At 36.5% G+C, this 144,179-nt stretch overlaps 1 protein-coding gene and 1 long non-coding RNA gene across 2 annotated transcripts in view; both read right to left on the reverse strand.

Annotated features, from left to right (window-relative positions):
* LOC123643930 overlaps nucleotides 1–2,540 on the reverse strand; it is a 3,621-nt gene extending 1,081 nt beyond the window's left edge. The window contains exons 1-2 of the long non-coding RNA XR_006736958.1: nucleotides 2,495–2,540; nucleotides 1–1,086 (exon numbers count right to left, since the gene is read on the reverse strand). The exon at nucleotides 1–1,086 is cut by the window's left edge and continues 1,081 nt beyond it. This is a non-coding gene — a long non-coding RNA (uncharacterized LOC123643930). The remainder of the gene's footprint in view (nucleotides 1,087–2,494) is intronic.
* A 9,287-nt stretch (nucleotides 2,541–11,827) lies between these two features.
* TANK (TRAF family member associated NFKB activator) lies at nucleotides 11,828–71,446 on the reverse strand. Its single transcript, XM_045559840.1, is given in 9 exon segments — nucleotides 11,828–12,534; nucleotides 12,537–12,627; nucleotides 16,118–16,698; nucleotides 23,048–23,163; nucleotides 23,763–23,839; nucleotides 42,376–42,494; nucleotides 43,554–43,662; nucleotides 66,512–66,659; nucleotides 71,125–71,446. Coding segments are annotated over 9 exon segments (1,482 nt in total). The 5' UTR covers nucleotides 71,307–71,446; the 3' UTR covers nucleotides 11,828–12,475.
* Between the last annotated feature and the right edge of the window lie 72,733 nt (nucleotides 71,447–144,179).

Below are 144,179 nucleotides of genomic sequence, written 5' to 3' on the forward strand. Positions count from 1 at the left end.
TTCCTATAAAATGTTGATATTCAAGCTTCAAAGCCCATATTGGCAATGAAAGTATATGGTATCCTTTCAGTTGGAATATTAATAGTCCAAAATTTGTCTCAGATTATGAGAGAAGTGCCCCTATGCAGTGTATGAAAAAGAATGTTTTAAAATTACAGACATAGTTGATTGCAATAAAATTAAAAGTAATAACACTAGAAGTATAGATAATACAAGGAGAAAAAGGCAGAAATAACAGTTGCAACTCTGCATTTATGGTACAGGTTACAGCCAGGACTGGCTATAATCTCATCCCATAACATTCAGAAGAATAAAGCAAAATAAAATCGCCTTTGCCCTCACACATTAAAGGAAATCAGGATCTTGACTCAAATTTCAAACTCCTGGAACTTGGAAATATCTGTAAAACCTCTAACACCAAGGTTTCTGAAACCTGTCACATCACAGAAATAAGGAGATCTTCAACCATGGAAATATGACTATTAAGAATTCACAGATTATCTGAAACATTTGCTAATCACCCCCTCCATCTCCTCTCCCTACTCTGTGCTAGAGGGAGGGAGAAAAAGGGAGTGGGGGAGGAAGACTCAAAGCACTGGGGAAAGGCTGCTGTGAAAATGCCAGACTCTTCTTGGGGCTTAGGTTGTCAACCTAATCCCAGCCACAACTATTGTATGACTATATCAGGGAAACAGTGTACTTGTGTGTGAGAATTGGGGTGGGGTAGAGGGACCAGGATGTTAAGAAATGTAACAAATTCATATGATTTTTAAAAAAACATTTGAGAGTGTTATGTTTACACATGCTGGGCAACATAAACCATAAACCTTGCTGGATTTTTGCAAACTGCTGCGTGAAGCATACAAATGACATTCCTGTCAATGGGAGGAAGAGACAGACAGAAATCAAGACAGATAGATAGGCAGCACCCCCAGGACGTGAAGCTTGTTCCTATTGCAAGCTGTAGTGGAAGGAGATGATGACATCCAGAACAAAATGTCTTTCACGAATATGTTAAAGCTCTTACTTTGTAATCTCTGTATATAGAAAGAATAATCAATGAAAAGGACTTAATTCCCCCCTTTTCTGGAATCAAAATATAAGGGCTTTTTAGTTATTTTAAACTTCTTCCTGTAGAGCCCATTGTTGTGTTCCATGAAACAGACAAAACTCAGCAAGACAACAAAGACTTGATCTGCAGGAGAGAAGGTATTAAAGAGCAAGTCCTCTCCAGAGGGTAATTAATCCTTAGTCATTCATCTTAGAAGTCCCAGTTACAGTTAAGGTTAACGTTCAGGTAGCTTCTTTCTATTTTCTTTAAAAATTTTTTTAAACATTTTTTTTTTTTGCAGAATGTTATACTATTAATTGCCAATTTGCATATGTGTGCAGCTGCTGTTTTGGCTCTGAACTCAATCCGATAAGCTTGCTGGAGGTATCGCAGAGCACTTGGCAGCTTTCCTATTTGAAAAGAAAGCCTCTCCCCACTACAGAACAGCTGATCGTCTATCAGCGATAGACCCTGATGGCGTGAATTACAATTACGCTACTTTTCACACTAAATCTGGGTGATAGCTACTTGGAAAGAAGTTTCATCATTTTTTACCACAAACTGGAAAAAGAATTACATGGTCATGCTGTGCTTTTAAAGGCAGTTTGGTTCACTTTTGTCTATTTAACACCTAATTCCAAGAAGTCCATAGGCATCCAGAGATCTGAATGGCGCGTAATGAATTCACTGTTTAGATTGAAGATTTTTAAAATCTACCTCAAATTACATTTATTAACAAGGCGACCAGGAAGTGTTAAAGTTGTTAGACGCTTCATTTATTAAATAATTTGTGGGTATTTTCAGTTGTCATATCTAGAGTCATGGGGTTTGCTTATTTTTTTTAATTAGCAATCCAAAACAATGCTACTGCAATTTAACAATTCATCACATAATCTTGGGCTCTTCAGTTCAGCTGTTAACGTTAGATAATTCAGATTGTTATTTTGGTCTGTTTATAAATGATTTTGGTTGTATTGTGCTATGGGGAGAACTGGAGCAGCCCAGGCAGAAGATCTTTCTCATCTTTCTTGCATTGCTCAGGATAGCTGAGGGGCCTTCCAAACAATGCATTTGAGGAGTTGAGTGGCTAGTGGGAGCAGACAAGTGATGAGGACACTAATAATAATTTGATTTATCATCATCACTTAGTTAACTTCATTATTAATTTTCATTTCCTGTCTGGTGGGAAAACTGAGGAAGGACCTCTTTGTCAAAGTACATTTTATTAGAATCCTACATTTCTCTTCATTTTCTTTTTCTGGGACCTTAGAAAGTACCGTCTTTTCTTTTCTTGAAAGAATCCACCAACCATCAGAAGATTTATGAGCCTCCTAAACATCCTTCATCTTTCTTCTCTCTCCCCTCAGCCCTTCTCCCTCCCATCTTGACATTTAAATCCATTTGTTAAAAAAAAAAAAAAAAAAGAACAAGAGCTAAACCCACCTCATGCAGCAGAAGTGGAACACACTAATCCTGACGTAGTTAACCTAAGAGAAAAATAGATTTTGTTTTCCTTTTTTAGTCGCTAGCTTTATTAGATTTCTCACTCTCACAGATTATCCGAAGACTACCCATTGATTGATCGCCCGTAGAGCTGCATTTGGTGTAAAGAAAAAACTCACAGCTTTATTGGCTCCCAGGAGACAAAACAAACAGAACAAGATATTCATATTAATGCAAACAATGCAACAAATGAGGGGAAGAATCGCCGGGCTGAAGCGAGGCACCGAGCGGCCTCGGCCAGGGGCGAGCCAGGGGTTCCCAGCCCGCGCGACCCGGGGCGCCGGGAGCGGTCGGTCCCCGAAGCCACACCGGGCACGGGGGCCCCGGGTCCAGGCGCGGGGGCCGGGCCTCGCGGGCCCCTGCAGGGCGGCAGGGCGGACAGGCCGGCGCGGGCGCCTGGAGGAGGCCTCAGGCCAGGCCTCAGCCCTGCGCTGTGCGGAGCTGGGAGCCACCTACCCCCTCGCTCTCGCCTGCCGCCTTCCATGCGCCGCCCTGGGGCCCAAGGCCCTAATCTCAGTTTCCCTTTTCCTCTGGGTCAGAGGTGAGAGGGCAGAATCCGCGCAAGCCACCTGAGGCGGCCTGGCCGCGCAGGCAAGAAAGACGCCAGGGAACTCTGTGGAAAGGGGGAAGCGATGTGCTACGCAGTCTGTCCTTTAAAAGCTCACGTTATCATGGAAGAGACGGTAAGCACATATTTAAACACAACACAAATCATTGTATAATCAAAAGTGAGGGGAGTGGTATGTACAGCAAATGCTGAGAGAAATTTAAGAGGCACCGAGACTTCCCCTGAGGAAAGAGAAGGGAAGAAAGAATATTCTGGGCCAAAAAAAAAAAAATTAGCTCCACACCTAACCACTGCCCCACCCCCAAACTAGGGGAGAATCTGTTAAGACTTGATTTCATATCTTTTTAGTCAATGTGATGTTAAAAAATAGGGTTGCCAATTATTTCATGGGGCATACATCTAGTAAAAAATTATTTGTTGTTTATCTGAAATTCAAATTTAACCGGGCATCCTGAATTTTTATTGGCGAAATCTGGCAATCCTAACTAAAAAATATTTCATTGAGGAAACCATACAAGAAGCAAGGCTCATTGTCTGATGTAAATGATATTTGGGACATTTTTAATGAAACCTTGCCTTGAAAAAGAAAATGAGTTGCCCCTACGGCATATTTTTCCAAGCACATTGTAGGGTGGAGGAGGAGGAAATTACTGAAGCAATTTGGACATGTCCTTATATCTGAGAAGGAAGTGGCAGTGTCACCGTTACCTTTTTGTTAGGAAATGGACCAGGGCCCCTTCCTGAAGGTGGGCTCACTGGATCTCACCCATGGAAGTGCTCCCTTCCCAGCCAGTGGAGGCTAACAGCATGTCTGCAAGCAGAAAGTCAGTCACAATGGTACCCTTGTCAGGATTAGTATGTGTGTGTGTGTGTGTGTATATATATATACATATATATATATATATACACACATACATACACATATATATATTTGTGAATCTTTACTATAGAGCCACATTACTCATTGGTATTTAGTTTATTTTGAAAGAAAACAAAGTTGGGGCAAGGCCCAGTGGCTCACACCTGTAATCCCAGCACTTTGGGAGGCCAAGGCAGGAGGATCCCTTGAGCCCAGGAGTTCAAGACCAACCTGGGCAACTTAGTGAGACCCTGTCCCTACAAAAAATTAAAAAATTAGCTGGGCGTGATAACTGCACCTGTTGTCCCAGCTACTGGGGAGGCTGAGGTAGGAGGATTGCTTCAGCCCAGGAGTTTGAGGTTGCAGTGCCTAGGCAACAGAGTGAGACTCTGTCTCAAAACAAACAAACAAATTGGGACTTGAAAACTTTAAAAATGGAAGGATAGAGCAGAAGTCTGCTTTGAAATTTATCAAAGGCTCCAGCCTAGAAATCCATCTCATCTAGAGTCTTGAAGATGCTGAAAGAAAAGGCTTTCAAAATGCCAAAGGTAAAACCTCAGAAAAAACTAAACACAACAGTGGGTCTTTGCATATTGAAGTGTGTGTGAGTGTGAGGGAGTCACAAAGCTGCTTTATGGAGAGAGCCTGCTGCTTGTATTTCTTCCCCAGTCCCAGTTAGAGAGAGCTTTTTCAAGCAAGCTTTATCACCCTCACTGATACTTTGGATTCCTGTGAGCTAGCCTTCCTTTTAAGCCAATTGCTTGAAGTGGTATGAATACACCCACACTGGATGCCCGTTCATCACTGTGCTGCTTAACAACTACAAATGGGGAAACTATTTGTCTAACGAGTGCTGTTTTCAGAGTTGATTCACCAACACTCAAGGAAAGATAGTATAAGGCTGAGACCTCCTTCTGAGCTACAAGGGCCATCTCAAGCCAGACAAGTGAAGGCCAGCCCTGGAACCAAATGAAGTATTTGTTTGGTTTAGACAATGTTTTAGTTCCAGATCAATAGTTTTAGAAAATACATAAACTCACCTCCAGTTCATACTGGTTTGCTATTTCTTTTTTCTTTCCCAAACTTTAACCTTTAGAATTTAGACTATTAAAAAAGTTAGCATTGTGGTTTGGCGGTTATGGTGCAGTTTAACTTCATACTTTAGAGGTACAAAATCCTTTTTACTTTCCCTCTTATCTTAGTTTGTATCTCAAACTACAAGAATATGTTCCAATACTCTCTTCCCTCACTGGAGCAGGCCTGAGAAATGCTTAATACCTGGTGCTTTAAGGTGCTGCTTCTCCCAGCAGAAATGTACTGGGGCCCTTGTCAGGTGGTGATAAATTGACAATCTTTCAATAATAAATCCCACCCCATTGTCAGGTAATGTCAGTCTCCCTACCCTCTCTGTGGTTTAGAATAATGGTTAGTCTTTTTGTGTAAAAAGACTTTGGATATGTTTTAAGCTTTCTATGAGGACAAGTACAAAGTCAGTGAAAAAGTACACTTTCTTTGAGGTAAGGGATTATTATAGAAAAAATAGTGGATTGAAAGGCAGGAGAGCTTGAGTTGAGTTCTAGCTATTTGAGTAGATGTGAGGGACTTATTCATTCTCTTTAGATGCAGTTTTTTGTTGTTGTTTATTTTTTGTTTTGTTCACACAAAAAGAAAGTTGAAGTAGGCAATCTTTAAGATTTTGTTATTTTAAAAACTATTCCTTGAATTAATTAATAAGTGATAACTCATGTTTTGTACATGCCTTCGAAAGGATATCAGCAAGATAGTTTTTCAATGTATTCATAGTAAAGCCCTGAACAACAAAGGACATGTGGGCACGCTCCAAGCTGTCCAGGTATTATAGATTCGAAGGGGGACATTCAAATGTGGGAGACTGGTTAAACATCAAGGGATTCCATAATCAGGTGCAAATTCTCTGGAGAAGCATGAGTGACTTAAAGACAAATAACCCCTTACAGGAAGGACAAGAGAATAACAAGTTTGAGAATTTACTTCAGTCCTGTTTGGGGATTGAGGTCTCAGAAAGAAGAGGACTGCAATAAAATAAAAGCTAAAGCTATTTAGTAAATACATGTAGCATAATCATTCTGAATATTCTAGCGCTTGGTGCATGTTAAGTCTATGAATTCATCCACAAGGAGCTCTGAGGCTGGAGGAAGTTGGCAGTCCACTTGTAACTAGGTCTAAAAATGACCTAAGAAACTTGCTTCCTTATGTCCTATAAGTGATAGAGGTGATATTTCTTTTAATTTGAGGCCCTTCTTGAACTGTAAGCTCCAACAATCTTTCGCTAAACAGACTTCATTCACATTCTGAATCTGGTTTTTGTCTCACACATATTAAATTTTACAAAACAGAAAGAAACAATAGAGCTTATTAGGAAAAACTTGTTTTGAATAGTAAATTAAGCATAATGGAAATAGGCACATGTTTTAGCACGGTTTTCCCCCCTTTTTTACCAATTGAACATTTACATCTTTTTCAGAGTGCTGTGATTTTCCCCTTAAGTCTTAAGCTGGCATCACACATGAGACTTACATCACTTGTATCTGCAGAGAGAAATCATTGTAATACTGTGGCTTCCAAATGCATAGCCTTCTGAAAAAGAGTTTTAGGCAGTTATCCCTAAACTGTATTAATCAAATCATTGTGGCATTCTAAGAATCCATGGACCTACCTAATTTCCAAGACGGTGTAAAATCAAATGGCAGTTCTGACTGTTTTCAAATTATGCCCTGATCTCGGAGACTGGAAACCTGTACATTCAGAGGTACACCTCACTACATGGTTTGTTATTAAGAGATATGCCCCAGGTGGAGGCATCTTCAAAGCCAATATATTTTCTTTATAACTGGTGTCAAATTGATGTATATATTAAAAAATCTTGGAAAATGATCTCAAAAAGGAAGTAACAGCCCAATGAGCCATATGTTCAGGGAACCTAACAGGTTTCCATTGGGACCAAATTTCACTTCACCTTTTTGTCCTTATGTGCAAATAAAAACTTATCTGTAAATACACCATTAAAACAATCATGCAAATCTGTGAGGTCTGTAGGCTGAGAAGAAATTACACTAAATCCATAAAAACCAAGTTATTAGAAGGTGAATAATTTGATTAGATATTAGAAATAACACAACATGGAATTAAACTAAATTTATTTATGCTCTATAGGTTCACAGCTTCAGGGAGATACACATTGCTTTTGTGGAAATGGTTAATGAAGAAAAGGCTGATAAATAGTTAATAAATTGCTTAATTTTGATGGTGATGGAGCATCTGTATCTCCAAGTTTACATGAATAAATGTAAAGTTAAATTTTTTTGCTGTTAGATTGGTTGCTATTTTAACAGATTCAGACACCAGGGAATTTTCCAAATGCAACTAATACTCTAACATTGAAAAGTCTGTGATATGCTAAGGGCAGAGGCCTGCTTAGTGGTTTCCCAAAGAGCGGAAACCAAAAAACATTAACATTTATTTACACAAAATCCTTTATGTAACCCTTCTAAGAATTTTCAATTTAAAAACTTTTAAACGTTCTGTATTATTTTAGTAGACCCTAACAATTTTACATTCAGCTACTTTATTGGTATGCCTGGGCATATTCTAAAAGGAAAAAATGATTCAATCTGTGTAGTTTTCATATGACTAGGATCAATGATGATGTAAAAATACCAAAATTTACTTGTCTTTTTTATTTTTGTGTACTTTTATTGTGAAACATTACAGAGAAAAGTGGAGAAAACAGTATGAATGAAACCTTTGCATATATATGGCCGAGCTTTATCAAACCTTTACATTATTAAATTGATTTTAAAAAATGAACAATTGTGTTTGTAAAGTTATGCAAAGGTAAGTGTCAGCAGAAAAAATTTATATTGCATAGATTATCTTTCAGCTACTTTCGTTTTCCATCTATGTGGCTTGGGGGAAGGAAATTTTATTATGTTAATTTTGACACCTGGTTAGCTAAATAGCACGGGAGGAGTTAGAAAGAATTGCATTCTCATTAAGTCCAAATTTCTACCAGTTCTCGGTGGCTGTGTTCCATTTAATCCACTTAAGCCAAAAGAATGTCAATGGTTTTTAATCTGTAAGGATAGTTTATGTAAATTTGTAACAGTAAAATATTTTAATGGTAGGAATAAAAGTGTATTTTAAGCTCAATAATCAGCTTTTAAGCTCAAAAAGTAGGGGGAAGTTGTATCAGAACCTCAGGCTTGCCTCAACAGGTATGGAAGATCTTTTTCAGCAGAGACCCAGGTTCTGGTGGATTCTTCGTCGAGGGGCAGCCCGGGCGCTGCAGTTTTTGACCAGCTTCTCTCAGGCTAGAGCGTTGACAAGGGCAGCTGGGCAAGGGGCTGTGCTGCCAGACTTGCCCCGGCCCCCATCGCCGCCACAGTCTCCGCGGCGGGGGTCGGTGGCCCGCTTCTTTAAAGGCCTTTCTCTTCCCATTGATAGTCTTACGCTGCATCTCCGGAGGTCCAGACAGCCTCTTAGTCTAGTCTTGGGGTCAGGAGGTCAGGCCTTGGAAGCAGAACTAATGCTACAGCCCTTTTTGTGCCTTCTCTGTGGTTATTTAAATCGTGTAAGTGTAGTTGCGGTGGAAAGGGAGGGTACTAGGATATGAGGGCCGGAATGCTGGAGACTTTGCTGGGGGCTGACCTCGCCCACTTGCCCAGGCCGGCGGGGCCGGGCTGGGGTCGGCTGGAGGCCTCCGGGGTGGCGGCCCGCTAGGGCGTCTCTGCAGCCAGTCAAGGGGCCTTTCTTGGCCTTTCTGGCCTTGCGTCTCTTCCCACCTCTGGCCGTCCCTCGCCCTTCCTGAATTCGCTTGGCCAGCGCGGCCGATGCACCGGCAGAGACGAGGCTCTTCGGCCTCTTCTCCACGACCTGGAACCGAGAGCGCCGGCCCTGGCGTCACTCCGCAAGAGGCGCCCCGGGGAGTGGGCGCTCGGCGCAGGCCGGGCCTCGGGCGCACCAGTGCCGCGCTGCGCTGCGCGGGGCCCGCAGAGCGTGTCGCCCGGGGCTGCGCGGGGGCTCCCGGCCCGCTAGGGACGCGGTGGCGGTGGCTGGGTTCCACTCGCCAGAGGCGGGAAGGACGCGCGGGAAAGCGAGGGAGCAGGAAGCGGGTGGCGGCGGCGGCGGGCCCGCTGGAAAGGAGGGAGCGCCGCAGGCGGGAGGAGGGAGCGCGGAGGAGGGAGGCCGCGAGGAAGGAGGGAGCGCGGCAGGCAGGCGGAGGGAGGGCTGATTAGCATGCAGCAGCGCTCGCGCGCCCGGCTCCATTGTTTTAACACCTCCCCTCTCCTCCGCGCCAATCTGTCACCGTTCAGCAGGCGAACGCTGCTGCCTCAAATGCTGCTCTTCTCAAATGAGACGGATAATTAGTTGCCCCGCACGAATGCCGCACTCTTCTCACCCCTGATTGCTATCACCTTCTTGCTCCTGGCAGTTTTGACACCTCGTAATCAGCCTGCTGCTTTTTCTCTTTTCTTCCCGACTTCTGCTTCCCTCCCCCCCCTTGTCTTCCTAGTTTATTTATTTATTATTATTATTATTATTTTAAATGCAATCCCAGTGCCTATTTGGGCGAGTCCTCCGCCGAGTTAACCTTCCGCGTATACATGTGTGCATATATATGTATATGTAAAACAGGGGGTTTGTGCGTGAGCGAGGGGGGGGCGGGCTGGCAGGTTTGCGGGAAACACTGCTTCCACGCGGAGAGACTTCTCTTCTCCTAAAGATATTTTGGGGAAGGGAGGAGTTGGGGAGAGGGACGGGTGGGGAGAGTTGGGGAGACCTCAATTAATGCTTTAAAGATCTCTTAGAAATTAACAAACTGGGGAGTCTCGGAATCTGCTGTCAGAAGCGTGTTTTCCCCTCTCTCCTCTAACAAGCACTGACAGTCTAATTACTGTAGCTACAAGCAGCTGTCGAGGCAGCAGCCCGGGAGAGAAGGCGCCACGGGCTGGGCGCACCCGGCCGGCCCCTGCACCCAGCCGAACCGCCGCGGCCGGCCGACTGCGGGAGGACGGGGAGAGGGGCAAGGCCCCGCACCCGAGAGCCCCGGCCAGCCCAGGGCGGGCCTGGGAGCCAGCGGACACGTTTATTGTTTCATATTTATAAAGTCTTTACCTTGAAGGTTAAAAGATGTGAAGAAGAAAGGAGGGGACGTGGGGGGAGAGGGAAGAAAACCTTCTAAGCTTCCATCCACCCGTTCTCTACCTCCTCGAGCTCTCCCTCCCCCCGTGTTGGTAAAATAACCACGCAACCCAGGGCTGAGGGGGCGGGGTGAGCCAGGCTGGAGTGTAAGAAAGCAGATGTCCCCGCTGGCAGCAGCTTCAGCCTCCGGGGAAAGCTGCTCCGGGGGGGCCCTCCCGAGGACATTCACCTCCCACTTCTCAGGCATCCCGCTCACAACTGCCTCGCCTCGGCGGGGGTGGTTTCTTCAGACTCAGCGTTTCGCGTGTGCAGCTTTTTTACCTGGGAGCTGTTCTTACCCGGCCACGCTTAGCAGATGCCAAGAGCCAGCCCCTGCACGACTCAGCAATAGGAGACAGAAGGAGAGACCCGGTGGTGCCCTCTCCACCTTTCGAGCCCTGACTAGCACTGCCTCTGTGGAACGGGACAGGGGCCTGCTCTCCAGGCCGCCTCTCCTGTGGCCCAAGGTCTCTGTCCCTCAGAAGATGGAGCTCGGGGTACCGCTGGAACCCAAAAGAAAATGGAGCTCCTTACTCTTACTAAAAGTGGTGGAGGAGGTGGGGAAAGGGTGGACTGGAGGAGGTCAATGGCACACTTTAATTTGAGTCATGTTCTGGGCTATAGAGTTTCCTCTGGTTGTCAGCAAGCTAGTAGATATCAACTGTGTGAGAATGACTCTCCCCTTCTAGAAAAAGGAGAGGGGAAAAAAGAATCCCCTTTCATGAGATAGGTACAGTGGTATAATCTGGCTGGTACACGCTGGGAAGTTTTTATTTTTAATTTTGTATGTGTGTGTGGGAAGAGTGAGAGGGGAGGCTGGGTGGGTGGGAGGTGGGGGGAAGGGAAGAGACTTGGATAATTGTCTAGGCATTTCCATTCAGCCCCAGTGGCAATGAAAGAAAGATGTACATGCCTCAGAACCCTTCACAGTGAATACCTAATAATCGCTCTGTCACCTTGATGAGGAAGATGTCAATGTGATGTGCTTGGTATCCTGAGAAGTCAAGGCACCACTCTCATTCTTCCACAAGTACAGGCTCTTCACTGTGGCACAGGGGCCTGCTCAGATTCCCCTATCCCAAACCCTCTAGCTTACACTTGCTCCAGGAAGGCTTAAATTTGTTTTAGAGTTGCAAATCAACGTTTACTTCATAAAATGGAAGCCATGCCTCAAACATTTTTTAAAAATCAGGAGAAAAGAGACAACCCAAAAGGCAAGAATCACAGGGAAGAAAAACGAAAGGACTTAAAGAATTTTTGCAGCCTTCTGAATTTGCTATCCATTCTCTCAAATGTCTTACATTGGCCATGAATCAGGCTGCTACCAATGAATAAAAAATTTCTAACAAGAATGTGAACATTTCTAATCTAACTTAATAAATATGGATAGTCCTCACAGTGTTTTTCAGACTTGCTCCCATTAAAAACAAATGTTTCTTTAGTAAATTTAGTTTGAAAAATAATTTTAAAATTCAAAGTGATCCACTAATTGTAATAAATGCCATCAGATCTGGTCATCACCCTTCTGTCAAGTTACTAGAAGGAAAACATGAATTTTATAAACTTCTCCAAAATGTGAGTTATTTCATTTTTTTTTAAAACTCAGGAACAAAGAACACACTAATGATCACGACATAAGTCATTTTTTTAATATTCAATTCACTTCATCATGTAGCTATACACATAGTAAAAATTACAGCCATGTATATTATTAAAAATGATCTAACATATTTAAATAACTCTACCAGTGATTTTATCACTGAGCAACAAATATCTTTGGTTTGGCATTTACTTAGATGTTTACATTGTTTCCTATTCTCTATTATAGATTTATTCAAACAGAATATCACCTATAGCATAAATAATCTAAATTTTTCAATGAAAACAAATGAAAAAACCCTATAAACCTTTGACATCATCAAAGTCAATACATCTCACTAGAAATCCAAGTAATAAGCTTAGATATTTGAAACAAACATAAATTATGATTATATAACTTCCTTAACATACATAATTTTGAATTATGGTAATAACACTGTAAACATGAATACAATGAACTACAGTTTTGTACAGAATGATCTTTTAAAAGGTAATTAAAGTTATAAAAGAAGTTTAGAAAAAATTTCGAATAGCTGTGAAAAGAGATTTTTCCTATGAATGATCTTGAATTTAGTTCAGAATCAAGTAGTTATAGTATTACAAACCCAAAATCATCACATAGGACTTGATATGTCTGTTTTCAAATGTGTCTTAAGTCTCCCCATTAAAGTGTGAATTAAGATGCCTCAGGAAATCCCCCCTGGATGTAATAGATGGTGGGAAAACTGCTTGACAGAATTCACATACTCGAGGTATATGCAGTTCTGAGTCTGTGCCACTTAGTTCCAGTAAGTCACTGCCTTGATTAGGAAAGGGCTTCCAAATGGGCTGCAGGAAACAAATAAACAAAAACATATTCTGTTACTTGTGTTTAAATCAAATAGCATTGAATTTCAAATTCAAATTTTTTGAATGCGTTATGAGCATATATATTTAATTTCCTAATATGAAAGCAAATTATTTTTCCATAAAGTCAGCATGAAGATATGACTTCAATTCTTTTTCTCATAAAAGGCACAACTAAACTTTGATTAAAAATCCCTTGAGGCACACACTCATAAATTTTATCTTTACATATTTAAAAATATTACAGGTTTAGCACCAGCAATTTTTGATATTCAGTTATTACAATGGCAGTAATTTTGGAACAGTAATCGATACTTTAGATTTTTAAATTAAATTCTACCTTATCTATTTTACAATAGAAACCTTAAGTTATAGGGCCTATATTAATCACATGGTGGTACACTAGACATGATGTGTATGTGTGTGTATGTATGACATCTTAATCAAAAGCAAGTTAAATTTCAGTAATATTTATAAGCAAATACATAATAAATTATATGATCAGCATTATTTTGATTTTTAAAAAGAAAAAATTTTTTTAAACTACTAAACGAATTCCACTAATGAGTTATTTTTTTTGCTTCTTGAAAACTCAAATAGCAAATTCTAACATCAGATGCATTCTTTTGACTTTTTGCTTTGTTCTTATTATAAGTACTTTGGCCTTACTCCTTCTTGTGGCTGAGTAAAGTCTAACCTGTTAATAGTTGCCTGGTTAAAGAAATATGGAAAAATCATAATTTAACATAATCATCTCCATTATAACCAGCATATAAACACCCTTCCATGCTGCATTTATCCTTTTTCTTAAAAAAAAAAACAAAACTTCTAAAAGGACAAGAAATAGCATTTAGTTTAATAGTAGGTGCTCAATAAATGTATGTTCACTGGAAAATATATTATTTTCCTGAATTGTGTAAACCTAATTATTTTCAAAATTTTCTTTCTTTCCTTGACACAGGTAAATTACCCTGACATAGCTAAATTCTGGTTATTTTGAGGAGAATTACCTCATAAAGTCAAATTTAGAGACCTCTTATGCTCCTATTACTAATATGTTTTTAATTTTTAAAGCCTAGTCCAGCACTTGACAGTGTTAATTTTCATTCCTCTAAGTTCTTTCATTCTGGTTAACCAATCATTTACATAAACAGTATATCACTAATTGAAGCATTTGGGTTTCACAGCATCACTGTCGTCTTATAAACATTTTATTGGACAGCTGTGTACAATTGGTGTAAATATACAAAGTCTGTCTAGGCACTGAGATACATTCATTTATCAGTACAGAGGGCTTATAATAATATTGACTCAATTCCTTTCATGAGAAGTGGCAAATTTTATCACACACAAAAAGAAAAAAAGTAATATTTAGAATAAATGTTACGAAATTTGGGGTAAAATAGTTTTCTTTAGAAAAATCTTTCTTCCGTGATGAAAAAAAGTAGTAATAATTGTGAGTATATAAACAAAAATCTAGTTAAAGTAGATTCAAATTTTACTGTTTGCCATTTAAACAAAAGAGTACAAATCACTCTAATGGGAAATTGACATAGCTGTAAATAAAAGATTATTACTTTAAAGAGAATTCTTATTAAGATCTATAAAATAGTAAGAAATTAACTGAGAAGCAATTTAGCTTCTAAATTTGTTAAGCTAATCTTTCATTGCAAATTTATGTTCAAAGTCCGTATTTATCCTTCTCTATTAAGAGGTATTAGTTCAGATTTGATCTCTTCATAGAATTTAGTTGGGACCTCAATCACTGACTCAGCAAAAGTAAAAAAAAAATCACACAGAACAAAAATAAGTTGACATGTTTTAGTCTTTGTTATGATAGTTGAATGTATAAAGGAGGTGTTCAGTAGTAATGATTCATATAAAGTAAAAATTTGAAATATGTAACTAAAATTTCACTTCTTTGTTACTATGAGTAACTCAAGAATTCTGTACTTATCATACAAGCTTTATTAATCTATTAAAATAGCAAAATGTTTTTTAAAACCCATTTTAAGAAACATTCTTTCAATCCTAAACTGTAACATGGCCTTCAAAACAAACTAATTTCTTTGCTTTTTCTGCCAAAATATCAATTATCTAACCTTATGCCCCATGTCTTGTGACAGCTCAACACCAATTCTCCTGCATTTTTTTAAGCTGAATACTTTTCCATCAAGTTGTAATCACATACCAGCTGTTTCCCTTCCTGTAGTATAGAAAGCAAATGTACAATGCAGGGTGCCATCTACTGAAACATGAATGCACAGACTAGTAAAAGAACAAGCAAAAGATATTAATACAATGGAGAAAAGAGTAACAAGCATTAGAACTGAGGCACTTCACAGCTCCACAGGCATTCTACTTGCAATAAATGAAATTGTTTAATTTGTTTCATTTAGTAGCAATTATAACTGAGTCCATGATGTGAAATAAGGTACAGTGTGGAACATAAGTGAATTTATAATTAAAACTTATTGTCAGCTATGTCTAGTCTTTCCTACTACTAAAATATGCCACAGCTTGCCTATTGCTTTCTTTGCATCCTGATTTAAGAATCTATAACTTATAAAAGTACTTAATGCCAAAGGATATTAATGAATTTTTTTTAAAAAATTAAACATCTCAAGTCAAAGAGAAATCAAACAAATGTTTGCAAATTATGGAGATATTTACATCAGTCTGTATTTTCACGAGCTTTTGTAACAATTATATATTTTTCATTTGTCTTCAGTCATTAAACACATTCTTTAACTAAAAGAATCATTCTGTGATAGAACCTGAATCTAAAAGGAATGGTAGGAATGGCTTGTGGGGCTGTACGTAGTCTGTGAGCTTTAGAAACATTAAATAAAATATTTGATTGAAATCATACCCTTGCAGAGACTATTTGAAAAATATATTAGGCTGCATGTTTAGTCCCAGATTAGCAACCAAAACCAAAACTGAACCCTACAGATCTACGTACTAAATAACTGAGAATGTAATAGAAGTATTAGTTGAAAGACAGTTCACTTAGTTTGATAATAAGGAACATATGATGCAATTATTTACTTAGGGAAAATTGTGCATTCTTGTAGAAATGAGTATGATATAAACTTATCAATAAAGAAACCATTTATTTTACAGTGTGAAATTTAATAAAAGAATCCTGTTATAAACTGATGCTGCGTAAATGATCTTTGACTAAGGAACTAAGAAAGTGACACCCATAATAGATATCAATAAGGCTTACATATATTTTAAAGTCTGCCATAAATTTCAAGGTACTTTATAATAGAGCTTTACCATATTAGTCTTTTATAATTTCATGTCATTTATTACAGGACTTACATGTTTTAATGAAAGCTTTAACTTTGGCTAGTTATTAGTTTAAAAAGGATGTCCGATAACCTAAAAGAGATGCATGTCTGTGGATGTATGGCAAAATGTGTGTTCACACGTAATAATATATTTGTTAATGCAAAACAGTTACCTGCTGTGGTCCTCGGATAGCTTTTCCCGGGGAATCGAGTGAGGGAAAAGGTGCATCAGGCGGGTCCAGAAGTGGGAATGTATTTACATATAGTGCATTATGGTCTCCAGGTGATAAACACGCAGCTCTATCCGGAGTTGTCCTGTTACAAGTGTTTACAAAATTTGAGGGTTTTGTTTTGTCAGTTGTTTTAAGGTTTTGTATAGCTGAAGCTATCGGATCAATTCCCTGAATTTCAAATAAAGTTTCTTCTGTTTTAACAAAGTTTCCTGGATTATCTTTGAGGTCCATATTAAATCTGTCTTGGCACAGTGCCTCAGATGTGGCAGGACTGAGGATGTCGGGTCTCTCTGGAGTGCTATGTAGGAAAGTCGAGTCATTGTCCATAGGTGGAAACTTGACATTGAATTTAGAAAGTGATTCAAAGGAGGTGTCTTCCTCATCTCGACCCAGTCCTCTTGGTGTGACAGATGTGATGCATGGTGTACCTCTATTTATATCATCTTTAGCCTGAGGCTTAAACAGCACTTCTTGTTTATCTGTTTTATCCGTACACTGTATAGGCACAGAGCACTGTGTTTCTGCAGGGAAAAGAACACAAAAGGGAAACAGTCGCATTCAAATGATTTTTAAAAATCTGTTCAGTCAGCTTTAGACAGATGAGTATTATTTTTTATATTGGTTTTTATAGCAACTGAAGACAACTGGGATTTTTATATTTGTTACCATCTTACACAGAGTATTAGCAGTCTCCAGCGGGTTAACTGCAACATAGCTTATTAGTCGAAATTTAACTGCTTTGTCTTTTCCTAGGTCTTTTGCCGTACGCTTTGCATCTTGTTCACAGTTATACTGCTCCATACTTAAAAAACATTTGCTTGTAGTGTATACATTTAAACATTTTGTCAGTAATCGGAAACTGCAACTGTGAGCTTGCTTAGACAAATAAGTTGTTAAAAGGGAAAATCCGGGGTGTGTGTGTGTGTGTGTGTGTGTGTGTGTGTAAGTTAGGTCATTTATTACCCCCAACATCACCATGTAACTAAATATATTGCTAATCAGTTTAGCCATTGTCTACTCTTAAAAATCCATGTGAGGGAGTGCTGGTAGTAGGGGTTGGGGAGAAGGAAGACAGTGGAAGCAAAAGAAGAATGAAATTTTGGCATGCATGTTAAGAAAATTACATGTGAATATGGGATTTTCTCATATTTTAAAAAAAGCCCGTTTTTAGATACCAGGTAGATACCAGGGCCTCTGTAGCTCATTTATCTAGAAGCTACTTATCTATTATATCAAATTCAGCTCTCTTAGGACATAGAAAGTTAAGAAAGAAAGTAGAGCTTCTGAGGAGTCAGAATTAAAGCCACAAGGTCCATAGATGTATGAATTTTGCTACTATTCTCATTTTAGTTTTATTCCAACAAGCTTGATGAGGATGATTTCCTAGATCATAGCTAGGTTTGAAACAGCAAATCAAAAAGGGATATGAGTGTTAAAGGCAGAGATAGATATCAATAAGAGCTAAAAGCATGAGAGGAGACAAGAAAAACAAAAGAGCAGACATAAAAATTCAGAAAACCACTAGTCTAGTATAGGGCCAGCAAGGGCTACATTTCTTGATACAAAAAACCAAAGTACTCTTCATGTTGATCCTGAGACATCAGGAAAAGCTAAATGATACTCTACAATGTCCATTCAGAAGGCAGTGATGTTGGTAACATGTGTATTTTTATTTAATGAATAAATAGTAAAAGTTTTAAAAGTTAGCATTTTAAAAAGGTTTTCATCAGTAAAGTTATACATTCAAAATGGAGACTTTACTAATGATGCAAGTTTAAGTAGACAGGTTATATAGAGAACCCTGCAAAGTGTCTGTCCAGGTTAGTAGGCATTTATCGAATGTCAATTCCTTTACATTCCTTTGGCCTTTGCAGTCTTATGACACCTATCTTTTGCCAAACAGCACATTCCAACACAAGATATTTTCTGTTTGGATATGATGTGTATAATACAATGCAACCAACTTCTTTGGTTCATCCTGTTATATATCTACTGCCTCTTTAGTCCACATCATCCTTCCTTACTGGATTATTATAGCAGCCTTTGAACTGCTTGCTTGCCTCTAAATTTGTGTCATACCCAATCTGCTCTCTTCATTGCAACTTCTCCTCCATCCTTTCCTTCTCAGAGTAGTTTTTCCAAACTACAAATCTGGTCATGTTACCTTGCTGATAAAACCTTTTTATGGCTCTCCAAGGCTCTCAGCCCTCAGCCAAGGCATACAAAACTATTCTTAATTGGCCCCTGGTCACCTCTCCATGCTCATCTTTCAGCATACCTGCTTCATTCCATACTCTAGCTATAATGCACTTTGTACAGTTTTCCAAAGTGGCCATGCTGTCTTCTCTTTGCACCTCTGCACATGCTATGCAGACTGCCTGATGTGTCCCCTCCAGTTACTCTTTGGCTAACTCTTATTTGTCCTTCATATCTTGGTTTAGACATAAGTTTCTCTAGATGGCTCTCCCATGACTCTTCGTTGTCCTGAGGACTGAACACTCTGTTATACAGTTACGTGTTACTTAATGATTGGGATATATTCTGAGAAATGCATCATTAGGTGATTTTGTTGTAGTGCAAACAGCATAGAGTGTACTTACAGAAACGTAGGTGGAATAGCCTACTACACACCCAGGCTATAGGGTATAGCCTATTGCTCCCAGGCTATGTTATTTTATTTATTTATTTATTTATTTATTTTTTGAGACAGAGTCTCACTTTGTTGCCCAGGCTAGAGTGAGTGCCGTGGCGTCAGCCTAGCTCACAGCAACCTCAAACTCCTGGGCTTAAGCGATCCTACTGCCTCAGCCTCCTGAGTAGCTGGGACTACAGGCATGCGCCACCATACCCGGCTAATTTTTTCTATATATATTTTTAGTTGTCCAGATAATTTTTATTTCTATTTTTAGTAGAGAAGAGGTCTCGCTCAGGCTGGTCTCGAACTCCTGACCTGGAGCAATCCACCCGCCTCGGCCTCCCAGAGGGCTAGGATTACAGGCGTGAGCCACCGCGCCCGGCCCCAGGCTATGTTATTGTACAGCAGGCAGTTGTAACACAATGGGAAATGTTTGTGCATTTAAGCATAGAAAAGGTACAGTAAAAATACAGTATAAAGGATAAAAAAAGGTATACTTATATAGAGCACATGTCATGAATGGAGCCTGCAGGTCTGGAAGTTGCCCTGGGTGAGTGGTAAGTGAATGTGAAGGCCTAGAACATTACAATACACTACTGTAGATTTTATGAACACTGTACATTTAGGCTGCATTAAATTTGTAAAAAAATAAAGTAATTACAATGTTACAATAGTGGCAAGAATTTTTTAGGTCCATTATAATCTTATCAGACCACCATCATATATGTGGTCTGTCGTTGACCAAAAACATTGTTATCTGGCACATGACTGTATTTCTAAGTATACCTGTCTTTCTCCCATTAAGTTTTTTTAGGTTGTAAACTATTTTTCATTCCCCACTTACCCTAGAACTCTGCCCAGTACCTGGCACATAGTATGCCCTTAATAAATGGATTCTGATTGAATCTATAACCTATTCCCCACAAAGCCTAGGATAATAATCAACATTTACTAGATATTCTGTCTGTGACTAGGAGTGGCATAGTAATCAAGACCAAGCTCAATTGTTTAGCTGGATTTCTTTGACCTCTGAGGTTCTTAAAATGTATTAACTCTCAAGTAGTCATTTTTCCTGGCAATAGACTTAACGGTAGCAGGAAATTCTAGGAAACAGTACTGTCTTTGTAGATAACATTTGCTAATTGCAAATAACAAATCAGGAAAACCAACTGTTGCGGTAATCAAATTCTGTAACACCTGAGAAGGAGGAAAGACTTAATCAAATGCTCTTCTCAAGGAGAACAGGGTGAACACTGAAGAACTGTGGCTAATGACAACTATTAACATTAATAGCACTTCCATGTGCCATACACTGTAATAATCATTGCATGTGCATTAATTCATTTAATACTCAAAATAATCCTGAGGTAGGCACTATCCCCACTTTACACGTAAAGAAACTGGTACATTCCAAGGCTACACAGTTAATGAATGCTAGATGTGGTACCGAAACCCAGGCAGTCTAACTCTATAGAGTCTGTGCTCTGAACCATTATGGTAAATTGAACATGTTTGTTTCCATATATAGAGAGGAGTCCCCAAATTGACAGAAATGTGCTTTGCATTACTTTTTAGCAGCTGACCTATCCCTCTTGTGAACCAAACATGGAGAAATCAAACAGCTGTAATAAAGCAGATATTTTCCTTGAGCATAGCTAGCTGGCACACAACCTCAGCCATGTTAAAATGATCCAAGTTAGTCTACTCAAGCAATGAGAGTTAATATATTTAAAAAAAAGATTTAAAACTAAGATTCCTGATGCTACTAGAAATCCAAGCTTAGAAAACTTAAAACTCAATTGAGGTGCATGAAAGCACTTGACATCCTGACACCATATTGAGAAACAGGATCAGGTGAGCAAATAGCTTTTCTATTTTATCTATTTCAAGAATAGTTGTTTTTAAAAAATACATATTTTTGCAAGAAAAAAAGTAAAATGAGAAATATTTGTAGATTTCCAATTTTAAGTATAGGCTGCCCATTTAGACTATTTCTCAGTATAATTACCTTGTATGTTGATAAAAGAAAAAGACCTGATGGTTGTTTATAACCCAATCCTATATTTTTCCCTCCTAATCTCCACTGAAACAAGATGCTCCTTTAGGAAACAAATAGTACTTTTTTTTGAAGCCATATTTGCATAAATGTACAGTTTATCCTTTCTCAAGGCTATTGCCATACATGAGTAGGAAAAAATGGAGTAAAAAAAAGGAAAGGTACAATTCTAATAACTTAGCCTTTTTTCATGAATTATATCTGGTTATTTAAAAGTAAAAGTCAAGTTTTAATAAGATAACACAAGGACAATAATACATATACTTTTTCCAGATAGGTCATGCAAATCATATCTGAAATAGTTCTATATTTTAATTCAATGTATCATACATACTTGGAAACCCTGAACAGGCATATTTAAAAAAAATATTTCTTTTTTTCTTCTCCTTTTGATCTACTACTGTCAGAGCATGATACTTGATATTTTGGTTTCTATTTGGATGCAGCAAAACTTCACTGGAGTATGTAACAAAAAACATCTGAAATATTTCAAGAATAATGTATTATTTGTGAGAAAATTAATATAAAACATAAGAATAATATTAGGAAGCAGTTTTAGTAGGAAAGAAATTGAAGTTAAACACCCAGTGTTCTGGTTGACAGATACATACTTAGATTTAGACCTGTGCAATTTAAAAATGGTCAAAGTATTAAGCCATTGATAATGAGGTAAGTTCTCTGTGTAACAAAGAATATATCACCATTACGATGCTTTGATAAGATGTTGATGTTCAAAAAAAGGATGTTTATGAATTCTAGGTACTACATCTCTATAGCTAGCATGTTTTAAATAAAGATAATTCATTTAATTGAAAGGTACCTAGTATTCTTTAGTCTGTACAAAAGATCAATTTCTCTGAAAAAGACAAAAAATTAAGGTGGAGAAATGAGTTCTTTTTGGGAAGGTAGAGGGATAGGAGAGGAAGAAACGAATTATGTCTGTCTACAAAGATTGTTTTGTTTCCCTAACATCACATTGTGTACCTTTTCTGAAAATAAAATTGTAGTAGCAAAAAGTGAATTTATAGTATAAAATGATTTTTAAATAGCCTAAATGTAATAAGTGCTGTAGGAAACGGAAAGTGATTTTTAATTAGAGGGGTGCTAGTCAGCACTGCTGCATCATCTCTCAGAGTGAAAACTGTAAATCACATCTCTTGGGAACTGTCTGCAGAGTAGCTCACATCACAAGGGTAAAGGAGAATTTATCATTATAAATGATCAGTTTACCTTCTTTTTGTTTACAGATGTGCTTGGTTGGCAGACTCAATCTCTGATATTTTGCTATTCATATTGAACTACTGAAGCAAACATCAGAAAGCCAATCTGGGGTTTTAGGGAAGGGTGGAGCTTTTAAAAAACATACTGTGATACATGTGTAAAACAGATGTTCCTTTTAAGTTGTATTTTATACTAAATTTGTATTTTGTGCCTTCAGCAGAACTGGCACTCAGGAAGTGTGTCACATTTTTATTCTTCAACCAAATTATAGGAATCTATCCAGGGGCTGAGGTGGGAAGATTGCTTGAACTTATTAGGAGTTTGAGGCTGTGAACAGTCACTGTGCTCCAGTCTGGGCAACATAATATATATAGATATATCTCCATAGTGTTTAATAACCTTTCAGGCAGAAGTTAAAAACAAACCTGATATTATAATTTTATTTGGCTCATATATGCTAATGTGGCTTTAAAGTTGCTTAATAACATATGAGTTAATGTTCATTAAGACCCCCAAATAGCAACTGAAAACTCTGAGAGATATATCTTATATTATTTTTTATTTTTATTTTTTTTAAGACAGGGTCTCACTCTGTTGTCTGGGCTAGAGATACAGTGGCATCATCACAGCTCACTGCAACCTCAAACTCCTGGGCTCAAGTGATCCTCCTGCCTCAGCTTATTTTGTATTTTTTAAGGTGGGATTTCTCATTAAGATGATTAATAATTATGTCTTTCAATTCAATCTATATAATATTACATACAATGAAGACAGAGAAAAAGTCAATAATTACATAATGTAATACATTATAGAATTTAAACAGCACTTACTCATTCAAATGTATGTGGGTAAGAGGTATGTTGTAGATACTTGCACTTAATAAGCATTTAAGAATATTAAATTCAAAAAGAAATCAATTTCAACCAACAAAATTAATATTAATATTAATAAACCTTACCAGCTGCAGTGTCTGGTATATGAAGTTTGCTTAAGTGGTCTTTTTGTGCTTTTGCTAGCATGCATATTCTATGAAATTCTTCCTTCAGATCCCAGAAGGTCTTCTCTATATTACCCCTAAAAACAAATCAATATTTTAAAATATAAGGCTATAACTTCAAATATTTTTTTTCATAATTAAAGTTACATAGTACCAATTATGGACAATAAAATAATTATTGAAAAGTTGAATATTAAAAAATTTATTTTAAATTCTAAGAAAATATTCCAGAAAACAATTCTGGAGAGCCAGGCATGCAGTAAGTGATAAATCAAAAGTTTTAATATGTAAATGTAGTACAGACTACTTATTCATATATCACACTGATGCTGGCTGTCTTATTCTCACATTAGAAATTTCAAAGTATTGGGTTTTGTTCTCTCTAAACATCTTAAATAGAGTATTAAATATTCCTCACTTTGGTGAGGTTCACATTAGGATCCATCCAATATGGCCATAATACTTGGTCTATTGAAACAGTAGAGCTTTATAGAGTTCAGTTTTTAGACCCACTCTGCTATTAACTGTATGACTTATTTAGGTTGTTTAACATATAGGACCCTTGAATTGGTCTCTTCCGGTTCTAAAAGGCTTTTTTCTTAAAATTGTTAAAATGTTAAAATATATTTCAATATTTATAACTTTTAAGAGTTGACAAAAAAGGATGTAGACCTACCTTTCATGGAATAAAGGAACGCCAAGACTCCCTGATGAAGTTTCTTTTCTAGGAGAAGAAACCTCTTGTCTTCTTACCTTAAAGAAACAAAATGATTATCACTTTAAATTGCTTCCAAATTCAGATGAGACTGAGTTAACAGAAAACACAAAGGAAAATTTATTTCATTTATTTTCCTTATTGAAAAATAAGTTGAGGCAGCTTACATACATATATATACATACACACACACAAATACAATAGATTTTTTTTTCGTGAGAACAATAAAGGAAAAAGGAAAATGATAAAAAGTGTGAAGACATAAAGCATTTCTGGTAACTTCTTCAATTACTATTTCTAGTGCTGGCAATTCAAGGAATTTCTCAAATTTAACTATTAATCAAAATTTCTATACTCTGATCACCAAGTACTGCATATGACTTGAAGAAATTTAGCAAAAAAAAAATTTGTGTGTGTTTACTTCTTTTGATATTCAGTAAATAACGGCCTACATATTTAAATCAATGTCTTTGTCTTTTGTTATAGATTCTTTGCTGAGGAGTGTAGTAGAGGAAGAAAGAAAGTCAAACTATAACTTTTTATCCTTTAACAAGCATTTAAAAAATCTGTAAAGATAGTGCATTATGTATTTAAACTGTTTCAACACAAGTTCTTGCCTTTCACTCCCACCATGTGGCTTACACTGGTATTACGTTTATTCTTACATTTAAAAATCAACATTAAAGAACATTGTTGCAATAATCTATTCTATGGTTTAGACTTTTAAAAAAATCTTGAATCATATCTAGAAAGCTTTGTGTACTTTCTAAAGCTATAAACTGACAAATTCAGAGATTTGAAGAATCCAAATACTATATAGTCATAAAATATAATTCAGCTAAAACTATAATTCTAAAACTAGTAGACATTTACCTTAGTGACTTTTAGATTTTATTTGATTAAGGTCATTGTAACTATTATTAAAATGGAAGATTTTATTTCATTGTTTCTTATCGCCTGAGTACATCTGTCTTTATTCTTGCTTTTCAAAAGATTTCCTTCAATTTTTTAGGAGTCTTTTTTTTTTTTTTTGAGACAGAGTCTTGCTCTGTTGCCTGGGCTAGAGTGCCGTGGCATCAGCCTAGCTCACAGCAACCTCAAACTCCTAGGCTCAAGTGATCCTTCTGCCTCAGCCTCCAGAGTAGCTGGGACTACGGGCATGCACCACCAAGCCCGTCTAATTTTTTTGATATATTTTTAGTTGTCCAGATAATTTCTTTCTATTTTTTTAGTGGAGACAGGGTCTCACTCTTGCTCAGGCTGGTCTAGAACTCCTGAGCTCAAGCAATTCTCCCGCCTTGGTCTCCCAGAGTGCTAGGATTACAGGTGTGAGCCACCGCGCCTGGCCTTAGGAGTCTTATTTGTTAAGATAAAGACTTGATTTCACTTTGTTTTTCTTAAAACTATTATCTTCTCCAATTTATTACTCTAATTTCCCAGCTTTTTCTTAATAAATACTATAAATGTATAGAATATTATTTTACAATACCTTGGAATTAGTAAAATAAAACATTGACAATCCAATTTGTGATTTTAGATATTATATCATCAGATTGAGGTAAAATAAAGATGATTCTGTTGCTGCATATCTGTCTGACATTTAGGTCATGCTTTCTTCTGGATTAAAACTGCTTTATTGAGCTTTATAAAGCAGTCACATTAGGAGACATTTTCACCTTCACAGTTTGTTTTTAAAAGTGGTAGACAAGGTTTTTCTATGGTGTTATATGCAATTAGAACATTCAATGGATTTTAGTGTGGACTAGGAAGAAAGGCAACATTTCAAAGCTAGCCAACCAGTCAGGACACTATAAGAATGAAAACAAACTTTTAAAAGATTATATTATTAAATTTATATAAACAAAATCAGAGAAGAGGTATATTTAGAGAGTAAAACATCTGATGATACATTAAATCATAATAAAATAAGCAATTATATTAAATGAAATGATCTCACTATTTTATTAGAAGCTAGAAAGAACCAAAAAGAAGTACTGTGTAGTTTTAACCTAAAAATTAAGATAGTTATAGAATGGTAAACATGACTCTAAAGTCCTGATTTTGACATAAACTAGGAACGATTGCTTCTGAGGTTAAAGAAGCATCAAAAACTAATGAGGATGAAGGAAAAGGTAGGAAAAGAATGATAAGCTTTTGTTTGATTGTTAAATAATTGGTGCCAACTTACTTTTATGATGTTTGGATTCGATAACTAGAGTGGGTGAATTTATTGAGAAAAGATTCCTTGGGTGTAAAAAGGGAGGATTTGCTTATTAAGGAATTTCTACGAAGTATCTAAATAAAGGTCTTTAGTTTCTTTGGGGTTAGGAACACAGCTCTGGTTACTATTATTTTGTTTTTATTGTTATTGAAGAAAAGTATTAGTGATTGTACTAAGTAATACACTGTACCTTCTATCATTCACACCAAATACATTTGCTGATATATTTCAAATGAAAAATATGAGTCCCCAGCACCCAGAAAAAATTTCAAAAAGGGACCTCTTAACATGTTAGTTGAAAAATAAAGGCAAGCAGTATTCTAACAGATGTTTGAAGTAGGGTTTATTTAGATGGGTACAACATGTTAATGCTATTTCCCATTATAGCAGTCTGATGTCACTTTCTGAAAACAATCATTAATTTTTCAACAGATTTAGGATTAGTATAGTCAATGGCAATTTCAACACTGTTCCCAGAAACTCAGACTTTCTTTTCAATGATTTATCTTACTGAATGAAGATTAATCAGTTTGTTTTGCATCTCAGAGAGAAAGTAAACATTACAAAGAGATAACTTGTATTTTTCTTTCTTTTCTCAAATATTATGGAAGTGGGCTCTGAACTGCAGGAAACTGAAGTTATTGTAACTTCAAATAAGAAAGCAGGGGAATTTTGAACGTTATATTTTAGGAGGCTTTAAGCATTAAAATCATTCAAGAAATGAATTTATTTTGAGGTACTAAAACTTAAAATACTTAACATCATAAACCGTTCCCAGTGCTAGTTTAGAAATGCCAAATTTGTGTAATGAATGCTGCAACAAGAGTTTTACACATACTTTTCATATACACTTCCAGTATGTCACTGGATAAGTCATTCAACTAAATCTATTGAGATAAACCCATCTGAAACTGTTGAAAGATGTTGTAAAATGTTTCCTTAAATTTCCTTCTAAGTGCAATGGGAGAATTTTGATTTAGTGTAATAAGCTTCTCATAGATGGATATTATATAAAAAATACATGTTCATGGCCAGTTGAATATGCACTGATATTTGGAAAGGAAAAAAAAATAAGTGACTAATATTTCATTAATTATTAATTACTCTTAATGCAAAGATAAGAGAAAATGTTTTTGTGTTACATTGTAGGATATGTTAGACATTAACCTCTCAAAAACATGTGTATTTTCCCTAACACCTGCCTTTGTTATAGTTGGCACTAAAAGTGAAAGTATTTTATTCCTTTTGTAAAATAATTATTTTTGAGATAAGGTCTCATTTTGTCCAGTGGATCCTCCTGCCTCAGCCTCCCAAGTAGCTAAGACTACAGGTGTGTGCCACCACACCCACCTAATTTTCATTTTATTTTCTGTAGTGACAAGGTTTTGCTATGTTGTCCAGGCTGGTCTTGAACTCCTGGCCTCAAATTATCCTCCTGTCTTGGCCTCCCAAAACACTGAGATCACGGCATGAGCCACTTGCACCTGGCCTCAAAATAATTTGAAAAATACAGAAAAGCAATGAAAAATTTTCATTTGCAATCACTTTTTCTCAAAAATTTTAAGCAAAGTCAGTAAAATTAAATTGCATTATGGAATTTTTAAGTATAATACTGACTAAACTCATTAATACAATATATATTTCTCATATATAAGAAATCTCAATTTTAAAAGGCAGTAAAAAGGAGGTAAGTTTTCAATGATATATATCTGAACTATAGCAATGCCTATCATTTTACTACAGCGTTCATATCAAAGACTCCCTCTAAACTTTAGTTGGAATCCTTGCATGTAAAAGGAATATTTATTTTTAGGTGGTTTAGGCAACTGAGTGTAGTTGATATTTTATTTAACTTCTGGATGAGGCTTGATAGAATTATGCTTTTAAAACAGAAAAGAAAGCTATGCTCTTACCTGGAAAAATATAAACCAAGAAATAAGCCAAGGTGAGATGGGATGGATTGGTCGAGGGAATATAAACTGTGGAATAGTTATAAATATTAGCTTGATAAAATTCACTAAAGAAAAAGGAAAAATGAGCAGTGGAAAAAGAACGTGAAAAAGAGATTTCACTTAATCACTTAGATTTTTTGAAATCTAAGAATGAAATGTTAAAGGAGAAACTGAGGTTGAATATTTTATTGTCAGTTTTTTATATAGAGACAAAAGATATTGTGGAGAAGTTACGTATTGGATATGGTTGAATTAGGGAGAAAGTGAGAGAAGGGCTGAGAAAGGGAAAAGATTAAGGTAGAAAACAGGACCAAAAAATTATAAAAAGAGATTTGATAGGAATAAATAGAATAGCATAGTAACTTCAGAGTTTGAAGACAAAAGGTAAAAAAAAAGATACAAGGAAATTGTATTTAACCTATTAGAATTTATGGCCATGTGAAATCTATGGTTCTCTCACCCTTATTAATATTCCCGAAAATCTAACAAAGTAAGAGAAACACAAATCCTAGGAGCCTTGTCTGTTCTGCATGATACAGTGTGCTAGGCAAACCTACTGCCAGTGCGGGAACAACTCCAGGGCAAAATGGGATCCATCCCAGAGTTCTGAAGGAAGTGGCAAGAAAATAAACAATATAAAAATAAAATTAAACACCCCAATTACTTCCAAGTTCTTTATAGGGTTCTGGTTTAATGTAAATCTCCCCTAAATCTCCATCAATTCAATGCTAAAATAAAAAATATGTTTTTAAAAATTAAAATCCTTTATCAGTATGGCCACAATTACCGCAATTTCAATTCAATCTACTGAAGTTAATTTGAAGTAGAGTGAGATTAATATTTTCCTACCATCTATCTTTTAAGTCCTTCACTGTGTATTAGGTACCTTCTGCATATAAATTTATTTTCTCAAAAGTTGTGTGATGTCTTTTCATACAAAATGGAAAGTGTATAACTTAAATGACCAATTTAAATAAGTAAGATTTCTCATATGCCCTTTACCCCCTTCCCCAAACACTACATCTAGAATGAACTGACTTGGGAAAATCCTCTTCTTTAACCACAAATTTAGTGTTATACTATTACCGTGATGAACAGAAGATATCTTCAAACAGGTATTATTTAAGCAATTTGCATCTATTATTTAACTTAAGCCACAAAATCTTGTGAATTAAATACCTAATTACAATTTTAAAGTTTGCTTTGGCAAGATCAAATAACCTGTATTTGCCTATAAGCCAGTAGGTGGAGTAGCTGTGATTACCCAGCTTTTAACTACTCAGCCATAGTGCTTGGCTGTTAGAGAAGCTAAGTTGGTACAGTTATCCAGCATGGGAAGGGAGATAATGGATGGCAACATTTATATATTGCACAAAGGAAAATGAATTTTAAGATTCTAAAACCTGCCTGTCATACAATGAAAAACATATTTCTTACTGAGAAGTAGTTATAGACCAAGTTTTGATTTTAAAATATTGCCTGGGGCGGGGACTTTTGGTTTGGCATTTTCTGTGTGTGTGTTCAAGGATGTACAATACAAATAGAAATTTACATCCCAAAATAACTTAGTCAAGTTCTGTCAAACCAGCCACTTGTTGATATAGGCAATTTGGCAATAGTTTCTTAGACAAAATTTCATAGTTTAAGTATTACTTAATACTTAACTTGATATAGAAGTTAAACATTTGACAAAGTATGACAATGGATGGAGTATCTTAGTGTTAATTAATTCTATCCTCTCTCACAATCTTAACTTCCTTCCTGTCTCCTCAACTATCTTTTAATAGAAGATTGGGCATAGTTACAGTAGCTGATGAAGTCTTTGTCTGATAATTTTAGTATGTGGATCATCTCAGGGGTGGTGTCTGTTCCCTTGTAACTGGGTCACATTTTCTAGGTTCTTTATACTTTGAGTGATTTTTGACCATACCCTGAACATTGTGACTATTATGTTATGGAGATTTTATGTTACATGGTGGTGAATGGTGTTGGTGATTTTGTTTTTACAGGCAATTACCTTGCTTAGCCCAGACTCTAAACTCTCACCGCTACAGAGAGCAGCAGCTCAGATCTCAGTTCAGTCTTTTAAGCCTTAGCTGCAAACTGCTTTCAGTCAGTCCTGCTAACTTGGGGACAGCCAAAGACACAGCCAGGGGCTGTATTTAAACACAGAATTTAGGGTTCTTGTTCTCTGAGGCTCCTTCCTTCACTCTCTGGTGACCACGGTTACTCTGGGCTCATTCTCCTTCCTGGTTCTTCCAGTCAGAATCATAGTGGGCTTTCTACTGGAATTTCTACCACTGCTATGCCTCCACTACAACTGTGGCTACCACCAGGACAAAACGACAGAAAAATGGGAATGCATTCTGAGCCAATTACTTCCTCCATATTTTTTTACTCCCCTCCAAAATATGCAAAATTCAGTCTCTAGTGTCTTCAGATAGTTTTTTTTTTTTTGCATGTTGTCTAGAGTTTATAATTATTTATAGAAGATTGGTTTGTTAGGTGCTCACTCCTCCACAATGGAATCTGAACCCCTAAAGTTTGGTTTTTTATCCTTCCATTCCTCTGAGATTTCACCATGATTTTCCAGAGATATCTTATTGATCAATCCAATGGCTTTTTCTAGAGCTCTCATTCTGCTTAATTTGGCATCTCATTTGGCAGTATTTCACACTATTGACCAGTTTCTCCTTGAAACTTTTTTTGGCTACCAGTATAATATGACATTTCTTCTAAAGTTTTGTTATTTTCTTTTTCTTTTCTTTCTTTTTTTTTTTAAGACAAGGTCTTACTCTGTCTGTCACCCAGGGTAGAGTACAGTGGTGTTATCATAGGTCACTGCAACCTACAACTCCTAGGCTGAAGCAATCCTTCTGCTTTAGCCTCCTGATTAGCCTGGACTACAGGTGCATGCCACCACGCCTGGCAAATTAAACATTTTTTTTTTTTTTTTTTAGAGATGGGGTCTTGCTATGTTGCCCAGGCTGGTCTTGAACTCCTGGCCTTAAATGATTCTCCCACCCTGGCTCTCAAAGTGCTGGGATTATAGGTGTGAGCCACCATGCCTGGCCAGGTATTTTCATTGGTCCCTCTTCTCCCTAAGTCACAAACATGGATATCCTCTAAGGTCCAAAGCTGGGTGCATTGCTCTTTCCTCATTATATACCTTTCTTTAGATAAATCATTCACTGAGCATTCATCTCCTAAAGTCTGTTATCTTCAGACCTAGAATCTTTCTTAATGGCCATTGTCAAGTTTCAATCTGTCCTATTCATTTTCACTCGTTCTGGTGTCTACTCTAGACCACAAACTTTTAAAACACATGTAACCACTTTTTCCTCAAATCTGGTTCATAATTCCAATTTCAATTTTCTTTTTTTAATGTAAGGTAATTCTTCTTAGCATCAACAATCTTAGGGCAGGAGAAACCCTAAAGAAACTGAGATTAGGCTCTCTTGGAGTAGCAAAGTTCAAAACAAAACTGGGGGTCTCACCCAACTTTTGTTTTGCCAAAGAACTCAGTAAAAACAACTAACTATCCAGATCTAGTAGTATCTTCTTCATGTCAAACAGGAATGGACCTCTATCAAAAAAAGTAAGAAGGAGAGTTTTAGATTCAGCTTTATAAGAAAGTTACCACTTTATCCTCAGGATAAGATGAGAAAAAAGGGCTGGGGACAGGAATAAGGATTCTCAGGCTGTAGCATAGGTAAAAAGGAGGGAGGAGAGAATGTTCAATCTGCAGCAGCAAGAAGGAAAGCAAGGGGCTCTGCTGCAGCCATTTGGCGATCCAGCAGGAATATAATCCAGATGCTACTTCTAGGGAATATAGACAGGTCAGAGGCCCCCTGTGGTATTATTAAGATGAAATGTAGAGGGAAACATGTTACCTTTAATATTATTTGTGAAGAGCAATTAGGGGTAAAATTAACAGTGGGTAAACTCATCAGATATGGAATTACTTACAGGAAACTGACTTGGAAAGTAAAAATCACAGCACTACTGATAAACACAATAGGAAAGAGAAAACAAAAGATATCCTACCTTACAATTATTTTGCTTCCAAAAGGGACTCATCAAGGAAGGAAAAAAACCACAGGTTAATGACCGAATTGGAATTGTAGGAACTACTTTATAATAGTTTTATTAGGATTCTACAATATGTATCTTAGAGAAAAAAATATATGGAAAGATGACTAACCAGAAAAAAAAACACAAAATCTCTCAGGGAAGAAGTCAGCTTTCATAACATAGCAAGACTGCCTAAGCAAGCAACAGACAGGTTCAGAGAGTGTAACATATTAGGTGTAAATGAAATATTAGGTGAGAATTTCCCTCTTCTACCCCCAAATTCTAGGAATATCTTAGAGGGAACCACAAATTTAATAAAAGGGTGTTAAGATACAACATTGGGAAAAGTGTTAACTAAAGATCCTGTAGTTTAAAAAAGCTAAGTGATATTCTTACTGATTTCAGATCCTATATACTTTCTTGTGCCTTTAAAAATTACCACACAGAGTACATATTATAGCACTTTACAGGTGTAGGGTATTGTGGAACATACCTGGAAACATATCAGGTAGATCTCTGGAACCACACTGTCTTTTTAACAAATTAGAGTCAAGATTCAGAGTTTGCTCTAGACTTAATATAATAAGTATAGATAAATAACTAGGAGCAATTTACAAGTATCATGATTTAAAGTATGAAGATGTAAAATAACTAGTTATCCAATAAATGTGAAAAGGACTGATAAGCAAGCACTATTACCTCCATGTACAAATAAAGGTTCCTGAGGAGATGCTAGAGTATTCTTAGAGCATGACATTTTTTCAGTAGGAAGCAAAGCAAATAACTTACTGAGAAAAAAGCAACATGACTTTTTCTAACGGGAAAGGTAATGTTTTCCTCTCAAAGAGCAGGCATGTTTGCTATAAAATGGTGGATTCTCCAAGCTCAATATTCCTCTCCTTTAAGGCAACCCATTGCATATATGCATCATCTGGGTCTATTTGTGTCACCACCCAGGCAGGACCAATGCAAATATGATGTTCTTGTTCTACTGTGAATAATAAAGTCCCTTTTCTCTGATCCAGTCTTTAACTGGCCAATCTAGTAGCCTGTAGGTAGGTAAAATCAAATCCCAGAGCCTGACATCCTTGAAGTCAACTACTGTCACAATACTATTAGGATGTTATTTGTATTTTTTACTGTGTTGGCACTTACACTGGTGATGTAAAGGCAATGGCAAGTAAAACTGCTGGTGCCTGTGAATGACTAAGGCCATGGCACCAAACCATAGTCACTATATTCTTCAATGCCACACACTGAGTAAAACAAACAAACAAAAAAGCCAGTTTCATCTAAGAATGTCCTTAATAAGGCAGTAAAATTTATTAATTTTATTGAATTTTGATCCCAATTTAACATCTTTTTAATATTTTATGTGACAAAATGGAAGTATGAATACTTCTGCTGCATACTGAAGTACAGTGGCTGTCTTTGGGAAAAGCACGTGTACAATTGTTTGAGTTGCAAGCTGAACTAGTCATTTTTTTAATGGAATGCCACTTTCACTTGAAAGAATGACTGACATGCAAGCTATGGTTAGTCAAACAGTTTCCCAAGAGCAAATGAAGTTAGCCTGTCACTTTAAGGAAAATAACTGACAAGATTTGTTCCCAATGATAAAATTTGAGCTTTCAAGTGAAAATTAAAATTTTAGAAAACCTGCACCTGTCACAGTAAGCTTGACAGCTGCCCAATATTTAAAAGACTTTTCTGATGAGATCAGTAATGATGTTAAATGTGATTTTAAAATATTATATAATAAGTCAACATTTGGGAGATCTGCATAACTCAGTGAATCAGTATTTTCCAAATGACCAATTCACGATGGTACAAAATCACACACATGTAAGAGATACATTCAAAGTACAAGACAAACGAAGCAGAAAAGTTCACTGATGTGGTTTCAGATTCCATACTGTAGCTAACATTTTAGAAACTACTACTTATCAAGTTTTGGTATAGTATCAAAGAAGAAGATCCACAATTGCTAAAAAAGGTATTAAAATACTCTTCTGCTTTCCAACTATGTTATCTACATGGGGCTGGATTTTTATCATATAATTCAACCAAAAAAAAAAGTCACAACAGATTGATTATAGAAGCATTTCAAAACTCTGAATAAACCAAATACCTTCAAAGCAGATTTTGAGAACTTTTAGGATAACAGACTATAATACAATAATAAGGGAAACTAGATTGTTTGGGAAGTACTATAGTTTGGATGTTTGGCCCCTCTAAATCTCATGTTGAAATTTGATCCCCAATGTTGGAGGTGGGGCCTAATGGCAGGTGTTTGGGTCATGAGGCAGATCCCTCATGAATAGATTAATCATCTCCCTGGGGGAGTGGGGGAATGAATTCTCCTGCTCTATTAATTCCCAAGAGAGCTGGTTGTTAAAAAAGAGTCTAGCATCCTCCCCCACCACCCTTGCTTCCTCTCTTGCCATGTGATCTCTGTATACACTGGTTCTCCTTCATGTTCTGCCATGAGAGGAAGCAGCCTGTGACCCTCACCAAATGTACATGGCCAATCTTGAACTTTTCCAGATATTAGAATTGTGAGCCAAATAAACCTTTTTGCTTTATATATTATCCAGCCTCAGGTATTCCTTTATAGCAACAGAAATGCACTAAGACAGGGGGCTAATCCTTACCTATTGAGGTTGAGAAAACAGCCATTCATGCCTTACTCAAGAGAAATTAGGGCTGAATAGAATATGCTAACTCTATTTTGTGGGCTTTGAAGAGTTTCAAAAAAAGGGAGAAATGTGAGAAAGGGGACAATAGGGGGAAAAGTCACACTAGAGATACTCAAATTTGCCTGGAAGTTAAGGAAGAGAATTTAAAAAGTGATTTCATCTCTCATTTTTTTTCTTCTCCAAAAATATTTCCAGTATTATAACAAAGCAAAAACCCTAAAATGAAGTACTAAATTAAAAAACACAGACCCAGAGTAGGAAAGGGTTAGGATAAGTTAATAACTCAGATTTGGGAGCAAATAAAATTTCTGTACAGAAATTTCAATGTAAACATTAAAATGCTTTGGATATCAATATATTTTTTCCTTAGAGTTTGTGATTTTTTTTTTTTTGAGACAGAGTCTTGCTCTGTCACCTTGACTACAGTACAATGGCATCATCGTCGCTCACTACAACCTCTATCTCCTGGGCTTAAGCGGTCCTCTTGCCTCAGCCTCCTGAGTAGCTGGGACTAAAGATGCATGCCACCATGTCTGGCTAATTTTCTTCTATTTTTAGTAGAGACAGGGTCTTGCTCTTGCTCAGGCTGGTCTCAAACTTCTGACCTCATGTGATCCTCCTACCTCGGCCTCCCAGAGTGGTAGGATTACAGGCGTGAGCTACCACACCTGGCCGAGTTTGTGATATCTTTATTATGACACTTTGGAAAAGGCTCTAAATGAATTGATCAAAGACAATTTTTTTCCTTCTAATTACTATTCTACCAGAAAGTCTATAAATATACAAAGACTAGTTTCCAAAGAAGAGAATACAGAAGTGTTATATATAAAAAGAGGGTATATATGATCAGTCTCTAGAAACAAAACCAGGAGGAATGGGATATTTGCTGACTGAGAAGGTAAGGGTTCCCTGAGGTGCTATAGAAAAACACATGTTTTTCTGCAGTTCTCTGTAAGCCCCAGCCTAGGTTGGCATGTGTGATTATATAGTGTGCATAATCACCATCTCTGTGTAATCAAAGATGAAAAGAAAGAGTCTAGCATAAAAAGAATACAGCGACACATTTTTAAAAAGTTGAGTAGTAAATATAAGCAGTCAAATTTATTTCAAGTTCCTTGCTTAGAAAAGCTGCTATGTGTAAACCAGATTTGACTTTCCTACAGAAATCACTCGGTAGTTACATGTCTAGCTAGACTAAAGGTTAATTTTTAACTTTTGTTCAAAATGATGAAAAACATATTTATCATATACCTGTAAATTATACTCTATTTTAAAGCTTTTACAATGTATATAAAACTAGGTACCAGGACAATATATCACAGCTTAACAAATACAGTTTAAGAGATTTGCAATAGAAAAAGTGTCTGGAGTGTTGAAAGAAGCTGTGGGGGCCCAAAATTCAGAGGGAGCTGCCTTAGTGGGAGCTACATCTAAAGTCCCAAGTGTATGAGATGAACAGTGTAAGGATGGGGATGCCTTCTAAGACCTAGATCGTGAGACCAGGATTTTATAAGCTACGGAAGGCCAGAAAGCAGAACAGAGTTCAAGTTTACATACTTTTACAAAACTGCTGTACATAATAACTTAAGGAACACACCACAGGTAAATACTGCTCACTGAAGGACTGTCTATGATAAAGTAACAAAGAGGTAGGAAGCACTCTCTTCTGAAGCAATGATTATGTTATTTAAAAATGGTTATGGTAAATGAAATTGCTCATTCAAAATCCTCAGTTTTAGCTTTCAGTTTATATAATGTTCTCCAAAGTGACCTGGAATAATTTTTGGTTATTGTCTATAAATTATCCTTTTTCCATCAGAATCTTGTAGAAAATTTAAGTCTATATATCTATGCACACATAACCATGATAAAGGCAAATAACATGTCTTCTTTCCCTACTTGAACTAAATTTTGATCCCTGCTCAAGCCTACCTTCAGTTCGCCAGGCATTTTAACTTTTAAATTAAGATCCTATATGTACCATAAAATTATAATTAGGATTTCACTTTGTCATATAGTTAGGACTTCACATTATTTTATAAAGCTTGCTAATTGCTTTGGGTCTCCAAATCTTTGTTTTCCCAACCAGACTACAGTTCCTCAAAGGAGATGGATGTTGTCTTACTTTTTTTTTTTTTTTTGTATTTCTGTCAATGACTAGCAAGGCTGGGCTAATAGGAGTTCAATAAATACTTCTTGTCTAAGTGACTGACAAATGAATTTTTAGACATCAGCTTTCTTCAAACATGTCAGAACTTCTATATTTACTTGCAATTGCCAGGTACAGCACATCTTATTTCCTCAGTGTTAGCACTGATGGCAGCTCCACAGCTACATCACTGTTTCACTATTCTAAACCTACAAAGTCTTTCCTGTTCTTCAAAGCTACGATATCTGCTTATCTAATCACAATGATAGCTATATTTGAAATCTGCAAACTGTTTAACTGACACCTTATATTAACAACTGTACTGGTTGTATTTTTAAGTTTTTGATTAACTCAAATGAAAAAACAAAGATATATATAAAGCATAAATTAGAGAAATGAAGAATAAAATCAGCTATTTGGACACAAGAACACATGACCTCTATGTAAATAGTTAAAAGTTGAAAGAAACTCCTATGTTTACTTCATATTTTGTATTCTAGAATCTGAAATAACTGAAATAATATTAATTTTGATTATTTAATCAAGAATTTAAGCCAGAAGACAGGGATAATATCCCTTTGTTCTCCGGTGATTGGTAGTGCCAGGTACACAGCAGGAATTCAGAATTATTGAATGAATGAAGAAAAACTAATTTACCAATATCACAAAATTCTTTTTGGTGTTCTATATCATTGCTCTCTACATATTTTCTTGCATCTAAACACTCCAGAATTTTGTATAACTCTCCACCAAAACAAAAAGTGGGATAGAAAGATGGGGGCAAACAATGTCTTTCAAACCCCTAGACACTTAAGATAGTATTTAGTTTGGCAACTGAACTACATCCCAGAAGAAAATTCTATAAAAATCTAATTTCCAAGATTATAAAAATATACATTAAATACATTAAATATGTATACATTTAATACATTAAAATACATTATAATCCTGTTTTTTAAAAAAGTGAATTAAACAATGACAATTTATAGTTTTACATTTGTTACTTTATAAATAAAAAATTATTATTTGAATAATTACTGCTATCAGACATACGTTACTATGTTGGACAATGTTCTGAGAACAAGAGATGAATGGTCTTTGTCAAGAATAAGTGTATGGGCTGGGCGTGGTGGCTCATGCCTGTAATCTTAGCCCTCTGGGAGGCCGAGGCGGGTGGATCGCTCGAGGTCAGGAGTTCGAGACCAGCCTGAGCGAGACCTCGTCTCTACTAAAAATAGAAATAAAAATTATCTGGACAACTAAAAATATATATAGAAAAAATTAGCCGGGCATGGTGGCACATGCCTATAGTCCCAGCTACTCGGGAGGCTGAGGCAGTAGGATCGCTTAAGCCCAGGAGTTTGAGGTTGCTGTGAGCTAGGCTGACGCCACGGCACTCACTCTAGCCCGGGCAACAAAGTGAGACTCTGTCTCAAAAAAAAAAAAAAGAATAAGTGTATGCATTTTTGTGTTATTTGATTTCCTATCTACACATATTTTCAATTTTTAAAATTGGTTATAAAAAAGAATTAGTAACAACATGCAACAGTTTCTTGGTTCTCTAAGCATTGCTCAGCTATTCTCTTCTGGAAAGTCTATGTTCATATTAGAATTTTTGAAATTGTTCTTAAGATGATAGGCTATGATATTTCTTTTCTCTAAGATTAATAATGATAGGATTCAGGAAGTTAAAATTCCCTATTAATTTCTGCCAAGTTCCCTTACGTGTCATCAATATTTAACAAATGGTGAATTAAATATCAGCCTCCCACCCCACCTCTTGATCATTGATACTCTCTTCTGTATACCACAAACAATCTACAGTATCTGTGCTGGTTTTAAAATACATTTATAACAATTTGATACTCATATCTTCAAGAGGTGCAGCTTAATTCCTTGTTCCTGGAGCACTTAGTGGCTCACTTCTAATGAGCAAAATAAAGTAGAAGTGAAGGTGTGTGGCTTGAGATCAGGTCATAGAAAGCACCCTTCTCTCTCTCTTGGATCACTTACTTTGAGGGAAGTTAGCTGCCAGATTTTGAGGGGAGGCCCACCTGGAAAGGCGGCCCACCAACAGTCATGTAAGTGCACCATCTTGGAAGTGGATGCTCCAACCACAGTCAAACCTTCAGATGACTGCAGTCCTAGCCCACATCCTGACTTCAACAAAAAGAGAAATCCTGAGTCAGGACCACCCAGCTAAGTCACTCCTGCATGTCTGACTCACAGAAACTGAGATAAATATTTGTTGTTTTAAGCCATTAAGTTTTGGAGTAAGTTTAGAGTAATTTGTTATATAACAGATAATGCAAAAGACTGTGCTAACTCCCGTGGTATACAAGGAGTAAAACTCAGGTTTTCCATTAAACCAAGTACTTCCTTCCCTAATGTATCCAAACTATACACAGAGTACTAAGGCTTATCTAATGATACAGGCTGTTTTGTCTTGACCTCCTTCTGTCTCTTCTAGAAGTCAAAGAACTCTTGCATGCTTTTTGTGTAGGAATAACATGAACGAGACTGAACTATAAATTTCATGTTTCTTAAGTAAAATTTTCTACAAGGGGCTCTTGCTCTGTCACATATCCCACTTTCTTCTACTTTACATTTCATTTTCTGAGGCAGCCACAGTTGCCATTTGCCAAAATGTCCACAAGTCATTCCCCTCTCAGATATCCTAACAAAACAAAATCCTAAACAAAACAAATAGTCTAAAGAAAACAAATCCTCAAACCACCCACCAAACAGAAGGAGGAAAGGACTGTGGGCGGTTAGTAGTAGCTTCCTTCTGTTACTGGTTCAAAGCATTTCTATTAGCTTATTAATTCATTACAGAAGCTAGGCCAATTGACTGGGAATGTAGTTTCTAGAAATAGATTAGTTTTTCAGAAGACCAATAATATTAAAGTATATTGAAAAAAGAAAAAAAATCATACCATCACCTTAACCATTTCTGTATAATGCCTTCTAGTTCTCATCCATGTAAATACATACTTTTACAAAATTGCAATCAAGCAGTACAAATTATTTCTCATTTTGGAAAAAACTTAATATAACCAAATTATTCAAAGTTCTTTAGGAAAGGATTTTATCTGCAGTAGCTAAAAGTGAATTTAATTATAACTTACTAAGTATAGGTCAACACATATGCCAGTGGAAAAGATTTCAATTTCAATTGCTTGATTGACCACTTTTTTTTCTAAATTAGGCCTAATTTTTTACACTGAACATATAGCCAGCTCTCAAATATTCAATAAATCTAATTCATCTGTTCTTTTAGAATATATGTCCTTTTCTCTTTCATCCTTTATATATTTAGTGCTCATTAGTACATTGGCTAGAGATTAGTAAAGGAAGAAAAGAGAGCTGAAATACATGACAGTTAATTTTTACATTTATTAAATGGTTCTAATATAAGAAGGTTGAATTGATGAGCTATTCAAAGTATAAAAATGTGGCTATCACATAACCTTTTCCCTACCAGTAAAGATAATTAAGAGAACTCATTGAATTTAGATTTACTTCTTACTTGAAGCTTTATTCCTCACTTGGAGCTTTTCCTCTTATTGTCTGTCCACAAATACAGTTACAATTGATGCAACATTATTAATTCTTTGGAAATAAGCTATTTCTGACATGTTACTTAAACTTAATTTCAGCCCAGATACCCAGATATATATTTTATAGATAAAATGCTTATCTTATAAAATTAAAACAAATATAATTTTAAAAAGATTTCTGCTTAAGGTCTCCCTTTGAATACTCATTGACTAAAATATAAACTTGAAAACTTTCATAAGCAACAAATTACTCAAATTTAAAATAAGCTAAATTATTAATACATCTGAGAGCTTTTCAGATCACCCCTTTTGTTCCAACCAAGGTTTTATTTTCAAGATTACTTCTATATATTTTAAACTAGAGATAGTCTATTGCTACAAATGAAATATGAGAATTTTGGTTATTAAAAATGAATGGTAAGCAATGATATGTGAAAGTTGTTAAAATAGGAAAATGGACTGTAAATACTATTTACTTCACTAAATTTATGCCAGCATTTACAGTAGTTCAGTGATTTTATAATGTACTATACTAGGCCTAATAATGAAATTGTTTTCCAAAAGTCAGAATCATTGTTTCTCAGTTTCCTCTTTTGCAAAATAAACCTAACATATTCCAATGCCATGGTTTCTTATGTTTACTTACCACCATTTTTAGATAAATGGAAATTGGAATGGGGGGTGAAGAAAACTGAATGACTCAAATAAATAATGGTTTCAAATAAAAATACATGAACTGAGAGATACTATAGAGAACTTCTCATTCTAAATTTTTTTTTTATAGAAAAAGCTTTCAAAATTCGATTTCTCAGATTTGATGTAAAATAATAACAAGATAGTTTTAGTTATGGAATCATTCACCAAATAACCCTGACAAACAAAGCTAAAATCTCCTACCTTATTTAGTAAGAAAGAAATACAGCACTGTTGACTTAATTAGTATTGTTAATATCAAGAAATCTTATGGTACGAGTTCTTATTAATATTTTATTCAAAAGATGTATCATCCCACTAAAACCCAACTCATCTCATTAAAAAAATTCCTTTTAAAATTTATAATATTTCAGTGATTCAGGACAACATGGAGAACAATATAATACATATCTATTTATCTTCCACCCCAATTTAACATTTTGCCATATTTGCTTTAGATCTATTTAAAAAAAAATTTGCAGAGATAACTGAAACCCCCATTACTCCATTTCTGGACATCATATAGTCTCCTCTCTCCCCAATTCTAGAGGTGATAATTTTTCTAAAGATATATACACTTCCTGCCTATGGTTTTACATTTTTACTACATATTTGTATTTTCAAAAACATTAATGTTATTATATTTTCATAGTTACATAAATTATTCCCATTTATCATTTCATAATTTCCATTTTATACTCAACATTGCTTTTGAAATTTAGGCATATTAACATATATTTAGTTTAACTTTTCTATAGAGGTACTATTCTGCTGATGGATATTTAGGTTGTTTCTAACCAAAGTAGCGTGGATGTCCTTGCATATGTCTCCTAGCAGATATGTAATTATTTCTTCCTATATTGCTTCAATGAAGACTTTTTCTTAAGCTGGTTAGGTGGATTTTTTTTTTTAAACTAAGCACAGGCAATTGAGAAAACACTAGAAAGCTATTTTCTAATCTGTGTCTTACTTTCTACCTTAGTTTAACCTTTTCTTTCTTTGTTAAATGCTTGTGATACAGATAAAAGGTCACTAGAAAATATAAAACCTAAGCTTTAATTTTACTTGGAAATAGTTCTTCTATTTAGGAACATATAAGTCATATGTTTGTATATATGAAACTTCTGTTTGGAATTCCAGTGGTGGATCACTTCAGGAAAATAAAAGGAGGAGAATGTGTTCTGCATTAGTATTTGAATGTTGCTTTTTGCAGAAGCAATGTCTACCTTTGATTGTTTTTCTCTTGGTATTCCTGATTTCACTTTATCATGTGGCTGATCAAGAGTCAAATTATTCTTCCTTGCTTCACTGTCTTCAAGCAGGGGAACACAGTCATAACTATTATCTGCAAGACAAAAATCTCTTGGACATTAGGAGGGAGCCCTTAATTTTGGTATTACCTGAAAAAAAAAATACGCACAACTATCATTTTAAAAGACATGATTTTAAGCTATGAGTTTTAAAAAACTGTTAAGATAATAGTTATTTTAACAAGTTGCCCATTTAGAGATTTTCCTTCCCATTAAACACACAAAACCCCTACTCTCCCTAAGTCAGTAGTATGTAAAATACATAGAATCTAGAAAACTAGAAATACGCTCTTTGCATCTTACCATCAGCAACAATTAACTTTTACATAAGTCATATTTTCAGGTATGCATTTCTTATTTAAGATAATTTATGTACATAACTACTCCATGCTTACTGTAGAAAAATTAGAAAATGTAGACATGCCAAAAAGAATAAAAAATAAAAGCTACCCACAATTGTTATCACTTGTGAATTATTCCTGGTAACATTTTGGTTTCTATTCTGTCAGAGTTTTTCTGTTCTTATACATATAAATTCACCCATGAATTGTTTTTTTCCTGCATAAATGAAATGACATATTTATTTATATATACTGCTTTGTTCACTTTGCTATATATTGTCAACATATCTCTTGTTAGTAAGTTAACACCTGTTATCATCACTTTTCTTGGGTATATGGTTATTCATATGGATTACTGTAACTAATTATTGGACATTTCTTTGTTTCTAGTTTTTTATTATTAGAAATTATACTGTGATGGACATCCTTGCATATATATCTTTGAGTACTTGAATAACATTCTCTTATGATATTTTCTTAGGAGTTGAATTTTTGGTTCAAAAGACACATTTTAAAAAGCTTTTGCTATTTATTGGCAAATTGCCTTTTAGGAACTTTTATCAAATTAGAGTTCCATTATATAGGAGTATACATAGGAGTCCATTTTCCCATAGACTGCAAATGTTCATTTAAATAAACATAATATATAGCTGTACCAGTTACTATATCTGTACTATTGAGAAACAACAGAGAAATAAAATAGAAAAACTTTGAGAGGTTCAAGAAATACATAAAAAATTAACATGAACATACCTCGACTAGAATTCACAAGAAGTAACTGTGATTTTAGCTTGTCAATAATTGTTTGTTGAAGTGACAGCTGTTCCTGTTGCTCACGTATTCTCTGCTCATAGTTCTCAGTCTGCTGACATAAAAACCAGTTAGCCTGATATTTATTGACAGACATGAACATACATTTACTGTCCATTAATAATTATAAATAGAGATGAGTAGCCCACTTTGTCATTTCCCAGGTATTGAGAGTTTATGTATGAGATATGAACTGGCTCCAGGAATGTATTGTAATCATTACAAACATCAGTGATTTAAAACACTTAAAGTACTGTAAATTTTTTTAAAAAATCACATTATTTAAAGAAATTTCAGTCAAGGGTTCAATGTTTGGTTTCTTGGTCCTTCAGTTAGGATAAAAATTTTAATTTAGAATTTAATCTTAATGATAACAAAGAAAGGAACATGAATGATAAAACAGAAGCTATATTATTCTGTAAAAAGACACTAATTTAAAAAATTAAGATTTAATGTCTTTCAGAAAAACATACTTTCGAATTTATTTTTAGAGTACAAAAACACAAAATAAGTAGCTGTAACTAAGACACTATGAAAATCAAAGGGACAAATAAAAATAAAATTATACTGACCACAAAATTCTAACTTTTAAGAAGTCAAAAGAGCACCATTGTTAATATTTAGTGTCTATCTTAAATACCGTAATTTCCCTTATATTTTTAATCCATTCATTTTGCTATTTTATTACAATGGCTTTGAGAATTAAGCAATGAAAAAAGACCCAAGTTTGTATTGGGAAATATGGATGCTGCAAACCTTTAGGAAAATTTGAAAATGTTGTGTCACAATGACCAAATTAGTATTCTTAAAAACATATCATCAAAAAATAATAGAGAATTCTTTGTCAATTTCTATCCCTATAGGAATAAATAAATAAATGTCTAAATTGTAAATTCCTTGAAATATGAAATGTAGTCCTAATAATCACAGAATGTCCTTCAGTAGATACTAGATATTTTATTTTAAATTGACTCTTAATCAAAGTTCAAAATTAGTGAAGCTCTTATTTTCAGAGACCAATGAGCCTAAAGATTTTTTTATAAATCACACAGCTGTTCCTAGATTCTGAAATATAAATCAGCTTAAAAAAATTAAAGCAAAATACCACATTTTCCCAAATAAAAGGCGAACTTTTCAAAGTAATACACTTTAAACATGAATAACCAATAGACCTAATAACCCAAGTGGTATGTTGTCTTTGCATGTTGCCTGAGGGTAGTCTTAGAACTCTGCAAAGTAACTTATATTTAGGAGGTATTCTGTATATACTTATTGGAAAAAAAATAAAGGAAATAAAGATTCCAAGTGAATTTTACTATGATGAACAGAAGAATGAATACTGTGAGTCTGTCTGGACCATGTCTAATGAATATGAGTCTCAGAACTGATCGTTAGATACCCAAGTCTGGTCCAGGGCCAGGATTCTCAGGACAAGACATCTTGTTTCTACATAAATTCACACCCAACCCCTTAGAAAGAGTGGGCAAGTTGACTGAAAGAAGGATCCAAACATCTATGGCAAATTTTTACTTAATTACCTGGGCTACACAGAGTTCCCAGGGCTGAAGAATCACTATAGTCTTCTCTATATACTTCTGAGTAATTAGAACTTTCTCTAAAGAACTCAAAAGTTCTTCACAAACATCAATCAATAAGTACCTATTCTTTTACTATATTTTGATTGGCATATATATTTGATTGTCCAGGGATTAAGTGACCAGTACAAAAAACTCAGCAAGTTAGAGATAGGCCCAGAATAAATGTTTAAGTTATTCAAGCCATAACCCATTCTTCATCTACTATGGTATTTTTCCCATCTCAATGAAGAAACCAAATGGTCATATATTTTCTTTTGGAATCAACTCAGAAAGGTTCTCCAGTTAATCTTCATCTTCTAATCTCTGGCTTCAAAAAATACTTCAGCACATCTGCATATAACATATAAGGCTGAAAATGTATTCAATAGTTGGGAAAAATTAGTAGAACAATAGCTATTCCAAGTTGACGTTTTAAACCATTTCTTTAACAATTTAATAAATTATTATAAAGCTCAAGCAAATTCTGTAACAATTTTAAAAACCAGTATTTTGCAAGTATAGCTAGGGAAAGAGAATAGTAATGGTCCATGTTCTCCCCCTGCACTTTCCACATACTTACATTATAGCAGTTATAATATTCTAGACTAATTGTCTAATGTCTGATTTCCCCTAGACTGAGCTTCTCAAGGGTAGAGATTATTTCCTCCTGATATCTCCATAGTATCATAGAGTGCCTGGCACACAATGAGACACTCAGTAAATATTAAGTGTATAAACAAATTAATTAGGTGATTAAAGAAATATCAGAGAAACAGATATGTCTTCAGAAGTGACCTGAAGGAATAGAGAAATGGCTTTGTTTATATTTCTATCAGAAAAAATAGAAACAGGTCAGTAGGTGAATAAGACAAAAAGAAATTAAGTTTGAGAAAATGGATACAAAAGATAGGCAATGTTTGAAGATTTTTTTGAAAAGAAAAAGGAAGTTTATACTGTTAGAAAAAAACGCAGTAATTTGAGAACATACATATTCAGAAAAGAGTACAAAGAATTTGACCACAGGCTATGAGAGGGAAAGTCATATCAAACTAGGAAATAACCAGTAGAATTCAGTTTATTTGCTATGTTTGGAAACTAAATGAATCAAGTTTTTTTTTATTAAATGCTTTTTGTTCACTGAACATATCTGACTAAACTTATAATCTGAAAAGTCCTTTTAAATGGTCAGATAATTGTTGCATAGTCACAGCATTTTCTTCTAGAACAATACAATTACAAAGCAAGTACATTCCAGTGCTATCAAAGACCCCACAAAACAGAAAAATCACTAACAACCACATTGAAAATGTACAACAGCAATGTCTTGTCAACACTTCTGTACAGAGCACAGACATGACAGCTAAAACAGACAGAAGAGAAGATGCTTTTGACAGCCAGTGTGTGTGAATGATTCTTTGAGTCAGATGGCAGCAACAAGTTACCAACTAGGAGATCTGCATGACAACTAACCATCCATCTGTATCAAACACCATCTGGCCAAGATGACTCTGACTTCTGTGTATTTGACACTCCTTCCAATTCCAAAGACTAGCAAAACAAGTGGTCTACCAGTATCTAAAGAGGTAAACAGGTTCTTAGATACCTGTGCCATAAGGTACTTTGTATTCTTTCTTACTGTTCAAAAGCAAAACGTAAGACAGTGGTGATCAAATATAGTACACATCTTAAATTTATAAAAAGTGGTTCCCCATACATACACTGACCATCATAAATAAAGCAAAAGGTTTATTCTAGAATTGCCCTTTTATCCAGGCAAAAGTTCAATGCTTCCTCTTCAAAGATAAGGCAGCATATTTCCTAAAATTTTGGACATACAGCTGTTCAAATTTTCATGAGCTCTGTAAATATTAAAATAAAGTTCCATAAGTGGAATTTTTTTCCTTTTGCTGACACTGAACATTCTCATTTTTCCTATTTTCCAAGGTGTTTATTTCCTACATAGGTTAAAAAAAATTCCAAGTGTCCTTAAGTCATCTATAATATTCTTAATAGGTCAAACATATTTCTTCTCATCCTTAAGAACTAATCTCAATATTTTAAAAAAATCACTGCTTTCCTTCAGTTAACTTATTAAAGAACTTAATAAATGTTGAATGGATTGAAAAAAAAGAAATTGTTTCAATTTAAAAATCTTTCAAACTGTTCTAAGATTAACAAAGAGAATGAAAGCTTTATTGAAGGATTTGCTTGGCTATCACAAATGTTCTCAATAGGAAGCTCCACACTTCATGAAGGAAGATAATGAAATGTTAATTATCCCAATACATAGCACTTTAGACACAAAATAATTAATTTAGACACAATCTAATTAAAATCCATCTTGAAATTTTGATAAGTTAACATCAACTTCAAATTTTTTTAAAAAAATGCATGAGATCAAATAGGATTAGCAACTCAGAGATCTGGCTCCTGTCTACTAGGTTATAAGTCCTGCACACCTCTGCCTTCCAATACCAAAACTTATCTAGGAGCTTTGCAATTTGACAGATCAGATTACCGATCTAATTATCTAATATTAGGTGACTAGTGCTACTACCAATTTCTCAGCATGCCAAATGGTAAACTATGACATATTATTTTTATTTTACAATCTTGTGTTTGGTCCTGATTAATTTACTTGCCTCTTTGAGCCTTTGGTTTCTTTCTCTTTGAAATGAAAATAAAATCTACCTGAAGGATTGAAGGAGATGGCATATGTAAAATATCTGTCTCATAATACACTCTTTGCAAATGTTAATTCCTTTCTTTTAATAATGAGCAAGGTATCTACATAATATCTGGGGCCATGGAAGTGAGGCCACTGCAGAAGTTCCCACCAGGGCAATGCCTAGTGGAGTTGTGCGGGCATGGCCATCTTAGAGACCCCTGACCAGCAGAGCCTCTAGTGTGCAACTCCAGCCTGGGAGAGTCAAAGGCATGTGACTCTAATATATGAGAACTGCAGCCAGCAAAGCTGTGAGTGTGGGGTTGCTCCAAGGCTTGGAGGCCCAACTCCCACTCCAGTGTATCCAGAAGATGGGATGTGGAGTTAAAGATTATTCTCAAGCTTCAATATATAATGTTTTCCCTGTTGGGTTTTTTGGGGGGGAGTAAGAGAGGGGGTTGGATTTGGTTGAAACCTGTTATCCCTTTCTTCTTTCCTGTTGCTCCCTTTTGGAATGGGAATGTCTATCCTGTGCCTGTCCCACCGAAGTCTTTTGGAAGCATATAATTTAATTTCACAGGCTCACAGCTGGAGAGAAATTTGCCTCTGGATGAACTGTACCTTCAGTCTCATCTTCATATCTGATTTAGATAATATTTAAATGAGACTTTGGACTTAAGATTTTACAGTTGATGCTGGAATGAGTTAAGACTTTTGGAACTTCTGGGATGGATGTATGTCACATACATGTATCTCACATTCTTTGTATATGAGAAGGACATAAATTTGGGGGAGCCAAGGGTAGAATGCTATAGTTTAAATGTATGTCCCCTCCAAAATTCATGTTGAAATTTAATCTGTTATGGTGGTATTAAGAGGTGGGGCCTTTTAGGAGGTGAAGAGGTCATGAGGGCCATTCCTTCATGCATGGGATTAAGGCCTTTATAAAAGATTTTAAGTTGGCTGTGGTGGTTTATGCCTGCAGTCTCAGCTACTTGAGAGGCTGGGGCAAAAGGACTGCCTGAAGGCAGGAGTTCAAGACTAGCCTGGGCAACACTGGGAGACCTTGTCTCTATTAAAAAAAAAAAAAAAAAAAAAAGCTTCACACAGATTTTAGCCCTTTCTGCCCTCTGTCTCGTCTGCCATGTGAGATTACAGTGTTTGTCCCCTCCAGAAGATACAGCAACAAGGTGCCATCTTGGAAGTGAAGACTGCACCCTCACCAGACACCAAGCCTGTTGGCACCTTGATCTTGGACTTCTCAGCCTCTAGAGCTGTGAGAAATAAATTTCTAATATTTATTATTTACCTGATCTAAGGTATTTTGTTATAGAGTACAAATGGACTAAGACACATGGCATGTAGTACACACATCCATCAACAAAACTTCTGCTTACCACTGAATTGTCACCAGACTTACCACACAACTAACCCAAGCTCTAAGTCAGTTCTCTCAGTCTTTTTTCTAGTTCATTATAACCTAGGACTCAGAAGTTTCTTCTTAAGAAATCAGTGTGGTACCTCCATTGAATCAAAAAGATTATAAATGCAAAACAAAAACAAAAACAAAACCCAAAAAACCTTGGTTGTTCAGTTTACAAAGAGACAAAATGGACTAAAAAATGATTAAAGAACAATTTATGGCTATTAAAAATTACAAAAATTGCATGTTTGTTGAATAAATGCAAAGAAACAACAAAACAAGCACTGCCACCCACCATAACAAAAACAAAGTATGTACAAGTATGTACAGACATGTACAAAGTAAAAAGTGACCTTCTCCTCCCTTACTTTGCCTTCTATTTTTCCTCAAGGGTAACTACTATTGACATTTTGGTAAATACCCTTTCAGAACTTCTATATTCATGTGTGTACATATATCATACTTTTTAAAAAATGAGAACTGTTCTGCAACCAAATTTTTCAACTCAGCAACACATTATCGTAATATGATCATTTCACTTAATACTTACTGTGTACCAAAATCAGAGAGCTTTATTTTCTTTATCTCATTTAATTCTTAAACCAACCTTCTGAGGAGATTATTTCCTACGTTTTACAAATGAGAAAACTGAGGCTCAAAGAGAATATGCCCAAGGTTTCCCAGTAGGTAGTAGAGCCAGGATTTGAATCCATGTCTGTCTAAGCACAAAGCCCAAACCCCTAAATAATCACTATGCCATATAATGTGAATATATCTAGCTCTCCCAAGGCCCCCTCTTTGCTATGTACTCTTTTTCTAGGTAATTTCATCCATGCCAGTGGCTGACTATGTGCCAGTGGCTCAAATTTCTCTTCTAGTCTAGACCTTTCTTCTGAGCTCCATATCTATGTGGTCAACTGCTACTTCCACTTTTACATAATCAAAACTGAATGTTCTCCCTCCAACTACTACTTCCTCTCACCTTTCTAACCTCAAAATCTGGTCCTTTGCTAGTATTCATTCCTTTCTCAGTATGTGACACCACTATGTATCCAGAAAGCTGTAACCACCCTTAACATCTAATTGTTGTTGTATAGCCAACCCATTACCAAGTATCAATTTTAATCTTAAATATCTCTCAAATCTATTAAATTTTTTCATTTCTAATGCAACTATCACAGTTCAACTTACCACAGCATTAATGGTCTACTGTAACAGTCTAACTGCTCTCCCTAAATATATTAGCCAATCCATTCTCCACACTGTAGCCATTGTGTTCTTTGCAAAATCCAAACATAATTATATCACCCCATACTTTTTTTCCTACCTCACCAAAAAAAAACCCCACCCTTAAATGGCTTCTTATTGGTTTTAGAATAAAGAATTGAAGTCCTTAATCTAGCTTCTAAGTCCCTACATAGTCTTTCCTCTAACTCTTCCCATTGACTCCTCTCTCTTTCCTGTACTTTCAGTTTTTTTAAGCCAATGAGTCTTTACAATTCAGGTCTCTGTACTTGGAAAGCCCCCCAGTGCTGCCCTTTCAAAAATCACTAAATAAAGGTGATCTTCCCTGACCTCCTAGATTAGGTGAAGTCCCCAATAGACATTCTAAAAGCAGATTACCTTTCTTGATATTTCTCAGAGTTTGAAGCTGTATTTGTAAGATGGATTAGTCTCTGCTTTACTAGACTGTACCAACATGCTCCACAAAGCAAGGAGCATGTCTATTTGCTTATCATTACAGGTCTAGTACTTAGTGTAGTTCCTGATACATAGTAAGTGCTCAATATGTTTTTGAACAAATGTCATAATTTAAACATTGTTTATTAATAAATCCCCTTGGACGTACATCCTACATACCTACCTAAAAGTTTAGATATGACGTATTTCTGGAAATAAAAAATGGAAGAAAGGATACAAATACTTTAAATTCTGATAGGAAGATAATGAGTCTAGGCAAAGTACTGACAACACACAATAGAAGAAATAAGGCTTTGATCAGAAACTACCAGAAACATCTTTATTATAATACCAGTAGCTTCAATAGGAAAAAAAACCCAGAAATGACTGCTTTATTAGCATTGACAATTCACACAGAGCATATATGTTGTTGGGTAACAAAGAAAGGAAAAAAAAAGGGTGGTAAATAATAATGAAGCTATTTACATCTTAAGTGAAAGTGAAGGTACTTTTTTAAAAAAAGTAGTACTTATAATAAGGTATTTTATGACCTCATGGAATCCTTGCAAACATGTTTTACAAGCTTTTAGAGGTAACATAAGCTTTGAGGCTAAGGGTCAAGACTAGTTCTTGAATAAAGTAATCTGACAACAGAACAGTCCTTTTATTAAAGATCAGAATTGAATAAGTGGAAAGGAAAAGAAAGAGAAAAAATAATAATAAAAAAAGCACAGCCCTTATTGCTTTATATTTATTGTCAGAAAAACATTAAAGAGGAGCTGTAATTTATTATAAAAAGACAGAGCACAGTCAAATTTAGTTTTATTTTAGGCCTTCACCTCAGCCTCATTGGCGAGTCAATAAGGCTGTTGGCTTAGCAAATTGGATGGTTTTAAATAGTATGTATCCTTCCTCTTTCTTATCAGTACAAAGAAAAAGCAATTTATGGCATAGCACCTGAATTATTTTAGAATTAAGGAGATTGCTTCCTTTCTATAAGACTTTGCCAATTTTTTTTTTGTTTTAATCAATGCTGGGCAAGAAGAGACAAATAATTTTTAGTTTATATTTCTCAACAAAAAGATTCATATTTTCTGATTATATAATGCAAAGGATCTTCAGATAAGCAGAAGAAGTCAGCTGCAGGTTCTCTATAACCTAATTACTTATGATTACAATAATTTGGACTTGTAAATGGCAATCAGTTTTAAAATTTTTAGATGTTTTTATTATTTTATTGCTGATTCTTTCTTGGAAATATGGTCAAAAAAGCAATAGAAGTGTTAAGTCTTTGTTAACTATTAATATATTTGGTTTCTCCCATGAAACAGTGGCAGAAACTGACACCAAACAACTTGGTATGAGTAATAAAATTGATTAAATATTTAATTCCACATTATGGTATCTTGTGATGTTTCAAATTCTCTAGGCAGCTTTAGCCTCATCAGTCAAAAGATGTGGCAAAGACTGTTAATTATTCTGTGTCCACTCTCTGTCTTACTTTTAGTAATACAGAGTTTTAACTGGGCGCATGGTCACCCAGCTAGAGGATATATTTGCCAGCCTTCTTCACTACTAGGTATGATCATGTGACTAAGTTCTGGCTAATAGGGTGTGAACAGAAGTGATCGATACAAATTTTGGACATCATTAAATGAAAGCTGACTGCTCTTCACTTCTCTCCTCCTTCACACTGGCAGGGAAATGGTAACAAGTAGAGCAGCCACTGTTTCCAGAGAGGGAAACCGTATTTTAAAGATGGCTAATAGCTGCCCTGTTATCCCTGGTCTACTCACCTCTCGACTGTAACATAAGAGAGAACTTTTATATTATTTAAGCACTGTATTTCTTGGTCTCTTTAAATCAGCAGCTTATTCAAGACAATAACTAAACCAGGGACCAAGCCAACTCTACCACTGTATATAATAATCTTTTACTTATTAAAAGTTGTCTAGTCAGGGGCTACTGTGATTAAAAGATTGCTCTATTTTGGAATGAACAGAAGACCTGTTAATATGGATACATATGGATGGTTACATATGGCAAAAATCAGAGTAAGTAATATTAGACTGTGTGAGCCTTTTAAGTGCACGCTCTTTGTTTTATTTATCTTTTAATTGCTAGAATTAATGATGTCCCTGGTATATCATAAGTTGTTAAAGGATGAATAAAATAAATATTAATAGCAAGCTTTATACTCTGGCCTCTTGGTAAGAAGAGATGTATAAATAACAAAGTAAGGATTTATGCAACAAGAAAGGGGACTATATTAGGTTATTCATAGCAATGGAAAGAAAACAGTTTAAAAACCTGCAATGGGCTATGATTTAGCTAGGGTAGTGTAATTAATATGGACTTTGGAGTCTGATAAACCAAGTTTCAGTATAGATTTTGCCACGTAGGTTGGAAAATTAACATTTCAGAGTCTCAGTTTCTTCATTTGAAAATAGGACTAACAACAATGCTGACTTTATAGAGCTCTGCGGATTTACATGTAAAATATGTGGCACTTATAGAATATGCTCATTCATTAAATGCTAATTCTCCTTTCTGATTTATGAAGTAAAATGAATTTAAGGATTGAAGAAGGGAAGAAGACTGGTTCAGTGTATTTCAGATAGGTGCCACTGGTTCTGTGCATCTGAGATTATCTGATATTTTAGTATGGTCTAGAATAAGGACTATACCAGAAGGAGAAACTAAAAACAGTCATGTTTTCTTGAAGATTAGAGGTTCTAAAAAGAAACAATTTAATAGCAGGGGAGCCTGAGTATAACAATGGAAAATTTGGTCTAGAACTAAAAGAGAAAAATACTTCTTAGGGGTCAAGGAAAGTAAATACACTTGGTAATCAATAGTAGGACACTTGTAGTTGGAAAGATTATCCTTTGAAATTTGTGAGGTAAATTTAGGAAAAATAGAAGGCAGTATTATTCCACATAGCAGCTTATAAAACTCATTACTCTCTTTCAGTGGTACAGGTAAGAAAAAATAGTGAATATATACATTTAGGTTTGGATATTCAGTTTAATGTGCCTTCCAAGTGGAAGTGAGACTTATGGGTCTAGAGATCAGAGGGTAGGTCTGAACTAGGGAGATAAATTTAGGAGTCACTGTCATATATATCTGAAGCCACAGATGAAGACAAGAAGAGTCATATAAGAATATAAAGTAAGAAGAGAAGAAGGCATTAGAGAAGTCTAATATTTGGTAACCAGGTAGTAGAGTGAATCTGCAAAGGGGATTGAGAAAATGGGGCCCAAGAAGTAAGGAGAAAAATCAAACATGGAGTCTTGAATGTTAAAGAAAAATAGTGTTTTAAGAAGGAAGGGTAGTACAAGGGTTACTGTCAGCTATTAATGGAATGAGGCAGGTCTACATGTATGAACCTGAAAGACTATCAAGGACTTTTGGCAAAGAAGTTACAGACATAAAATTTGTGGTCAAACGGATTTTTTTGAAATTCTAGCTCTAGTAGTTCTACTATTTACTGGCTATGTGGTTGTGGGCAAGTTATTTCATCACTCTACATTTCATTTTTCGCATCCAAAAAATGAAAATAATGTTTTTCATAAGATTTGTATAAGGATTAGATAACTGTAAAGCTCTCTGGCAAACAAAGACTCAATAAATCTCAGTGATGATAATGGTGAAGATGATGATATTGAAAAATTTAAAAATATTTTCAGATTAGCATGATTCTAATTTTGAAAAAATATGATTCTGAAAGGATATATACCAAATTACTAACAATGGTTAGCCCCGGGAGTGAGGGAGGGGACTGTCACTTTATATTCTGTATATCTTGAATTATTTACTTAAAAAAAATTATTTTATAAGCATGTGCTGCTTTTGTAATTTAAGCCAATAATATTTTAAAAATCACTTACCTGCCTTTTTTGTCTTTACCTCCCTTATCAATTTGGAATACTTGGATTCCTTTGCTTGACAGAATGCTCCTTAATGGATATAGCATTCTTACTTCTCAAAGAGGAGCTTCTGAGTCTCAAATTGCAGTGAACTAGAAGAAACACTGAGAGAAGCACTGGCTTGGAGTATGGACAACTAAGTGTTAAAAGGCTGGTGAGTTTATACAAACTGTTCAATAACAGAAGAATAGCAATAAAACATGGCTAGTAAGAGAATCTAGGCTAGATCAATTCTTTTTTTTGTAATAGATTTTAAAAATTATGTAAAATGTATGTAACATAAAATTTATCCTTTTAACTATTTTTAAGTGTACAGTTTTATGGCATTAAGTACATTCACATTGTTGTGCAACCATCACCACTGTTTACCTCCAGAACTTTTTAATCTTCTCCAACTGAAACTTTGTACCCATTAAATACTAACTCCCCATTCCTCTCTCTCCCTCAGCCCCTTGCAATCAATCCCTCTTATACTTCTATTTTTATGAATCTAACTATTCTCAGTACCTCACATAAGTGAGGGTCCACATAAGGGGAATCACACAATGTTTGTCCTTTTGTAATTGGCTTATTTAACTTAGCATAATATATCCAAGATTCTATGTTGTACCAAGTGTAAGAATTTCTCTCCTTCTTAAGGTTATAATATTTGCTCTATGTATATGTTTCCCATTCATCCACTGATGAACACTTGGGGTGCTTCCACCTTTTGCCTAATGTGAATAATGCTGCTATGAACTTGGGTATATAAACATACGTTTGAATCCCTGCTTTTGCTTCTTTTCGGTATACACCCAAGGGTTGCATTGTTGCATCATATGGTTAATTCTATGTTTAATTTTTTGAAGAACTGCTATACCATGTTCCACAGTGGTTGTACCATATCACATGCTCACCAGCAATGCACAAGAGTTCTAACTTGCCCACATCCTTGTCAACACTTATTTTCAGTTTTTTGGATAATAGACACATCAATGGGTGTGAAGTGGTATCTCATTATGATTTTGATTTGTATTTCTCTGATAAGTAGTGATGCTAAGTATCTTTTCATGTGCTTAATGACTATCTGCATAATTTCTCTGGAGAAATGTCTATTCAAGTCCTTTGTCCATTTTAAAATCAGGTTGTTTGGTTTTTTTGTTGTTGAGCTTGTAGTTCTTTATATATTCTGCATATCAACTTCTTATCAGATTTGCAAATATTTCCTCCCATTCCGTGGGTTGTCTTTTCACTCTGTTTATAGTGTCCTTTGATGCACAAAAGTTTAAATTTTGATGGAGTCCAAATTATCTATTTTTTCTTTAGTTGCCTGTGCTTTTGGTGTCATATCCAAGAAATTACTGTCAAATCCCAATGTCATGAAGCTTTCCATCTATGATTTCCTCTAATTTCTTTTATGGTTTTAGCTCTTACATTTAGGTATTTGATCTGTTTTGAGTTAATTTCTGTTTATGAAGAAAGTCAAGGGTCTAAAATCTGTGAATATGGGATTTCTTTCTGTATAATTTTTTCTTAAAAAATTGTTTTAGCAGTTTTTATAGTTTTCAGTATACAAGTCTATCACCTATTTGGTTTTTATTTCTAAGATTTTATTCATTTTGATGTTATAAAAAATTTACTTTTCTTTTTGAATTGCTCATTGTTAATACAAAGAAACACAACTAATTTTTGTGTGTTGATTTTGTATCCTGTAATTACTAAATTTATTAATTAGTTCTAACAAGTCTTTTGGGGTGGGTGTGGCATCTTTAGGGTTTTCCACATATAAGGTAATGCTGGTTATGGACAGAGATAATTTTACTTCTTCCTATGCAATTTAGAGGTCTTTTATTTCTTTTTCTTGGCTAACTGCTCTGGCAAGGACTTCAGTACTATGTTGAATAGAATTGGTGAAAGTATATATCCTTGTCTTAATCTAATCTTAGACAAAAAGCTTTTGGTCTTTCATCCTAGAGTATGATGTTAGCTGTGGGTTTTTCGTATGTTGTATGGCCTTTGTTTTGTTGAGGTAGTTTTCTTCTATTCCAAGTTTGTTGACTGTTTTCTTTTTTTTCAAATCATAAAGGGGTGGTGAATTTTATCAAATGCTTTTCTAAATCTTGAATCCTATTAATGTGGTATATTGCACAGACTAATTTTGTATGTTGAACCATCCTTGCACTGCAGGAATAAATCTCATTTGGTCATGCTGTGTAATTCTTTTAATATGCTGTTGAATTTGATTTGGTAGTATTTCATTGAGGATTTGTGCATCAGTATTGCCTTAGGCTGTTTTGTGCTGCTGTAACAGAAGAATGGAGGCTGGGTAAATGAAGAAGAAAAGAAATTTACTGCTTCATAGTTCTTGAGGCTGGGAATTCTAAGACTAAGACTTCTTGCTGTGTCATCACATGGTGGCAGGCATCACATGGCAAAGGGCAAAGAGAGAGGGCAAGAGGGGGCTAAACTCACCCTTTTGTAACAACATTAATTCCACTCATGAGGGTCATCACCTCTTAAAGGTCCCACACCTCTTAATACTGTTATAATGGAAATTAAACTTAAGCATAAGTTTTGGAGGAGACAAATATTCAAACCATAGCAAATGTTCATAAAGGATATTAGTGTATAGTTTTCTTTTCTAGTAGTGTCATTGTCTGGCTGTGGTATCAGGGTATGCTGGCATCATAGATTGAGTCTAAAAGTATTATATACTGTTCAGTTTTTTGGGGAAGAGTGTGAGAGGTTTGGTACAAATTCTTCTTCTTTTTTTTTTTTTCAGATAGGTCTAGCTGTCGCCCAGGCTGGAGTGAAACGGCATGATTATAGCTTTATGCAGCCTCAAACTCCTAGGCTCAAGCAATCCTCCCATCTGAGCCTCCCAAGTAGCTGAGAATATAGGCACATGCCACAATGCTTTGCTGATTTTATTTTTTAGAGACAAGATCTCACTGGAGAGTAGTGGCATGATCACAGCTCCTCACTGCAATCTCCAGCTCCTGGGATCAAGCCATGCTCCAGCCTCAGCCTCCTGAGTAGCTAGGACTACAGGTGCATGCCACTATACCTGGCTAATTTTTAAACTTTGTGTAGAGACAGGTCTCGCTGTGTTGTCCAGCCTGGTATGAACTCCTGGCCTCAAGTGATCCTCCCACCTTGGCCTCCCAAAGTGTTGGGATTACAGGTGTGACCTGCTCCTCCAGAGCCTGGCCCTTGGCTAATTAAAAAAAAAAATTTTTTTTTTTAGAGATGGGGTCTTGCTATATTGCCCAGGCTGTCTTGAACTACTGGCCTCCAGCCATCCTCCTGCCTCAGCCTACGAGTGGCTGGCATTATTACAGTGTGAGCCACTGTGCTCGGCTCTTAATTCTTCTTTAAGTGTGAGCCACTACACTTAGCTCTTAATTTTTCTTTAAATGTTTGGCAAAATTTACCAGTGAAGCCATCTGGTACCGGGCTTTTCTTTGTTAGGAGGTTTTTGATTATGGATTCAATCTCTTTATTAGGTAAAGGTATATTCAGATTTTCTTTTTCTTCATGATTCAATCTTGGTGGGCTGTGTGTTCCTACGGATTTGTCCCTTTTACTAGCTTATCCAATTCGATGGCATACAATTGTTCATAGTATTATTTCATATTTAAAAATTTCTGTACAATTGGTAGCAGTGCCTCTACTTCCATTTCTGATTTTAGTTATCTCAATCATCCCTCTTTTTTTCTTAGTCAATGTAGCTAAAGGTCTGTCAATTTTTTTGATCTTTTCGAGGCATCACTACTTAGTTTTGTTTATCTTCTCTATTGTTTTTCTATTCTTTATTAATATTTTATTTATATTTGCTCCAATCTTTATTATTTTTTTCCTTCTGCTATTAATAGTTTTTGGTTTAATTTGTTCTTCTTTCACTACTTCCTTCAGGCATAAATTTAGATTGCTGATGTAAATCTTTCTTCTTTTTTAATGTATGTATTTACAGCTATACATTTCTCTGTTGGCTGCTTTCACTTACATTCCAGAAGTTTTGGTATGTTGTGTTTACATATGCATTTGTCTCAAGATATTTTCTAATTTCCCTTGTGATTTCTTTCTGACTCATTAGTTGTTCAAGAGGGTATTATTTAACCTGGACACTCTAATTTCCTTTTTGTAATGTCTAGTTTCATTCCATTGTGACTACAAGAGACACTTTGCATGATTTCAATCTTTTAAAATTTGTTACTTTTAATGGTCTAATATATGGTCTATCCCAGAGAATGTTACATGTGCCCTTGAGAAAAATGTGTATTCTGCTGTTGTTGACTGTAGTGTTTTACTTATGTCTATTAGGTCCAATTGGTCTATAATGTTTAAGTCCTCTATTTTCTTATTGATCTTTTGTCAGGCTGTTCTATCCATTATTGAAAGTGTTGAAAGTGTGATACTGAATTCTCTTATTATCATAGAGCTGTATATTTCTACCTTCAATACTGTCAGTGTTTGCTTCATAAACTTTGGAGCTCTGATGTATGATGAATACATCATTTTTCTATTTTGTTGATGACTTGGCCCTTTTATCATTCTATAACATCCCTTTCTTGTTTCTTCCAACAGTTTCTGACTGAAAGTTTGTTTTGTCTGATATTAGTTTATTTACCCTTGCTCTCTTTTGGTTACTATTTGCATGACATCTTTCCTCAAACTTTCACTTTCAATCTATGCATGTTCTTAGATCTAAAGTCTCTTGAGGAAGAATACAGTTGGATCCTGTATTTTTAAAATTGATTTTGCCAATCTCTATTTTTTGAAAGGGTAGTGTAATCCATTTACATTTAAAGTAATTACAAATAGGGAAGTACTTATTTTTGCCACTTAGCTATTTGTTTTCTGGAGTTTTAATGCTTTTTTCTCCCTTATTTCCTCCATTACTGCCTTGCTTTATATTTGGTTGTTTTTTTGTAGTGACACATTTTGATTCCCCTCTCATTTCTTTTTCTGCATATTTTCTAGATATATTTTGTGGTTCCTATAGGGATTAAATATATCATCCTAAAGTTAATGACCATCTTAAATTGATACCAACTTAACTTTAAACCTCATACAAACACTGCACTAATTTACAGTGTCACCTCATTTTGTTATAGGTGTCACAAATTGTTTTTAAACATTGTACATCCATTAATATAATTATTTTGTATGCATTTTGCCTTTTAAATCTTGTAAAAAATAAAAAGTAGAGTTACAAACCAAAATTACAACAATATTGGATTTTATATTTATCTATGTATTTACCTTTACCAGAGAACTTTATATTTTTGTATGACTTTGCATTACTGTCTAGCATCCTTTCATTTCAACTTGAAGGACTCCCTTCATTATTTCAGGAAAAGCAGGTCCAGTAATAGACTCCCTCCACGTTTATTTGTCTGGGAATATCTTAACTTCTCCGCCCCCCCCCCCCCCCCGTGTTTTTTGAGACAGCGTCTCCCTCTTTACCTGGGCTAGAGTACAGTGGTGTCATCATAGCTCACTGCAACCTCAAACTCCTGGCCTCAAGTGATGCTCCTGCCTCAACCTCCTGAGTAGCTGGGATTATAGGCATGCACCATCATGGCCAGCTATTTTTTTAAAAAATATTTTATAGAGACGGGGTCTTGCTGTGTTGCCGGGCTGGTCTTGAACTTCTGGCCTCATGTGATCCTCCTACCTTGGTCATCATGCCTGGCCTCTCCCTCATTTTTGAAGGATAGCTTTGCTGGAAACAGAGTTTTCTTCTAGCAGTTTCATAGTTTCAGGTCTTACATTTAAGTCTTTAATCCATTTTGATCTTATTTTTGTGTATGGTTAAAGATAGGGGTCTAATTTCATTCTTCTGCCTATGGTTATCCAGTTTTCCTAGCACTATTTAATAAAGAGACTGTCCTTTCCCCAATGAATGTTCTTGGAGCCTTTGTCAAAAATGAGTTGGCTATAAATGATGGATTTATTTCTAGGTTCTCTATTCCGTTCCATTGGTCTCTGTGCCTGTTTTTATACCAGTACCATGCTGTATTGGTTACTATTGCTTTGTTGATTTTGAAGTCAGGTAGTGTGATGCCTCCAGCTTTGTTCTTTTTGCTCAAGATTGCTTTGGCTATTTGGGTCTTTTGTGGTTCCATACATATTTTAGGATTGTTTTTTCTATTTCTATGAAGAATATCATTCGAATTTTTATAAAGATTGTACTGAATCTGTAAATAGCTTTGCCAACATTGATATTTTAACAATATTAATTCTTCCAAACCATGAATATGGAATATCTTTCCATTTGTGTGTGTCCTCTTCAATTTCTTTCATTGGTGTTTTGTAGTTTTCCTTGTAGAGATCTTTCACTTCTTTGGTTAAATTTATGCCCAGCTATTTTACATTTTTTGTAGCATGGTAAATGGGATTCTTTTCTTGATTTCTTTTTCAGATTGTTTGTTGTTGGCATATATAAATGCTACTGATTTTTATATGTTGATTTTGTATTCTGAAACTTTACTGAATTCATTTATAATTCTAACAGCTTTTTTTTTTTTTTTTTTTTGGTGGAGTCTTTAAGGATATAGAGTTCTTGGTTGCCAAGTTTTTTTTTTCTTTCAACAATTTAAATGTATCATCTCACTGCCTTCTAGCCTGTAAGATTTTTGCTGATAAATCTATTGATATCTTATTGGGGATCCCTTGTGCATGACGAGTTGCTTTTTTCTTTCTGCTTTTGAGAGTCTCTCTGTCTTTTGACAGTTTTATTACAATGTGTCTTGGTGTGGGTCTCTTTGGGTTTCTCATATTTGAAGTTCATTTAGCTTCTTGGATTTGTATATCCATGTTGTTCCCAAATTTGGGAAGTTTCCCGTCACTATTTTTTCAAATAATCCCTCTGATCCTTTCTCTTTCTTTTCTCCTTCTGAGACTGCCATAATGTGTATATTGATCCACTTGATGGTGTCCCATAAGTCTCTTAGGCTGTTCTCTTTTCTCCATTCTTTTTTCTTTTAGTTCATCAGACTCCATAATTTCAAATGACTTGCTTCAAATTCACTGATTGTTTCTTCTGTCTATTTGAGCCTGCTGAACTCTTCTTTCTGCTACCACCACTTGTAAGCTTATTTTCATTTACAGTTATTTTTTTCTCTTACTTCCTTTAGTCCTGAGAGGAATAGGTGGTTCTTCTGTTATTCACAGTCAATTCCTTAACCTATGTCTTTATCTCCAGAGGTCAACTGACTGGCCTTGTTTTCTTCCTCTTATTCACCCTCCCTTTTGTCCTTCACATATTTGAGCACCTAACTATATGCTAGGTACTGGGATCATAATAGTTACCAAGACAAGGCCCTAGCCCTCATAGGAGCTTGCTTTCTTATTCAAGAGACAAATGAATTATTTAGGAAGGTCAAGATGGGCCTCTTTGAGCAGGTGACGTCTGAGTAGAAACCTGAAAGCAGTAAGGGAGGAAACCATGGAAATAGCCAATGAAAACCACTCCAGGCAAATGGGGTAGTAAGTGCAAAGGTCCTGACAGAGGGATGTATTTGAAGAACAGTAGGAAGCCCATGTGGTAAGAAGGCTACAAGAGAATGGAGTGGTAGGGGAAAAAGATGGAGTGTCTGGCAAGGACCAGATTAGACCCTGCTCTAGTAGAGCACAGTAGGGGCTTTGGCTTTTATTTTCTAGAAATGACTGGAGTCAAGCCTTTTAACTATGTGGTTTATATTGCCTTTAATGTTTCTTAATAATGTTTCTTTATTCCCTAGTTCTCTACAGCCTACTGCAGTCTGCCCTTCCCACTCCACTTAACTGCCCTTATAAATGTCAATCACCTCCATATAGCCAAATGCAATGTATGCTTCTCAAATGTCATCTTACTATAGTTCTTGGATATTCTCTTTTTCTCTAATTTGTTTCCTACCTTTTAGAGTGGTTTTTTATTAGACTTCTTAATGGTTCCCTTCTCTATTTCTATTCTTTAAAATACCGGTATTCTCCAAGTTTCTCTTCCTATGCCTCTCAACTTATTAACCCATTAACTGTCATGTGAATTGTACTTAACTCATACTAGTTTTTATCCCAGGGCCCCATGAAGCAAAACCCTGCAGTTGGTTCATGAAAATCTTATTTGTTGATGCTCTTATTGTTACAATTAATATTGACAATGTAATTCTAAAAACTTGGATTGCTGTTGCATATAACTTACACACAGAAAATAAAAAATAACAAATTAGAAAGGATTGTTTTAATAAATCACCATGGGCCCAGGGAAAAATTTTTTCTTTCTAATGTGGCAGTCAATGTGTTTGTTAATGTTCTGAATCTCCAGGGGCCAACTGCTTGGCTTTCTTCCCTTTCTCTACTCTCCCCTACTTCTGTCTTCCAAATATTCCTTCAACATGTACACTCTAACTGGGAAATGTTATCCACATATAAGGCTATCATAAAATTCATTATTCCCATATCTATAATCTCTGATTCAGAACTCTTTCTAGGATGCCAGATCCATATTTACAACCATCCATTGGACATTTCCACCTGTATGTCCCACAGATAACTAAAAATATTAACTAAAACCTAATTATACATCCTATTTCCCCATCCCCAAAGCTGTACTTTCTTCTCCATCCTTGGTTTCAGTCATCAGCACCATTATCACTCCAGTCATCTATTCTAGATACTGGGTTTCATCTTAGAGTCTATTCTATCACCCTCAGATGTGGGCTGCACTCAGGTATTATCTGCTTTCCATTTCATACCTCCTAAATAAACCTTAGTTCTCTCCTCCAATTCATCCCTGCTTAATTTAGGTCCTCATTTTGATTGCTCAAAATGATTGCCATTCACTTTTAGTTTTTTTTTAAATTGAGGTACAATAATATGTGCATATATTTAATATGAATATATTTTGTACATCAATTATATAACATAATTTTATATTAATACTTAAAGTGCATAAAATACAACTGGATTGTTGCCAGTTATTTTACATTCTTTGGTCTTAGAACATTGCTTAACATGAAATAGTTTCTTAATATATGTTTTTTGAGCTGAATTTTACATTGTTCTGTATCCTATTTATCTCTAGGTCCATTGTCAAGCAGACTTTTCTAAAGCACATATCCTTCAGTAACTTTTGATTGAATAAAGATGTAGTTCACACTACTAAGTCATATTCACCATGATCAAGCTATAATCTACTTTTACAGCTTCTTTTCCTGCAATGCCCTGTCATTCTTTCTGGAGCCACAGGATCACTTTGTGGTACATGGAACATACTCTATGTTCTCTCGCTTCTGAGTTTCGCATATAGCGCTCCCCTGCTTGTAGGACCCTTCTTCCCCAGTTTACTAAACTCTTCCTAATCTTAGCTCAAGTGTTGGCTCATATTGAGCTTATGACTTTATCCTCATAGACTGAGTTAGGTGCCTCTTATCTATGTTTGTATATTATCCTGCACCAACCTATATTGTACCACCTACTCCACTATTATGATAACCACTGATCTTTTCTATATTATATTATATGATAAAATATCTATTTCTTATTTATTTGACCTTTTTAAAGTTCTTTAAAGGTATAAATGATGTTTTACTTATTTCAGTATTCTCAAAATTTCAGCAAGGGCTCAGTACATAGTAGATAGCGAATTAATGTTTCTTAAATAAATCTATCAGGATATTTTGAATTTAATATATAAGAATATATAGCATACATTTTTTATTCATCCATTCTTGTGTACTTGACAAACATCAACTTTGAAAAATAAATATTAAAAAAATTTTTTCCTTTTTCTTCTTTGGAGTATATGCTAATGTGAACAAAGGCTTCTTCCATGGCAGATAGAGTTAAATTACCAGTGTCTTCAGTTGCTTACCAATGGCCAGTGCAATAAGAGTTGAAATTAAGAGGAATACCTGTTTCTGCCCTATCCTAAGAGTACCTCAATATTCCTCTCTTCCCTAATTCTATGTTCCTAACTTTCTTAGAACAAATACAGGGTTCTCAAAGTTTCTTAATGAACCTAATCACAGAGTAAGAATAAAAGCTGGGAGTTTAGTATTTTACTAAAGTGATTATATCATAAACCTGAACTGGGAAAAAAAAAGAAATCAAATTCTAAACTTCATTTCAATAATTTTAGAAAGTCCTCTGTCATATTCTATCCTCCTCTTCCTTCTATCCACCCCTAATGAAGACTTACAGTTCATAAGTCTGCTTATATAATGGAGTATTCTTTTGCTAAACTAAGAGGAGACTCACACAGAATAGTAATAGTCTCTGAGGATTATGATACATTCTGATGTAGGGAGATAGGTATGAGCTAGTTTTATAGATTTTTTTATAGATTTATCAACTAGAAAGAAGGAAGGAAATTGCACAGTTTCTATATTTATGGAAGAAATTTCATGGCTAGCATTTTTCTTAGACTTCAGAATTCTACAGGTTAGTAAAAAAATTTTTTTTAAAACTGGGGAACCAGCATAATATCCCCTACTTTCAATTGTCTGCACAGGAATAATTTAACATAGTAGACCTTAGGCTGTTATCTTCAGACAGGTCTACTTGCAAGGTTGGCCCTTGGCTGGCATCAGGAACTTAGCTTTTGAAAATCAAGTTATGCCATAAACCTGAAGTGGAAAAAAAAAAGTGATAAAGTTGTGACTGCCGTGCCAACCTACTTAGATTGTACAATGAGATTTATGATAAACACCTTTCCTTCTGAGAGTCTGGCTTTATGAGGGTACCTATGTGACCATCCCTCAATTTAAGAAACACCCTGAACTCCAAATTTCAGATGGAGTTCCCTAGGCACTGCACACATGTGACTGAATTTTTGAAGCTGGAGAAAAGCTATTAATACATAGAAAGACTGATTATGGATTCTTTTAGACTCTTCCTGATGTCTTTTTACACTAATAATCTGGCTATGTATCTTTATCATGTAGCTGTAATAAATCTCAGCTATAAGTAGACTGTATGCTGAGCCCTGTGAGTCCTTCTGGAGAATTCCAGAACGTGTGGGTGGAACTGGGGAACTCTGAAACAGCACTAGGTAACAATATTAAACAAAGATGCAAATAACCCTATAATCATCATTTCTCAAAAGTGTACGTTAATAAAATTCTGTTCTTTGATTGAATGGAAACATGGAACATAGTATCAGAATAGAATGTAGAATTTTAAATGGAATAAATTTGGCATTATGAGAATTTCATTGCATTATCCTTATTTTTCTCATTTTGCTGCAGATCAGCGAAAACCTTTTTATGGACCAATAACAGAAACATGCTTAGGAACTACTAAGTTAAGTAATTTTTGCCTGGATATACCTTTCCTATAATTTAGTTTCTTCAGAAATTAAAAGTACTAAAAGAAATGCTGTGTGTACAGGTATAATTTTAAAAGCTGGAACTTTTAGTAAGTCATTAAAGATTTCACTGAAATAGTCTATTTTTAACCATCATAAAAAATGGAAGCCTATTATAAATTAATTAAAAAGATGACAAATAAAAATCTCAAATTTCATCCATTAACATACCCGTGTTTTAGTAATTACAGTTCTTCAAGGCAGTTTCTAACAATGTAACATTTTTCAGTTGTAAAAAGCCCTCAAATTCTATTCACCAGGATAAAGAATTCCTTTCAAAACCAGAACCACACACCTTTTGCTGTAGTTCTTTTACTGCAGAATCTCTGTCCATGCATGCCTGTCGGAAGGCTTCATATGCTTTATTGAGTTGCTCACCAATGTTTTTATCCATTCCTCTTCGTCCTGTAGCATTACTATAAAGGATGGAGTAAAAGACAGGTCTGGAAAATAATCAGAATAATTTTGATAGTTATTAAGTTATATAAATCTCATTTTAAAAATGCATCTTAAAGACATTTCTGTAAGGTTTATTATAGACATTATAGCACCTAGTACTATAAAGGTTTATCATAGGGCTAGGCACGATGGCTCACACCTATAATGCTAACACTCTGGGAGGCCAAGGTGGGAGGATCGCTTGAGTTCAGGAGTCTGAGACCAGACTGAACAAGAGTGAGATTCCCCTCTCTACAAAAAATAGAAAAATTAGCTGGCTGTGGTGGCATGCACCTGTCTCACCTACTTTTAGGAGGCTGAGGCAGGAGGAACAGGAGCCCAGGGGTCTGAGGTTGCAGTAAGCTATGATGATGCCACTGCACTCTAGCCAGGGTGACAGAGTGAGAGAAGACTCTGTCACCAAAAAACAAAAAAAAAGTTTATTATAAAGGCATAAAAGTCTCAGCTAAAATCCTGACTGGAAATATTATGAACTTTGACTTCTACAATTTTTAAATATTCTTTACTAATGTGCAAAGAGCAAGTGGGTTCCAGTTCAAAAGATTCTACTTCATAGAAATCTATAACTGTAACTTAAAAATGGAGAAATATAAAAGACCACTTTATTATTAATGTCTTATTATGAAATGTACAAACAGCATTGGTGATGCGGGAGGGATTTCTTTTTTCTAAATGGACGCTTACTCCCATTTACAAGGTGAATTCTTGCTACAGTGAAATTAGAGCAAAATTAAATAAATAGATAATAAGTGTTTGTGGATGGAGTTCACACTGTTGTTATCACAGAGCAATTAAAATGTGTGAAAATGCTCTTATTTTAGCACAAAATCTAAGGAGAGCTGCTGGTGGATTGTACATTAAAAAAGAAAAATCACATCCTTTCAGTCCTACCCCACTACCTATTAGTTTTCCAACTTCCCTGCTGTTTCCTCTGAGTACAGGTCATTTGCTCAGTGGAGGTAATCTGGTTTTCTCATCTCAGTTTGCACAACATCTCTAACCACATTCCTTGGCCTGAGCAGATGGTTAGCTAATGACGCTGATTCTTCACATCCAGCTGGAAAAACCATAACCCAGGACCTTTCTCTTAATCCTCTAAAAGCTAAGAAACACAGTTCTCTACTGGTTCTAGGAGTACCAAGTTATTTCACTTTTTTGGAAATCATTCATAATTTCAGTCTCTAATCTGTCATAACATCTTTCATTTCATCTTTAGGCACACAATTTTAATTTTTAGCATTTCCAATTGAGATATAATTCATATCAAATCTACCATTTTAAAGTTAACACTTCAGTACTTTTTAGAATATTTATTATGTCATGCAACCATCAATATTACCTAATTCCAGAACATCCCCCAAAAAACTCCATACCTATTAAAAGTTAGTCCCAAATTCTCCTCTCCCTCCATCTCCTGGTAACCAACTAATCTGTTTTCTGTCTCTAAGGATTTGCCTATTTTTGACCTTTCATATAAATGGAATCATACAATATATGGTTTTTATGTCTGGCTTCTTTCATACAGCATAACAGTTCTGAGGTTCATCCCTGTTGTTCATCCCTTCATTTTTATGGCTGAATAATATTCTATTATACGGATATACAATATTTTGTTTATCCATTCCTCAGCTAATAGACATTGGAGTTGTTTCCAATTTTTGGCTATTATGAATAAGGCTACTGTGAACATTTATGTACACATTTTTGTGTGACCATGTTTTCAATTCTCTCATATATATGCCTAGAAGTGGAACTGCTGGGTCAGATGGTAATTCTATATATGTTTAACTTTTTTGAGGAACTGCCAAACTGTCTCCATAGAACTTGTGCCATTTTACATTTCCACCACCAATGTACAGGGGTTCCAATTTCTCTGCATCCTTGCCAACACTTCTCATAGTCCATTTAAAAATTAAGCCATGCTAGTGGCTGTGAAGTAGCATTCTATCATGGTTTTGATTTGCATTTCCCTAATGACTACTGATGTCAAGCATCCTTCTCTATGTGTTTTTTGGGCATTTGTGTATCTTTGGAGAAATGTCTATTCAAATAATTTGCCCACTTTTTAAATTGGGTTGTCTTTTTATTGTTAAGTTGTAAGAGTTTTTATATTTTCTAGAAACTAGGGTCTTATCAGTCACATGATTTACAAGTATTTTCTCATTCTGTAGATGTCTTTTCACTTTCTTGATAGTATCCTTTGACACACATTTTAAAATTTGATGAAGTCCAATTTACCTATTTTTTCTTTTGTTGCTTGCGCTTTTGGTGCTGTATCTAAGAAACTATTGCCTAATCAAAGGCCATGCAGATTTTCACCTGTTTCCTTTTAAGAATTTTATAATTTTAGGCCGGGCGTGGTGGCTCACGCCTGTAATCCTAGCACTCTGGGAGGCCGAGGCGGGTGGATCGCTCGAGGTCAGGAGTTCGAGACCAGCCTGAGCAAGAGTGAGACCCTGTCTCTACTAAAAAATAGAAAGAAATTATCTGGCCAACTAAAAAATATATATATAGAAAAAAAAAATTAGCTGGGCATGGTGGCGCATGCCTGTAGTCCCAGCTACTCGGGAGGCTGAGGCAGGAGGATCGCTTAAGCCCAGGAGTTTGAGGTTGCTGTGAGCTAGGCTGATGCCACGGCACTCACTCTAGCCTGGGCAACAGAGTGAGACTCTGTCTCAAAAAAAAAAAAAAAAAGAATTTTATAATTTTAGCATTTACATTTAGGTCTTTGATCCATATTGAGTTAATTTTGTGGTATAAGATAGGGTTCCGGATTCATTGTTTTGCATGAGTCTATCCAGTTGTCCTGGCACCAGTTGTTGAAAGGGATATTCTTTTCCCACTGAATGGCCTTGGTACCCTTGCCAAAAATCAACTGACCATAAATCACAATGCTCTTAAAAATACCCAGATGCAAGTAATATTTCGATTCTAACACGCAGGTCTTTCATTTTAAGAAACTAAATACTCTCCCAAGTCATTTAACAGGCTTAACAAAAACAATTCCAAGTTTTACTACAAGGATTATAATGTCATTACTTTCTGAAGTAAAGGAATAGTAATTCTTTATGTATTCTACTTAGGAAGTTTGTTTCTGCTGCTACCAATGACAGATGAAAAAGATGAAATCCTGTAGGAATAATTAATGTATAATAGCTAGAATCCCTGCCTAACTATAGACACTATGGAAACACAAGCAATTAGCATTAATACAAAGTACCACTTTGAGTACTTTATTTAGATACTATCTCATTCAGAGAAGTATTTAAAGCCATTTACACAATATACATAAGAGATTAAAAATAAGTACGCTAGGAGGGAAGGAAAACTATGTGTAGGTAGTCATGGAGACTAAAATATACTGTAATACGTTAATGCAGAAAGTAGAGGTTTTGGTAGATAAGTGGCTAAGTTATCTGTCACTGCCTTAAAAAGCTGCATGTCTTGACAAATTGTCAATGTAAACCATACCTGTATTTTTTTAATCTGGGAAAAATCAGAGCCTTGAACATCTAGTTTCTTGCTTTGTTCTATTACTGACCTTTAGTTAAGGGCTACTAAATCTTCTGGAAGCCAAGTTTCTTTTTCTTTAGTATAAAAAATATGTTTGGACTTAATTTCTAATAAACTTCCTTATTCTATAGTTCTTGAGTCTGTGAGTTAAAGATGCATATCTGTTCCATCAAGAAGGTGCACTGTTGTTTTTAAAAATGTAAATGCAGCACTAAAAATAGCTGCATCACATGCAATTGAATCATGTGGAGCCGTCACTTCAGGTCCTTGAATTAGATCCCACAAATGTCACTAAGGAGCTACTAAGGAAATTCCACATGGATACATCCTATTTCCTGAAATAAGAATGTATGCTGAGGAAATAAGTTCCAGGTTAATACAAATAAGTAAATGATACATTTAATTCCTATCTCACAACAGAGAATTGGTTGTTCAATCAGCAATATTGACCAGAAAAAAAGGAAAGTCTCTGGGACTCAGCTAATTAAATCGGACAGATTTTAAATATTAACACCCTGAACTTTAAATCCACTTGTTCCTCGTTTTTATTTTCTTTAGCATTTGTTAACTGTAAAATTAATTTAAGAGGCAGCCACATTTCAATTACATTTTGGTACACCTTCTGCAAAATTTGCCAAGCTCCAGAGGAATGCTTTATATTTATAGTACATGTGCTCAAACCCAAATCTCATGGCCAGTCTCGTTCCCCAAACCCAAGAGTGTGAAGCTATAGCAATCTTGGCCTTGGAAAAACTCTTCCAGTTAGGGTTTTCACTTCATTTTTGGATTTTGTTTCTTGGTTTCTTTCAACCACATGAGGAAAAGACTCTGAAGCCCCAGAAGGTAGCAGGACTAGTTGAATGCAAATCACCATGCCCCACCCCCACATTTCCCCTATAATCCTTCAGAAGCCTGGATACTCTGTCACCTACCCACCTTGGTCCCTCTGGAAGTAATTCCTTTTTTCCTGTCCAGACTAGGTGGTTCAGACAAGGTGGCAAAATGGAGGGCAGCAGGATTCTTGTCCCACCTCTCCAGTCCAGCAAGTGCCTGCTACATTCCTTTCCAGGAAGAAGCACCAAGAAAATCCCTGGGCAGCAGACTACTTCCTCTTTCATTGCTCCTTTGTTCAATAATGAAACTGTCTTGGGATAGGAGAGGCAGCATGAGCAAGGGAGATGGTTTTTACTTTCCTTTGGTAAAGTTTCCCAGCCTCAACAAAGGTTTGTCAACTGCTAGGGCCAAAGTGTGATTTTAATAAAATATATCCTATTACTATTCAATTCAGTTAGAAAAAAAATTTCCTTGCTTACTACATATAAGATGCAGCAAGGGATTCAGAAATAGTACTACCTTAAAGTTATGCTTCCTTCACAAGTATTTTCACCAATTATTTATTTCCTGTTATGTATTAATATTCCCATTTAATCCACAACGCTCAGAAGCCTTAAACAATTTACCTACAGCTACACAGCTGTTGTGAACTAGATTAAATCTTTAAAATTCTTAGTTCAAGGACTGTTCATTAAAGCCATTTGCAAAGTATTCCCCCAGGGTGCCAAGGATGATATGTTCATTTGATAAAATATTTACTGAGTATCAACTATGAGCAAAGGTGTGCTCTAAAGGAGCAGTGTCCCGATTGATAATATTCAAGACTGGTTCGGTGTTGAACACATAGTAGGCACTCCTTTTCTCCCCGAGAAAGAGACAATCTTTGCCTTTTTCTCCAATTAGAGCTTATAATTCAGTGAGGCAGATACACAGGGAGATAATTAACCAATCTAAAAGGTCAATTACAAATGTGTAAAAAAAGGGATGAGCATATCTAAATAGGGGTCTGGATAGCATAACAGGGGTCTGGGTAAGTAAGCATTTGTAGGACCTCACCCCATGGTTCACTAGAGATTTGTGCATTTCACTGTAAGTTTCACCTCAAAAGAAGAAGAAGAAAAAAAGAACTGTTAAATAAAAGGTATAAATAAGATAAACTTTCTTTTCTTTTCTTTTTTTTTTTTTTTTGAGACAGAGTCTCACTCTGTTGCCCAGGCTAGAGTGCCATGGCATCAGCCTAGCTCACAGCAACCTCAAACTCCTGGGCGCAAGCAATCCTCCTGCCTCAGCCTACTGAGTAGCTGGGACTACAGGCATGCGCCACCATGCCCGGCTAATTTTTTCTATGTATTTTTAGTTGTCCAGCAATTTCTTTCTATTTTTTTTTAGTAGAGATGGGGTCTCCCTCTTGCTCAGGCTGGTCTCAAACCCCTCCACTCAAATGATCCGCCCACCTCAGCCTCCCAGAGTGCTAGGATTACAGGCGTGAGCCACTGCCCTAGCCAAGATAAAGTTTCAATAGGAGGAACAATTAAAATGAGAGGAGTTTTGGAAGGCTTCACAGAGGATCACACTAAAACTGGCTCCTGAGAGATGAGAAGGTTTTCAACAAGTAGAGAATGAGAGGGGAAAGAATATTCATTCTGAATGAGCAGAGGCACTGAGAAGTCACTAGTAGGGTGCATTTAGTGACTGGAATGAGTATTCTGTTTAAACAAGTCTAGTAGGTGTGCAGAGAGGATAGAGAGATGAGGGTGCTAAGATAGGCTACAGTCAAATCACCATGTATGATTGTGCTGCACTACAAAAACCCTAGGGGACACTATCTATAATTGGAATGGCACCCCTTAGCATTGCAGACTACATTAACTGTGTAAACCAAACGCAGCAGACTCAGTTATGGCCTGATTGTAGCAGACCTTGAATGTCACTCTAAGAAATTTCGGCTTTAACCTGTTGACATTAAGTGGTAATGGAAGGTTTTCAAGCAGAAGATGGACATGTTTTAAAAAGGTAGAATAGATGCCAGCATGGAATACAATCTAGTGAGGGAGACAAAGTGAGGATATCCCATAGGAAACCCTTGCTGTATTCTGGGTGAAAGATGAGGGCTTGAACTACAGCAGAGGAAATGAAAGATGAGTAGATTCAAGAGGCATTTCAAAAGCAGAAATAGTCATAACAGGACTTGGTGGTCAACTGGATCTGCACAATAGACAAGAAGGCAGCATTAAGGTACCTGTAATTCTGAATCAGTTGGCCTGAAATGGGACCTTGGAATCTACATTTTCATTAGCAAAGTGCTCCAGGTGATTTTGTTGTAAATGGTTCACCAGGCATATTTTTCAAAACACTAGGCGCACTGTGATAAAAACCACACAAAAAGAAAAAAATTTTTTGGTGGGGGACAGGGGAGGAGGTGAAGATATTGAATTCAATTTTGGACAAAAGTACTAGAAGAGATAACATTAATAATGAGGAGGAAGAAAGAACCAATTGAGTGATAATCTCTAGGAAAAAAAAATTAAGGCCAAATGCGTTCCCTCTTGTTTGTATTCTTGAAGACCTGTTTTCAGTGTGCTCTGATACTAGTACAGCCTTGGACAGTCAACCAGACCAAAATCATTTTACCAAAAAAAAAGAAAAAAAAAAAGAGGCAGAAGCAATTACATTTTTGAAAAGGTAAAGAGAGAGAAACAATACTCTCTTATACCACCTTGTATCACAAGATAAACTTTTTTCCTCCCAAATACAAACCAAAAAAGAAGATACATACACTTGTTTTCTGGAAGATGTCAGAAGGAAAACTAGAAAATGCCTAAAATAGTATGACATTTTAGTAAAAGTCTGTTATCTTATGTAAAAAGACTACTAACCAAATAGATAGGAATGGCATCTAATGCTCTGTTCTGTGAAACTTTACACACTGTTAAATAACAGGAAAAATAACTCTCTGGCAGAGTGTTTGGATGTGTGATTTTTCTTAGGTCTCTCTCCTCTACTCTACCAAACTTATATTTTGAGTAATCTTAAAAAGGTCTCCCAAAACACAAGATAACAATGTAAGAGAAGTCACAGTCTGCACAAGATTTTTGAAATAGAAGTAGTTAAGATCTTGTAAGTTAACAGGTAGCTAGCTACCCCTCCATCATCTGTGAGTCATTTACTATACCAGAACAAAACCACTATGAAAGAAGAGAGCACTTCTATGAAAAGAGAGTAAAATTTCAAGAGAGAGATAGAAGAGCTTTCCACAAAAAGGCCTAATTCTCTTTAAATCAGTTTAAAATTGCTCAGCAGCCATTTAGCCTTGAGAATGTTATTGATGCTAAATAGGAACAGGCAAGAACCTACATAATTATAAAGCTCCACTCTGTGCTCTTATCCACTGGGCACAGGACTCTACAGCGTTTCATACCTCTGCTTTTAATTTCCCTCAGGACATCTAGAGGCTGTTGGGCAAATGTTTGCAAGTCACAACTTGTTTTATTAGAAGTAATTGTGAGAACTCCAATGAGAAAATAAATAAGGTTTCAGAGATTTCCAGATCTCAATTTTTAGCCATTCCCAAGATGTTTAGAATTTGACTTTAAATGTATAAGTTTAAAAGCAGGCCCAATATTTTTACACCATGCAAAACACCCTCTCCCTTAAAACTACTGAATATTTCTGAAGACAGGACCCCAAAATCCCTGAGTAGCCTGACAAACCAAACTTACAAACCTGCATATGTGCCAAAATTACCCAACTCTCTATCCTTTTCAGGGCCACACTAGTTTTTCTCAAATGTGAATATTCAGACCTAGTAAATCTTTACACATGCTGTGCCATCATATTGCGGAGAAGCAAGAGTTGATTAAAAACTTTGATTTGCTGTTTCACTTCCTTTTGTCTCTAGGAAAAAAAATAAAAAGATGTTATAAAAAAAATAAAGATTCCAAACTAAACTTTTAACTACACCACATCTTGTGTAAAATGTATTAATTTCTCTATTAAGACAACTTCTATATTAGAGAATCTAAATTAAAAAGCCTAGCCAACCAAAGATAAAATCAGAGTTGAAGTACAGAATACACATGTCCAGTCTAGACATACTTGGTGATGGGTGAGAGTAAACAAGTCATTTAACTATCTCATCTGCCCCAGTTTAAAATGTTTAAGGTAGAGTCAGGCTATAGGACACTGGTTTCCAACCTGTCAATACATTAGAATCATGCAGGCTGGTTTTAAAAGACAGATTAGCAAACCCTGTCCAAGACTTGCTGGATCATAACTTTGTGTTGGGGGGAGATGAGAGAAAGATTTAAAATCATTGCGATAGGGGATGGAGCCATGCTTGGAAAGCACTGTAAAGCACATACGAATAGGCACCAAGGCAAGGAAAGAGGCTTTCATAAAGTGGCCTTTATTCCCACAGTGATCTGCTTTATGAATTGTTCCAGAAGAAGTGTATAGAATGTAGAAGCAAAAATAGCAGTTGCTAAGGTAGAAGACTTTTTCCAAAACAAAACCAAAAAAAGGTATTTTGATACTTTGGCAGATGGCCCAGAACAGCAGCACTTTATTGATCTTGGTTTCATAAAATTTCTACAACTCAGCAGTCTATATGACAAATATTTTCTCTATTAATGGCATTTGTCCTAAAGTTCTTCTTGAGAAATTTGACTGTGACCACAGCCCTTTTTCCACCAAGCAGCAATGACCCCTGATGTTCCCCCACCAAAACTCTCATCATCCCAATTCTATTTAAATTCTCAAACTACCTACAGATAGTTCAGAAAAGAAATAGATCCCAATGACATGCCTTCAATACAAAGAGGCACACAGCCAAGGACCAGGACAATCGCAGTCTTCTGTTTGAATCGCAAGCATCCCAACAATAACAGAGGTGGTTCCCTATTTTGTCATGGGAAGCACTGGGGACATGAGGAGGAACTGACATCTATCTATTTGCCAGGTGCTTTACATAAACTACCTCATTTTTATTAATCTTCCCTCTGCTTCCCCCTTTACATCCCTTTTACAGATGAAGAAACTGAACTTTAGAGGGTAAATAAGTTGTACAAGGTCACAGAATTAGAAAGTGGAAGAGCCAGATAAATCTGGGTCCCTCTGATGCGAAAGCACAATCTCTAGCTCTTTCCCCCCAATTTGGTTTTAAATTTTTATCAAAACTACACATAACTACATCTTAATGAGTCGAACAGCTCTATAAGGCATAAGAAAAACAGTAGTCCTCTGCTCTCCCCTCCCCATTTCCTGCTTCACCTTGGCAACAACTCCTTTAGCTGATTCTTTTTTGTATTTATCTCTGTATCTCTATGCAAAATAAGGCTACAGCTCTTTAAACACCCCCTCGTTCCTATTCTCCCCATCTTCCCAATACAGTTATATACTATTTTTGGTTAGATTTCCATTTTCCCAATACAGTTATATACTGTTTTGGGTTAGATTAGCCTTTACATTTTTCTGTCTTATTACTATGTAATGCTATTCACTGCTGAGCCATATAATGTACTACAGCTGCTTTTACTTTCCTAAAAAACTTTTTCCCTGAAAAAAATTTTTTGTTTGATTTCCTATTATCACTAATATAACTCTGCAACACATTCAGACACTTCAGGTATTCTATCAATTTTATCTTCTTAGAGGAATCTCTCAGTGAGCTTTCTAACTTGCTCCAATATGGACTGGTTGCTCTCCATTCCTGATAAAAGGCCTTTATCTTGTGACCTTCTTTCACCTTGAATTTGGTAGTTGAATCCCTCATTTTCAGTATCCCAAATCTCTTTTCTTATTTTACACCCCTATTTGGTGAAGCAAATCCTACAGCAGCTTCCCAAGAAAGTGTTTGGGAAGTAAATATGTTTGAGACCTTGAATAACGGAAGTATCTTTATCCTCAGACTTAACTGATAGTTTGGCCAGGTTAAGAGTTCTAGATTGGAAGTAATTTTTCCTCAGAATTTTGAAAGCTTTTGACTGGGCACAGTGGCTCACGTCTGTAATCCTAGCACTCTGGGAGGCCGAGGCGCAAAGATTGCTTAAGGTCAGGAGTTCGAGATCAGCCTGAGCAAGAGTGAGACCTGTCTCTACTAAAAATAGAAAAACAAATTAGCTAGGCATCGTGGTGTTGTGCCTGTAGTCCCAGCTACTTGGGAGGCTGAGGCAGGAGGATCGTTTGAGCACAGGAGTTTGAGGTTGCTGTGACCTACACTGATGCCGTGGCACTCTAGCCCAGGTAACAGAAATAAGACTCTGTCTTAAAAAAAAAAAAAAAAAGAATTTTGAAAGCTTTGCTATACTATGCTATACTATCTTCTAGCTTCCACTTGTTTTTGGTGAAGCTCAGACTCATTCTGATTCCTTATCTTGTACTTAACCTATTTTTTTCTCTTTGGAAACTATCAGGATTTTTTTTTTCTTTGACCCTGGGACTCTGAAATTTCAGAACCATACTTTGTCATGAACTATTTACATCCATTGCAATAAGTGCTTGGTGGGCCCATTAAATCTGGAAATCCATCCTTCAGTTACTGGGAATTTTCTTAAAATATTTTTTGGGCAATTGCCTTTCTTTTATATACCTTTCTGGGACTCCTATTATCTGGATGTTGAATATTCTGAACTGGTACTCTAATTCTCCATACTCCTCCCCCCCTTTTAAAATGAACTTCCCTCCTTATTTCATAGTGAGAAAGAAAATAAACTTTGTATATGAGGAATGTAAGCCCCCTCTAATTATCAGGCCCAGAGGGGCACTGAAATGTAAGGGTTTGTGACAGTAGTCATGTTGCATTCTCCCCGGTGAGCTCAATAATTACCTCTTGAAGCTACTTGCTATGTGGGCTCTAGACTAACTGATACCAAGTAGCCATAAAATGCCATGCGCTGGACACCATAACTCACATCCTATAGTTGAACAAAGTATAGTCAATCACTAATCATGTTATTTCTGTAAACCAATGAGATTTCCTGTCAAACGACTTTGTATCAGCCCATTCCTTGTCCCCTTTTGCCTTTAAAAATCTGCTTGTAACAAATGCTGAATGGAAGACTCCCAAGGCAACTTGGAAGAATGCCTCCTCAAGCTGTCCTCAACCTTGGCCCAAATAAACTCTCTATATTAATTTTACAATTTCTTTCTTTAGGTTGATAATAGATATTAATACATTTCTTAAGTCTGTTGTCTCTGGCAGCCAATATTATGTTTTCAAATGACAGTCAACCAATCCTGGATAAAGTAATAATCAAGGGCAAAGAGTGATGCTTCTGGAACTCTACTGAGGCTGGGGCTGTATGAGCCAAACAATGTTCCACTCCCAATCACCTGTTTTACCGGAACAGCTGAACTTTGATCAGATACATATATATTGGAATTCCAAGTTTGAAAAGAATCACAGACTTCATAAAAAGTAGGATTTCCACCATCTCCACCCTGGGAGGATTTGTAATTTTTTAGAAGGTCTACTTTTCTGTGGGTGGTAGAGACAAGTGTGGGTGATGTGGGAGGTGGAAAAGGCTCCCCCTCTGCTGGGTTTCCCCCACTGCAGAGCCTATTCTGCTTCTGGGTGAAGGTTCTGCCAGGGTTCACATTTGTGGTGAGAGACCAATTCAAATGTAAAGCAGCTTCAGGATGGGGAAAGGAAATCACCTAGAGTAACTACGAACCCTTCCAGTCTGCCCTAGAAAAGAAAGCCACCAGCCTTTCTCAATCCCTTGGATTATGAATATCTCAACCCCTTGGATTTTGAATAATAAGAGTTCACAGTTTGTTTTAAAAAAGTTGTCACTTTAGCAGAGAAAGAGGTGAATAAGTGAATGAGAGAGACAATATCCTGTCTTTTATGTACCTTAGCTATATGCCTTCTCACCCACAAAAAGCATCAAGAGCAAAAAGAGAAAAAAAATCAGTCAATAACACAGTACATACATATAAATAAGACATCTTCTATCCTTGACGGTTAAGGCAGACTTTTTAAATACACTAAAAAATATAAGTGTGTTTTCTTTACTTGAAGAAAGGAAATGGAAGAGAACTGCCACTCCTAACATTTACTTAAAATCATTTTCCAATATAAGAGTTATTATATATAACACAAGCAGCCAATTCCTCAAATGATAGCTTGCATTTCTAGTCTCACTTTCCAGGTTATAAACTTTGGTCATGGATATACCCATAGTACATTGCACTATACTGTTTCTGTATTCCATTCAGGCAGCTGATATAATAGAAACTTAAATATCTTAGATCCAGCAGTGTTAAAATTTGGATTTTGTATTTTTTCTATAAGCTAGTTGGCTAAATGCATCAAGATAATCAAGGTAAGACAACCCCACTGATCAAACCCAAAGCCCCCCAGTCAATGTTCTCTATTTTGCTGGATGTTAGAACTTGGTGAACTATGCTATCTTCCAAGAGTTAAAAGATTTCACTGTCAAAGGCAAAGACCACACCCATGAGTCTCAGCTTTGCCCCACTTCCTTTTTTTCTCCAGTAGTACTTCTTTCTCTCAGACTGTTTATCAAGTGCTATGGATTCAAATGCACAACTGAACAGTATAATACCAGAAGGGAAACTGGGCATAGATGTTCTACCCCTCTGATGTAAATATATGCATGACATTGCTTTAGTTAGCAATGCTTAGGCATATGAGTGATCTTTAAGGGGTATCTTCTCTTCTGAGTAGGGGCCGTGTTAGAATCTGTAGATGGGGGAGGAGGGATATACAATTTAAAAATGGCTAATATTAAAAATCTGTTTTCATAAATCAATAAACCAGGGATCTGCAGAATATTCATCACTAAGGGAAGTGAAAAAGAAAGTTTGTTATCAGTGTGGAGGGGTGTAGACGGGGAGAAGGACTGTGTGGGAAGGAACACATATTATAATCTCCTAGGATTTGTGAGATTTTAATGTTTACCAGAAAGGAGATAAGGATTTAAAAAGGTTCAGAAACACTAATATCAAGGGATAGGTATTTCTAGTTGAGGGACTCCATATATATGAGGTCATGAAATTACATTATACTAAATGCCACATCATAAATGGTTATGAATAGTAAAACTATTTAAATATCCCACAATAACAACTGATTTGCTAACTGGTTCCAAAAAACTTTCTTCAATTTAAAATAATACATCCTTTATCTTGAAGAGACCTAAGTCTCTAACTTCTGTCCTTATAGCAAGCCACTGTCTACAGCAAAATTACCCTATTGTGTTTGTTCTGCTGCTCAATAGAATAATTCTCCATACTTCATTCTACTGCAAATATTTCAAGGACTCATAACTTCAGCTGGCTAGGAAGCCATCAAAATAGAACTCATATTAGTTTTCTTTGTCCACTCAATTTCCAGTAATCTCTTACTGCAAAGACTTAAAAGATAGACTTTGTCTTCAATGTTAACAACCTATTTTCAGTAGACCCTTCTTTTCTGCAAAGAAAAAGTACTGAAAATGAGTAAAAGCTATTGCAGATCACTGATACTCAAACTGCTTATTCTCAAAACTTATTACTGATAATTACCATTATAGAGAGTGTATCTCTGAAGGTAAAAGGTTACTGTCCAGGAAATTTTCCACGAGACAATTACCATTATTTACTTTCCAAAATCTTTTCCTTAAAAAAAAAAAAAAGCACCTTTAAAAATATTTTCCTTGGTTGCACAACAATGTGAATACATTTAACACTTCTGAACCATACACTTAAAAGTGGTTTAGATGGTAAATTTCATATGTATGTTACAACTTAAAAAAAAAAGTTTTTATAGATTAGGGATTGGAAAACATGACACATGTCCTACATAGGTTCCAAAGGCTTGTTTTCAGTGCACAGGGCCTGGTACCATTACTTGTAGTAATCCCACTCAATTTGTTTGAGCAGTTGTCAAATACTGTACCTGGTATTTGTCAAATACTGTACCTAGTATTTGACAAAAAACTTTGGATACTAATTAACCATTCACCTAAAAGGTAGTTCATTTCATATTGTTATCCCTTCCTGAAGATAATCATAATCTTGGTTCAGAACTATAAAGAGATTCTTATTACCTATTCTAAATAATAGCTTCCTCTTTCCCTTTATACATGATTCAAAACCATGGCAGCAAGTATAGGAGACAGCAGGTGGGAAATGGCAGCCACAGCATAAATCCTACCGGAAGTAGAAACTAAAACAGCATAACATAATTGAAACAAACGAGTTGAAATTAAATAGTAATATTTATGCTTATTAGAAAACAGGTGAGGTATAGTGGCTCACACCTGTAATCCTAGCATTCTGGGAGGCTGAGGTGGGAGGATTGCTTGAGCTCAGGAATTCAAGACCAACCTGGGCAAGACAAAGACCCGTCTCTACTAAAAATAGAAAAATTAGCTGGGTGTGGAGGCGGAGGCAGGAAGATGGCTTCAGCCCAGGAGTTTGACATTGCAGTGAGCTATGATGATGCCACTGCAGTCTACCCAAGGTGACAGAGTGAGACTCTGTCTCAAAAAAAAAAAAAAAAAAAGATATTAGGAAACAAAGAAGGATAAATAGTATTAATAGCCAATCAGCTAATGTATTGTATAAAAATAGTGAAGTTTTATTAGGTTGGTGCAAAAGTAATTGCGGTTTCGGGCTGTGATTTTTAAATCATTATAACTAGGCTCAAACACATCTTTATTATTCAAAATAAGAACCATTACAATCAACACATTTTTGCCAATGAGAAATGTTTGTTTATTTCTGTAGTGTAAAAATCCATGCTTCAGGATTTGACGAACTCTTGGAAAGCATTTTCTGCATCCTGCTGGTTGTGGAAGCGTTTTCCTTGCAAAAAGCTGTCACAATGCTTGAAGAAGTGATAGTCAGTTGGCGAGAGGTCAGGTGAATATGGCAGATTAGGCAAAACTTCGTAGCCCAATTCATTCACCTTTTGAAGCGTTGGTTGTGCAATGTGTGGTCCAGCGTTGTTGTGGAGAATTGGGCCCTTTCTGTTGGGCAATGCCAGCTGCAGGCATTGCAGTTTTCGGTGCATCCCATTGATTTGCTGAGCATACTTCTCAGATGTAATGGTTTCGCCAGGATTCAGAAAGCTGTAGTGGATCAGACCAGCAGCAGACCACCAAACAGTGACCAATGACTTTTTGTGGGTACAAGTTTGGCTTTGGGAAGTGCTTTGGAGCTTCTTCTCGGTCCAACCCTGAGCTGGTAGTCGCTGGTTATATAAAATCCACTTTTCATGGCATGTCACAATCCGGTTGAGAAATGGTTCATTGTCATTGCATACAATAAGAGAAAATGATACTTCAAAATGACGATTTTTTTGATTTTTGGTCAGCTCATGAGGCACCCACTTATGGAGCTGTTTCACCTTTCCAATTTGCTTCAAATGCCAAACGACTGTAGAATGGTCAACTATGTTGAGTTCTTCGCCTACTACTTGTGTAGCTATAAGAGGACCAGCTTTGATGATTGCTGTCAACTTCCAATGGCCGGCCACTGAACTCCTCATCTTCAAGGCTCTCATCTCCTTTATAAAACTTCTTGAACCACCACTGCACTGTACCTTCATTAGCAGTTTCTGGGCCAAATGCGTTGTGGATGTTGCAAGTTATCTCCACTGCTTTATGACCCATTTTTAACTCAAATAAGAAAACTGCTTGGATTTGTTTTTTTGTCTAAAATCATTTCCATAGTCTAAAATGAATATCAAATCAACAGCAAATAATAAATCATTAGCAAAAGAAATAAAGTGAGAAATGCACATTAAAATCATGTATAACGTAACATTTATTTAAGAATGTATTTTAGTATCAAAGGGCAAATTTTAACAATGCTAAAACTGCAGTTACTTTTGCACCAACTTAATGTATCAACAAGCTATTTTTATCTAGCATTTACTTTTGAATAACAGATACGGTATTAAAAGACATGTAGTGTTTCTTCATTATAGGGCAAGCTCCCAATCATGTCAATAATTATTTTTGCTATAATAGCCCATAAATGAAAATACTAAAGCCATCCAAGCATTTGCATAATGTCTGCATCCTACTATAAATAACACTTATGAGTGTCTTGAGGTATCCTCCATAGTTCACAGATGTATACTGCTAAATTACATTACCCGTCTAAGGTCATATTCTTGAAAACGATTAAAAAGTGTTTGAAATAATTGTTTATAAAAATTAATAATTCTACCAAAGATTACTTAACACTATTATCTAAGTATTAACAGTAAACTATTAGTCAAGGAAAAAGGTGGGTTTTTGTTAGATGGTTGGCTTATGTTCCTTGGAAGTCAGCCCTGCTCTATGTGTGTGCATATACCACACACATAACCTGATCTGTGTTAATGATTTTCACTTCATATTAAATAAGTATAAGCATGTTAAACTTGTGTATTTTCTCACCCACTCATTTTGAAACCCTCTGTGGGATCTGGCTACAGTAAAATGTCAGCTTGGTTACTACCTTTAAAGTAAGAAATTTCCCAGCAAAATTGGGAAGCTAGTGACAACAAAGTGAAACTAATGTTTTCCCAGTGGAGTTTCAATCTTGGTTTCTTTCATGGCATAAACCAACTTGCCCATGTAGAAGCTACACCCTTTCTTTTGTAACATAACTGCAGAAGAGGAGAGAAAATAGCAATGCATTTTCCTTACTAGCCTCCGTCTACCTACAGCATTTTTCCTTGCCCATGAAAAAAAAGTTGTGTGTGTGTGTGGAGGAGAAACGACCAAGATCAGTACAGTGGTACTTCTTTGTTTTCAACATAACTGATGTTCCAGAGTCTTTCATTTAATTGTATTTTCTCTATAGAGTTTTTGTTTGTTTGTTCTGGGATATTTTGCTGAATATTGTTGCTTTCTTAAGAACAATGTACTCTAAGACCCAGACAGTTTCATGAGTAAATTTTTTTAGACCTTCAAAGAACAGAGTTCTTATGCTATTTAAACTACTTCAGAGCAGAGGAAGAAGAACTCTTCCTAGTTCATTTTAGGAAACCCAGCAAAATCTTGACATCTATTAATAAACCTGGTAAAGATAACAGAAAAAGATGACCATAGATGAATATCAATTATTGATTTAAAAAAAAGTCACCAAAAAGGAATTAATATATGCTTAAATATTATGCCATGACCAAGTGTAAGATTGGTTCACAAACTGGAAATACAGTGAAATAATGCACAATCACTAACAGGTCAAAAAAAAAAGCACCTACAACAGGTTATGAGAGATGCCAAAAAGCCATTTGACAAAATTCAACCTCTGTTTCTGATAAAAATGTTAAGAAGTAATGGAAAGATGAGGCTGGGTGTGGTGGCTTATGCCTGTAATTCTAACTCTTTGGGAGGCTGAGGCAAGAGGTTGCTTGAGGCCAGGAATTTGAGACCAGCCTGGAATTCGCTTTGTGAACAAAGCAAGACTCCATCTCTACCAAAAAAAAAAAAAAAAAAATAGCGCACCTGTAGCCCCAACTACCCAGAAGGCTGAGGTGGGATGATCATTTGAGCCCAGGAGTTTGAGGTTGCAGTGAGCTATGACTGAGCCAATGCACTCTAGCCTAGGCAAAAAGAGCAAGACCCTGTCCCTAAAAACAAACAAACAAACAAAAAGAAATAATGAGAAGACATTATCTCAACACAAGAAATATATATACCAAATGAACATCAAACATCTATTATTTAAAATTGTTCTCGAAGTGCAAGCCCATGCAAACAGACATTCCCCCTCCCCAATCATAAAAATGATTTTGGACACAATGCAAACATTGGTTCTCTGTAAAAATCCTATTAAGCTAGAACTATTAAAGGAAACTTCCTTGATAAATAGAATTTATTAGAAATTAACAGTAACCTTCATATATAATGACATAGTAAAAACATCCCCAAATCAAGAAACAAGATAAAGATGACCAGAATCATTGTTATTATTTATTACCATTCTGAGGAAGCTAGCAATTGATTAAGCAAAGAAAGTATAAGAGATAAGATTACATTGAGATGATTTCCTAGAAAGTTCAAGAGAAAAAATGTATTAAAACTAATAAATTTAGAGAGTTGGCCAGATATATAAACACTCATCTACATACCAATGACAAAATATTAGAAAATATAATGATTAAAATCTCAAAAGGATTATTTTAATTGGACATGAACAATTTATCTTAAATTTTATCTGAAAGAAAATGCAATAATATTCAACACAATTTTGAAAAGGAAAAATGAAGAGGGACTTGCCCTATGAATTACTAAAAAATGCCACAATCAAAGCAGATTGGTATTTGTAAGGGAAGAGACAAATGGATCAAAGCAACAGATGAATAACAAAAAGACACATGTACACATGGGAATTTACTATATTAAGGAGGTATTCCCAGTCAGTTGGGAAAGAACCAATTTCAACAAAATGATTACTGGAAAAATGGCTACTCATTCATGAAAAAAAGAAAACAATTAAATCTCTATCTTATACAATGTACAAAAATAATTTTCAGATGTTGTAATGAATAAATCATAAGAATTAACAGATAATATGGGAGAAGATTTTAGTAATTTTTGAGTGGAGACTGCCTTCTTACATGAGATACAAAACCTGGGCATTTTAAACCAAAACACTGACAGTTCTTGAAAATATGTCATATTTTTCACAAAGGATTAATATATCCATATTCAAATGAGAAACATACTTTTGAAGAATGGACAATATGTATGGACAGGGAACATTAAGCAATGATTAACTACATTATGGTACATCACAAATGAATAATATGCTGACATTACAATAGAATACAGCTACATATAGCAAGACTTCCACCATATAGTTTTAATATGAAACAGATGATAGAACAGTATGTATAATCTCATTTTCATAAGAAAGGGAAATAACATGACTATGTACGTACAGGAGAGATGTGGAAAGCCTTCGATTACGTATTATTGGGGAGGGGACCGAGGGGTTTTTCTTTCTGTTTTATATGTGGTTATATCATTTGAGGGTCCCACCCAAATGAGGTGGACAGAATAATTTTCAACAGAATACACTGCTTGCTTCTCTGCCACCTCGTTTGAATGTGTATTCCAATCGTGATAGGGAAGCAGATCATTTTCTTTTCCTTCAATTTCAAGTTACCTAACTTCCTTTACTACCATTTCTCCCTTATGATAACTAGTTAAAAGCAGCTCTTGTGAGTTAAATGACACTTTACATAGCAAGGCTGCTTTACTTTTGCTTGTCACAGCATAACAGTAAGACAGCATAACGCCTCTTTGATTATCTTCCCCCTTCTTTCTACTTCTTGACAAGCACAGCTTTTTAGGCCTTTAACCTGTGGCTCGACATTTATACCTGGGTGGGGACTCTACCCAACGCCTGGGTTCCCACTATGGGCGGGGTTTGCCTCTGCTCTTTCCGCCTCGGCCACCCATTCTCTCCGTGACCCTCTGGGAAGTTACAAAACTTCTCATTGAGCAGGCTATGATGACACCACACAGGAAAGCAGAGAGCGGAGTTGTGCAACCACCTTGTGAAAAACAACAAAAAGGACCTCTTAAAAAGTTTTCGAAAGAGTAACCACGATAGTACTTGATTCTGGGAGGCAACTCCTCTCCCGAAGGGAAGTCGGGGACACTCCCGAAGGGGCCCACCGCTGACCCCACCACTGCAGGCCCTGTCGTCCGCATTTTTCAGGCAAAGGAGTCAAGTCACCCAGCGCAGCCGACGCGGAGACTGGCCGGGTTCCTCCCCTGCAGCCGTCGGGGCGGGAGCTGTCGTTGCTGTGCCCGACGTCGCGGGCCCGGAAAGCCCCGTCTACATCCGCTCCGCTACACCGACCCTTGGGGTTCCTCCCGCACAAAATCCCTCCCTAATGTGTGAACTAGTTGTCTCCGTCGTTACTCTGCTTATTTTCCCTGCCTCGCCCATATTGCCAGCGCGTCCCTCTCGCTCACACAAACAAGTTCTCCATCGCCGGAGATTCGGACACACCAACTCACTCACGAAGTTTCTTACTCACAGTTCAGGGATTCCGCTAGTCTTTCAAGCGTCAGGTCGCCGGCAACGGCCGACAGACTCCAGCCGGAAGTTATTTTCCGTTCCAGTTCAGAGGGCAGCGCCTGCGCGCGGAGCCATTAACTCCTCACCCTCCACCCGGCATGGCCAGGCCGGCGGCCCTCGGCCCTCTGGCCTCGCCCCTCGCCCCGCCCCGCCCACACTCGCTCCGCCCCACGTAAGCCCCACCCCTCCCTGCCCCGCCCCAGCAGCTCCCTCCTGCCACGCCCACCCCCGCTCCGCCCCGCCCCGCCCACACTCGCTCCGCCCCACCTGAGCCCCGCTCCTCCCCGCCCCGCCCACTCTCGCTCCGCCAGGTCCTGCCCATCTCAGGGAAAACGTCAGCCTTAGTAAGGAATCCAATGTCTAGTTTTAAAGGTTACTTGAGGGTCTTGGCTAGGTTTTTTTGCCAAACAATAAATAACCACTAAATAAATAACCGATAAATAAATAACATCAGCCTATATATGAGTTAGAGTACACAAGAATCACCTGAGAAGCTTGTTAACATGCAATTTCACCAACCAACCCTGAGAGATTCCACTTCAGAGCAACTGGGGTGAAGCCAAGGGACCTGCATTTTCCACAGATTCTCATACGAATGTGGTGAAAGTGGTTAAAGTCCGCACTCTGAGAAACACTACACTCCCACCCGTTTGGTTTTTCTCCCACTAGTAGTGCTTTTCACTAAATGTACTTGCTAAAGTGGAATGGTTGATAAATGGAAGTAGAACTTGATTAGAAAATTTCCCATGAATTAAGACTTCTCCATTTTTTCCATTTCCTACCCATGCTTGAATATTCTCCAAGGTAGAAATTTTAGTCAAATACTGCAAGAAAAGTATCTTTTCCCTTTAGAGCAAGAAGATCAGGTTCTGGCTGCCACAATTTCTCCCTGTACTTCTGAATCATGGGTGTTTACACATCTTTCTTTCTTTAGGCCAGTAAGTCCAAGGATTTAAAAACCTGCCAAATTACATTGCATTCTACCTGGTTATCTTGAATATTGGGCTTACTTTTAAAAGTCAAAGCCAAAATATAATTTAAAATTTTTTTAACAGAATCTTCTCATATATTAATATAACATTTTGACAAGTTGAATAATTTTCTTGTAATAAGTAATTGAGTTAAACACTGCTTAAAAATTTTTTTAAACAATTTTTTAAGAGCAGTTTTAGGTTTACAGCAAAATTGAAAGGAATGTCCAGAGATTTCCCATATACTCTCTACTCCCACACGTGCATAACCTTCCTCAGTATCAATATCCCTCACCCAAGTGGCATGAAAAAACCTGCTATAAACATCAATGTGCAGGTTTTTGTATGGTCAAAAGTCTTCAACTCCTTTGGGTAAGGGCATACCAAGGAGTGTGATTGCTGGATCGTACATAAGAGTATGTTTAGTTTTGTAAGAAACTGCCAAACTGTTTTCCAATGTGACTGCGTTCCCACCAGCAATGAATGAGAGCCCTTGTTGGTCCAAATCTTTGCCAGCATTTGATGATGTCAGTGTTCTGGATTTTGGTCATTCAAATAGGTATGTAGTGGTATAATCATTTGTTGTTTTAATTTCTATTTCCTTGATGACATATGATATGGAACATCTTTTCATATGCCTATTTGCCATCTGGTTATCTTTTGGGGAGGTATCTATAAAGGTCTTTGACCCATTTTTTAATTGGGTTGTTTTCTTACTGTTGAGTTTTAAGTGTTCTTTGTATATTTCGGATAACAATCCTTTACCAGATACATCTTTTGTAAATATTTCCTCCTGGCCTGTGGCTTGTCGTTTTATTCTATTGAATAAAATTCTATTAAATTCTCTTTTGCAAAGCAGAAATTTTTAATTTTGATGAAGTCCAGCTTATTCAGCACTGCTTGAACAAATTGAAGGAGCTGCTTTGAAGATTTCTGATTGAAATAGTAGAATTTAGTAATACATGCAGAATCTGAAGCTGAATGCATAGGCATTTTGAAATATGGAGATGCTAAAAACTTTGAATAAGAAAAGAAAAAACTAGATATACACATTTGTTAAATATATATTTTTTTCTCTCCACTCCCATGATGTTGTAGTCATGAAGAGAAGTGGCTGTATAGTTCTGCATATGTGAAACATGCATTAATGCTGGTAGAATTCTTTTAGATGGATGAATTTTGTGCTAAAATAGTGTTGAACATGTTACTTTTCCTATAACAATGATGAATTATTTATAATTCACATACAGATTATTTTATGAAGGTTAGGAATTGAGTTGAGACATTTACTTGAGGAAGTATCCTTTAAAAGAATGACATAATTTTATTCCTGTTTTTTTTCGCTCCTATTATTACATACTTGAGGTCAACAAGAAGTGATGTAGCATTGGGGGTGAGGTAGGGACTGCAGCCTTATTAAAAATATTTTGGAAACTATTTTTAAAACTGCTTAATATTTTATTGAGAGTACTGAATATGAATCTAAGGACAAGGAGACTTGTCGGTATAAACACTTACTATAACTTGGAATGTCAGGTATGATCTCAGTCAAATCTTTGATAAGAAGTATCACTGTTAATAGAATCTGGTTGACTTCTGATTTAAGATGACATCTAGACTAGATGTTTGTGTCTCAGACTTTCCAAGTAAAATGCCTATGAAAAATTGGAAAAATATGAGAAGTTACAATAGCATCAGAAGGCAGGACTGACAACTAGGGCCACAGTATGTGGCTGAGCTGGCTGTACTTACTTGCCAAGCCTTGCACCTTTCAGCCTGAGTCTTCCTGGACAGGTACTTTTTCTAATTCACTTAAAGGCACCATAAAAGTAGCTGCAACTCTGTTGACAAGCACCTTGGTGCCAAAACTTGATAGAATTTTGCATCTATTGCAAGAACTGTGGAGCTGAAATAGAGATGCATTTTTTTGTTTGAAGGCAAGCAAGCCTACTGGCCTGAAGGATAGTAAGGAAGCTAACTGCCTCATGGCAAGTACTAGTGAATTGAATAGTAACTCCACTACTACATGTGATTTTTAAGTAGCATTTTATACCTCTTTGCCCCAATGTCCTCCATTAGTACCTCTCTCTGTTACCCATTTTGAAGCTACAGCTTGGAGAATACCAACGATACCCCAATGAGATGGATAGATGTGATGCTCTGTATACAAGCATGTGAAGCCAGTAACAAAAGAAGGTGGGCAGAGAGGGCTGGGTATTTGACTCTCTCTGGGGGCCTAATTTTTCATACATGGTTCCTACCAAGAAAAACATGAAAAATTGTTTCTGATTAACCAGGAATTCTCCTCTTCCTAGTAAAATAACTAGCCAGTAAAGGTAAGGGATCTCACCTTATCCCAACACCCACAATGATGAAGTTGATAAATGTCAGCTGCAAGATAAGAAGTTAGCTGTCAACTGTATAGGCCTATTTGTCTCCCAGCCCAAGATCTATGCTGAGAGACTAATAGCAATCAGATGGATAAAGAGAAGAACCAAGTAAAATCCACACATTCAGTTAGTAAAGGTGACATAAGACTTGGAACGAGTGAACACAAGACAAAGCACCCCTTTGAAAAGATTATGCTGCATAAAGGAGAGTCCTCAAAATGCAAAGAAAGCCAGCACTTTGGAAAATAGTTTACCAGAAGCAGAAGTAAATGGAAAGAATCTGCTTTTTGTTTTCTATGCAAAAAGAGATGAAATATAAGACACACTGTTAGATTAAGTTAAGGCAGGACGTAGAGACAAGGAGAAATAAAAACAAAGCTGGATAAGTTAAGGGTGTAAGGACACAGAACATGCAATGGCAAAATTCAGATATTATTTGGACGTAATCAAGAATACAATCAATATTGCAAAATATTAAATCAATGACTAGAGTAAAACTTTGAAAAACTCTCAAAATGTGAGCAGAAAGAACAAATAGATGACAATTATTAAATGAAATAGTGAAAACTATTCAAGAGATTGGGATAAATGAGACAGAAATAGCAACCAAAGATATATCAGAAGATATCAAAAATAATCATTTAATCCAATGTAATACTTCCTTAGAGATGAGAAGTACTCAATGAGTTTTGAAATATATTAATGAAAACAGTCCAAACACCTTGACCTATCTTGATAAATATTTCAATATTAAGTGCTATATCAATTCATTCACTTATTCAGCAAATATTTTGTGAATGCTTGCTGTGTGCTAAGAGTTAGGGATAGAAATATGACCAAGGTACAGTCCTACCTTAAAAGAACTTAGTTTCTACAGTGGGTGACATAGGTACAAAAATCAGGCAATCACTACACCATGTGGTATTACAATATTACGATAGGGGTAAGTATAGTGTACCCTGAAAGCATATTGGAGAGGTCTTAGTCCAGGCTTGAGAGGGTGAGGGAAGTCTTCTGGTATATAAAGTGTAGAAAAAGTCCAACAAGAATCCAGGTGGAAAAAAATAAATTACTTGCGAAGGAAGAAAAATAGACTTGTCTTCAACACTAAATGTCAGAAGCTGGATAGAATAACATTTACAGTTGTCTGGGAACGGTTTGACCTAAAAAGTTTATACCTACCCAAGTTATCATTCATATGGGAAAGGAAAGCAAAGACATTCTCTGATACCTAAAGGTTCAGAAATCATATCACCCATTTCTTGAAACAGTTGAAGATACACTTCAGTTAGTTAAGAAGGAATCAAAATTAAAAACTCAGGAAAGGTGAAATTTTGATGTAAATATTAGAAAACATTTAAAATAATTTAAATATTGGATTAAGTAAAAACATGTAAATACAAACAACGGGAAAATTTAAAGTAATTTCTGAAACATAAGATATAAATGATTATTTAATAAATAATTTAATAATAATACTGTGGTCTGAACTTCCTGATTATAGCAACAAAAACTCAAACGGGTGGGAGACAGGTGGCAGGAAGTAAATATGTTCTGCTAATTTACTCAATTTCTCATCTTCTATATATGGAAATAAGAAAATGATAGAATCTCATTCTAACTCTGATAATTGAAGATATATTGTTTTAGGATTTTTTAACAGGTGAAGGTAAATAACTACAAGTAGAGTTAAAAAATTTTATGTTTATTTTTATGTTAATAGAGGAACAAAGAAAGAAAACATTGCCCATATAACAAAGATATAAAACTTTTAATTCCCAACATTTATAAGTTATTCAATCAGGTAAATCCTGTGAGTACTTCTCTGCAATATTTCTTGTATGTATATAATCTGTGTCCCCATTGTCACATTCTGTCTCCATTGCCATCATTTATTCAAGCCACCATCAATTTATAATTACCATGCTAACCTCCTAACTGTTCTCCTCATCTTCTCTCTTATCATACTGTCAATGCTATTATGTTTCTTTATCACCTAAAGTAACTCAATGTCTTCCCATCACCTTTAGGATAAAATCCAAACTTAAGCTTGAAATGAGGACTCTTCCACCTCTCCAGACTTATATCCTGCCTCTTTCTGGTGTGAGGGCTTCTTTAAATATCTCTTCTATCCTTTTCAGGGGTCTACTAATGTAGTTTCCTCAGCCTAGAACTTGTTTCCCTTATATTTTAACTGGTTTGTTGAGGCCTCTGCTGAAAGGTATAAGAAGCAGGTAAGCTTCTTGTAATTCTAAGCAAGGCCACACTTGATTTCCAGGTAAGGACTATGGGCTTCTATTTCACCCTGTCCTTTCCCCCTTTATGACATGTATCACACTTGAAATTACAAGATGCACACTTGGATGTTTTTAAGGTTAGGATGGCTATTACAATTGATGTTAAAGAAACTTGCACCCGCCAGGCAGAGGTCTAAGTGGTCATTGCCCCCACAAAGCTAAACTGAAGCTGAGAGAAGCTAAAGCATGCTAGTTATGAGTGAGAGCTCTGTATAAAAATCGCCTCATTCATATGTTGGTATTGCCATTTACTAACCATATGACTTTAGTAACTCTGTGCCTCAGTTTCTTCATCTGTCAAATGCAGGTAATAATAATACTTCCCTCAAAAGTTGTGTGTATTTGTGCAATGAAATAATATATGAACAGGGCCTGGTATACAGGAGGGACTCTGTAAATGTTGGCTAACATAGACAATTTCTGTAACTTAGTAGGTGATTCCACATGCAGTTGATTTGTAATTTAAATAAGTAGTTATAATTATTCCTTAAAATGTCTTTAAAAGTGCACACTGAGAAGGCCCAGATATTGTACTTACTAGAAAAGACATTCAATCAATTGTCCTAAAAATGCCAAAAGAGCTGAAGAAAACCATGGCCAAAGAACTAAAGAAAACCAGGGAAATGATGTATGAACAAAATGAGAATATCAGTAAAAAGATAAAAAATCATAAAAAAAGAACCAAATGGAAATTTTGGAGCTGGATGATATAATAACAAATGGAAAATTCATTATAGGGGCTTAACAGCAGATTTGAGCAAGCAGAAGAAAAAGTCAGGGAATGTGATGATGAGACAAATAAAATTATTCTGTTGGAATAGAAAGACAAATGATGAAGAAAAGTGAACAGAACTTATGGGATCTGTGGGGTACCATCAAGCTTACCAGCTATGCTTTGTGGGAGTCATAAAAGAGAATTGAGAAAAAAGGAACAGAGAAAAATATTTGAAGAAATAATGGCTGAAGACTTCCCAATTTGATTAAAGACTGAAACTGCACCTTCAGAGAGCTCAATCAACTCCAAGTTAGGAGAACTAAAAAAAAAAAAAAAAAAAAAATCTACATTGAGACACATTAGAATAAAAGTGTTGAGAGCATAAGACAAGGAGAAAACCCTGAAAGCAGCAAGAGAGAAGTGACACATTTTGTGCAAGGGTTCATCAATAAGATTAACAGCCCATTTGGCTTTGAAACCATGGAGGCCAGAAGACAGTGGAAATGACATATTCAAAATTCTAGAAAAAGAACTCTATGTCTTACAAAATCATCCTTCAAAAATAAAGGATAATTTAAGACATTATGAGATAAACAAAAGCTGAGGGAGTTTATTGTTAGTAGACTTACTCTAAGGAAATTATAAATGCAGTCCTTTAAGTTGAAATAAAAGGCCACTAGACAATAATTTGGGACCCATACAAAGAAATAAAGAACATCAGTAAAGGAAATTACGTAGGTAAATATAAAAGCCAGCATTATTGTATTTTTGGCTTGTAATTCCTCTTTCAATTTTCTACATGATTTAAAAGACAAAAATAATTATAAATCTATATTAATGGGCACAACATATAAAGACATAATTTGTGACAACACCACATAATGGGGGCATTAAGCTGTATAGGAATAGAGTACCAATTCAAATTAAATTGTTATAAATTTAAGCTGTTAATTATAATCCACATGGTAATAACTAAGAAAATATCTAAAAAAAAAGAAAATGAGAATGGAATAAAGTAGTATACTGCAAAGAATCGATTAAACAGAAAAAAGGAAGTAATGGAGGAAATGAGGAATAGAAAAATGGTACAAGACATATAGAAATGAAGTAGCAAAATGGCAGAACTAAGTCCTGCTTTATCAGTAATTATTTTAATAGTAGATGGATTACCTCTTCCATTAAAAGGCAGAGCTTGGCAGAATGGATAATACAACGTGATCAAATGACAAAACTATATGCTGCCTACTAGAAACTTATTTTAGATGCACAGATACAAATAGATAAAAGTGAAATTATGGGAAAAGATTTTCCATGCAAATTGTAACCAAAGCACAGATGGAATGGCTATACTAATATTAAACAAAATAGACTTTAACTAAGAAATTGTTACAAGATACAAAGAAGTATATTCTATATTGACAAAAGGGTCATTCAAGAAGATATAGCAATTATACACATATACCTATCAAGCTACAGGGACCCCAAATATATGAACCAAACATTGATAGAATTAAAGGGAGAAATAATACTACAATAATCATGAGAGACTTCATTATGTCATTTTTAATAATGGATAGAAAAACAGAAGATCAAAACAGAAAAAAGATAACTTGAACAATGCTATAAACCAACTGGACCTAACAGATATATATAAAGCACCCACCCAACAAAGGAAAAATATACATTCTTCTCAAGTGGACATGGAATCTTCCCCAGAATAGACCAACTGTTAGACCACAAGAAAGTCTCAATATATTTAAAAAGATTGAAATCATACAGGTATCTTCTTCAACCAAAATGGAATGAAAGTAGAAATCAATAACATAAGAAAAACTGTAAAATTCACAAACAGGCAAATTAAGCAACACATTCTTAAACAACCAATGGGTCAAAGAAGAAATAACAAGGGAAATTAGATCTACTTAGAGATGAATGAAAACAAAATTGCAATATACCAAAACTTATAGGATGCAGTGAAAGAAGTGCTCAGAGGGAAATAACAAAAAATATTCCCATTTAAAAAGATCTGAGACCTAGACCAATGGAGCAGAACAGAGAACCCAGATATAAAACTGTCATCATATTGCCATCTGATCTTTGACAAAGCAGAAAAAAAATATACACTGGGGAAAAGAATGCCTATTCAATAAATGGTGCTGGGAAAATTGGATAGCCACATGTAGAAGACTGAAACAAGATCTGCACCTCTCACCACTCACAAAAATTAATTCACGATGGATAACAGACTTAAACCTAAGGCATAAAACTATAAGAATTCTAGAAGAAGAGGTTTGAAAAACTCTTATAGATATCAGCCTAAGCAAAGAATTTATGAAGAAGACCCCAAAGGCAATCACAGCAACAACAAAAAATAAATGGGACCTGATTAAATTAAAAAGCTTCTGGACAGCCAAGGAAATAATCAATAGAGCAAATAGACAACCTACAGAATAGGAGAAAATATTTGCATGCTATACATCTGATAAAGGGCTAATAACCAGAATCTACAAAGAACTCAAGTGAATCAGCAAGAAAACATAAAAAAATTCCATTAAAAAGTAGGCAAAAGACATGAACAGAAGCTTTTCAAAACAAGATAGACCAATGCCCAATAAGCATATGAAAAAATGCTCAAAGTCTGTAATCATCAGGGAAATACAAATCAAAACCACAATGAGATATTACCTAACTCCAGTGAGAATGGCTTTTATCAAAAAGTCCCGAAACAACAGATGCTAGCATGGATGTGGAGACAAAGGAACACTTACACACTGTTGGTGGGACTGCAAATTAGTACAACTGCTATGGAAGTAGTATGGATATACCTCAAAGATTTAAAAGTAGATCTGCCATTTGATCCAGCAATCCCACTACTGGGTATTTACCCAAAGGAAAAAAAGACACTTGCACTGAATGTTTACAGCAATACAATTCACAATCGCAAAGATGTAGAAACAGCCCAATTGCCCATCAATACATGAGTGGATCAATAAAATGTGGTATATATATATATATATATATATATATATATACCATGGACTATTACTCAGCCATAAAAAATGGTTAACTCATACCTTTTGTAACAACCTGGATATAATTGGAGACCATCCTTTTAAGTGAAGTATCACAAGAATGGAAGAACAAAAACCATATGTACTCACTACTAAATTGAAACTTATAGATCAACATTCATGTGCATATATGGTAGTAAAATTCAATAGAAATCAAGCAGGTGGGAGGGGGGAAGGGGGTATGGGTAAATTCACACCTAATGAGCACAATGCACACTATATGGGTGATGACACACTTATAACTTTGATTCAAACTGTTCAAAAGCAATTCATGTAACCAAAACATTTGTACTCCTGCAATATTCTGAAATAAAAACAAAGATCTGAAATTCTGAACTTTACATCTCAAAGAACTAGAAAAATAAGAGCAAACAAAATCCAAAGCTAGCAGAGGAAGGAACTAATAAAGATTAGAGCAGAGATAAATGAAATAGCAAATAGAAAAACAATAGAGAAACTCAATGAAACCAAAAGTTGGTTCTTGGAAAAGATCAAGAAAATCAACAAAACTTTAGTGACACTTGTAAGAAAAAGAGAAGACACAAATAATTAAAATCAGAAATGAAAGTGAGAACATTACTACCAACAAAATAGAAATAAAAAGTATTATGAGACTACTACAGAACAGTTGTACATCAACAAATAGATATACTAGATGCAATCTACAAAATCCTAAAAATATACAAACCACTAAATCTGAATCAAGAAGAAATAGAAAATCTGCACAGACCTGTAACAAATAAAGAGATTGAATTAATAATCCAAATCTTCCAACAAAGAAGAGTCCAGGACCACATGCCTTCACTGGTGAGTTTCACCACTCACTTAAAGAAGAATTAATGCCAAATCCTTCTCCAACTTTTAGAAAAACACAGAGGAGGAGAGAATACTTCCTAACTCATTTTATGAGGCCAGAATTTCCTTGATACCAAAGCCAGACAGAGACACCATAAGAAAAGAAAACTAAAAACCAATAGTCCTAGAGACTATAAATGCAAAAATTCTCCACATAATACTAGCAAACTAAACCCAATAGCCTAGTAAGTGAATTATATTATTATATCATGACCAAGTATGATTTATCCCTGTAATACAAGAGTGGTTAAACATAAAAAAATCATTCCATACAATACACTAAATTATAGAAAAAAGGGGAAAAAACCCCACATGATTATCTACACTGATGCAAAAAGGCATTTAACAAAACCCAACACCCTTTCGGGATTTTTTTTTTTTAAAGACTCAGAGAACTAGAAATAGAAAGCAACCTTTTCAACACGATAAAATACATTTATGAAAAACCTACAGGTAACATCATGTTGAATAGTGAAAGACTGAAAGCTTTCTCCCTAAGAGCAGGAACAAGACAAGGATGCTTTTTTTTTTTTTTTAACCACTGCTATCCAACATTGTCTAGGAAATTGTAGCCAGCGCAATTAGACAAGAAAAAGAAATAAAGGCATCCAAATTAGAAAGGAAGAAGTAAAACTATTCCCAGGTGACATTATCCTATATATAGAAAATCTGAAAGAATCCACATGAAAGCTACTAGAGATAATAAATTAATTTAGCAAAGTTGCAGGGTATAAGATAAATACTAAAAAATCTGTTGTTTCTATATATTGGCAATGAACACTCCTAAAAGAAAATTAAGAAAACAATTCCATTTACAGTGGCATCCAAAAGATTAAGATACCTAGGAATAACCTTAACCTTAAAAATAAAGACTTGAACACTGAAAACTATAAAACATTATTGAAAGAAATTACAGAAGACTTAAGTAAGTAGAAACATCCTGTGTTCATGGATTGGAAGACTTAAAATTATTGAGATGACAATATTTCACAAACTGATCTACAGATTCAATGCAATCCCTATCAAAATTCCAACAGCTTTTTTTTTTTTCAGAAGTGAAAAAGCTGATCCTCAAATTCATATGGAATTGCAAGTGTAACCAAAAGAGTATTGAAAAGGAAAAACAAAGTCGAAAGACTCACACTTCCCAATTGCAAAACTTATTATAAAGCTACAGTAATTAAAACAATGTGGTACTGCTATAAAGATAGATATATTCACCAAAGGAATAGAATTGAGAATCCATAAATAAACCCTTACAAGGGTTCCAATACCATTCAATGGAGATAGAGCAGTGTCTTCAACAAATGATGCTGGGACAACTGATAACCACATGCAAAGAAATGAAGTTGAACCCCCATCTCACACCATATACAAAAGTTAATTCCAAAGAGATCAATTACCTAAATATAAAAGCTAAAACCATAATACTCTTAGACAAAAACCTGAGGGTAAATCATGATGACCTTGGATTTGGCAATGGATTTTTAGATATCACACCAAAATCATGAAAATAAAATAAAAAGAAAAGAAAAAATAAATTTGACTTCATAAAAATTTTAAAAAACTTTTGTGCATTGAAAGACATCAAGGGCCGGGCGTGGTGGCTCACGCCTGTAATCCTAGCACTCTGGGAGGCCGAGGTGGGCAGATCATTTGAGTTAAGGAGTTCGAGACCAGCCTGAGCAAGAGCGAGACCCCATCTCTACTAAAAATAGAAAGAAATGATCTAGACAGCTAAAATTATATATATAGAAAGAAATTAGCCAGGCATGGTGGCACATGCCTGTAGTCCCAGCTACTCAGGAGGCTGAGGCAGAAGGATTGCTTAAGCCCAGGAGTTTGAGGTTGCTGTGAGCTAGGCTGATGCCACGGCACTCTAGCCCGGGCAACAGAGTGAGACTCTGTCTCAAAAAAAAAAAAAAAAAAAAAAAGAAAGACATCAAGAAACTGAAAAGACAACCTACAGAATGGGAGAAAATATTTGCAAACCACAAATCTGATAAGGGTCTAATATTTAAAATATATTAAAAGAACTCTTACAAGTCAACAAGAAAAAGAAAAACAACCCAATTAAAACATGGATAATGTACTTGAATAGGTATTTATCTACAGAGGATATACACATGGTCAATAAGCACAAGAAAAAATGCTTATCATCATTGGTCTTTATGGAAATGCAATCAAGAACATAATGAGGCACCACTTCACCTTCACTAGCATAGATATAAAAAAATGGAAAATAACAAGTGTTGAGATGTGAAGAAATTCAAAGAGTCGTATGTTGCTGGTGGAAATGTAAAATGGTTCAGCCACTGTGGAAAACAATTTAGTGGTTCCTTAAAATGCTAAACATAGAATTACTACATAACCCCACAATTCCACTGCTAGGTATATACCTAAAAGAATTGAAAACAGGTACTCAAAACAAATACATGTAAATGCATGTTCATAGCAGCACTATAACAACAGCCAAAAAGTGAAAACAGACCAAATACCCTATCCATCAACAGATGAATGGATAAACAAATCCTGTTATATACATATAATAGAATATTATTTAGCCATAAAAAGGAATGAAATACTGATACATGCTTCAACATGAACGGACCTCAAAAATGTATGCTAAGTGAAAGAAGCCAGTTCAGAAGGTCACATATTATATAATTTCACTTATATGAAATATTCAGAATAGGTACATCAATACAGACAGAATGCAGATTGATGGGTTGCCAGGAACTGAGGACAGCAGGAAATGCAGAACTGCTTACTAGTACAGTGTTTCCTTTTGGGATGATAAAAATATTTTGGAACTAGATAGAGCTGGTGATTGCTTAACATCATCAGTGTACTAAATACCACTGAATCGTTCACTTAAAAATGATTAATTTAATGTTACGTGAATTTTACCTTACTTTTAAAAAAAGAAATAAAGAAAAATCTGAATAAACTATAGATTTGAGTTGATAATAATATACCAATATTGGTTCATTAATTGTAACAAATGAACCATACTAATGCAAAATAATAGGAGACATTGAGTGGTGAGAGGAGGCAGGATGGTATATGGGAACTCTCTGTAGCGTTTGCTCAATTTTTCTCTAAATCTAAAATGGTTCTAAAAAAATAAAGGCTATTAAAAAAACTTTACTGTCTTAAATAACTCTTTGATCAAAGAGGAAATAAAATTTAATTAAAAACTAAAATAATAATTTAAAAGTGGCATATCAAAAGTCGTAAGATGTAGTTAAAATGGAAATAAAAAATTCCGAGCCTTAAAAATTTTTATTACAAAATAAAAAAGAACAAAAATAAATCAACTAAACATTCAACTCACAAACTGAGAAAAGTAAAATAGTCTAAAAAAGGCATTAAGAAAATATTAATAAAGATAAAAGCAAAAACTTTTTAAAAGAGCTAGCTATAAAAGGGATGCATCTAAGAGATTAGTTTTGAGACATGTGAATCAGGAAAAAAAGAGGGAGAAAACATAAATGGAAAAGCTGTGTAATGAAAAGGAGTTATCTACCTAGTTATGGAGATAATTTTTAAAAGTACAAGAGAATACCATATATACCAATACATTTGAAACATTTGATAAAAAGAATCATTTTTAAGCAAAAACAAATAAACTGCATGAAAAAGTAGCATAAAACCCAAATAGATCAATAACAATAGAAGACATCGTAAAAGCTTTTAAGGAATTACTTCCAAAAGAGGGTGCCAAGGCCAAGAAGTGTTATGGATTTGTTCTTTAAACATTTCAAGGAAGAGATAACTCCCATTAAACGTTTTTAGAACATTGAACATTTTGGTATTTTTATTGTTTTACTTTAATACTGAAATGTATCCATGATAGTTTCCAGGAAATAAAAATACAGTCTAATTTCACTTATGAATATGAATTCATAAATTCTCAGTAAATTACAAATATTTCTTTTTGAGCATACATTTCCTTAATATAAATTGTATATAAGATTAACCAATTTGGTCAGGTAGAAAAGTCCAGGAAGGCAAATCAAAAAAAAATTAAAAAAAAGAAAAAAGATTAATCGATTTGGACATATATTTTGCATACCACTGTTAGTTGTAACTGAATTGTAGTCGGCAGCTAGCACTGTCAAAATAGGAAGAAAGCTTTTTGCACAAAGCATAGGAACAGCTGCTTTGTTTGAGTATCTGGTTGCCCTGCCTGGAGATAGTCCCTTGGCTTATGCCACGTTGTTTTTGTTCTTTTCTGTTTGAGTTGTGAACTGAATTGTGAAGCCAAAATAAGAAGAGAATAGGCATCTACGCATGTGGATTCAAGAAAAAAATTGAAAACATGTAGTTTGGTTGGTTTGTTTTGATCAACCAATTTATTATTTTAATTAGAGCAATAACAAAATCTTGTTTATAGCCATAAACTTACCTTTATTACCAAAAAAATCGTTTTAATAACATGATTTTTGATAACATGGAATTTAAAAAAAAATGCAATTCCTGTATTGTTTAACAGCAGAGCATTATGTAGTTTGAAGTAGAAAAACCATATAGGCGTCTCTGATGATACCAAAAAGTCATTGAATATAGTTTAACACTAAAGTCTTGATTTTTTTCTCAGATATACCCTTATTAAAAGTAGGATATTTGGTAGTTATTTGGTTTTTATAATAAATGTATTTATCTCAAACCAACAGCCAGCGTCATTCTTAATGTTAACCACGAGGGAAATTCCCACTGAGATCAGAAATAAGACAAGGTTGATTGTGCTCTTCTCTGTTATTAAATGCTGTTCCAGAAATTCTGGCCAATGTCGTGAGAAGAAAAAAGAGAGGAGATATAATTACATTTTTTCTATCTAGGCATCACATGTGGATTACCTAAAATAGTTTAGAACAAATGAGGAATCGATAAAATGGCTGGATGAAAGACAAAATTATGAAATCAAGATGCTAGCAGTATTCAGTTAGAAAATATAGTGGAAAAAATACCCCTGTCAAGGTAGCACCCCTACTATACCCACAAGAACAAGACAAAACAAAATATATTGAAATATATTTTACAATAAACAAAGAACCTTTATGTTTACCGAGTCCTTAATGCATGAAAGACATAGAATGTTCACAGACAGGAAGGTTCTATACTGTAAAGATGACCATTTCCCTCAAATTAGTGCATAAATTTCATGAAATTCTAATTTAAATTGATTACCTCTTCTCCAGGTTACAAGTCTTCCTTCACAGACTATTCCTCTTTAAAGGTGCACGCAGTTAACACAGGCTGGAAGCTTTTTCCAGTCTCTATCAATGCTGCCCAAACTGTCCTGAGCTCTCCCTCATGTTGAACTGGGAACTTCCACTGAGAAATCCCCTGACTTGAAGACTTCCTTATTTGTAGCTATCAACAGCCAATCGTGGCAAGATAATGAAATGAAGCAAAGACTACCAGAAAATATTCTGTAAACCACCCGTGACTGTAGCTCTGACTTCCTTTTGAAACAAAGATACTTTACTTGAATAGTTAAGGCATTTAGACAAAAAACCAAGAATTGTAAACACAAAAATATTTTTGGATTAATTTATTTTCATGTAAGAAAATTTAAAAGTCAATTTCTTTGAGAAATGGCTTTTTAGCCTTTAAGAAGTCACTTTTTGACCTAAGAGGCATATTTGTAAACATCAGGTGGAGACCAAATTTGAGTATAGTTGTCTTTGCTTCATGGCCCACAGTGGTCACTTGGATGAATGAAGCTTAATAACAGCAAGGTTTATGCTAGATTCCAGAGCCTGACCTCAGGTACTCAGAAGAGAGGGGTGAAGCAAAGAAAGTTCTTAAGACAGCTTTTCTGCTTTGAGAACTAAGGTACTGTTCATGGGATGAGTGTATGTTCCTGCACACTGGTGAAATCCTTTACAAATGCATGTATTTCTCTCAGGCCATGTGGAGCAAAACATCAAGTTTTACATGCAAATGGAGGCAGCATATGCACCGCAGACATTTTTCTTTGTTATAAAATTTTAGAGCTGGAAATGTCCTCAGACACCATCTGTTCCATTTCCTTTTTATTACAGATGAGAAAACAGGAGAGGGTAAATGCTCAATGTCACAAATAAAGTTAGAAACAGCACTCAGATTAAAATCTGAGTCTTTTGAATTCAAGTATATTTCTTTCTTTCTTTTTTTTTTTTACTGTACTTTACTGTACTATATCAAGTTATTAAACTGGAAAAAGATTGTAGCAATTAAGCAGTCTCCCTCTTCAGCTCTTGCATTTTATAGATGAGAAGTCTGAGGCCTTACCCAAAGTTCCCTAGTTAGTAAAAGGACTACAATTTAGAACTTCTGATTCCTAGTCTAGTTTCTTTAGCACTTTAAAACACTTCCCTCTCTTAAATTCTGTGTTAGATAAATCTGAGATATTGCTACTTGTGAAATTATTTTATAAAAGAAATAATTTTGAAAGTATCTAAAATGCTGAGTAGGCTTATGATTAAAAGCATTCTGTTTACTCATCTAACATATAATGAAGTGTTATATTTTTTCTAGGCTATGTGTTTTATAATTTCTTACTGATAAAATATCAAACATTAAGTGTTCTTGTGTGCAATGGAAAGATAAAACCTATCAAGTGTTGTAAATATAGCAAAACAAACCAACAAAAAAGTGAGATAGCCACTGGTGGGAGGAAAACTTACTTCTCAAGAATTTACATTTTTGAACAAGTAGAGTTTTAAAAACACTGCTTCTTAAAAAAAACAGTACTTCTGTCTAAACTGGGAAATGCCCCTTTCTTTGGTCTCTCCATCCTGTGCCCCCTCTCTCTTCTATTTACTTTGGCATTTGAGCTTGGCTGGCACCCAAGCTCCAGCAGAACTGGCTAGTGCTGGGTATGTTTGACTCCACCTGGTGGGACATTGCTTGAGAGGGGGTCCTGAGGACAGATAAGCTGTAGTTAGAAATGGTTTTTGAAGAAATTCTGTCTGAGTGCATGAAATTTAAAACCTTTGCCACCAACTAGTTCTGGCTCTAGGCAAAATATGTGAGGCAGATGGAAGTTTTTATCTTTGTTGTCTCCAGTGGTTCCTTTTCCTAGCCCCACCCCTCACCATCTTTTTTTTTTTTTTTTTTATGCTTTCAAAGTCATAAACCATGTGACCAGGGCAGATAGAAACACAGAAATTCCTGCAGGGGAGGAAGAAGCAAACTAGCACCAAGCTAGGACTGGCAAGGGTTAAAGTACAATGACCAGGGCAGGAGGAGGATGAGTGAGTTCCAAGCCTAAGTTAGAGGGTGGGAGGCAAAAGTCAGGTTCCCGTTTAGGCCCAGATGAATGGCCAAGGGGGTTGCTAATCAAAGAATGAGGACCTCACCACCATGGGGCAGCAGGATTCTCAGGACAAGTCTGAGTGAAAGGCCTCCCTAAGAAGAATCCTAGAAAGCTGAGGCTTCTTGGGGGATACGGATGGCAAGAAAGCCAGGTCCTTAAATTGCTAACCAGGTCTGAGGGATAGGCTCCCTCCTTCAGCAGGGAGACCCAGGTGCCTGTGACTCTGGCCAAGAAGCCAGTTGGACAGCCAGCCTGCAGGAGGTGGATGTTTGAATGAGGAACTTGGTTCAGATGATCCCACGGGCAGCTGCAGGATGAATCCATGCTCTAGGCATGTTATTTGTGGAAACAGTAGCATTTTCTAGGCTCCGCTTACTAGTAGGCTGATGCTTCAGGATTTTGTTAGCCCATGGCCACAGCTAGGCTAATCCTAAAATGTAAGATCTCATTATAAATGAAGGGTTGAGACTTGCAGGGATGATGGATACATTTTTTCCACTACCAACCCGACCTCTATTAACTGTGCACTGGTTCTCCAGTGGGGAAACTTGCATTTTATGTCTTAGTTGTAGAATTAAAGATGTCCCCATTTAATGGAACTTCTAGCCACAGTGAACGGATAAAGGGGATTTCGTGGAAGTGTGTGTGTGGGAGGGAGAAGGGTAGGGAAAATGTCCTTACTCTTTATAATTCTTATCTTTAAGCTGTGACCTAAGTTAATGATTGGCCTTATATCTGTAGGGGCACGTAGTTAGCATGCTTGCTCAATTACAGTTGACCCTTGAACAACTCAGGAGTTAGGGGAACCAACTCCCCATATAGTCGAAAATCCACGTACAACTTTTGACTCCCCCAAAACTTAACTACTAATAGGCTACTGTTGACCAGAAGTCTTACTGATAATATAGTCAATTAACACATATTTTGTATGCTATATGTATTATATACTGTACCCTTACAACAAAGTAAGGTAGAGAAAAAAATGTTATTAAGAAAATAAAATGAAGAGAAAATATATTTACTATTTATTAAATAGAAATATATCATCATAAAGGTCTTCATCTTCATTGTCTTCACATTGCGTAGGCTGAGGAGGAGGAGGAGGGCCTTGTCTTGTCTCAGCGGTGGCAGAGGTGGAAGAGGAGAAGGAGGTGAAAGGGGAGGCAGGAGAGGCAGGCACACCCAGTGTAACTTTCACTGAAAAAAATTCGTAAGTGGACCCACGCAGTTCAAACCTGTGCTGTTCAAGGGTCAAGTGTATTTATTTGATGAACATTTATTATCTACTCTGTGTTAGGCTCCATGCTGGGTGCAGGGGTTATTAAAATCCTTTTCTTGGCTGGGCAAGGTGGCTCATACCTGTAATCCCAGCACTCTGGGAGGCCAAGGTGGAGGGGATTGCTTGAGCTCAGGAGTTCGAGACCAGCCTGGGCTAGAGTGAGACCCTGTCTCTACTTAAAATAGAAAGAAATTAGCCAAACCACTAAAAATAGAAAAAATTAGCCGGGCATGGTGGTGTGTGCCTGTAGTCCCAGCTATCCGGGAAGCTGAGGCAGGAGGATTGCTTGAGCCCAGGAATTTGAGGTTGCTGTGAGCTAGGCTGACACCATGGCACTCTAGCCTGAGCAACAGAGTGAGACTCTGTCTCAAAAAAAAAAAAAAAATGCTTTTCTTGCCCTTGAGGAGCTCATGGTTTTAAGGAAGAGACAGACATGCAAACATTTTACTCCATTGACTAGGAGGAGAGCAGTGATATGTACTAGGTGCTGTGTGGGCAGAGAGGCAGTTCTGAGAGCTGGAGCTATGCATGAAGAGATGCCTAGACACGCAGGCACTAAATAAGAAGAAGGATCAGGGTTAAAAATTTATTTTGTACCCTTTTCCATATTCTCAGTAAATTTACTCTGATTTTTTAAAGACTAAACTTGTGGGTTTTTGCTTGTTTCCATAGCTTTATAAGTAAAATTTTTCTAAAAATCTTAATTTGATGTTTAACATTGTAGAGGATTATTTATAGTCTTGATGATAGTTAGATAGACACCATTTTAGTGTTCTTGGCATCTATTCTTAAAAAATAAATCTGTGAGGTTTACAGATAGATTCAGCAGTGAAGAAGTACCTTAGGCCTATTATTTTTAAGAACAGGAATAAAAGTAGGACCGTGGATTCCCCAGAACCAAGTACTCCTCATTATATGGTAGCTATGTATTTTTGGCTATCAAAAGAAAGAGGATGCCTAGTGAGGTATGGTAAAACAAAGGTTAATAGAATCAAAATCCAAATGTCTTGACAAACTCAATAGCCTGATGCCAAAATGAAATTTAACAGAAATAATTATAAAGTTGTCCAGTTAATACTCCTTTCTCTACCACCATCCCACAAACAAACAAAAACAGAAAAACATTGCCTAAGTCCAGAAGGGTTAGTGAGGTGCAATTTAGGAGCAGTCATATAAAATTAACTTGAGTTTTACTTGAGGTGATAATATGGGGATGCTAACAAAAGTCCCCAAATTAATAGGACCTTAGGATTCCTTCTAGACTGAGGGAAGCACTAGTCCTGCTTTCTGGTTCATCTTTCTAGGTATCACTCTTTAAGATCATAGACAAGCTAGTTATTAAATACTCATCCATGTTACATGTGTATGATTGCAGGAATGGAGGATGTTTGGCTTAGATAAAATGGGAAGCAAATAACTGTATTCAAATATCAATTAAATTATTCTATATAGCTATAAGGTAGGCCTCAGATCAGTGACCAGGAACTATAAGGAAAACAAACTTTGGTTAATTATAGAAAGACCAACATTCTAACGGTCAGAAGATGAGATAGGTTACTTTGGAAGGTAATGGGTTCTGTCTTCCTTGGAAAAATCAAACATATGATGAATGATCATTCCTTAGAAATGTTGAAAGGGGATTAAAATCTCAGATGAGGTAATAATGACTAATACCTACATAGCATTTACTATGGTCCTGGAATTATCCTAAGTACTTCACATGTATCACTTTATATAATCCTGGTAGGTACCCTGTAAGGGAGGTGATCTTTTATAGATCCAAAACTGAGGAATAAAAAAGTTAACTAACTTGACCAAGTACTCATAGCTAATAAGTGAAAACCTAGGCATCTGTTTCCAAAGCTCATAGTCTTAACAAACTTATTATAGTGCAGCTGGAATGTCCACTATAAGTGTACTTTAATGCAGATTCTCTCTTTCATTGATAGCACGAAATTTTAGGGGAAGTGAAAAGAAATTCAGATGCTTTCTCAACCACTCTTTCTTTGTAGAGATGGGATCTTGCTATGTTGTGCAGGCTGGGGAGTCAAACTCCTGGGCTCAAGAAATCCTCCTGCCTTGGCCTCCCAAGTAGTTAAGACTACAGGAGTGAGCCACCACACCCAGCTTCTACCACTTTTTATTCCTTCTTATGCTCAGTTTTGGAAACTTCCAGCCTGACAAGAAGGTAATAAAGTGGGAATATGCCACCTTCAATCCCTGCTCAACACTTTCCAGTTTGGGCATGGGATGGGCATGTAAGAATAACATAATTGGATACAGTAAGAGGATCGGAAGGGAAAAAGAGGATGATGCTTGTTGAGAGGTGGAGGAGCAAATTCAACTCACTTCCTCTTTTCAAAGGCCAATTGAGGACAACAAGGTAGCCGTGGAGCAGATTCAATACCATTAGTTAAGGAAGATGGTAGTGCACATTTGTTTCTGCAGATTTCCTCATCCTTCAATTTTTTCCTTTCTAATCTGTTATGTATAGCTTAGTAAGTCTCATAAAAAAATCCATGTTACTTTCTACAGGGGACAAGGTGAACTATCTATGTTACCATAAAAAATCTCTGTAAGCTGACAGAATTTAATCAGAGAACAAGGCGTCTCACCATAGAAAAGTCTGTTTCAGGTATTATACATTCTGCTTTCTCTTTTAGAGGCCAAGGTAGCAACACATTTAGTTTATTGCCAAATACCCCTTTTATTTTGATCTATGGACTGGGATTTCTCCTGTCTAAGGTTAATGAGAGCCACCAACCAAAAGAATGAGTCTCACAGGCATTTTCTTTCTAAACTGAGAAGCCCAGAAAAGTGGTTTCAGTATTAGGATAAAATAGAAATTACTAAACTTCCCTCGCAGAGGTTCAGAATTTATAAATGGTAGAAAAAAATTTGCATCACCTGAAATATATTTCTTTTGGATTTATAAATTCACGAAATTGAAATTGCCTTGAAGAGGCCTAAGGTCATCAATATTTTTTTATGTGAGCACAAACAGTACAGTAATTTAGTACTGATACAATTTCTAATATTGGCAGGATTAATAGTTCATACTGGTAATTCTCTATAAATGACAAGATAAAAAATATTAGCTCATCTGTAACCTCTAAGACACAATGACAGTGAGACAGAAATTAGAGAGGAGAAGATAAAAGAGAGAGAGACAGAAAGGATAATCCATAAACTCTGGGTTTTTCTATGACTTTAATAAAATAAGTCAGACTCTCAATGAGGTCTGACCTTTGAAAACTGTTTAGCTCGACTCCAGGGGGATGTTGAGGGATTAACTAGCTGAAGCTTGCAGAGAGATTTCAAGGTGTCTTATGTGTTATTTATTCCTTGGTTCAACAGTTAAGGTCCCTTTTAATTTGATCATATTTGGCAGGAGGCCAGAGCCATGATAAAGATCTAATAAACATGGGTTCCAAGTAAAATCACAAGCTATTGTTTGAGGAGGAAAGATTGAGGTAGTGCTAAAAGTGTAGGAATAATTGTGTCTGTGGGCATGCTATTTTTTTAGATAACCTAGTTGAATTGCTTCACTTCAAAGAAGAGGAAACTGAGACACAAAGAGATTAATTGATTTTCCAAACAGCTGACTGATGGCATTGGCAGATTTCCACTGGCATTAGAGGTCCTAGCTCTAAAGTACTTGATCATCCCTGGTATTATAGTTTGAAGATGTTGTTAAGGTTTGGAAGCTGAATGGGATGGGGTTGGTGAATTTTTTTTCTAATTATTCTATTGGTAAAAGACTTTTGTGCTTTGTCTATCCCTTTGCCATTGGGTTTCAGATTTTAAAATATTGTTGGAATGGAAAAAAACCTTCTAGGAACAACTCTTTCCCATGCCATTCATTTATTCATTAATCCTTCATTCATCAGTTGCTATGTGCTGATCACCTCTGGAAAAAGGGAGCCATAGAACCAAGCTCAGTGGCACTTTCTGTGGAAAGTGGAATTAAAAACCCCTCTTTGGTGAGAAGTCTAGCAGAAGGGCTAGGCACACAGGTGCTGGGGCCATAACGCCTAGCTTCCAAATACTGACTCCACTCCTGAATAACTTCTTGCTTAAATCTTATATTTTTGAGAATTGAATTAATTAGTATAGTAAAGCATTTAAACACTAGCACGTGGTAAGACTACATAAGTGTTTTTCTTCACTATTTCTGTAAATTCATAATGTGAATTCATACCAGCATTGTAGGAAAACTAGATGGAGGGAAATTATTTAAGCAAGACTGTTTTTATTTGTCTATGCAACATCCATAGTGGCTTTTCTCTTTTCCTTTAAGGTCTATGTCCTTTTGGGCAGCTAACTCCACACACTGCCCATGGGTAGACTAGAACTGGCTTAAATCAGTCAGTACATTACATGTTCCTGGCCTTTGCTGTTGGCTCGGGGGGAGCACATGATGCAAGCCAGTTTAATCGGGGTGAATCCCAGGATGCTTGGTTGGAACACAGAGCTCACTTTCCCACTGACAGTAAACAATGAGGCACAGCCCTCATTATGGCTGGCAGCCAGCCTAAAGGGACAAAGGGCTTCAGCCTCAGCATAAGTCACCACTGTGGGATGGCCAAAAAGAGAGATGAAAAAAAAAAATGGTTCTTTAATGACATTGCTGAACTACTGGATCAGCCAACTTTTTGAAGCTCCCTCTACCTCTTGAATTTCCCATTACGTAATCCCCTAGGGTCCTCAAATCCAACTGGTTTGAGTTGGATTTTCTGTTACTAGCAACTGAAATCTTCTTGCTGTAGTACTCACTGTAGTAACAAAGGAGTCATGAATACAACGATGACCACAAAAAATAGCCTTTCTGGAGAAGTTGCTACCTGGAAAACACTGTGCTAAGTATTGATCTTTACAACAACCCTGCAAGACAGGTATCATAATTCTTATTCCTTACCACTCAGAGTGTGGGACTCTGAATACCACGTGCAAAGTATCGTAACTGCAGACATACCTCAGACATGGCCGGTTTGTGGTCTATTCTGTGATTACCCAGGTTGAGCAGGAAAGTTTAACATATAGAATTATTAGCTATACTAGATGATGATCTAAAAAGGGGTAAACATATCTCAAAAGGATACCCCGGGGCTCAAGGAGATATCTAAAGAAGGAACAAATGTGGAAAAGAGCCCTCCTTCCCAAGGCTAGAATCCAGATCGCATCGGAAAAGGTGTGGTTGTTGAGCACTGGATTGCAGAGAAGTTTACTTGGTTGCCCAGATCAAAACTCGTCCACAGATGCTGGGCAAGCAGTAAACACTCCTCCAAAGTGCATGCAGGTGGGCTGAGGCTAGGAAACTGATCTTTGGAACACCTGTGAGGTTCATTGCAAAGCTGTCAATAAAAATACCACTGAAATTTGATGAGAAGCCATCCATATGCTTGCCACTGCAACTTGATGGGGTGTCATTAGAAGAACCCCACATGTGCAGCTGGCAGCCATGCTATAGGAACAACAAGCAGACTGAAAACACCAGAACCAGGAAAAGGAGCCCTGTTCCTCTTATAGTGCCTCTCCAGCTCCCTATACTGACAAAGGTTAACATTGTTCTCACTGCAAAGAATAAATATTTCAACATTCCAGCTCCATTTTTGTAGAGCAGAAAATAAAAGGTGGCTCTGGAGCTGAGATGTGATACATTTTTAGCTGGAATACCTTTGAATACAGGGGATTAATTTTCATTATACGCTGTTACATCAACTTTTAACAGTAGCTTTTGTTTAAGTACATTACCTATATTACTTGAAGGTCAGAGAAGCAGGTGTTAACCATAAAATGTCTTTTCGAGTCTAGCCCCCACCAGAGTCCTGAGGCTCCCCAAATCCTCCCTGACTGATGTCTGAATCTTTATTTGTAATATAAGACTTTGACCCCAATTAAAATGTAACTACCTCATGAAGGAGGACTATTATGCTGTTATCGGTCATTAAAACTTAAGGTGACTGAAGGCAGTAAATTCTCCCAAGAGGGTGAGGAGAAGACTCTGTATCTTAATCAATATTCTCTTTTGAAACTTTTGACAAATAGCATCAAACCATTTTGATGAGCTTTCAGAGTATTCTCTCTTACTTTCTAGTTACATAAACATGGTTAAAACCTTAAATGTTGTACTCCTGTCTGAACAGATGCTTATGTTAATACAGGAAAATTTACTTATCTTAACTGAGGGAGAAAAATTGTTTACATTTCTGACATAAGATGGATTTCCTCCCACATTCATATGTTAAAATCTAGCCCACAGGTAATGGTAGTAAGAGATGGAGCCTTTAGGCAATGACCAGGTTATGAGGGCTCCACCCTCATGCATGGGATGTGTGCCCCTGTGAAAGGGTTTAAGGGAGCCTGTTTGCCGGCCCTACCCCATGAGGACGCAGCAAGACGGCACCATCTATGAGGAATAGGCCCTCACCAAACACAGAATCTGCCGATGCCTTAATCTTGGACTCCCTGGCCTCTAGAACTCTGAGAAATAAATTTCTGTTGTTTATGAATTACCCAGTTGAGGGTATTTCATTACAGCAGCAGGAATGAACTAAGAAATCTGGTTATTTTCCCCATGGATCACCAGAAAACCTGTGTTATTGCTCTGCTAAACTCCAGAATTGTGGGCCAGTTCCACAACAATTTCTGTCTTGGCTCTGTTTGCAGGGTCAGCTCCAGGCCAGCTCCTTGCCTTTAAACTCTGAGGTAAGAGTTCCTATACACCACCAACTTCAGTGGACAGTGGACACTGGTCAGGCTTTCAGAGAGGTTCTCTTGAAGCTTTCCCTTTCATTTGGCTTGATGGGTTGTGTGTGTGTGACTATTCTCCCAAATTCTAGCAGGAGATGGCTGGAGAAAATGTATTATGCTCTGATTTCTCTCTCTGTTCAACCCTCTACTATATCTTGTTAGGATTCATCATCTTGCCCCCTTTTATTTTGGGGGGTCAATTTCTAGATCAACTTTTTGAGTGATTTAGAAAATTTAGAAAATTTACAGATAATGTAGGTTCTTAATACAGTTCTCGGTTCTAGGGCTTCAGATGGAAATCAGAAGCAGTAGGAAAAAGCTTACACTGTTATACACATCAGCAATTTTACTACTGAGACAATTTAAACATAAAATTTAGATTCAGGCTATATCTATAAACAGAACCAGATGGTTTGATTTATAGACTTGTTTTCTGAAAGTATTGCTTCAGTCAATACAGTCAAACCAGTTTGGTGTGCAGAATTAGTCTCAGAGACTTTCATCATTCTTTCGGGGTGGCTCCCAGATAAGCAGATGGATAGACTTGGGCAAATGGAAGTTATTTTGTAGGGTAGGGCTGACAAAGAAGATTTCTAAGAACTCTGTTTAAGGTCTCTTAGGCCTTTTCCCCCAGAAATCCTGAATCAAGGGGCTTCACTTAGCATCCATCTATCTCTGGTCTTCTGTGTTCCTGATCCTCAAATGATGACCCAATTCGGATCTTCTGCATTCCTAATTTTGCCGTGATCACCATACTGAAAGAGCCTGTGTTCCTGCACTATTTCTGCTGTACTTCTGATTTCAATGACCATGTTTCCGATCCTGAATTTATAATCTGGTCCTGATTCCTGGTCCTCCTTTGCTTGAGTTCTGTTGTCTGTGGCCTCGAATTTGCTTGACTGTGTGATTCATCTCATTGCTGTGACTCAGCAGGAAGGACCCTGCCACTGCTTTCACAACTTGTCTATTAGTAAAAATTTCAGAAGTTAATATATCTCCAATTCCAAACTCCTCTTCTTTGGCTTAATCTTTACTGTCATTGAGGCCAGTTTTAAAGCATGAGAAAAAAACATAGTTTTGCCTTTTCTCCAACGTCAACACAAAAGTGATGCAGAATTAAATTCTGACAGAGACTCAGAAACTTGTTCCTCTTTTAGGTGCTTATGCTGTGTGGGCAGCTCATAAATGCAGTCTGTGGCAACTTGGTGGAAATCAGAGATTCACATTCTGGAAAAACTGAAAAAACAATAAACTCTTTTTGTCTGGAGCTTGACATTTTCTCAATAGATAAGAAAGATGATTGCCATAACTTGGGCATGAAAGAACCTATTGATAAGGACCAGCAAGTAGGAGAAGGAAGCTGAATGGGGCAAATAGACGTAGACACCAGCCTTCCAGGGACAGCTCGGTGTCTGCTGCACAGAGCACAGAAAGGATGATAGGCATGGGAATGCTTTAGGTAGGTACTGATTTTCAAACCTAATTCAAGAAGGGCCAATTCAGTCTCTAGACCAGGGGTCCCCAACCTATGGTGAGTTGTATAATTATTTCATTATATATTACAATATAATAATATTAGAAATAAAATACACAATAAATGTAATGTGCTTGAATCATCCCAAAACCATCCCCCCTTCCCTAGTCCATGGAAAAATTGTCTTCCATGAAAACAGTCCCTGGTGCCAAAAAGGTTGGGGACCACTGCTCTAGACAAAGTCTTTGTTGTGGATGAGGAAAATATTACCTGCTGTCAAAGTTCCTCCTATTACTTACGCCAGTAGTACCCAAAGGACAGTGTATGGACTGTTGCCTATGATGAAGTTTTTATCAGACCACATGAAATGAAAGAACAAAGATAATGTAGTGATTTTTCCTCTAAAGCTAAATTTATTCACATTTAAATAACTATTTTTTCATTCTGAGATTAGTTCCCTCCTACTTTATTTTTGGTATTAATATGTGCTTTTTAAAAATAAAAGTGTTAATGGATGGTAGCTATTTGTTTTTATAGCTTTGCTTAGCAAATTAAAGATTAACCTTATATGGGTCCCCAAAATGTTTCTGAAAATAGTACTAGTTCATAAAATCTAAACATTTTGAAAGTTTTGACTTAAGCCACACACTATCCAGTGATATACCAATTGGCAAAGAAACAAAAGGCCTAATTAGCAAGAGACTATGTTCTATGAATGGCAGACAGAGAATGGGGCCAGGGAGGCATCAAACTCGGACCTAGTTCTCTAAGTCAGCAGCAGGCACTGAGCCCATCACAAACATCACATGTGGGCTTTGTATAGTTGACTTCTGAGCAGCATTTGAAATTGTTGTTTGGTTATTACTAATAGTATATCAAGTAGAAGAAAAGCAAACATTTCATGTTAAGTATTGATAAAGCACAAATCATAATTGCATAGTTACAGGCAAAATGAATATTTAATGTTATTATCTCAAGTGTGCAAACACTTAGACCTACTACTTTGTTATCACTGGCAGGTTGGTATCACAAAGAAAGAGGTGATATTACATTGTCTGGTTTAGACTGACTCAAAGTCAATTCTCTTCAGAAAATGCCCCTACTTGGAACTGATTGTTTCTTCCTCTGAACTCTCTTGATATCCATATTAGAAATGCCGATTTTGGATATTGGGTAGCTTATTGTGTGTTCAGAAGGATTCTAAGGCTACATATGGACTCAAAGAGAGAATTTTATGGCTGCTTTGTGGTGGCCATGTATTTGTCATTGCAGGTCAATATTCTCATGTGACACTCAGAATATACTGCTCTAGAGTACAGTTATAAGCTTCTACAGAAAAGTGTCCCTTTACACCATGGTGCGTCTGTGAACTGTATATAAAAGTGAGTCATCATAAAATGGATTGTGCTTTTCCATAGGGTGAATGCTTTAATTGTGGGATGCATTTCCGCCCAGAGACTCAACATTAGATATACCAGAAATGGCAAACAAAGAATGTGTCACATGGGAAAAAAGAGCTTGAAACAATTGAATTATGTTCTTTCCTAGAATTAGAGGTGAAAAAGACCACTATGCCATTGCTATTGAAGTGTGGTTGATAGGTGGGCAGCATCAGCATCACCTGAGTAGTTGTTAGAAATGCAGAATCTCAGGGCCCCATCACTGCATTTCTGAATGAGAACCTGCATTTTAACAATATCTCCAGGTGATTCTTATGTACCTTGGTTTGGTTTGTGGAGGAAAACCGAGACCTAGAGCACTAGCAGACAGAACAAAGTCTATTACAAGACCACACAATGGGAACAATTTCAGGACAAGATTAGGAGAGGAGCCCAGTGCAGCCAGGACACAGGGCCAGGCTAAGTCATCCAAAGGGTTGAAAAGAACAGCTGCTTCATAGGAAATAGGGTGTGCTTGAAAAGTCAGAGCAAACTCACAAGGCTCCTTCCTGGGAAGAGAGGATGTGGCTCTTCTATAATCTCACCCACTGTCTTGGCTGGAGTTGGCACTCAGAGATTAATCCGTGGGGAGCAGGAGTCTCAGGTGTAATAAATGAGAGGGGAATAAGTTGTCAGGTCTTTCTTATCCTACATCCCTCAGGCTGCTCATTAAAATCACCTGGGGAGCTTTAGAAACCCACCAGGGCCTGGGTGCCACCCCCGAGATTCTGACTTAATTGGTCTGAGGTCTGTTCCAAGCATCAGTATTTAAAAAATTCTCCTCAGTTGATTGTTATATATAGTCAGCATTGCCAACTCTGACATTTGATTGCTTTAAAGACCCAAAGGGAGAAAAAATAAGTAGTTACAATCAACAACAAAAAAGCAGCTCTCCTATAGCATAAATATATGCTATATAAATTAATATGAAAACCAGAGTAAGCATTTAATTAGAAATTTTTTATTGTGTTAGAATTTAGAAGGATTGAGGAGGCATGAATTTTAAGGTTTGTATATTTTTTAAAAACTACAAGTATTATTTTCATTTTATTTAAATTTCCTATCACAAACAAACAGATATTCAGAAGTATAAATTGGGATTAAGACTTGGGAGGCCTGGATCTGTTCTGTGACCTCCTGCTAGTGATTAACCGTTGTTGAAACCAATGAACCCGTGGCTGAAGGTGAAGAATGGGTGTTAATTAGACAGCCTTGAAGTGGAGCAGCTCCACAAAAGGCTAATCTTGGAAACGTGGAGAATCTTTTTATTACCTTAACACCTAGTTTGCAAATTCCTATGAAGGAAAGGGGCAAGAAGTTAACTTTTATTGGGTACTCATTCTGGGTGAGGCTAGTCTTTCATTTTCACAAGTGTCCTGTGAATTGGATATTTTTCAGAGGATAAAACAAGCTCAGAGACTAAGTAACTTGGACATAGACAGTAAGTAGCAGGTCCAGGGTTTGTTTGAACTCAGGAGTGTCTGTCTTCAGGGCCTAGGCTCTTTCTATGGCACACATGCTGTGTTCTCCAGAGGACAGAGGGGACTGCTAGGGCATGTTTCTTTACATCTATTAAGATGGGTTTTACACATAGTAGATGGCTGCCAATTGTTTCTTTAAGAATGAGCAAACAAGTTGCATATGAAACACATATTAGCTAGATGTGTATGGCTGTGTCTTACATCGTGGCAGTGGGCCATGATCTCTGTCTCCCCTCACTTCTTCTCATCTTCCATCTTTCTCTTTCTGGTACTTTTTCAACTATTCCCATCTTGTGATATGCTCCTTCTCTCCCTGTGGAGCTGAAGAGCTGAATGCTGCTGCACTCCCAGACTCCTCCCAGCTGCTGGTCCTAGCCTGGTAGTCTTTGGAAGTGTAGGTGGAGAGTCATGCTGGCCTAGGTCTGGATGTGTCCAAGAGAATTCAATGAGCTGCATGGTGTTTGAACTTTAATGTGAGTTATATCCAGGTGGAATTGGATTAGAATTATAGGCTCTGTTATGGCTCAGAACACAATACCTCAAAATATGGTACCTCAGAAATTGAGAAGACAGCCCAGACAATAAGGTCACTCTCTGACCTACTCCTGCCTTTCTTTCCTGAGAGCTGGCTGTAAAAGAATTCTCTGACCTACATCCCCTAAAAGGAAGTCATAAGACCCTCATGTGACTGGTGCCCTGTCCTTACCTGAAGGGAAGGAATATCACACAGAGAGGCCAACAAGAATCTGAACAGGTCTTGCCAAGTTCCCCCCAGTTTATTACCATTAGATCATACCCTTTTGTCCTCCAATCTTACTTCTGCATGACTGTCCATAAAAACACATGGTTTTCCCTGGGTCTTTGGATTTTCATTTCTGAAGGCTTTGGTGTCACAAAAAACTTTTAATAAATAAATTTGTGTGATTTTCTCTTGTTAATTTGCCTTTTGTTATAGAAGTGTCAGCCATAAACCTTGCCATGGGTGAGGAAATCTTTCCACCCCTAAAGCTACTACATTCTAATTCAGAGATTAATTCAGACTTTAATAGTTAACATCATGGATTCCTAAGACCCTGTATATTTCTGAATTATTGATGGGATTGAAAAAAACAGACTGTTCTCAAAGGTTCAGTGTGGGAGTTCCTCTTCCATGTAATTTGATGTTTTCAAGACTGCTTGAGTCACTAAAGCTAAGCTCAGAGGAAAATATTTTTGATGGCAACTACACAAAATGGACACTAAATATTGAATAACTAAAATGTAAGCTGTAGTTTTGCTGGGTCTGAACTAGATAGAGAGAGTGCCAAAAATGAGCAATTGTATAAAAATTATCAGTGATTAAAGAATTGGAAACAGTTGTAATATGGGTTCAGCGATAGAAAGTCTTGTGGTGGTTTGGGACAGCTCTATGAGCACATGACTGTCACAAGTTATGGTTTCAATACTAAGCATGGTGTGAACATTCATTAATCTGGGTAAGGGTTAGCTAAGCGGAAAATGCAGTTTTGTAATTAGTGTGAAACTTAGTGCACTACTTTGGGTTCTTCCCACCTCCAACTTAATGTTTGACAGATTTCCTCTTCACTCAGAGTTTGCATGAGAGAAACAAGAATGGTGATAATATTTATGATTCATTAGATACTCAACTGTCCTAGGTATTGTTTTACATGCCTGTATACATTAGCTCTGAAGTTAAAGCTCATAAATAGAGAGGACTTGTAGCTACATGGTGCCAACTTACATCTTTTACTGCATGTCCTGAAGGAGATTTGCCATTTCCAGAGACATCAGCATCATTATCTTCCCCGGAGCTGTGCTTGCATAGGACAGATGCTAGAGTTGAAAACTGTTCCCTTTAAGTCAGGGAAATACAAGCCATATGCTGTTCAGGAGTCTCTGTGCACTGAAGAAATTGAGCACTAGTAGTGGTCTTGGCAGAATCTGACCCAGCTCCTTTGTTTCCTAGCACAGTCAAAGCTCTAAAAAGAGAACAATTCTGTATTCACAGGTCGTCTGTTACATTGAAGCATTGCCTGAGCAGGCATTTTTGATGGGGTAAAAATCATGCAATCAAGGAGCTTTCAAAATAGACAATCACAGCGCAGACTTCTTCCCTCAACAAGGGAATGTACACTCCCTTCCAGGCATTACATCAACAAAAGAATAGATCGTGAGCAGAGTTCCAGCTAGATGTCGGCTACCTCTTAACCTCTCAACTGAGCTTTTGTGTAGTGTACTTCCTGAACATTTCATGGTGTCCCTGACAAAGATACAGACAGTACTGCCTATAAAATAAAGGGATAGTTTAAGAAGAATATTTCCTCTTGAGATTCTCTATGTCTTCTGCTTACAACTTGTAAATAGAAGGAAAAAACTTCTCTCTTCCTAACTTGAAACTCAAGAACAACTACAATAAAAACAAAAAATGTCCCGTTTTGGTAGGTCAATCAGTGGCTTTTGCACTGCACAGCAAAAAATTTATTATGAATTCTAAATTTGGCCAGATGACCAGTGAGTTTCTAGAGAGGGAAAGTGCAGGTATCTGAGGCCATTAGGAGAGAGAGGCGAAGAGGGAGAACATATGATTTCTAGTCTGAGAAGTGATTTTAGAAGTCTTGATGAAAAGTGGCTGAATATTAATGGAAAGATGATGGGAAATGAAAAGATCATAATGTATTAAAGTGAAATCTAGGCCCCATTAGGAATCGAGGTAAACAGAATTAGTCACTTCCACCTATTTTCTTAGTCCATTTGTGTCACTATAAAGGAATACGAGAAGCTGGATCATTTATAAAGAAAAGAGATTTATTTGGCTCACAGTTCTGCAGGCTGTACAAGAAGCATGGTGTCAACATCCATTTCTGGTGAGGGCTTCAGGGAGGAAGGTGAAGGGGAGCAAACCTCACACGGTGACAGGGGATCGGGAGGAGGTGCCAGGCTGTTTTTAACAGTAAGATCTCCCGGGAACTAATACATTTTTGTTTATTTTCTCATGCCTATTTTTATATTGCTTAATAGGTGTCATAATGATTATAAAACTGCAAAATATTCCATTGAGTTGATATACTATAACTGTTTTTGTATTGTTGGATATTTAATTCTTTTAGACTTTTTGCCTTTTAATAAAGGAAATCAGGCTATTTATGTGTACCACTAGGATACACTTGGTCTTTAGAAGTCATCTTATTTCATTGAAAAAAATATTTTTGTCTCTTGCTTTTTTATCTTTCAATGAATGGCCTAGGCTTGTGTCTTTTATTCTCCAATTTATAAGATAGACATAATTATTGAAATTCTATTGGTACTTATTTCAAAGGATTGATTCTCAAACCTTAGCGCCTTTCAGAATCACCCATGGTGCTTGTTAAAATGCATATTTCTGGTCTCTATTTGCAGATGTTCTGAATCTGAGCTAGATCTGGGGTGTGGGCCTAGGCATTCTCATATAGTGGATTAAAGTGCACAGGTAGATAGATACGGTCTTCAGGAACATTTAGGATATCTTTGAGCACAATTACTAGTGGAATCAACTATAGAATGTTGGAGGATCTTTGCTTGAATTTAGGTAAACTTTTAAAGGTAGATTTTATACTCTAATGATTCTTGTGTCTATAAAAGCAGTCTAGTTTGGCTTTATGCCAAAACTCACCAGACAGCAAAGAGGAAATTGAGAGTAGGAGAATGAAGGGGAAAGCTCTACCCCTGAGCTGGAAGACAGAAGGGTGGAAGGCTTGCCAATTGTGTGTTTGAGATGCTGAGGGGTCTCCAAAAGATGTTATAAGGAAGACCCAAAGATCACAGCTACAAAGTGATGTGATGAGGAGACAGCAAGCCTATTTAATTTCTGAAGAAATCTAAACAGTGGTTTCAATAAGAACAAGTGTTTAAACATATCTAGTCAGCTTTGTAGTTTGGTGAAACTAATGGCTTAAACTCATGTTCAGCATTTACAAAAAGAATCGGTATTTCCACCTTATCAGAACAAAATAACCATATGTTTATCACACTTCCCCCAAAGGCATCAAAGAATAAAAGTGTGATTAGAACCCAGTATGTTCTTATGTGGTGTTCTCCTATTTTGGAGTGTCCATCATGAAACTCATAGCATTTGTCAGACTGTTCTTTTTCCTTTATTTCTCAAAATAAGCAGTGAGTGGGCAGATATCATTCCTGTTTTATAATCACAGAAAGAGAAGCACTGAAAAGTGGAGTTCTTTGCTTGTAGTCCCACATCAGCAATTAACCTCTTTTACTGAATTCTTGAAAGATTGAGGTCATGCTTCTTCAGCCTTTATAAGTGTTACAGCAGGCTTAGCACTGCTGGGAGACAGTTTTCCAAGGATCGCTCACATTTCTGCATGTCTTAGGAACAGAGATATGAACTATCCTTTGCCCTGGAATGTCTTTTCAATTAAGTTAGTACAGCAAACTGGCTTTGAAGACAGAGATGGTGTCTCCTGGAGCAAAGGCCATACATGCTTGCAGTCCAGTATAAAAGATTCAGGTTCCCTTAGTTCAGGGTCCCTTTCTTGAAATATAATGCACTGCATGTGTAGAAATCCATCTGGGCCCATCTATGTTGCCTCCATGGGACTTGGGGACAAGCAGGAACTGAAAAAAAAATGCTACTCACACTACTTTCTGTGCCACTAGTAATAAAGTTGTCTTTGACACAAGAGTCTCACGTCATTAGCCAGCATCCATGAAACTGTGACAGGCTAACTTGGTAGCTACTCAATGGGGTAAAAATCTCACAACCTTCACAGTTTTGGGCAGCCATGAAATGGTGTTCAATTAGAGATTGTGAAATCAAATCAAGACCCAAATAATAGACTCTGGGTCTTCTGACTGTAAGTTTACGGCACTTGGAGAAGTCAGCACTGCCATACAAAATGCAGCCAGGGAAGAAATAAGAACAGTCACACATTCCCTGGGAGAAAAAGACACCTTTTTCAAGCAGAATAATTGCTAACAACTGTGGTCAAGCTACTTTGTTTGTATTTGAAACTGTTGAATTTGCAATCACAAACTTGTGTGAATAAGAAATGACATATTATTTTATTTTCTATAAGTTACTGAGCTGATAGGAAATTCAATCTTTGTCCTTATTGTTTTCCCTTTTCTTCCTTCTAGAGGTTGAAATTTTGCCCAGAAAATTGGAGCAGAGCCGGTATGGTCCATTATGGTTACTTTTGAAATGTTCTTTGTCTAAGCCAGTGTGGTCCCCTTGAAGCAACCCACCATACTGCCTTTGTGATGACCTTGGCCATGGACATCTCCACTGTCCCAGGGAGGGAGATGTAGATCCCAGGCTCCACACTCTCTCTCTAGATGAGAGGAAGCCTTCTCTCTCTGCCAGGCCAACTTGTTTTTCATCATCCTCATAACAAACACCTTCAAGGAGCTAATAATTTTTGGAAAACAAAGTCAGAAAGAAAACATATCCTGGAGCAAAGGAGTCCAAAGGGTTTGGCTCATTTTCTGGAAAGGGGCTGAAGAGGGAAAATGATTTAAAAAGAAAGTACAATTAAATATCTCAATAAGTTATCCTGCCACACTGTGTTTTATGCCTTTTCCTTTTTTATATTCTTCTTGGATTATTTCCCCTCATAAAAATGGCTGACCATTTTTAGAGTGTTGCATGGATCATTTTAAGGGTGCAAGTTCCAGGACAGTAGCCTGGGGGTAGGAGTGGAGTTTAAGGAAAAAGGTGATACAGAGAGTGAGCAAAATGAATAGGAAACCTGTAGGCTGGTCCCTTAAGCTCTAAGCCCTCTTTGTTTTCTTCAGCTAGTAACCCTTCTGCCCTATATTAGGCTTTCAAGGTAAAACCAACCAGCAAAATGCCTGCTTAATCAACGCTTTTGCGATTGAAGACTATGTAAATGACAATAAAACACTGGCAGTGTGTGCAGATTCTCTTGCATACTAGATTCAGAAAAGAAAATATGGTCTGTCTTGACTCTCACTGCTGTCAAGTGTTTAAATTGTCCTTCCAGCATATATTTAAAACACATTGTCATTGCAATGTTACCAAACAGTGAGCAAGTCAATGTATCTGAGACCACACAATGATTGACATTTTGTAAGTCACACAGAGAGACATGGAACCTCATTCTGCGACTGCTGTTTCCAGCTCTGAGCACTGCTGATATGGTTTCTGGCAGTGTGGAGAGATGTGTAATGTTGGTTCACAACCACAAGCTGTAGAGTCAGAAGGTAGCCTCAACTTCTTGGTGGCTTGGCACACATTGCTTCCTTGAATGAGAAATAACCAACGCAAAGGACAGTGATGTCACAAACACATTTTCAAGCAGTTGTTCTTTTCTGTGTGAATGTCGGAGTTTTTCTGATTTTGTTATTTTCTGTCTTTTACTTCATTTGGGTTTGGAAAAGATGAGCATATGTAGGTTACACGCTCATGTGGGACCACTTACAGGATCACAGAGCAAGCCAAGGTGGAGACATAGACCTCTGGGTCACACGGTCATACATGGGTGAACAAGGCTCCTGTCCTCACTTCAAACCATTTACCAGGATTCTCACCAATCATCAGAAAAATTCAACTAGGATTCAACTTTTAAAAATTGAATTTGCACCTGAAATGAAAGGACAGACTAATCTTTTCAGTTAGAATGAAGTTCTATCCAAGCAGCTACCCCAGCCACATTTCAACGGAGTTAGGTGTAACATTTTTTCAGCCCTAGATTGTGAGCCACTGCAGAAGGCAGAAACTGCATTTTTTCGTCTTTGTTTTCTAAAAGTGAAGCTCAGTGCCTGGCATAAAATACATGCTTGATAAATTTTTATCAAATGAGAGAATGAATGAATGTCAACAACTGAATCACAGTGCAAATTTAAAAGGGCCTTTTAGGTTTCCTGGGTCATGTTTTAAGAGGTTACTGAAACTTTCTGTTAACTTTCTGTTGACATTTTTTTTTCAGCTTGAATGACTACATCTCATTTTATTACATCTTTTATTTTATTTTTTCTGATTAAACTTACCCTGGTTCACAAACCCTGAGAAAATAGCCAGGTTATCCACTAAAGAGTGTTTCTTAACCCTCATCCCATTTATAGGCATCCCTGGCAAAGTTTTTGACTTCCCAAAAGAATTGTTACATAGATTTCATGTTATTTAGATGGAGAAAGAAGAGAACAACATGATCAATGAAATTAAAGCTTTTGCATAATTAGGGAAAAAACACCCTTTGCCTGGCACAACTTCAATCTTCTTTTTCACCAGCTGCTAAGTCATTTTCATATCCCTAGCTGCTTTCTCCAAGCACAAACACACCTGTTCTCCCAGCTCAGTACCCATTTGATGCTGGCTCCTTGTGAGCAGGAGATGTGAGTGTGTTTTGACTTGCGTCAGAGAGCTGAATAATCATCTCTTTATTATGAGATGACAATAGTCCCCTTTGGCAGAAGTAGGTAGCTGAGGACTGGTCAATCTCAGAATTTTTCTCCTGAGACTGTGAGCAGGACACTTAATTTAGCAAACCATTTGTAGGCTAACTACAAGCTTGAATTTCCTTCTCTGGTCAACTGGTTGTTGTATCAATCTGTGAAAACTCCTCTGGCCTGGTTGTACTGTATGCAATGGCCAGAAATTAGTGTCTGGTGACCTGTCCAGAAACAACCAATCTTGTGCTTCCCAGTCCACTGCAGATGAAGTTAGGAACAGATTGGCAGCCAGTGTGGCACCTCTTGTTCTGGCACTAGAGGAAGGAACTTGATCTAAAGAATAAAAGCTGCACAGTTTATGTGGAAATGGAATAAAGCAAAAACGAGTGTTGGAGCATGAGATTAAGGGAGGGCAACTGGTGATATCTGGCAAAAGTAGGAGCTATTTCCATCTCTACTATTCTTTTATGCTTCCATCAGGTATGGATTAATTATGCAAAATTCAAAGGTTTTAGCTTGAAGCATTCTTAATGCTTCTTATCACAGAATGTTCAGGAGTGACTGATTCACTTTTTTACTGAGAGTTGCTTTATAGGTTCCCCAACCCCAGCTGATTTATAATCGTTTCCAAAATAATGATGTCATTCTGAGGGTTTCTCTCCATTGTTCCGTTCTGTATTCTCCCGCCTGGTTAGTACACCACTCATCTTAATCAGCAAAATGTCATCCTGTCTGATTCTCCCTCACCAGCAAGTCACTCAGTTCCCAAATCACTTCTTCACCTCCATTATATAATTTAGTATTTTGCAACAGGAAAACTGTAACATAGCACATTCTTCCCCTAACAGGGAAAAGTGAAATCCACTACAGCAATGCTAATTAAGCAGAGTTTAACATTAGCTTTAATTTAAAGCAGCTCTCCTGAGACTTCCTAGCATACACCCAGGGTGTCAAAAAATATGAAGCCACACTCTCTCTCAATTAGCATCTATTTATTTGGGAACAACACCAAGCAGCACCAAACAGGCACAACCTGTTCCTTTTTCTCATATTCTGCCCGGCAGCCTGCTCCCTGGGAATTTCTTCACAAGCAGCAGCATCCTCTAGGTGATGGGGTTATACCAGATTGGGGCCAGGTAAAGTGCCTTGCTAGGCATTTTCCTCTCAAATCTTAGGTGTATTTTTCAGTATTAAGCTGCATCATGGCAGTGAGTTAACTGTTGAAATAACTTGTGTTAAAAGGAGGAAGACTGAATCACACTCAAAATGGAATTGGTTTGGCCAGAGGAAATTGTAGCTGAAAACAAGCTGGTGGTGGAGGCTGCTGGGCCTGAGGCTGTCACTGTGTTAAGGCTGTGAATCAGGCTTTTTTCAGCCTTTCCTATCTCTGCTGTAACACCTGCACCTGCCAGATCCCTGTCTCCTGGTGGCTACTGCCTCCATTATTGAGCCTTCCTGATCTCCCTCCTTCCTCTTTCTATGAATGGTCAGTGTATCTCTGGTCAGTAGTTAATGCTACTCTGCTGGTTTAGCCTATAGAGTTCATGTAGGCTCCCAGACAAGCATTTTTAGTATAAGCAGGGATTTTAAATTGTTTTCTTTCCAATTTTATTCACAAACATCAAACACCAAAAATGAACATTTTTAAAAGAAAATAGTAACTCACAATCCGTCTACTAGCCAGTATCAAATCCTAGCACGTCGGTAACTGCTTAATCCGACTGTTTCAGTTGTTCCTACTGCTAAGACCTTAGCACATTTACAAACACATAGAAGTAGTACATTTGAAGCTGTCTAGATGGGTGATCTTGGCAAATTCAGCCCAAACACAGAAGCTTTCTGTTTTTTCTTGTTATGTAGATCAGAGCTAGAATTTTAATAAATAAATAAGAGAGGAGGGAAAAAGAAAAAAAATCCAAGGGAAATATCAATAATATCAAACATCTTCTAGGCCCCATCTGTTGCATAATCTATTAGCTGAGAAATTGCAGAGAGCCCTAATAATAGTACTTGAGATTTAAATAGCACCTTTCAAACAAAGAGCTTTGCCATCACTAATCTCATCTATCTTTACAGCATCCTTTTAGGGCAAGTTCCTGGGACAGGTATTATTATCTATGTTTTATAAATAGAAATGCCATGGCACAGAGTTTAGTGATTTAAGCAAGGTCATATTGTTAGCCAGGACAGTTACGGGATATATAATAAGTGCTATAATTATAGTACATCTTTGTAGCAGCTACACTGTTTAGATCCATGCAGACGTAGTCCCAAATGCAATTTAATGAACGAAATAGCACTGTCCATAAACTACCTGTGGGCAAAGATTGGATCCTCTGTTTAAGGGAATGCTAATTGTATACATAATAATATGGGTTCTTTGTAAATGCATAATAAATGTCCTTTGCCTGGGTGAAAATACTTAAAGACTTTTTTGTAGCACACATTTATCCTTTTGATGGAAATAGTCATTTATCAGTTAGTGTCAGTCCATGTTATACATGTGTGCATATGTGTGGAGATATATATATATGTATGTTAGGTGTGGGATTTTTGATATGCTGGCCAAATCTGAGGCTGAGTTACTGTTATGAGAACAAATTAAGACAAAAAGCAACCACAAATCCGGTCAGAGACCAATATGTAACAAGATTCCGTCAGTCTTAGATGTACTCTAGCAGGTTTCCTTGGGTCTGAAATCGGGTGTCATCTTCCACTAGTGGAAATATTTCTAGCTGGAGGTACAGATAGGCTTGGTTGTGGGTAAGACCATGGTACTCCACAAAGAAAAACCTCAGGGAGAACAATGGCTTCTTTAATAGTCAAGGAATGTTTAGCATTTCAGAAAGGAAGGGCAAATATCACATTTTTAAATGTTTTCTAGACTTCTCAATTTTGCTCATTTTCATAGCTCTGAAAGCAAGCATTTAATAGATTTCGTCAGTTCATTCAATCAACAAATATGAATTAAACTGTTGCTATGTGTGAGAACTCGGTCTGGGTGCTGGGGACGGAACATTCAACAAGACATCCTAGGTCCCTGTCTGCGTGTGTGGAGCTGATGTTCATGGGAAGAGATAGATAACAAGCAAGAAAAAAGTGGGAACTACAGAAAATAAACACATAGAAAACCAAACAAAGAAATAAGATAATTAGAGATTTTTACGAAATGCTCTGAAGAAATAGAGTAAGGAGAGAGAGAGAGAAACTGGAGAAGGATCCTTTGAACAAGGTGATCAGGAAAGAATTTTCTGAGAGAGTGACTTTGAAGCTGAGGCCTAAAGCCATTGTTAATATATCTATGATATTTATGTGTTCTTTAGTCTCTACTGGGTCCCTTATGCTGTAAAAGTAGAACAATGTTTCATTATTGATTCCTTTGGAATAAAGCCTGCTATACACCACGCACTTTGGTTCTCAAAGATCTACAGTTATCAAACCCTCTGGTCTCGGGATACCTTTACACTCTGAACAATTGCTGAGCATTCCCGAAAAGCTTTGGTTTATGTGGGTGATGGTCACATTTGCTGTATTAGAAATTAGAGAAATGTAAACATGTTTATTAATTTATTGAAAAATAACGTGACGGGTTTATTATTAACATAAGAAGCATAATTACATATTTACATATACACTTATATATTACTATAAATATTATTTAAAGTAAAAAATTTGTGAGGAAAGTGGCATTGTTTCACGTTTTTGCAAATCTCTTTAATGTCTGGCTTTAAGAGATTACAATCTGTCGTGAAATGTTGTTTTGTTTGAAGTGTATGTTTTTTTAAAAAAATCTATCCTTACACAACTATGTAGTTGGAAAAGGAAGGACCTTGTGTTCCTTCTGAGAACTCACCATCACAGAGTAGCTTTTGGCTCAGTATATATATATACTGCAATTCCAGGAAAAGTGAAAAATCTTTATGGGAAGCTAGATATCTGGAGACCTTAATCATCTTTGCATTTATTACTTTCCAGTAGTTTACCTCCCTCAGTGTTATGTGCATGCATCAGGTTAAACTCATATAGCAATAAAACTCAAATCTGACTTCCAGCAGCTTGTTCTTTTCTGAGCAATTTGTGAAGTGACTTTTAAATCTCTGAACATAGACAATGTAGCAGGTGGTAGGGATTTACTCACTAAGACTCCTATTTTCACTTTATTTTCTACAATCGATTTCCTTGTACTCTGGAGACCTCATTCCCACTGATGGCAAATGCACTGGCTATGCCAATGACACATACCTTCACCTCTGTAGGTTCAAAACAGTCTCTTTTCAGTAATTACACAGTTTTTTCAGGGGCTCTTCCCAGAGCTGAATTTATGGGCAGCTTATGCTTTGGGGCCCCTCACTTTCCTGGGACATTTTCAAGGCGTGAAAGGGGCCATAGCGATTTTCTATTTATAATTTTGTATTCTTTTTCCTAAAGAGGACTGCCTAAATTATATGAGCTTCAGGCATGGCAAAACCTGGATTTGCCTCCCTTTCCCCTTCTTAAGTATCTTCCTTTCCTTCTCCTTCTTCTCAAGGTGGCATCTAGGTGAGAGGAGATGCCAATTATCCTTTTGGCAATGGAGAAGGATGTCTGCCCTTGTGCTGTACTCTAAGTTCTTGCTGAACGAGCTGCTGAAGTCCCCTTGGCCCCAGGAACTATGATGGAACACTGTTCTTTGCTAACTTGGCCCTCACCTTAGGAGCTGCAGTGAGACAAATCTTCTGGGGTCTGGCTGTGATCCCTGGCTTAGCAGTTGCTTTGTGGTCCTTTGCTGAAGAGTTGCCTCGCCCATGCTCTTGGTGAACTTTTCGTGAGCTGGACCACCCTAGTCACATGCTGGCCCTGGGGAACGGGGTGCTCTCCTAGACCCATCTGGTCAGGCACCTCATTTAGTTACTTCTCTATTGCTCAAGTGCCAAGTTGGACAAGACCCCATGATGACTGTGGGGTTTCTCTGAGAGGCTGACAGCCTGACCAGGAGAAAGGCTCCTGCTCTCCTCAGCCAGTTTGGGTATTTTCTACGATGACACAGCCCATCTGAAGTTTAACCCTAAGGAGATAAGGGAGAGGAGAGTACATTTGATCTGATCTCTTGCTCTTCTCTCTCCCATTAATTAATTAATTAATTCAATATTAACCATATTTATATGTAGAGTGCAGAAGTGTTAAATATATTCATATTGTTGTGAAATAGATCTTGCAAATCTAAAACTCTGTACCCATTAAACAACTCCACTTTCCTCCCTCCTTCCATCCTCTGATAATTATACTTCCTGTTTCTATGAATTTGACTACTCTAGTTATCACATATAAGTGGAATCATAGAGTATTTCTCTTTTTGTGACTTATTTCACTTAACATAATGTCCTCAGGTTCATTCATGTTATAGTGTGTGACAGGATTTCCTTTCTTTTCAAAGCTAAATAATATTCCAAGGTATGTATATACCACATTTTGTTTATCCATTCATTTGTTATTTTGAATTTTATTACATTATCTTTTTCTTAAGCTGGAATATGTAGTATACAACTAAATTAGCTTTTCCTAAAGCAGGGATATATGTGTGTGTGTGTATATGTATGTGTGTGTGTATATATATGTATACATATCTCCTATTAAGAAATATTAGTACATTTTGAGCAAGTTCCCCCATCCTTAAAATCAACACTGAAAACTCATAAAATTCAGAGAATAAAAAGAAATGAAATTATATGGTCATACCCAAAAGAGATTTACAATCTGCTAATAATTCCATAGCAGAGGTTTAATAAAATGCCCTAAATAGCAAGGAATTAGGTAGGAAGAGGGAGTCTTTCCACATCTAATTTCATCCTCATCGATTTTAATGGAGAAGGCACTGTTGTTTTCACAGTCAATTTCTTCTTGTCTCAGACCAGGGATCTAGGGGTTTAATCATTTAGGGCACTAAGATCTTCTTGGTATTTAAGAGACATTCTCCCTCATTTTACCTTGACTTAACTTTGCATGCTGAACCGAATATGGCAGAATCAAATAACACACCATGTATGTACTGTGCTTTCAAAGTTATTTGTTTACTGAGTAGAGTATCTTATTTTGGACCTCAGTTCCACCCCCCATCAGGAAGCATAGTGGTCTCTGAGGTTCAGGAAGCCCTTTCAGCCACATTTCATATGTTATTTCCCCAAATATTCCTGTGCCTCACTATTCCTTAGCCAGTATTTACCTGGCAGGAAAGTGTGTCTCTTCTGTGTAGCTGTGTAAAGTGCTGCACAACCATAAGGTGGTTTCATTCTTCTGTTTTCTGCCCTATATCTGTGACTTTGACAGCGAGTGCATGATGGGCCTGGGAATCGCTCGCAGATGTTTATGTACCAGCAGTACCTCAGGACTCAGTTTGAAAACTAACAAGTTTCTAGTCTTGGCAGCCAGGGCTAGATATTTCTCATATTTTCTTTCTTTTCTGCATGTCTTCCTGTTCTGTCACATGTGTTCTGGAATCGTAGTTAGATTTATGTCGATTGTTTTTTGGGGTTTTTTTTTTTAAGCTTCCTTTTGTAGTTTAAAAACCTGAAGATTCTCAGAGCTTGATACTTGGCCTTAGATTTAGAGGATTTCAGATCTGTGCAGGCTCTGGTTCTAACTGAGTAAATTTGGATAAGTAATGTGACAGGAGTATCTGTTTCTTCTTCTATCATATGGCTTTATTATCACCTGACAAAAGGATTTATTTAAAGTTTCAAGGAGATTATTTGTGAGCGAGTGCTTTCAAAGGTGAAAAGTGGTGCACAATTTTGACTTGATATAATAATAATGTATTTTTTGACCTACAGCTATTAAATTTCTGCGAGCAATTATGTGGATGAATCTGCCATATTATAATAACCAGCCATTTCAGCTAATTCAGCCAAACATCTGGTCAAATCCACTGTAATGACATTTTGACTGAATTGATTAATGGGCCTGTAGAGAGAATGTCCAAAATAGTCTGGAAATTTAACTTTGCTGTTTAATAAAGGAGCTTCCTGTTTGTCTCATTAATGGCACCTGTCTGACTCACTTCTGAGCCAGATGTTATACCTCATCATTTCGTAGCGTGTCATTTCTGCACACTGACTTACTTTCCTTTCATAGTTTCTGAAGCAAAATCTATTTCATGCCATCACTGGGATATTGTTGGTGACAGCTGCAACACCTGAATAGGTAGCTGTAGCTTTCACGTGGACATAGAGATGGAAAATTTTCTCAGAATCGAGCCAGCAGGGAATGAAACATATGGCAGGAAGCGGGAGAAGTGAAGACTAGTTTCTATAACAAACCCCTCCGAGTTTTGACAAGGCTCTCTGATATACTGTCAAACCACCCCAGGGCTGAGAAGCAGGTAACTTCTCCATCTTTAGTCTGAGCACTAAGATTTGCCTGAGGAAAGAACTTTCTTACATTGCTATCAAAAAAAAAAAAAAAAAGAACAAACTGTGACTTCTTCATGATTAGCTATAACAAAGGAGTAGTTTGTAACTCTAGCTGCTCATCAGAGTCACCTGAATAGAAGCTTAAACCAACACCCCCCCCCTCCCCCTGCCCCGGGATATTTTAATTCAGTAGGTCAGGGATGAGGCTCAGGCACCTGTTTTTTAAGATGCTCTTCTGGTGTTTCTGATGTGCAAAAAGCCAGCAAAAACGTATTAGAGAATCTAATTACCTAATAAACGACTGTTTTAGAAGTTGGACTCTAAGACATCTGCCAATACTGGGTTTATATGAGTGGGTGAAGATAAATCTTCCCTCGCAGGGGTCAAAATCTGGAATGCATACAGGAAATAATAGGTAAGGTAAATGTGTAAAGTGGCCTGTGAAATATAATAGGTAGTGGTGCGGATTGTGGCATGTCGGAGAGCGAAGCTCTATTGAAAGGCGCTCTGGTTAACAAAACATATCTGTGGACAGATTTGGCCCTTGGTCTTTACTTTTACCTGAGTATAAAGTCTTCTGGGGAGGTTGGGGGTGAGGGGGAAGATTCTTCTCATGCCTGGAGTTTTCTTCAGCATCTCCAGTGTGAAATACTCAGTGCTGTTTTCTTTCTGAGGTTTTAAAAACAATGTTATAACATTAAATGTGAGAGGTTTATCTTGTAGATTGCCATTCACAAAGATGGAGGAGAGGAATATGAGTAAAATGGATCCATTTCCTTCTCTCAATTGTATCCCTCAGTTTGCCCCATCTGATTACACACACGTCTGGAGCAAGTTTAAGTTAGATGAGGAGAAGTAGGGTATAGTGAACTTGGCATTCAGTTTATCTCAATTTCTTCTACTCCTGGATTTACTCCTAATCCTCTAGAACAGTGGTGAGAAAACATCAATAAAATAAGAGGAATATAAAGGAACAGGAAGTACTTCAAGAAGATTTGAAGAACTATTTTAAAGTTAGAAGTATTTTAGGGGCATCTGCTGAAAATGTTGCCTAACTATGGTATTCCTTTTTTTCACTTTGGGGCAATGAAATTTTATGAGTCACTAAATACATATTTTGACATCTGGTTTCGCTGCTTTTTTTTTTTTTTTTTTTTTGTGAATGCTGTAAATTCTCATCATGAGAATTTCCTTCTTGTCAATCTTTTGATACTACACTCTCAATCATTTTCTGGGTGATTTACAGATGTGGTACCTAATTGCCTTAGGCCTTAGTTTCCTATTAATTCTCTAGGCTAGTGTATGGAGTAGGGTAAGGAATGGAAACGTTAAATTTTGTGTGAAGACAAGCTAAGTTTGGGCCTTCCTTAACTATGTAATTTTTATCCTTGTGCCTGTTTCATTTGTTAATGTAAATTCTTATATTTAGCATTATTTAGACATGATTTCTTACAGATTTGAAGATGCTCTTGATTTAAAATTTCTTTTTGACACCTCTAGTCTTAACTACAGCTACCAATTTTGGAATTCTGATCCATGTGAGATTCTGAGTTGTTTTAATTTTGAATTTGTTGATTTTCTTTTGTAGAGAAATTAATTTTACATTAACATAAGGTAATGACTGCTCTTTTTTATGAGTAAATTTTTTAAAGTTTTAAACTGAATATGAACATCAAAGAGTTTTAATTTCTATAACTGATAAAGTATGTTTATGCTGCTTGATAAGTGGAAAATATGGATTAGCAATAGGTACCAGTCATTTTCATGGCTATGAAATGCAAATTTCTTCTATGATTTTGCATTTTAGGTTATTGGCTCAAGGGTAAGGAATAGCTCTCTGTCTCTTGATCAGAGTGTTTTTTTCCTCCTTTGTGGCTATACTGCTTCATTCTCTTGTGAGTTTTATTCTCTTATTGGGGTCCTGGTTCTGTGAGTTCTTGTTTTGGCCTATGAAGTTTTAGATCAAGAGCCAGGTGATGAATAGAAAATGACTAGTCACACATCAAAACTGGCTGCCAAGAGTGCGTGAATCTTTTTCTCTTTTACCTACCTTTTCTCAAATTTTATAGATTCCTCTGTTAGTATTTTTAAGAGTTCCACTGAAACTTGCTCATTTTCACAGGGAGAGGAACCTAGAAACACACACCATTAGACAACCTGTGAGGAGGCAAATGAGGAAGGTTCTGGAGTGAGTTTGTAACTCCATGTGCTAGGAAATTTAGGATAATGTGAAGTCCCAGCTCTCTACTAACTACCTTCATTAGTGAAGCAGAGAAAATGTGATCACATCCTGCATATGTATGCATACTTTTAGGAAATTATCTCAGGATCCCTCAGGCACACCTTAACGTCTGAGATGTCAGCGTTGAGCCCTGGCTGGCCACGTTAATTCTGAAACTGATACTGCCTAATCTTAGGCACTGCTGCCAAAGTGTGCAAGAATGTGTTTCAGGTGGGTTAGTTACTCTTTGCATTTACCAGGCAAACTCCTTGGGATGTGCAGAGGTGCAGAATTAATTGCTGAAGCAAACTACAAGAACTCTTAGGACGACAACATACTTAGGACTGCAGCGAGAAGCAGGGGATGGGAGATTACCCTAAGTTGCTAACATTTCCCAGCAACTGAGAACAACTAAACATTTATTTTAGAATCTATAGAGGGGCTTTCACTTTGGTTGTTTTATTTTTTTTCTTCCACTTTTGACTTTACAATTGGTGAGGAAGGTTTTGCCAGGCAAGGATAGGATCCTAACACTCTGGAATCCTAGTTAGTTGCTTTGCGGAAGATGTTCAACTTATTTGCCTGAGGGTTAATGACCAGTTTTGCTTTCTTGACTTTCCTAAAGAGTACTGCTTTGTTATGTAAGTCTGGCTTTGGTCAGGGCTAGAAGTTAGAAAAAGAGGTCCAACTTTGAGGGGCAATGCTTGAGTGACTCTAAGTTTTGTCTTTTGTTTTCATAGGCTGCTTCTGTGCCACTCACTGATTTTTACTTTCACTAACATCATGTATATCAATCCTATAAAATTTGTTTAAGCTATTAGAATAGTTTTTTATTTCATTGCCTCTTGCATCTGAGCGTAGCCAGAGAGCCACATCACAGTCAGCACATTATTGATTATTCATGAAGACACCCTAGGCATTGTATTAAATAATTATTAGCTCTTTTTTAAATCCAATAGGCCTAGTCATATAACTGAAAAGATTAATAGGAGCAGGGGCAGCAAATGAAGAAACGGGGAGGCCAACTTGCAAATCTGATTAAAATGTCTAGTATATTGAAATTGAGGAGAAGATGTAAAATTAAGAAAGTTACAAGCAGGAAATGGCAAACACCAGCTGAGGCGATAGGGAATGCCATATGTTATATGTTCTTCATGCTTTTTTTTTCCATCTTGCTTTTTTCAAAAAAAAGACTATATATAAAATACACACATTATATATATACATGCATACATTACCCTGGCACATGTATCATTAAGGATCTCCTTGGAAAGACAAGTTGATATATTTATTTTTTGGAAACAAAAATCCGAAGTTATTTTCTGCAGCATCAGGTTTGCATTTATACCAGTAATCCCACGACTCTATTCATTGTCGAAGATTTAAAATTCTAGTCAGTTTTCTTTTGGTTTTCCTGTTGGATTTTATCTGTCCAAGTTCTGAGCTCTGCTGTCTCTCTGTGTTTCTGTTGATGAGCATCCAAGGAATAGTTTTGAAGCCTGTTCCAATCTATTCTTCCCACAATATTTGTTTAACACGGGATAAACAGCTGATCACAAAGGATAAACAAGGATAGAATATTCTTAATCTTATGATATTAGGGCCATGCAAATCTGGGCAGCATTTATTAAAGGAAGGCAAATGTGCATTTTATGTTACCATATAATGTAAAATTGCTTTTGGATGTCAAAATGAATTATCCCATTTATATTCCCTGTTTAGATTTATTTTCAAAATTTGACATTTCCTGCTGAAATTCACTGTTCAAAACTCATCTACATATTTATATTTTTTCATCATATGCTGCTATAAACAATAATCAATAAAGCATCCAATAAAAAGTCTAGAATTGCTACTTGTTAAGAAAATCAACAGCTTTTGAAAAAGGAGCAGCTATTCATCCTATCGGCTCATCTACATTTCTCCAGGCCTTAAATGTCTTTGACCTCCCTAGTTTGCCTTCCAGATGGCAGTAGCAACTAAATTTTCTCCACATGTTCTGTATTTATGATTTCATAGAACTCATTAAAAAAAAAAAACCTCTCAGCCCTGATTAACAATTTATTATCATTTAAGAGATTTACAAAATTACATCAAGAATGTTCTGCCTTCCCATTACAAAAGAAATAGCAATGATGTTTTCTTATTTTAGAAAGGAGCGCTCCACTTAGGTGACTTTGCCTTGTTCCATGGTTTTGTTTTCTGCCATTTTGCAATCTTGGAACCTGTAGGGACAGTTCTTCTTTTCTATAGACAATGAAAGTGAGCTCTACTTACATAAAGAAATACATTTCATAGTCATCAAATACTTCATTCTGGATGTGACATTCTCTTCTGGAAGATCCATTTGTAGAAGGAAAGGTTACTAGTGTAGTCAAAAATTGGCAGTGACTTAGTATGTCAGCTTATGCTAAAAATAGACTGCAACAAAAGTTCTTCTTTAAATATTATCTAGACAATGATGACTTTAACTAGCACAGTTATCTAGCCCAACAACATTTTTTTTTTTTTTTTTTTTTTTAAGAGACAGGATCTTAGCTATGTTGCCCAGACTGGAGTTCAGTGGCTATTCACTGGCGTGATCAGGGTGCACTGTGGCCTCTAACTCCTGGCCTCAAACAGTCCTCCTTTCTTAGCCTCCTGAGTAGCTAGGAACTGTGTCTGGCCTTACCTAGACCAAAATTATATACGGAGTTCACTGGTGTGGATACAAGCATTATAATAATTACTAATTCATAATGCCAAAAAGGTCTCAAATCTGGGGATTATACAGGGTTGGGGATTATAAGAAGCTATGATAATCTTGGATTATCAGACAAAGCCTGAGTTACTGGATGTTTTAGGAAAGAGTCTTCCTACTCTTTATTTTTCTTAAATAAGTAAACTGTCTACCTATGTCTCGGTGTCTACTGTGTTTCATAAATGATAGTCCAGGACAGGAAAATGGAAGCTGGAAGTAAAAAAGTAAATAAAACCTTTCTCTTTATATCATAAATGAAATAGTGGTTATAAATACAAAACCCCAGGATAATTGGACTGACAGATATTATCAGACCTAGCTAATCCTTTGTCTCAGTCTTCACAATGAGAGATACAAAAGATCTGGCAGTAATCAATGCCCTTTATGTTTCTCACGGGAGAAAGAAGGAAAACTGAAGGAAATAAGGACTATGCCAGGACATGATTAAGCAATTAGAACATTGTGAAGTCTAAAGGAACTCTAGTATCAGGAGAACAATTGAATGAAAAAATAAATTACTGAGAATAAAGTAGTCTGCAGGTTTTGGAAAGATTTGGAGGTATATAAGAAAGAAAGAAGACATTTTGGAATCTTAATGTAAGATGAGAAGTGAAGTAGACCTATATATTCCTTTCTGTCACTCTGTTTTCTCATTTCTTTCCTTTTCACTGAATCATCATGTTGAAGGTCAGTGAGAAGAGCTAATCTGGGCTGTTTCTCATGAAGGTGTACACCAGTCATCCAGAATGTCAGTATCCCTTATTCAGGGTGATTTTGATAAATGTGCTTAAATAAATAAACACCCCCATTTCAACTAAATCGTTTGGTGGGAATTGCAGGGTAACATGCTGCAGTATGAACTAAGTCACATCGCTAGTCCCCAGAAAAAGTGAGAATGGAGTTTTTGTGCTTGTAAATACTGACGAATGGTAAGTTTCTATCATTTGTTTTTTACAATGCTATTTGTATTCGGTGTGATACTCAGGTACTGAGGATTCCAGGAATAGAAAGATATAATAGATGAAATGACAGACAAGAAAGGGGAAAGACAGGAAAAACATTTTACAATTTTGTAACATTTTCAAAGTATTAGAGCTTGCTTTTTAAAAAAGTTTGTTTTAATTGATCTGTCTCTGTTGTACATGCTTCTCAACAGAGCTATTCTTATGAGTGAAGTGTTACCTTTGACAACCCAAAATAAGTGACTGAGGCAATGATCTCAATCGATGGAGGTTTATTAAGCCAAAGTTTGAGGACATGCCCAGGAAAAGCACAAACCACGGAAGCATTGTGACCTGTGCTCTCTGAAGAGGGATTTGGGAATTCAGTATTTTAAGGGGAGAGGGCATACAGAAAAAGAAAAAGGAGGAAGAGGGTGGGCAGGGAGGTAAATGGTTACATTCTTGTGAGACTTTAGTAATATTAGTGCCTGGAAAAATCTACATTTACATAAGATAAGGTGAATGAAGACAAAAAGGGAGTAAAGGAAAAATCAATTATGTAGATGTCCCTGGGTAGGTGGAAGAATGATTGATCTTGTCTTGTCTTTGCTCTGCACCTGGGAAGATAAACTTCTAATCAACATTATTAGTGTGGAATTGAACAGACTTTAGTTTTAGGAGCTAGACTTAGCCTAAAGACCTAAAGTTACATTATGAATGTCCTTGTTTATAGGAGGCCAGCAAGGAATTTCCTTATGATCTGTGGGGAGAGTCCTTGTAGATTCCTGAGGCCTTTTACCTTTCTGTGGAGATCCAGCTAATGCATAATGTTAGTAACAGTGTTCTTTTGGAAGGGGTGTTGCATGACTCAGCCTCCAAACTTGACCTTCCCTTTTGCATAAAGAGTTGGGGGTGGCCCTGAGATTTTTATTTTTCTTTACACCTTTATGGTAGTATTAAAGTATTACTGAAAGAGTCCTATTTCTTCCAAGATGTTTTAGTTTCTCAGTCTCTATGGTTTAACCATTCAGAATTGATTTCTTCAGGTATTCAAAAATGTCCCATTGAAATGTAAATATAACAGGAAAGAGAATACCTTGAGCTTCTATCAGTTGAAACCAGGGTGGATGGGTGAAGGTAGACTTACTTCAGTGGGATAAACCCTGCTTGGATGTAATGTAGACTAAGTGTGAGGATGGGAGAAGGGACAGCCATGTTCCAAGAGGATAGCTGAACAGGGAGTTGAGAAATTGTTTACGTAGATAGGGAGTCTTATAACTTGCTAAAAGAACTAGTTAGCAGTTGAATATAGCTTCGTTTCTAAATTTGAACAAGATGAGTTACTAAAATCGTTGCTTTGGGGGGCAGGTTGAAGAATTTTATGTTGTTCATCATCTTACTGAGAATCATATATAAACAGGCTTACTTTCTATTTTAAAATAAAGAAACCAGAGGGCTCTGACAGTACATTGTAATTGTGACCATGTGTGAAACCCAAATATAGGCTATGACAATATTTCTACCTGCCCCTGCAGGAACAAAGACATTTGGGAAACTACTTTCTAAAATTTCAAATAAACTATAAAAAATTCAGAAAATATAGGAAAGTAAAGAGAAAAAATTACATGTATTATTATCTTCCAAAGCTAACTACTATTAGTATTTTAGAATTTTTATTTTAGAATATTTATTTCCTATCTTTTAAAAAAATTAATAATGTTTTAAATTATCTTATTATGAAGGAAATGGACAGCCATTGCACAAAGTTTAGACAATTCAGATGATGTAAAGAGAAAAAGTCTTTCCAAACACACTAATTTAGAGATGGCCACAGTGAACATTTGGATGTACAGTATTTCCTTCTTGCATTTATTTTTAATCTGTACAGATGGGATGTGGCAGACTACTGGCTGTCCCTAAAATTCCTTCTGTTTTTCTTTCTGGACACATGACGATCCAGCTAAAAACTATATTTCCCAAGCTCCTTTGAGGCTAGATGTGGCATGTGACAAAGTTCTCACCAATGAAACATGAGCAGAAGTCACATGTGCAATTTCTGCTCATTTTCTACAAGGTGATAGCCTTGGACCTGTTCCTCTGTTTCCTTCTCACTCATAGGGCCTGATTGTTAGGAGGTAGCAGGAGTTCCAAGCTAATCAGGAAATGGTACATATACCCACCCCAATCTGGGTCTCTTGGGACTCTTCATCTTGGAGAACCCACGCGCTGTTTGAAGACTTCTGAAGGGATACCCAGGCAGAAGGAAGCCTAAGAATTTGCAACTCAGAAGTTAAGAGCTAACAGTCCCTTGGATTTAGTGGCCTTCCTTCCAAACAAGTTGATGGGACCAAGGAGAAATTTGAATTTCTATGTCAATATTTTCATAAATACTCTATAAATTTATAAATGCTCTGTAAATATTTTAATAAATACTCTACATTAGTTTTGGCATATATTCCTATATCATTAACTATTCTTTGAAAACATGATCTTTAATACTTGTGTAATTATCGTATGGGTAAACCATTATTTATTGGACATTTTAGTTGTTTTCAATTTTTATTATAAGAATTCCTTGATATTTATACACTTTTCTTTTACGTTGACTTACTAATTTTGTACTTTGGATAAAATACTGGAAGTGGAATTACTGGGTCATAGGTCATGTACGTTTTAAAGACTGTTGACGTATTTTGGGGTTAATAAACTGTGACCACAACTGTGAGGTACTGGAGATGGATCTGTGAGTCTTTTCCCAAAAGACCAATTATACGTATGGCATCAAGGGAAGGGATCATGGAATGCTTACACAAAGATCACCCCAAGTCCCCAATTATCAAGAAATTATGCTTTTTTACTCTCTAATGAGTCTGTTAGAGAACAGAAAGGTACTTGATTTTCAGTGCATTGAATAAATCAAGAAATTTGAGATTGGATATCAATATGCATCTTGGCTTAGATAATATCATATCTCTGCAAGCTCCTGATTTCTACTTCAGTGGAGGTGACAAAAGAGGATAGAATCATCCTTCATTTGAAGCAATTGCCCACTAGCCACCTTAAAGCTTGGCTGTAGGCTTGAGAGCGAATGCTTGGTAGCCATTCCTTAAACAAGGAGTAGCAGTCCAGAAGGGGGTCCTAGATGGATCCTAAAGTATCTCATCTTTAGCAGAGGTCTGGAAGTTGTGAGTTGTTATTGAAATACTATTTAGCATTGTCTGTATTAGGGCAAAAAGGCAGACTAGAAGCATTTGGCTTAAAACTTCCATTTCACTATGGTGAGAAAAACCTAAATAAAACTTAGCTCAGCATGGGGGAAGCAGTCCTGGTTCTGGTAGCTCGTAACGTTAGTGACTATTTGAAGGCTTCAATTACACTGTGAAATCTATACCGTGGGGAAGGCATTACTGCCTCCATTCACAGATGTGCCACTTGCTCCTACTCTGAAAAGCTTTTTTTCCTATTTTATATTACAGTTTGCAGAATTACCTTTGATATGCATTGCACAATGAGCTTTTCTACCCATATTTCACAAAAAAACAAATTTTACATTTTTATTGTTTCTTTAAAAAGTTCTGATTATCAAGACTGTGTTGTTCCAATTACTATAAATGCTGTCCATAGCAGGAAAGGAAATAACTTTCTAGCAGGGTCGCAAGTCCTAAGAAATGTACAGCAGACCTGTACAGTGGTGTGCAAGTCAAATTCTCCACATTCTTCACTCTAACTTGGTTTATACCATTCTGAATCCATAGGCTAGCTCATCTAATTGGCTCTTTGCTATAGGGAGCAAGGAAATGACCTTGGTTTATTGCCTTGGAGATAAGAACAGGAATAGTAGTTTCTCTTAACACTATGTTTCTTAGACGGCAAATGTAGTCGTCATTGCCTATTCCCCCTCACAGCCACATGTGCTACCTACCAGCATTGCAGTGGCAATAGCAATATACTCAGACTTCCCTGCTGCATGTAGCCCAGGTAATCGCTGACTTTAATATGTTCTCCTTGCTTGCTAATTGGAGGAGCAATTGTATCATATGCTTGGACTGACCAATGAATAATCAATCAGGTTCAATTTCAAGTGTCAGTCCTGCTGTTCTATAGAAACTATAAAAATAAAGAAAATGAATTAGAGTCTGTGGTCAAGGTCAACAGTCTATGTGTTATCTTGCTAGCAGGTACTAGTCTCTTGTATTCCATTCCTTGCTGCATTCCTGCAGTCAAACATTATGCAAAATGATACTACAGTTTATCTTGGGGTGGGAGTAGGGAATGAGCCAGGCAAATTGTTCCAGAAGGGTAATAGTAGGGAGTGGGATCCAGAGTGGAGAACAACCATACCAAAAAGTAAATTATGTTGTAAGGTTATGGCAATTTAAACATTTTGAAACTAGACAAAATGATGAAATAGAAATGAGAGTCCAGAAATGGACACAAATATATAAGGAATTTAGTATGTTGGCATTATAAATTAGAGGAGCAAATACCCACTATTCAGCAAAGATGTTGGGATTCTGGCTAGCCATTTACAAAGTATAAAATTGTATCACTAAATTACTCCATAGCTGAAATAAATTGCAGACAAAGCAAATATTGAATGTAAAAACTGGCATTGTACAAAACACTCAACAAAAACATGGGAAATAAAAAAAAATCTTGGAGCAGAGAAGTCTTTACTAAGCATGATACAAAATCTAGAAATCATGAAGGAAGAGACTTTATATTTGACTAGAAAGAACGTAAACTTTCTGAATAGAAAAAAACCACACTGTTAAAAAAATTGAGAGAAATACTTGGGAAAAATAACTTCAATAAATGTGCCAAATAGAGAACTCGTTTCTTTAATATACAAAAGATGCTTACAAATCAATAAGAAAAAGATGAATAACCCTATAGGAAACTAAGCAATGTACATGAGCAGCTGAGGGTCGCCTGGGATGGTAGATGTGAGAGAAGAGTGGGTGGAAAAGGACTTTGAAATAGGTTGGTAGAACCCAAGGTGAGGCAACTGGACTTGCAGGAATCATATGGAGAGTCGCAGAGTCATCACTGTGACAGCTGAGTACTGCCCATCGCAGGTAGCTGGGAGTCCCCTGGGAGCCCAGCCAGTGCAGAGGGTCTGTTGCCACCCAGAGAACACCGACCATAGCCTGTGCGGAGAGGCTGTGTGACTATTCCTATATTGGGGGATCTTGCATGAAAAGATGCCTGTACATGGCTTGTAGATTATTCAACAGAAGTGACCCCTTGCTGTGACCTGATACCTTGTGCGGCCCCATCTGATTGCCTCATGTGGTTTTCCACCTCCTAGAAATGTAGTGCAGGGTCTTTGGTGGCCAAAGACCAGGGAATAAAGAAGGGTCAGCCTAGCAGGTGTACTTAGGCAGGCTTGGGCACTGATATAGCACAGTTGTCTACTTCTGTGTTTTATTTCTTACTGTGTCACTGAGCCTACCGGAAATTTCAATGCAGGAGAACCCGTATGCTCATGTTGACTTTGCCAACATGAAGACAATATTTGTTCCTTCCAACACTCACCATCTTGTTAGAGAGAGAGAGCTTGGTGGGCGTTCTATCCTCCCTCTCTCTGGGCAAAGGAAAATAAGTGCTGGGAAAATAACCCCCAAATAATCATGCTGCTGCTGCAAAGTGATTATGTCCATTCTGGAGATAAAGACACTGAGGCTGAGCATATCTGTGCTACACAACTAATGGGATCTGAACTCGAGTGTGTGTGGTTCCAAAGTGGTACATCTTCCTGACTCCTTGGTAGATAAATTATTGAGACCTAAGGAGACTGGGAGAGCTTTCTGTCGCCTGAAGAACCCCATGGCTAAATGGGAAGTGTTTGCCCCTTTGGAGTTCTCCTAACATTAGGCTAAAGTAACTAGAAGTAGAGTAGCCCCCAGAGGTTTTTGCCTCATTAAAGGGCCATTTGCTGAAGGCAAGCCTGTCTCTCCCTTATTTTAGTTCTGTCAGCAAAACAGAGACAAAATCTACTTGCTTATTTGTCTACTTTACAACGTTGCTGAGAGCTGGCTCTTGTTACAGACTGACAGTCCTAGTGTGTGGGGATACCAAGTTATAAGTGGGTAATTAGACGTATTGCCTGAGTTTTCTTTTCGAGGAAATTCCATGTGGATGCCTGTGTTGGAAGAGAGGAGAGTCTTGGGTAGTGCGCACGGTGTGGAGGAAGGTGTCTTGGTCTGCAAAGTCTGCCTTGAGGCATTGCTTACTGTGCCAGCACTTCCTGCCAACATGGTGGTGGGCGAAAAAGCTATATGGTTTCTTTTTAATTTTTTTCTTCCCTTAAACAAAGCTTTATCTATAATCACAAACCAGCTGGAGGAAAGAGCTGAATTCAAATACCAGCAGTTATTTTGAAGAC

Source organism: Lemur catta, chromosome 8 (assembly GCF_020740605.2).
Source record: "Lemur catta isolate mLemCat1 chromosome 8, mLemCat1.pri, whole genome shotgun sequence".
Classification (NCBI taxonomy): domain Eukaryota; kingdom Metazoa; phylum Chordata; class Mammalia; order Primates; family Lemuridae; genus Lemur; species Lemur catta.